Source organism: Dermacentor andersoni, chromosome 4 (genome assembly GCF_023375885.2).
Source record: "Dermacentor andersoni chromosome 4, qqDerAnde1_hic_scaffold, whole genome shotgun sequence".
Taxonomy (NCBI): domain Eukaryota; kingdom Metazoa; phylum Arthropoda; class Arachnida; order Ixodida; family Ixodidae; genus Dermacentor; species Dermacentor andersoni.
Genome location: NC_092817.1, coordinates 157,358,896 through 157,503,074, shown reverse-complemented (window position 1 = coordinate 157,503,074; position 144,179 = coordinate 157,358,896). Strand labels below are relative to the sequence as shown.

The window sequence follows — 144,179 nt, the reverse complement described above, 5'->3', positions numbered from 1 at the left end:
TGCCAAATTTTAAGTTTAGTAGCTGCTGTCGCGCCAAGTGTTGCACAGAAAAGCGGGCACGAGTACTCTGCGCATTGGCGTCACAGCCGGAGCTGTGGCTGCGGTTGTCGGCGGCGAGCGATGGAGGAACGTGCACGCTCTTGCGGCTCGCGAGGACAGCCGTGCAAGTACGCCACTGCGGAAAAAGCGCGTGCCGATGCGTCTGCACGAGCACGGCGCTAAAGACAGGCGGGTGCCAAACTGGGGAAGCGAGAAGCGGAACAACCACGGCTACGACGAGTGGAAGAAGCCGAGTGACGACAACGCCGATTGTATAACTTGTTGTATTACCAAATGTGCAGCAAGTTTTCGCCTTATTTTGTTACAAGATAGAAACACCTGCCGAACTTCTTTTTTCAGGTCTTCGAAACGCACAAAGATTGGTGGTTGTACGGTCTTCATTTTAGTCATGGGGATCAAGAGGTCAATGAATGCATAAAATTGCACGAGAAGAGCCAAGAAGGTAACAATATTGATTTAGAAGTCACTTCCACCAAGGAAGGTGAAACGTAAGTACTGGACAAGACCACTTTTGAATTTTTGTGCTACATAGACAAAAACGTATCGTCCCAGTTGAGCGCAGTATTAAAATAAAAAATTATCTACTTCTCTGAGCACAGATGTTATTCTGTGGAGCATTCGCCGAGCTCATGCAGGTAGTAGAGCTGCCTTCCGGTAAAATAGAAACAAACGCGCGGCCGCCCTGATGCTCGGCTATTCTGGACTACACCCCATGGCAAGGGATGTTTCCCCACAAACCATAAGTGACTTCCCCTTACACGCGATTTTGATTTTATATGCGAAATTCCTGCCATATAAGCTCCCCAGACCACCTCTTTCAGGGTTTGTTCTGCCCAAAGCGTTCGTGGGATTTGCATGACGCAAGCTCCTTTCCCAGGATAATTCATCCTACAAAGACGTGGAGTGTCCGTTCGGAGGACGCCTGTGCACTTTTCGATAACCACTCAGTGACGGGCGGCACTGTGGCTTTGAGCCCGCGTTCTCGAGGAGCCCAGATGGACGGTAAACCACGAGGCTGCAGCTGCGAAAAATTGTTAGCCACGCAACCTTACGCTCCTACAATTCACAAATATTTCAAAAGCAAATTATGCTGATGTTGATTTGTAGGCGTCAACTACGGTGTAATCCAAGGTTGTTTCTATATAACACAACAGAATATACAAAATACTGTCATCTAATACGACACGTGATAACGGTGGCGAGCAATTGCCAACTCGACGCAGAGCAGACGATGGCGCGCGGGCGACCATATTTAAAGGGGCGTTGACACCTCCTGTTGGCTAAAAAGTCTGTAAGGAAGTACTGGGAAGGAGTATATATGAAGCGAATACCCATTGCCACATTTGTGTAAATTCGACTTACGTAGCAGGGCCAAAACATCTGTTACATAAACGTACCAGAGGAGCATGTATTGACACGATAATGAGAAGACGGTGAGCAGACAACAGGGCCCGCATGAACACCTATTGATGTACTGTTGCCCTTTCTATTAGCTAAGAATCCCTGCAGCTTCCACAGTACTGTAAGGAAAGTGATACTGAGGTAGAGTATAGACGTCGGTGATACAGCGATACAGCATCACCGCCTAACCGTAGCATCTGTAGATTCACGGGCAGCAAATCTTCCGATGAACAGCACGTATGCTTCAAAGAAAGAGTTCTATTTGGGCGACGGACTCTTCCCTCCACTCGCTTGCACGGCAACTTATGCCCTTAGCGGAATTAATTGCAACGAAGATGAAAAAAGATTGTACAAATGTCCCAAAGGGGGAGCCCCAGCCATCTTGCGAGAGGCACAATAAAATATCAACGTATACAAGGAACCAGAAGAACCGTTTTTCTCAGAATCCCCATAAGTTTTAGATGGTTTGTTTTGTTTTACAGCTATTGGCTCACATGTATGTTGGTGTTACTGGCTTTAAGACGAAGCGTAAGGATCCTGGTAGATTTTATTACACATCACGTCATTATACAGCAGAACGTAGTGTTTTCATTGGGAACAATCACCTATCGTTCTCTAATTGGCCAAGTATTTCATTACTAGTGCAAGATCACTTCTTGTGTGAGCGGCCAAACTGCAAGGCTACATTTTAGAGGTGATAGGGCCAAGCGTTAGCTTCACGCCTGCTGCTAAATGATGCGCGAGCCTCCACTTAAAAAAGTTTTCCTTAAGCGCCCTCAAAAAACACCACCCAGCGCAAGAAAAGGCACGACAGAGCATGTCTAAATCTCAGTAATAGGGTTTCTGTCAGGGTTTGTGGGCATAAATTGTAGTAATGAGCACAGTAAGTGGAACAGAAGACATCACAAAAATATCAGATGTCTCTGCTCATAAATCTAATCTGCGCCGAATATACAGATAAGCCCCGCCGCAATATAGGAGCGGCCTAAAAAGGCCGCGATGGCGAAACAGCTGATAGATGTGCTGCGCATTCGCGCTACATGTGAGAGTGAGAACCGAAGCATGTGCACCTAAAATAAAAGGACAACACAAGAGCATACAGTCTCAAGGTTGTACAGAAAAGTGCTATGTACCCGGGCGTGATTCATGTGGCGCTTCAGCATGGGGCATTCGCTACTACCAGTGCTTGTTCAAAGGGGTGCTTAGAAATAAACCATAATCCGCTGATATAGTAGACAATGATTACGAAAAAGAACAGAGTAAAACACAAATAAGACACACATACACAGGAAAGTACAAGGGCCTATGCTTTCGTATATTTCCAGTTCAAGCTCATGTGAGCAGTCTATATTTCAACCGTAGGCCGCTTAAGGTACAAGTAAACAGAAAAAAAAAAACGTTTGTCTTCCAGGCTACCTTAAGGACAAAGAAATTCACAGTTTTGCCCAAAAAGTGAAGCAACCATAGTCACAGCAGATTAGTAGACTGCTATGCGAAATAAGTATAGTAGTTTTATCGGCCGTCTAAGCCTGTAAATATCCTTCGCTTGCTATCTAAATTAGCAAGCATGGTGTCACGCTCGCCCAATCAAACATGAACACATCTCACTCAATGACCGCGGAAACTTGCCGTCAAAATGCAAGAGTTATGAAGCGCGGCACCTGCAGTGAGCGAATTGACCTTCGTGTTCCCTCTCGCTTATACGCAAACTAAGCGGCCAAAAAACAGCGCAGACAAAGCAATCAGCACTCGCCGTACTCTGGCCCCATCGCAGATCGCATTTAAGATGTGGCTCGCGCGGCAACGCCATAGGCAGCAGCCGCTAAAGTAGAGCGCCCCGCCCTCCCCACTCCCCTGGTGCCTTGCGCGCGATGGAAGATGGCGCGCTACCTCCTCGCTTTCAACCCTTACGCCCGCGAGATGAAGCCATCACCGTCGGCTCGCCCTCGCACGCTTTCACTCGCACATGTGGTGCATATGTTGCATCGTCGCTGCGCAAATGGTGCGCAGCGACGATGTTATCGCCCTTGGATGTTACACGGAACGTCACGGCAGAAATGTGCGTGGAGTGTCCATATAAATGCTATCGCAGTCATATCTAGATCGAACCGACATGCTACAAACTGAGAAGCGAAGCTTTCGTGACGCGGTTAAGGAAACGTCGTGCGACGGATTATATTCTTCGCAGCCTTTTGCATCAGTGATTATTTGCCTGCAAGTGAGAAGGGACAACATGCAAACCGGCTCCACGTGATCTCCGTGACCGCGCATTAAACTGTGTCAAGTATTGGCACGTTTCACTATGACACGGTTTCCATGGTGGACGCGCCGACCAAAGCCAGCTTATCGTGTAAATAGCGCAATAGTAAACTTCACTTAGCTCGACGACAGATTGACCAAGCCGGTGCTCCAAATCCCAAAGGCTAGGCATGCACGCATAGAAATGTTTGTCTTTTCAGAGGAATTGTGTTTTTGCTGACATATTTGTCGCATTGAGGACATCGGACACCATTTGTTTTATCGCTGCGTTATTCTGTAGAAAACAAGGCCAGCAGGCAGGACACCTGTAAGGACAAAAAAGATTGCAGCGCTGTTCAGCCCATGTGCCTTTTGGCAGTAGAGCAGCAGCACAAAGCAGGCACGATCTGGAAACTCCGTGAAGGCTCGCGAGGAAACCATCGTTTTAAAGAAGTTGTCGGTGTCTATGGCTGTCGGCTTCTGTGCCTGCACAATTATGTTCGGCGTTGAGTTATGAGTACAGGTGCGTTACTTCAGTTCTTAAAAAGCGTTGAGTTAATGCCACCATGGAGGCTATGAATGACTATATCATATGGTGTTTTTTTTTTAGGAATGAGAAAGAAATCAAAGGAAGATTCTATCAATGTGAAGATATTAATGGTGGAACTGGCCAAAACAAACGAAGTAACCCAAACTGTGTTGAAATTACCCCGGCAGGTATGAAATATCTGATTTATTCATCGTGTATTGATGTTTGGGAAATATGTGGTTGAGGTTTTAACGTTCTCTAGTTTTGTCGAGTTGTGGTCACATGAAATGCTCTACCAGAGTTATAAAAGCAGCTGAGTATTTTCTCTCACAAATTCATGAAAAATACAAAAATAAGCGCCAAGTTTTGAGGATTTCAAGGAAATTCACGAAACCGTCACTGTGTTTGTGATATCTAAAGAGAATTTGAAGCAGCTGTAACCGAGTTACTGAACGTACCCGGTGAAGCAGTTCTGTGGCAGTGAAGGCAACACTATGAAGTATCGGCTCTTGTGTGTGTATGTTACTGCGTCAAGTAGCTTAAACGCTTCATTGACAATGCCGTTTGCACTTTCATTAGCGTTCAACATGTGAATGCTCGCTTCTGTAAGTGTTTTGGGTGCAGGAAGATTTGTGTCATTACTATCGCGAAAGAGTATCAAGCTGAAATTAATTATAGCCTTTGTCAAAAATCAAACACAACTCTTGATATAATTTATGAATGACTCGTGAGAGGAAGAAATACTTCAATATTGCGCGTAGCCTTCCGCTGCTTAGCTTCACGTGAGAACGCACATAAAGCACTACATTAAAGTTCTAGCGCAGGCAATATAATTGCGTTGAGAAGGAGCTAAGCAAGGATGTCTACTCAAGCAAGAATTTTTGGCTTTATCAATTTTATTCATGTGAGAACTGTGTTAGGGTATGATGCACTCCCAAAATAATTTCCGCTAGCCCCATGCATACGTGCTCTATAATCAGTAAACAGCTCTTCGAAATCACAAGAGCACAGGACGAACAGGCTGCAAATGCATTGAGAGTAGGTACTAAGACTAACTCATTTCAGGGTCAGTCGTACTGCTGTTGCTGCTCAAATCAGAACTGAATTATATTTCCTGTTTCCCTAGTTACATGGCGGTCAATATCAGAGGTCACTGTCGCGCTAACCATCACAGGCGTAGAGCCAGTTTTCTACCGTTGCGCGACCGTTGTGTTATGTAGTAGTCTTTAGAGGTTGGCAAAAGTGAATGTGGTATTGTTGGTCGCGACAAATCCATCACCATGCTCCTGATCAGGTCGATAGGATTGTGTTGGCAATTACATTTGGAAACCCTCATGAATCCGTCATTGGCAGATTTAGCGAGAAAATCTATCATGTAGTATGAAAACACTTGTCTGTGCTGCTTGCGGAGCTTAGCGAGACAAAAATATGCATTTCTGAGTTATCAAAGAGTTAATAAATATTTCATAATAACGACAACCGCTCTCTTTATAAGTACATCTCTTGGTATGGACCGCTGTCCACCACTAACAATTTCCGCTGTTTGGTTATCGACAAAAATGTTCCTTCAACGACTTCTTGTTCCGCGGCCTGTACATTTATTCATTGTTGAACGCCTTTCCCTTTATTAATTTCTTCTCTCCACCTTGCGGGTTTCCGCAGAACTATTACGTCAGGACCCTTTACCTTTCATAAAAACGTAGCATTCATAATGCTGTCCTCGTTAGCGGCGTGCGACAGACTCAGCCTGCCGCCTTTCCCCTCAGTGCACGAATGACTGTTATCAAGCCTTAGCAAAAGGAGTCATCGTGTTTAGCAACAATCATATCCTCCTAGGCACTCTGTTTCGTGTGGCCGTCGTCGAAAGAAACGTTGTTGCGGTGGTCCATGATAATAAGGAAGAAAGTGCGCCTTCAGACACGAAGTATTCGGTGGCTAGTGTGCAGAAATCGCTCATTTCAAGCAATCCGACACCTGTGGCGTTGTCCTTTGTCTGCTCTTCTGCGTCGAAGTACGAGGTGTTTCCATGCAAGTTCTAAACGGTACGCAAGCGCCTTATTTACGAGTACAAACAGTTAGTTACGCATTAACCTGGGGTGGCATTTTTGGTCGATCACTTTCGATGATGCGGTTAGGTTCTGCGACATTGTCAACGATTTCAGTGCTGCACGCAAAAGCTTACGAAAATGATTGAATCCGCAAAAATACCGACTCCGTCTGGCAAGGAAGTTATGAAATCAATCATTCTTTATATGCACCATTTCTTCGTGTGCCGTTCTTGTCCTATCTTCATATGCTTCGTACCGAAATCATCCTAACAATTCTCCTTTGTAACACAGTTGGCGGGCGCACTAAAGAGGGCCCACTTGCTGACATTGATGTAGTAATCGCTTGCTTATGCGAGCAGTCACATACTTGCGCTGGTAGTGTCTGCTGCCAAGAGCACAGCCACTTAGTTCGTAATCACATGCGGCCGACCCTAATCAAAAAACCATAACGCACCATTGCGTCAATTTGCTCTTGATATATGTATCCTGATCAACTTAGAAACCCTCAGTGCCAATGAATTGCAATTCACTAAGGCACATTTTTATTAGGAGGAAGAAAATAAGAAATGACACTACAACGCCGATGTATCTCAATGAGCGAGAAACAAAAGTTCTTTTACTCGTTCTGCGAACAACGTGCGCAATGCTTCAATGTGGAAATAAATGAAGATAGCGCTACATTTTGTTTCACTTTACATCGCCTACAGGTGTTTACACTTACGGGCTACATGCAGGTGTTTAGTATCTTCGGCTATTCTGCCTCAGAAATCTGTCGTAGCTACCCTACCTTGACTACTCTGCTGCCTGTGTCCGGGAACAACAGCACTTGTCAAGTAGTTCTAGCTATTTGTTCCACAACAATAAACTGTTTGCGTTGATGTAATGGTGGCCACTGTCTTCGGGCACTTGGACGCCAGGAAGCTGCGTAAGCAACAAACGTGACTGCACAACAGGCAAATGTTAAACTGAGTGGCAGATTGAGAAAAAGTCAAGCGCTAAAATCGAATGGGGAAACTTGCATTTACCTTTGATTTAGCTGTATATCGGCAGCACCAACTGCTTTCGCCAATAATTGGGCCGGTGGTCCTTGGCAGGAAATGGTTTATACTTGTGCTTCTGAGTGAGACAATTACCCAAACAAGCATGCTTGCAATAGGTAAAAGAAACATACACACGATGACACGAGCGACAAGTATGTCACTTTGCAAAACCCAATTAGGCCAAGAGCAAGCTGTATTCTCGGTGCTTCTGCTGGTTTATATCGCTATGCTTGAAGGGTGGCGTTTCAGAAAGTGCGCTCATTTTCTTTGAAACAACGCCGTTTCATAAAGAATGAAATAAAAAAGCCAAAAATACAAGCACTCAAGTGTTGCCTGGCAAGGTGTGGTCAAAACTGAAAGTGAGAAGGCTTCTTCCTGGCCCAATTCACAAGTTTTACCCTAATGAATGATATGGAAAAAATTCCATGGCAAAGCGTTCTTCAAAGTCGAATTCGCCCTATGATGGCGGCATCCCCGCTAGTTGTACTTTGAGATGTGAGACCTGTCTTCGAGAAATGTTCGACGCTGCGGAAAACAGAGTGTGGCCGGCATTTGTCTCCAAATCGCATGTTCACACCTTCACTACAATTCTATCACGAGGTCCACCGATTAGTCAGGTCAGACGAGGTGTGTAGAGGAACGGTACTGTAAGTTTTCCATATCATCTATTGTGCTATAGTTTACTTTGAATTTTCACAATCCTCATTTGAGTCTTTATTTTGTAATATTTCATTTTCTTTCACCTTCCTCTTCTGCCTATCGTCAGGTAAATTATCGCAGCGATAATCCTGACGCGGTTTCACCCGGGCCAACGACATAAGCCGAAGAGAGTGCATAACGAGATATTATTATTATTATTATTATTATTATTATTATTATTATTATTATTATTATTATTATTATTATTATTATTATTATTAAAAATAATAGTTTTATTTATTGGTAAAAATACAGAAAATGACATGTGCGTAAGATACATAAGGAGGCCCCATAGTCAAAGACGGTATCGGGACCTCCTGTTACTTACACTTATAAATGTATACAATGTTTAAAGCAACAGTAGCACAGGTGAGAGATAAGGGTAATATAAAAACATATTTATAGCATATGAGTAATAAGAACACTTGTTAACAACATGCCAATATAAAGAAAGAATAAAATTAGCAAACAAATTTACAATGTTAGTATTTATTATTAATGCTTTTAGTTCTCTTTTAAATTGGTACAATTTTTTTTCATTTTTGATTATAGGTGGTAGAGTATTCCAAAGTAATATCGAGGAAAATTCCGCAGTCTGTTTACCATAGTTAGTTCGCACTTTAGGTTGACGGAAATTGTTATTTAGTGCAAATCTAGTGTGACTATGAGCTATCAGATCACAAGATGAGAAGCAGATCGATGGTAGTTCCTTAGTCATATACTTGTAGAACAAGATCACTAGATTATATTTGGCGAGTTGTGAAATGGTTAGGATGTTGTTTTCATGTAGTAGTGATTTTCCATTTGCAAAGCGTCAACTGCTTGTAATAATTCTTACGGATTGGTTCTGAATTATCTGGAAGTATGCCAAGTGAGTGTTATATGTGTTACTCCAGCATATTATGCCGTAGTTAAATGAGATTTAATGAATGAGTGGTATAGCGTAATTATTGTATTATGTCTAAAGTGGGGACGAGTTTTAATTAGAACGCGAATACAGTATGCTATTTTATTTTTTATGTGAGAAATGTGATCATTATATTTCAAGTGGCAGTCAAGAGAAATACCAAGGAAAGATGAGCATGGACTGGGAGAGATAGAGTGTGAGCCAAAAGTTAGAAGTGAAGGATGCCGAATGTTGTTGATGTGAGGAAAATACAACAAATTTAGCCTTGGTGGCATTAATAGGTAATAGGTTAGCATTACACCAACTTAAAACATTTTCTAGATCAACATTTAGCTTGTTAATAAGAACTGCAATAAGAACTGCAATGCTATACTTCCACATTTTTTCCACCAGACCCCACCTACGGGGGAAAATACAGGTTGGTTTATACAGATGGCCAGCACTGCACCATTTTGCGGATTTTGCATTCGGAAGGAGGTATGTGCTCTATGAAGCTTAACAAGTTTGCTCTTTCTTTTTTAAATTGCGACCTGCAAACAGAATTTTATATTCGGCTAAGTGTGTTTGACAATTTGTGTTCAAGCTATGGAATTTGCACCGTTCGAAGTCAGATTGTCTCATTGAAGTGACGAAGTGACGAGGAAGAACCTAGAGTACTAAAACTGTGTCGTGAAGGGGACACAGTTAAGTGATTAGGACGCAGCTCTATATGGGGACGTTGTATCCAGAAAACCTCTACGCTATCCGGTAGAAGCGGCCCATTTCCCGGTACCACTATGCAGAAAGGTATTGTGGTGCCATGTTAGTTACCGCAAACATGCGTATTCTAGTCGAGACATAAATTTTTCACTGAGCGCATATATAGTACTTGATAACTTTACATATATATATATATATATATATATATATATATATATATATATATATATATATATATATATATATATACATATATGTATATATATGTACATATATATGCATATATATATATATATATATATATATATATATATATATATATATAGCTCGTCGTGAATATGGCTATTCACAACATACGGGGTCTTTGACTTTTAGGCGTCTGATTTACCAGAAAATTTAGATATCCGCTCATCTCTTCGAGCCAAGTAGTTAATAAACTTGGTTTATTTCACTGTAATGTTTTCATCGGTCATTGTCACTGCTCTTTACAATTCCATCAACAAGAAGCGGGTGCGAATTTTTACGGCACCAATAAAATTTTCATACATAGTTTCATGTTGCCGATCAGTGGATGCTGTGGTAGCAGTTCACAGTGCTATCAAGAATAATGGGCCCACCGGAGCAAATAAAGTGAATCAAAATGTAGTGTAGAAATTTTCACAAAGATAAAGCTGGGCATCCAGGCAGCGAACACATGCTCGCTAGCGGATAACGCATTTTTCAATGGCACCAACATTAAAAACGCTGTGTTGATGCCTCCAATATACATACGTGGCAAAGGAGTGTAAGTATAAATTAGCGCTTGAAATAAATCACCATGTAAGATCGCATATGCGCAGTCAGTCTCAGCGCCCGCAGCAAAAGTATGTTGAATAGACAGCTTTAGTTTCACGTACGTAAAGGCTTTGCGTACGTAGAGCTCTTACGTGTGAGCAGTGCGCCTGCGCAGAACGCAAAGGGTTTGCGTGAGTCTCACGGACGTACGTGAGACTCAAGAGTTTGCGCGCGTTCCTTGCGCACGTAAAGAGCTCTGCGCGGCGGTCTCGCCAGATATCGAACAAGCGAGAGCATCATTGCAAGATGGCAACCAAACACGCCGACAAGGTAGCGCCCCGCCTTCGTTTTTCTAAAACGACTTGGATTTGTTGCGAGACGTAAGGGAGTGTATCCCCTTCGAGGACAACATGCGGTATAGCACTTCTAGACATTGCGAAGCTCCGATCGGCTCAAGAACCCACTTTTACGTGTTTTTCGCGCCATTCCAACTCGACTGGCTTGGCTTTGATTTGTCTTGGATGTCAATGGCTACCGCAGTGTTTATACCTGGCGATAGATGGCGATACATGGTCGCTTTTAGCGTGCGTCGCTGTACGTGTAGCTAAAAGCGTTTCAGGTGCAGTGCGCGTATATGGTACGTAGAGCTTTCATGTTTACGTGCGTGAAGTTTCTGCGTACGTGTTACTAAAACTTTCTAATATGCCATGGAGCCGCGTCTCCGCCCCAATTCATTTCACTAGCAGCTCTTTCGCACAATTTTTTGCCAAGTGCCGCCTCAGCGGGAGAACGTCGTCCGTCACACTCAACCATAATCAAGACCGCTCTACCTTTTGCCGTAAAGACGGGGCTCGGCCACACGACAAGCATATACGTGTTTTCGTTTCAAGAATGTTGTTGTCTTGGGACAGTCTGGAGCGGAGGGGGAAGACAGGAATTACGGCACCGACCACGGTAGCTTGGACGATGGCAGCCTTGAGCCTGTCGATGGACACATATATTCTCTGGGAACCATACAAATTGCGAAACGCTTTCTGTACGGTGGTGGCAGCGACAACTCCCTAAGGCTACCGCAACGTGTCGCACAACACCTACCAAACGACCACTGCCGCCATCAGCCTCAGGTGCCACAACAAGACAGGATGACCTGCCAAAGGCAGCAACACGGAAGTACCGAAAACGACATTACACGGTTACTGATTGCAATGCTTTGTTACAGCCCTCAAAGCTCTTGTCCGTGCCAACTCCTCGTCAAGATGTCTCCCAGAAGTATAAGCCATCCTTACAATGCATCCGTTGGTGTCGGCATCTTACGCTCCGCAGGGGCGTACTACCTCACAGTAATAAGCATGGCTTCTGCAACGACAGCCTCACCTGTCGCTGTCACTAAGTTCCGGCCATATTTGTACGGCCACACGTTTTCGGTCGTTGCAGACCACCACGACCTCTTCTGGCTGTCTTCCCTCCGGGACCCCACAGGACGACTTGGTCGCTGGGGTTTGCGGCTCTAGGAATTTGCATTTGTTGTCAACTACAAATCTGGACGTCTGCACAAGGACGCTGACTGCCTCTCGCGTCACCTCATGGACCCTCCCGATCCTGTTGCACATGATCCGGTAACATGTGGGATGACTTTGACTGACATGAACGACATGCGCGCTAAACAGCAACGCGACACATTGTTACAGTCCATCATCGCCGGAGTGCAATCTGGCAGCACCGATAGCACTTGTCGCATGTTCGTGCTGCATGACGGCATCGTCTAAGGCTGCAATATCAACCTTGACAGCCCTGAGTTGCTCCTTGTCCTTCCTCGTCATCTGCGATCCGTCGTTCTCGAACAACTTCACGATGTACCGACGGCGCGACACCTTGGAGTTTTGCGTACATATGACCACGTACGACGCCGGTTCTTCTGGCCGGATCTCTACGGCTCTGTGCGTCGTTATGTCGCAACTTGCGAATTGTGCCAGCGCCGGAAGAAACCTCCCCTGCCAACTGTCGGCCGGCTCCATCCAATTGAAGTTCCCTCTGAACCATTCTTTCGCGTAGGCCTTGACCTGCTTGGCCCTTTTCCGACGAAGAATAGATAGAATAAATGGATCGCCGTCGCTATTCATTCATTACCGCCAGAGGTGGCCGAGCAAGTGGCCATTGCACTCGCCATGCAAGACGGTCGGAGAGACAGGGTGTATAGCGATTCGAAAGCCGCCATCAGGGCATTCCAGAAAGACCGGGTAGCCCGGCAGGTAGTTCGAATTCTGAAAGGCACCAAACAGGGCAACACCTCCATGCACTCGATCCTTTGGTTCCCTGCACACGTCGGGGCGATTGAGGGGGTTCCTCTGAACCTCAATGAGTCTGCCCACGAGGCTGCGCGTGGCTTTATCGACCGCGCTGCCCTCGGATCGGGCGACTCTCTCCCGTGACACAGAGACGCTCCTCTCACACACAACGAAATGATGAAATTCTTTTACTTAGAGAGAAGGGTTTTCCCCCCGCCTCACTCCAAGCTAAGCAGGCCGCAGGCGGTCACACTAAGACTACTGCAAACGAACTCATACCCAAATCCGGCGTCCCTTAATAGCATATATCCCGAGATTTATCCGAATTGTTCTTGCGTGGCCTGTGGTGAGGTAGCTACTTTACCTCATATGCTGTGGGAGTGCAGGTCGCTGGGCCCGAAGTTCACCAAGGAAGAGTGGGACGCGCTCCTGCGAAGTCCTGTCTTTGAGGACCAAATCCTGGCCGTCCAGCGCGCCCGCGATCGGGCCGGCAGACTAGATCTGTCAGTCCCGTCATGGGATTAGCCGGGTGCGCGTTTTATCGCGCTTTGCTGGACCAAATAAAAGTTTATTCACTCACTCACTCACACTACGCAATAACAAAGGCGTTGCCGACTAGTTGCGCAACGGACGCCGCCGATTTTCTCCTTCACGACGTCATTCTCCAGCACGGTCCACCTCGACCGTTACAGACCGCGGTCGCTCGTTCTTGTCTCGAGTTGTGGACGACCTCTTCCGCTCTTGTGCCACTGAGCACAAGCTATCCGCTGCCTACAAACGAACCACCCACAAACGCACTATCTTGCGGAACGTCTCAACCGAACACTCACAGAGATGCTGTCGATGTACGTTTCCAACAATCACCGCTACAGGGATGCCCCGCTGGCCTACGTGACATTCGCGCATAACTCGTCCCGTCATGACACCGCAGGATATTCACCCTTTTATCTTTTGTATGGTCGTGACCCCACTTTGCCCTTTGGCACCATCCTACCTTCTGTGCCCCGCGCTGCCACTGAGTACGCTCGTGAAGTCATCGATCGCACTCACATGGCGCGTCAAGTCGCTCGATCTCGCTTGTTAGCCTCGCAGCATCTGCAAAAAGAGCATTACGACCAGTGCCATCGCGATGTTCAGTTCGCCCCAGGTGCTTGGGTGCTGCTTTGTTCACCATGTCGTCGGGTCGGCCTCTCCCAGAAGCTTCTCTCTCGCTACACAGGGCCTTATGAAGTCCTACGTCAAGTTAACGACGTCAATTACGAGATCGCGCCGTTACAGTTTCATCCATCCTCAAGTCCGCCACCTGTTGACATCGTGCACGTTTCGCGGTTGAAGCCATACTTCGCTCGCAGCTCTTCGCCTACTATGCACCGAGGCGGCGCTTCACCACACGGCGTTCCTGTTACGGAAGGATGAAAGAAGAGAGAGAGAGGAAGAAGAAGATCACGATACGCTGGCTGCTGCGTGTTGTTACTAGTCAGCCATTTTTAACCCCATTGATTCTGCTTGTATATACATTGTAAATACAGACTTATACTCCCAACATCCCCGTAACAATATTTTTCGCACATGCACCATATCCAAGTGAAACGCTCGTGATCTTCGCTTGAAACTTTCAGATTTCCGGCAGCTGGTGCGAGCGTACCATTTCGCTTTCATATTCATCTCTGAATCGCGCGTCCAGGAACATTTCCGAATGCAAGGGTACTATTTTCATCATTCACAGCGACCGGATTGCATTATCAGATTACTCATAGGTTTTCGCAAGGATCTTCCGGCCTCCATGGTTGATATGCCGCCTCACAGGGACAATGAATATGTGTGAACCATAAGTTAATAGGCCAACAAGAATACACTCTCATTGGAGTATAGCTAGAGCCAGGCAGGCCATTCAACGCTTCGAGACTTGAAAACTTTATTGCAACGACACCTTGTCCACATATTACTAAAGCGAAGCGTTCTATGTCTCTCTGATCCGTCCGTGAGTGCCAAGAACGCACCGCAGAAAAGCCAACTTAAACATCTGCGTAGAACACTACAGTTGATATTCGCAGTTGTACCGATAAGAACAATGGGAACAATGTCATGCTCTATACCAATAGGAAAACGGCACGCTACCCAGAGGAACTGTATATATGTGCATTGCATTACGCGCATCACTCAATGCATTCCCGGTCATCACCATGGACAAGCCGCGGGTGCAGTGCATAGCAGAAGAACAGGCTGCCGTACGTGAATGTAAGCGCGAGTGCGATGGTGCCCGTAAGGCCGATCCCGTGTATCAGCAACGGCATGCAGAATCTATGCGTATCCGTCGACAATCCGATCCGAGTGTGCGCATCAACGAGACGGAAGCGAGACGTCGCTACGTCGCTTCGCTTAATAATACCATCTGGGTCTCGGCGATCCAGCTGGGGTTCTTTTGTGGTGCACGTGCAAGCATTTCTCGGCATTTCTTGCGTTCGTTGCGTGGTTGTTGGCTTTAGACTTTGACTTTGATTCAGTTTGCATTGGGGAAAAGCTTCGCGTTTAACCATCTTTATTAACGAAACGGGTTTTGTATTTTTTGTGGAGACGTTAATGCTCCCAATGGAATTTGAGGCACATCAAACGCATGTGCATGAGGAGCCGAGCTCGCAGAGCTTCTCTCAAACTATTCTATTGAACCTCTAAATGACAACAGTATAACGTACCTCAGAGGCCCGACCACTGCCAGCAGCATCGGCGTGACTCTCGTAACCAAGTCAGTTGCCCGAAACATCGCCTGGTGTACCGACTTGGAAACATGCAGGAGTGACCATTATCCAATTCTTACATCAGCCACCTGTACGCAGATGTCACCAAGAAAATTCTTTATGAAATCCACAGATTTCGATGCATACAAGGACGCTGCAGGCAGAGGAATTACTGTTGCAACACGGAACGAGGAATTACTCACAGAAGTGGCTCATTGTCTGAGGAAATGCACACGAATTTCAACTAAAATAGACAGCATACCGCCAAAGAACGAGGAATTTGAAAGAATGTGTGTTATTTGCAGGGGAACTGAAAGGAAAGTTTTACGCACAAAATGTCTTGAAGACTTCCATAGCTGCCGACGGACACAACGTCATGTCTCGCGATACCTGGATAAACGTAATCGGCAAAGATGGCGCGACTTCTGTTCCACGTTGGATGTGTGTCAACCTGTAACCAAATTTTGGCGGATTTTTAGAGGTATGCAAAAGCCGCCCCAACAACTTCACCCCTTACTGCGCTCTCTATGCATGAACGAAATTTCCTCAAGGAAATCTCAGAAGAATACTGCAAACTACTATCAGGGGGTTCAAGCCCTTCGATTTCCTCCACAGATAGTCAGTATGGCATCCCACAGGCGGCAGTGCCACCGTTAAATCCACCTTTCACATTTGAAGAGCTCACTACCGCTATCGCCAACTCAAGCAGGCACACATCTCCGGGCCATGACTAAATAAGCTATGAAGTCATCGCAAAGCTGCCCCGCACCTCCCACCTACGACTCCTGGGATATTATAATCCCTCGTGGATGGCTGGTGAGGACCCAACGGAATGGAAGCTGGCGGAAATCGTGCCGATTCTGAAGCCTTTTAAGCAGCCAAAAAGCTACGTATCTTTCCGGCCCATTGACCTTCTGAGCTCTGTAGGCAAGCTTAGCGAGCGGATTATCTACAAACGTATTACATGGTTCCTTGAAAGTCACAATAAGTTTCCTCAAGAAATGAGAGGGTTTCGCCAAGGCAGGTCTGTTATTGACAATGTCATCGCCCTCATCTCTTAACTTAAAGAGGACATTCACGCTGGGCGCATCCCGACAACCATTTTCCTTGACATCAAGGAAGCCTTTGACTCTGTTTTTTTACCATGCCATTTTGGCAGCTTTGGCCAGCCTTTGCCGTTGAGGAAAATTATACAAGTGAATAGAAATCTATTTAACAGAGCGGAAAATATTTATGAGTACTCTGAACGGTCCTACACAGTCTTAAGCAGTGCAAAAGGGAGTACCCCAGGGTGCTGTGCTTCACCCGCTCCTATTCAACCTCACCCTAATAAATATAACAAGGAACCTGCCACGAGAAGTACCCATCACAATCTTTGCCGATGATATCTGCATTTGCGGCGCATCAAATACGCGCTATGCCACCCAACAACGACTTCAAAAAGTATTACTGAATTCCATGTATTTGGCTTCCCGAGGTCTTCACCTTTCGCCAAAAAAAGTACAGCGATGGCTTTCACAGGAAAGAAAATCACCAAATATCCGCTCCTGCTCGATGGACAACCACAGCCGTATGTGCGGTCTCAGTGATTCCTTGTAATTGTGTTAGACAGAAGTCTCTCTTTGTCACCTTAAGTTAAAACATTACGTGCGAGGATTGCTGCAGCATCAGAAGTTTTCAAATTTATTGTGGGAACACGATGGGGCTGCAACTGGCGCTCAATGGTACTACTTGAAGAAGCCTATACCGATGGCACATCGCGCTATTGCCTGCCGGTGCATCAGAGATTATCACCAGCAAACAAGAGAACTCTGGAGTCCGCACGGAACAACATCCTGCGGATTTCCCTGGACCTCCCGACGGGCTCTTCAGCCTTGGGAACAGAAGCGGCAGCAGGATGTATACCGTTAGATGTCATCGCTTTGCAAGAATCAATACGTGCCCATCTTCGGCATGTGCTCCAAGTGAAGAAGCACCTCATGTACCGTGTCTACCTAACATATAGTAAGTCTGAATTTGGTCAAGCTGTGCCACTCCTGAACCTTCTTCCGATAATTCAGCCGCAGAAATTACTGCCTCCGAATTTTCCTCCCTGGACACTTTCGCCTCTAGACATAAACCAGTTTTCACCCGGTGTAAAGGGGACAAAGAGTCGCAAGCCACAGGCCGCACAGCTATAGACCACTCTCCGACACTCATCCGAGAAACATACTCAGCACACCCACATCTACATTGATGCCTCAACTACTCGGGAAAGTTCCTCCTTTGGCCTTTATGTGCCCTCCACAAGGGAAATCCTTTATTATCGGATGCAGCGGAGGACACCCTTAACGACAGCAGAGCTTCGCGGCATCAAAGAAGCTGTCCTCTATATACTGTGCCGAGCTCCTGAACAATCGGCGATTTTCACTGACTCTAAAGGAGCACCACAAACATGGTGTAGTCTGTTAAAAAAAAACAATCATCCGCCGGTTTTTTTTTTTTTTCGACATCGCGTACTTACATCACTTCGCCATTGCGCCAAGCCACTGTATGACAGTTCAGTGGATACCGACTCATTGTGGTATTCTGACCAACGAAAAAGCAGATAAAGCGGCACGCAAAGGTCCTCAACGCCAAAACTATAAGTGAATTTATTTCACTAGATCTGATGCTTCCCAAAAAGATAAAATATTTGTTTCTGAAGAAAATGATCAGTTCTGGAGCTTGCCGACCCACCATTGCTCTTTTCTTCATTCAATCGACCCACTGCCATCCAGCATTCCTTGCTATTTGGAATCTCTATATCGTCACCTTCGCCTGAACGCCCATGGAAACGGCTTACGGTGCCGCATCGGTCAAGTGACTAATCCACACTGCAGCAACTGTGGCTCAATTGAAACCATGGATCATATTTCGTTTGAGTGTGTATCGTATGCCAGCGAGCGCGCGTTCTATGAACAATGCATGCATTCACTTACACAGACCTTTATCATTTGACTGTGTCTTAAGCCCTTTAGCCTGCCTCAAGCAACAAAGGCGTGCGACGAACTTATTTACATACTTAGAAAACTTAGCCAATTTGACAAACTTTAGTTCTACTCTCTCACCCTCATGCACCTTTCAAGCTGTGAATTCTGTAACCTCATTGGGGGACGGTGCATACACTGAAGGACTCTACCATTGCACGCCGTTTCCCATGAGTAAGAAAACTCAATTCCCGATTTTTTTACTTATTCATTTTGCGCCTCTCTCCTTCTGTCTTTCTCTCCAAATTCTCTTCCCCACGCAGAGTAGCATGTCAGCGATGTCTATACTGTGGCTAAAATTCCTGCCTTTCATTAAAGGGTTCTCTCTCTCTCTCTCTATCTCTTTTAAGACGAATGCGTTTTGCCTCTTGTTGCCGCACCACCAGTCGGATGAGCTTGAAAACACATTTCAAGTGCATGAGACAAGATGTACTTTGCGTTGCCATTTACGCTGTAGCTCCAATTCGAGACACCTGGGAGTTTTAAAAAAAGCTTTAACGGTGATTCCAGCGCTGACATCGCTCATAGGTTCCCCTTCTGGTCTCCTGGTGAACCTGTCAATGAGATTGAGGAGGTAGGGGTGTCCATTGGAGGCAGAAAGCGGTCCGGCGATGTCTGTATGCACTTTGAAGACACAGTTGCCTTATAATTCGAGTTTTGGAAACGGCTTCTGATGTAGCGTTTTATTTTGTTTCTTTGGTTTGGCAAGTAAGCCCGAGTCCACTTTTCGCAGGTCAATGCTCATCCTAGAGCACACGCAGCATTCAGCGACGAGTTTCTGCCATGCTTTGATTCCACGCGGGATAGGAAAAAGAATTGCAATCTTTAAACATTCTTCGCCTGTCTGAGAGCAGTACCAAATGTCTGATTTAGGTCATGATTGTGCCGGGAGAGGGACACCTCCAAAGTGCCTGCTCATTTATGTTAAATGAAAGCGCTGCAATTCTTCGCCTCCGACTCATGCTGATGCCTTGTGTCACCGGTGCAGTTTCATTCTTTCTACGCGTCTCAGTCCTTCTGGAATATTCATTCCGCCCTTCATGGGTTTCACTTGTATGCGAGACAAGCTAACTATCTGGTCTCTCATGGCAAGTAGTTAATTCGTCAACACCATAGCGCGAGGTTGACGTGTTAATTGTCGGTGAACAGGGGAAAGCGTCGTTACTCCTGAAGATAGCAGAAGTCCTTCATGACGAGATACGGCGCAAGGAGCTCTCGACCAAAGATCTGCGAATCCCACATGCTGTGGGAATAGTTCAGGCGAAGCTTTGAATCGTGTTTGTGAAGAACGCTGTTCCTGCTTATTGATCATTTGCCAGTAGAGACCACGCTACCCACTTGGACACGCTTTGACCGGGAACCACCTCTCTCAGCGTAAACGCATGGCACTCTATCATCCACGTGACATGCATGATGACGAAGGAATGGCAACGACGGTGAAAGTCTTCTCGCATAAAATAAACTTAAACCTGTGCAACACCCGCTAATGTTAATAAGTAGGCAGCCAGCAGTTTATTAATTAAATTATTTATTTATTTACTTTACCCTGAAGCGCACAGACCTTTACACATGGGAGTGGTTACATAATATAACGAAACAAAATATCAAATGTAATACGATTTACAATACTAATAACACCTGCATTTCGTATGAGGGGGCAATGTTAGGCTAACACAACAAAAAGGTCGAATAAAGGTAAAATGCGGAGAACAGCCTCGTCGGTACTGGGCTCAGTTCCTCGGAAGCTGAGCATGGTACCGACAAGACATTAATGAAACTAGCGCTCGCAGTGATTCTGCTACCTATAATGGAAGTTACGTTCATTAACACTGCCAGGCCTGTCCCACCCTGTCACTTCAGTTGTGTAATACTTTTCAGGAATCCTAAAATTAGAAGGCAAGAACAACCAAATACACAGAAACTTTTGTTCATAGGTGATGTTTACTATTCCACGACAGCATTCAGTAATAATACGTTCAAAATTACGACTGCCTCGAATGAGCACAAATGAACAGTTCTTGTGTAAATACTGACTCGGCGCCTGCAACGTTCCAGCGCGTCATGGACACGGTTGTAGCAGGATTGAAGTGGCAGACCTGTCTTGTTTACTTGGATGACGTCGTCGCCTTCGCCGAAAATTTCGACGATCACCTTAGGTGGCTTGCGACAGTACTAGAGGCCATCAAGTCATCAAGGCTCACTCTGAAGCCAAAAAAGTGCCGCTTCGCTTACGATGAGCTTCTGTTTCTACGCCACGTCATTAGCAAGTCTGGAGTCCACCCCGACCCGCAGAAGACGGCTGCCGTCGCAAAGGTCCCGCAGCCCATCGACAAGAAGGCAGTGCGTAGATTTCTTGGCATGTGTGCCTATTACAGGAGATTTGTCAAGGCCTTTCACGCATCGCTGAGCCGCTGACACAGCTAAGTAAATGTGACGTCGAGTTCAAGTGGGAAAAGCCGCAGGCCGACGCATTTCAACAACTCAAACGACGCATGCAGTCACCGCCCGTACTTGCGCACTTCGACGAGCACGCCGATACCGAAATCCACACTGACGCTAGTAGCCTAGGCCTCGGTGCCGTCCTAGTCCAGAGAAAAGATGGACATGAACACGTGATAGCTTACGCTAGCAGGTCGTTGTCAAAAGCAGAAGGCAATTATTCTACAACCGAAAAGGAATGCCTCGCCATCGTTTGGGCCACAGTGAAATTTCGCCCTTACCTATATGGCAGGCCATTCAAAGTCGTCAGCGACCATCACGCCTTGTCTTGGATAGCGAATTTAAAGGATCCTTCAGAACGGCTGGCACGGTGGAGCCTAAGACTGCAAGAATATGATATCACTGTAACCTATAAGTCCGGACGAAAACACTCTGATGCCAATTGCCTATCACGCGCCCCCATTTACTCGCCGCCGCAAGATGACGAAGATGACGACGCCTTCCTTAGCATTTTAAACGCGGAAGACTTGGCTGAACAGCAGCGAGCAGACCCGGAGTTGAAAAACCTCGTCGAGTATTTGGAAGGGCACACCGACGTTGTCCCTAGGGCATTTAAGCGTGGATTGTCTTCGTTCACGCTTCAAAACAACCTACTCGTGAAGAACTTCTCACCAGTTCGCGCCAACTATCTTCTTGTTGTTCCGTTGGCGCTGCATGCAGAAGTACTGCACGCTCTACATAACGATCCGACCACTGGGCACCTCGGTTTCTCCTGGACGCTATCGAGGATACAAGAAAGGTATTACTGGACGCACCTAACCGCCGATGTCGCCCGTTACGTCAAGACATGCCGAGACTGTCAGCGACGCAAGACACCACCGACAGGGCCAGCGGGATTACTACAGCCGATCAAGCCTCCTTACCGACCTTTTCAGCAGATAGGGATGGACTTGTTGGGACCATTTCCGACATCAACTTCCGGAAATAAGTGGATCGTCGTAGCGACGGACCATCTCACCCGCTTCGCTGAAACTAAAGCTCTACTGAAAGGCAGCGGAGCCAAATTGGCGAAATTTTTCGTCGAGAACATCCTGCTGCGACATGGTGCTCCAGAAGTCCTCATCAACGATAGAGGAACGGCTTTTACAGCAGAGCTGACCCAAGCCATTCTGCAATACAGCCAGACAAGCAGCCACAGGAGGGCAACTGCGTACCATCCGCACACGAATGGTCTCAAGGAGCGCCTGAACAAGACCCTCGCCGACATGCTAGCAATGTACGTCGACGTCGAGCACAAGACGTGGGATGCGGTCCTGCCGTACGTAACATTCGCTTACAACACGGCGGTGCAAGAACCAACACAGATCACGGAATTTGAGCTGGTTTACGGCAGGAACCCGACGACGACGCTCGACGCCATGCTGCCGCACGTCGCTGACGAGGAAAATCTTGACGTCGCTACCTATCTCCAGCGCGCCGAAGAAGCTCGACAGCTCGCCCGCCTACGGATCAAGAACCAGCAGCGTACCGACAGCAGACACTACAGCCTCCGACGACGCTTCGTCGAGTACCAGCCCGGCGACCGTGTTTGGGTATGGACTCGGATACGCCGACGAGGACTGAGTGAGAAACTATTGCGACGCTATCTCGGACTTTACAAGGTCATCCGACGTATTGGCGCAGTGGACTATGAGGTCGTACCAGACGGCATTTCGCATTCACAGCGGCGCCACGCACGCTCTGAAGTGGTCCACGTGGTGCGTCTTAAACCCTTTTACGGACGCTGACGAACTTCCTTAATTTGTTGCCTCTTTGCTATGGGCGTTTTGTTTATTACTTTCGTGTGTTTGCAGCATCGGGTCGATGCTTTTTAAGATGGGGGTATTGACACGTGTACATGGTTATCTTTCTCGAGTGACCACGTTTCACCGCTTAACAAATGTTATCGCACAGCGCAGAACGCGCTTGCATGTGTCGGAAGTTTCTGGAATGTTATCGATCGTTCCATCCACTGTCTGTGACCGAACCTTGTGTAATCTGATTGCATGTGTGCGCGACGCGAATAATGTAGAACTTTGTGACCGACGTGCTTGACCCGTTGATCAGATTTCGACGACCACGGATCGTATTCGCCGCTACCGTTGTTCTTTGAGTGTAACCTGTTTTTGAGGGCACAAGTTCGCTCACTAAAACGCTCGTTTCGTTAATCACAGTTTTGCTGCCTTCTTAACCGTCACTACCACGTGACAATACCATTTTTGAATGCGGGCCGAGTTTATTATTGAAAGCTAAATTTACACGCGCTTGGCGAACAGCGGTGTCAGCGCACTTTGTCTCGACCGTCAATGTGCGCGATAGTTTTTTGTGAAATATAGGGCGATTTTGCGGGAAGGTGACACTCAGTGCAGTGATATGTCAGCATTGCGCCAGTATGCGAGCAAACTAGAAAATTTTCTTACAAATTATACTTCTAATAAACTTTAGGAGATGCATTGAAAACTGCAAAGGAAGCGCTGCTTTCCTTTTTTCTCAAATGAGAAAGTTCATGTGAAGGTATTGGAAGAAAGCGTTAAATTTTGTCCACCGCGTCCTGTGAAAGATTTTCTTCTCTGCTTTTCTCTTCTTTTTTTTTCAGAAAGAGATTGTATGGTTCTTCTCACCACTCCAGCTGCACCCACTGGTATGCCTAAAGGGTGTGAAGCGATTTACAAGAATGCTTGCGGCCAAGAACCTGCACTTAAAAAGGTCTTTGAAAATTGTGACATGGATAAAGATGTTCAAAAAAGCAAATAAAGCAAACATCTTCCACGGAAAGCGAGTCATTTTAATGGGGAAGCATTTTACGAGAGACAGTGGTGCTCCACAAATTGGAAGCGCTGCAGAACTGTTCTACACTTCGGTGTCTGGACGAGGACGGCGAGCGCGCCCGTGCGGGAGAAGCGCCCCCGAAGCGGACACTGCTGTAGGTGTTGTACATAGGCGCATTTACCGTTACTTAACCCCTCACTGTCGAAAGGCGGGGGGTACGCAGAATATCCCCCCCCCCCCCCACTTTTGAAACTGGGCACTTCCGGCTGCATGCTGGAAAGTCCAACCAAATTACAGCTCAATAGCTAAATTTTTTTTAATAGAGGGGCCACGTAGGTAATGCTTATATTTGCTACATGCTCCCTGCTTGGGCAGCGAAGACTGGTTTTTGTGCCACCTCGGGCCGTGCCGTAGCGGACGACGCGCGTGATTCGCAATACGCATTCGCGTTGAGGAGAAAATCTGGCTCTGGGCACTTCCCGACCTAACAAATGGCAGCTTGCGCTACTTGTAAAAAATTAAATTATGGGGTTTAACGTGCCAAAACCACTTTCTGATTATGAGGCACGCCGTAGTGGAGGACTCCGGAAATTTTGACCACCTGGGGATCTTTAACGTGCACCTAAATCTAAGTACACGGGTGTTCTCGCATTTCGCCCCCATCGAAATGCGGCCGCCGTGGCCGGGATTTGATCCCGCGACCTCGTGCTCAGCAGCCCAACACCATAGCCACTGAGCAACCACGGCGGTGCGCTACTTGTAATGTGCCCAGATTTTTGGGACCACTATGTTTCAAAACACAGTGAGCTTGCCACATTTTACCTGCGGGTGAGGGGAAGGTCCGGATAAAGTATTATATTCAGCCGTGCCCAACGACTGGCGTGCCTTACGGCATGAAATCGTTAGGTCTTTTATCGAATGCTGGAACTGTTGAATCTTCGTCCAGAGGTAGCCAACATAGCTTTGCAGTTTGAGTATTTCACCATAAAAATTCTGATGAACCCTTTTACACATATACCTGTCGAATTCCGTTGTGTAATCACGACTTATCAAAGATATATATATATATATATATATATATATATATCACGAAGAGTTGCGAAGAAATTGTTTTATTTGCAGGCGATGGACGATGATTGTAGCGTGATCGTAGCGCAGCCCAGCCTCTGAAACTCCTCGTTCTTTTCGTCTTCTCTTCTCTCTTCTTGCCCGCGCCTTTCGTATCCGTTACATTTCCCCGCAAGCAGACGAAGCCCGTGGGGCGAGTCAGGATGGACAAGCAGGGTAGAAAGGCTTCAGGCGAGCAATATCAGTCAGCTGAGTTCTGCTTGATCGCCGACCATTGCACAGGAGGCGAGCTATGACACAAGTGAGTTCGCTCAGGCGGTCCACGACTACAAATGGGCCTGAATATTGTGACAAGAACTTTTGGCACAATCCACGCTTGCTTTGCGGTGTCCAAAGAAGGACCAAGTCACCTTTTTCCAACGATACTTCTACGTGACGGTCGTCGTATCACTCTTTCGAACGACTTTGCGAGGCCAGAGTACGAAGACGAGCTATTCGACGGGCTTCATCGGCGAGACACAAAGTCTTCGATACAGAATCGTCACTGTGCAGTACGAAGGGTAAGAAAGTGTTCAGAGAGCTTCGCGGTAACCTTGCATACAGGAGATGAAATGGTCTATAGTTCGTGGTTTCGTGTTTCGCCGTGTTGTATGCGTAAGTGATGAATGGAAGCACGTCGTCCCAGTTCTTATGATTGGAGGAGACGTATGTACATGGCAAGCATGTTGGTCAGCGTTCTGTTCGGCCTTTCAACGAGGTCATTGGTCTGTGGATGATACGGCGTGTAATGACGGAACTGTGAAGTGCACAAACGAAGTAACTCTTCAATGGCATCAGCAGTGAACTAGCGACCACGGTCGCTGATGATGACACGTGGTGGGCCATGACGAAGGACCACGGAACGCAGCAGGAAGACCGCCACGCAAGCAGCGGTAGAAAACGGTATGGCTGCAGTTTCTGCATACCGTGTAAGATGGTCTACGCAGACAATTATCCAACGGTTCTCGTTGTTAGATAACGGGAATGGACCCAAAAGGTCAATGCCTACTTGCTCGAACGGCGTACTGGGCGGTGTCAATGGCCGAAGGGGACCCGGAGCTGCGGTGGTCGGTCGCTTGTGACGTGGGCACGTTTCACAACTACAGACATAGCGCGTGGTTGTTTCGTACATCTTGGGCCAGTAAAAGCGCTCCTGCGTGCGGTGCAGCGTTCGTACGAAGCCGAAATGGCCAGATGTCACATCGTCATGCATGGCGCGTAGAACGTCGGAGCTGAGGCTCTCGGGGACAAAAAGCAGAAAACGCGCTCCATGCCCGGAGTAATTAGTTTTGTAGAACAATTTATCACGGACAGTGAAGCGACCGCTGCCTTTAGAAGCACGGGCGGCGACAAAAAGCGGATCGAGGGTAACGTCATTCTGTCGTTCTCGCTGAAAGTCTGCCGCGTCAGGGAACGTAGAAGTAACAGCAGCGAGACAGTCGTCAAAATTCTCAGCATCGCAGTCGGTAGTCGCAAGAGGAATCCGAGAGAGGCAGTCTGCGTCAGCGTGACGACGGCCACTCTTGTACGATACCACAAAGTCGTATTCCTGGAGTAGCAGCGCCCAACGTGCGAGGCGACCAGAGGGATCACGCAAACCGACCAGCCAGCATAAAGAATGGTGGTCGGTGATAATCTTGAATGGTCTACCGTAAAAATAAAACCGAAACTATTGTATGGCGAAAACGGCTGCCAGGCATTCCTATTCCGTAACCGTATAATTGCGTTCAGATTTGCTCAGGCAACGGCTGGCATATGCGACATGTTCTGCGCCACTGTGACGTTGTACAAGCAGCGCTCCTATCCCGATCCCACTAGCATCAGTGTGAACTTCAGTCGGGCAAGATGGATCGAAGTGACGCAAGAGGGGTGCTGACTTTAGTATAAACTTCAGTTGAGGGAATGATGCGTCACGCTCTAGTGTCCAATTGAAGGATGCATTTTGTCGCAAAATACTTGTCAACGGGTAAGCGATGTCGGCAAACCGGGGAACAAAACGACGAAAATACGAACATAGGCCAATGAATGAGCAGAGTTCACGTGCTGACTGCGTTGTCTTGAAGGAGCTCACCGCTTCAATCTTACTAGGATCGGGTCTGACGTCATCTTTGTCGACTAAGTGTCCCAGGACCAGACTTCGACGTTCGCCGAACCGACACTTTTTTGAGTTTAGAACCAGTCCAGCTTTATAATGCAGTCGAGAACGAGGCTGAGGCGTTCGTTATGTTTTTCAAACGTGCGGCCAAAGATTACAACATCATCGAGGTAATTAACACATGCATATCTCCCACTTTAGACCACGTAGTACTGTGTCCATGAACCTTTCAAAGGTGGCAGGAGCATTGCAAAGGCCAAAAGGCATAACATTAAATTCGAATAGGCCATTTGGAGTAACGAAAGCGGTCTTTTGCTTGTCGGCAGGGTCCATAGGTATTTGCCAATACCCCGATCGTAAATCAAGTGTTGAGAAGTAAGAAGCAGCGTGTAAGCAATCAATGACGTGATCGATTCGCGGTAGTGGATATACATCTTTCTTCGTCACTGCGTTTAGATGTCTGTAATCAACGCAGAATCTCCAGGAGCCATTTTTTTTTCGGACCAGGATTACTGGGGTTGCCCATGGACTAGACGACTCTTGAACGACACCTTTGTTCATCATCTCCTTGACTTGCTCTGCAATAACTTTGCGCTCGGACGATGACACTCGGTAGGGCTTCCGGCGAATGAGGTGTGCTGAGCCGGTATCTATTCTGTGACGAGCGCGGGGCGACGGTAAACGAAGGGGTGCATCTCCATGCGTGAAGTCGAATGCAGCCTCATGCTTGGCAAGGACCTGTACCAGTGCTTGCCGTTCCGATGTACCGTGAGCCTTGCTGATCATGCCGAGTATTAGCTCTTCAGAATGGCGATTATCGCAAGGAGAGCAAGCTGTAGAGACGTCCGTAGTTAGTACCGCTATTAAGCTACATGCGGCTTTATCGAAGAGAGCGATTTTCATACCGCCAGGAAGGACAACCGGCGTGGCGGAACAGTTCAGCGCCCACAATGTGGCGACTCTTTTTGTCATGCACACGACAGAGCAGGGCACAAGTATATCTTTTTAGCGCAGTTTATGCGGAGAGGCCTAACTACAAGGTCAACACAGTCAGCATCAACAGTAGTTGCAGAAACACGAACGGGCGTGAGGCACCACGATGGTGCAATCACTTCATCAAGAACACTTAGTGTGTCTGTGTCCCTGTCTTCACCACCTGAGCTTTGTTCGGAATGTGCTGATTTAAATAACTTGTTCAATGATATTTCGCCACAACCACAGTCCACGGAAGCGCCGCACTGTTCAAGAAAATCTATACCAAGAATAACATCGTGCGAACAACGAGAAACAACAAGGAATTCCGACACAAAGACTTTCCCAGCCAACAAAACACTCACAGCACAAACACCAAGGGGATGAAGCCACTCGCCGCCTACTCCATGAAAGGTAATACCGTCGTTCCAAGAAAACATAACTTTGTGGCCTAGACAGTTTTTGAAAGCGAGGCTCGTCACAGACACAGTCACCCCAGTATCAACTAAAGCCATTGTCGGTATTCCGTTAATCGAGACATTCACTTTGTTTTTGAATATCATAACAGGCAGAGGTATTTCTTGCAAAGACCGTCCGGCGACCACACCTCCATTGGCCGCGGATGCTAGTTTCACGGCAGCGGTGAGGAAGAACGGCGCCGAGGGGACGGAGAGCGGCGGGGACGGTTATTTGGTGGCGTCAAACTCCGCTCAGATGCTGTGAATCGCTGCGTCCGGTCTCGTGTGAGAAGTGGTCCATTGGAAGCAAATCGGTCGTCCGCAAGTCATATGAAGTACGGGTTCTGGGTGGCGAGAACATCGGTGGTGTCCTACGTGATTGACGGCCTTGGCGACAATACCGAGCTATATGGCCTGTGGAACCGCAGTTGTAGCACACGGGAGGGTCGCGATTCACAGCGACTTCCTCGAAACGAATGGTAGGTGGCTGCGGGCGGCGAGAAAGTTCGTTGTCATGTGGATAACGTGTCCGTGCTGCTTGCTGAAATCCGTTATATCTCTCATAAGTCACGTTGTGGTAGTAGGGTCGGTGCTGTTCTTGTCGCGGCCTGACAGAAGTCAGAGGGCCTCGGGGGTAAAAACGCGGCTGCTCTCATTGTGACCGAGCGTCATAATGAATGAATAGAATTTATTGATAGGAAAGACAGAGAGGTCGACCTGAGCTAGTGCGCTCTAGTCTGCTACTCTGCGCTGGGGAAGAGGGAAGGGGAGCGAAAGTATTGGGATGGATGATGATGATAAGAGAAGTGGTGAGTGCTTATGTACATGAGACAGTTGCCTCGCTAGAGCCGCTCGTCAAGCTTGGTGTCCTGCAGGAACTTCAACAATACTTTTGTTGCACGCATTGAAATTGCAGTGTCAGGCCATGGGCCGAGGATAGCTTCCTCCGACAGTAGTCTGCCAACGCTGGCTAGGAAACTGTCTAACGTCCTTCGCTCCAGCATATAGGCTGGGCAGTCGCAAAGTACGTGTTGCAGTGTTTCGGGCATCTGACAGTGTACATAATCAGGGCTGTTCGATTGGCCGATGAGGTGTGCGTAGCGACGGGTGAAAGCAACGCCGAGCCGAATCCTGTGTAGCAATGATGTTTTGCTCCGTGTAAGCTTCCCAGTAGGGCCTCTGTCGTAGAGACGTGGCTGCTGTCGGGGCGCGAGTTCATAATCCTCAGTGTCCCTTGCCGCAGGATACGAGGAGAAGGATACCACGTTTGGCTCGAAATCTGGTGGTAGGCGGAAGCTATGAGTGCCTGGATGTGTCACTTGCGCGTGCAGGCTGAGCTCTTCCCGAACTATTTGTCGGATCGTTGATGCAAGATCAAGAGGCCGGTTGCTGTCCACGCTTGCAATTGTCGTCACATTGGCTAGCCTGCCAAACTTCGGCGTGATGCGCCTCGTTTTCAGTTGCTCGGAAGTGCGACAGTGCCGAATGATGTCAGCGACGGAAGCCAGGTTGTCTTTTTCGATGAGGAAATTGTATACATCCTCGGCAATTCATTTTAGGATGTGCCCGACTTTGTCTTCCTCGGACATTCCAGAGTCCACCATCCTACACAGTTTTATTACTGCCTCAATGTAGGTCGTGCAGGTCTCGCCTGGCACTTGCGCACGTTGCAGTAGCGTCTGTTCTGCCCTTTTCTTTTTGGTCGCGGAGTCGCCGAATCGCTCTTTCATTTCTGAAACAAATCTTCCCCATGTTGTGAACGTTTCCTCGTGATTGTCTAACCACAACAACGCAGTATCCGTTAGAAAGAACACGACGTTCGAAAGGTGAGAAGCGCTGTTCCACTTGTTGGCAGCACTCACCCGGTGATAATGGATGAGTCATTCCTCGACGTCTTCGTCCGATCTTCCGGAGAAGGGACGCGCATCTCTCAGTTGCAGAACAGAACTTGTCGGCGCAGCAGTTGGAATGGGCCGTTGTTCGTCTGCGTCTTGGGACATATTCAACTCCGGTGGATTCGGTGGGAGTCCAGCAAGGCGACGGCTCCGTCGAAGAACTTGTGGTTCAGCCTCCGTCTTCGGGTGTCGATTACCCCGCACCTCCACCACAACTGTTACGAAGAGTTGCGAAGAAATGGTTTTATTTACAGGCGATGGACGATGATCGTAGCGTGATCGTAGCGCAGCCCGGCCTCTCAAACTCCTCGTTCTCTTCGTCTTCTCTTCTCTCTTCTTGTCCGCGCCTTTCGTATCCGTTAACAATATGTTTGTGAAACTGGTCATGGTCAAACGTGTATGCAGAGCCAAGGGAATACCAATAGAACACTGACTTGAATTTTTTCGAAAGGCATGTGTAACTTCTGACTTTGTGTATTTCATTTTCGAGCTGTTTCTAAGTAAGAGGTACGCTACTACTTGGTTCACAGCAGGAACGAAAACGGGAGATATTTAATATTTTGAGGAAATAAAGGCCACTTTACGGTGACGTGTACCGACAGTTTGAACCCTGTAGGTTGCATATTATCTCTGAAAATATTTGCTCAGTACTCGCTTTCTCCTAATTTTTATGCGTTATACACGGCATTTCCCCGGTAAACTATGTGGTTTACAGTGTTTATATTAATTCAAAGTACGAAGCAATGTTCCGAGAGACTAGCGATAAATGCTTATTCCGTGCATCTTCAATACCAACTTTGCAGAAATTTATACTTGTTCAAGCGTTCCAGGGTGTCATACTGCCGCTAATCGAAATGTTTCCAAGATTCATAAAACAACATCTCGAAATACGGACTTAGAATTCCGTACAAATAGGGACAATTCTAAACTCAATGCGTTGCGAAACTTTCACTTTCCTGCTTTAACTACAACTGTCGCAGATAATTACTAAATTTTCGTTTTTCTACATGTTTTCGCACATCTTGCGAGATTTGTAGTTTGTTTCTCCGGTGTCCTCGGTGAGCTCAAGAAGGCATCTTGTTTATATCTGGGGAAATTAGGAGCATGGTGTATGTAGGTAATGCATAGGCACTGTTGCAAATGGGTAGGTTGAATGCACCTTTTCACTATAATACGTACGCAAGTGGACCACAACGTTATTAGTCTGTTTAACGAGCGGTGCAAAACCTAGACGGCTGCACTGGCATAACGACAACTAGAAGTGAGGTGAAATTTCGCGAACATAGGGGACCCGCCGTGGTAGCTTAGTGGCTTTCTTACTCGCGTAAGCGAGGAAAGTGAGAAGGAAGCGCGCCGTCTTCCGTCGCGCCCATGGCCCCTGGGGGGGGCAGAGGGGGAGGTAGGGGGCGTTATACTCCGGCGGCTGGTCCGTATGGCGCAGGCGCGCGCGCCTTGTTTGGAAAGTGACCTGCCATCAGTACAGAGTCTAGGTGCGCCGGCGGCTCTTAGCTTCGTGTGCGCTACGTCCTCGCCACTTAGTTCACGTTGAAGCGAGAGGAAGCATAAATCTCAATTCGTTCGCTGCTGCAGTACTGATCGCAGGTCGCTTTCAAGATAGGGCGCTCGCCGCCGCGCCATACGCAGCAGCCGCCGTAGTAGAACGCCCTTACCCTCACTCCCCCCCCCCCCCCCCCCCCATGTGCGTTGTGGGCGACGGACGACGACGCGCTTCCTTCTCACTTTCCTCGCTTGCGCGCGTAAGAATTAGCCACCATCGCTGCCGCTCTTCCTCAAGCCGGCGTTTTCACAGCGAGTGTGCGCGCTGACCGAGTGAAATGTTTCTTTGCCAGCGCGCGCGTGGCACCATGCTTGTTAATTGTTATAGTAAGCGAATGTTTACGAGTGTACACGGCCGATAACACTGTTATCCTTACTTCGTATAGCTTTCTACTGATTTGCTATCGTAATCAATGATTCAGGTCTCTGGCGAAACTGCGATCTTTTTTCTGCTTTCTTAGATACTTGCCGACGCCGCAATCATGGTGCACTTGTGAAGCCCAAATTCCTCGGAAGACTTACGAAGAATTAAACTATCGTTTAATGCTACAAATTCAAAACGCCGCCAAATGACGCACGGCTTCTTTGCATTTTGTTTGTTTGCAAAGGCTTCTCTTGACGTCACAAAAACCGGGGCGTGGTTGCCACGTGGTATCAGTGATACACAAGTTGATCCTGTGGTCAATTCCAGATTATGACCGCCTTGCTCAAAGCTTTAGACGGCAGAGATAATATCAAAGAAAAGATGATAAGAGCGCCGAGAGAAGTGACTGCCGATTGTCGAATGCAGAGAAGCACGCAGCCAAGAAGGAAATATTGGCCTATGATGCATGCGTTCAGCTTTCGACTACGCGTTCATTGTGCAACTTGAAACCGTTCGGCCAGGCTGACTGTCGCGGTTTTGATACCACGTAACCACTACCTGCGATTTTCGTAAAGTGTAGAAGCGCCCTCGTTAGCAAATCCTGCGCACGAGCAATGCTCCATTTCCACTCCTCACGTTAAAAGCATACATATAGTTATAGCTCCTAAACCACTCTGAATCAGGTTAGGTTTATTCATGCTACGGGGGGAATGGGTAGCCAGGCCTTTGTTCTGCAAAATATTATGCAGAAACGCTACTGGAGTTGTCAAAGTGTGCATAATCCTACCCCTAAATTGAAGTTAGCCCACCCACAAATTTATGCTAGCCCAACTCGCACCCTTACTATAGGCTTCTCCATTCATTTTCTGTGGACCCTATGTATCTCTATGGTTATTCTATCTAATCAAATTTTTCTTCAACTGCTCATCCCTTATAAAGCTACCAATCATCTCCACACTATTTGATTAATTAAATGTCACAAGTTCGCACATTTATTACGCATTTTTGTGCCGATAAAAGACATTACTTTTCGCATAGTGGACAGATCTTGCTGCGGTACTCACCAAAGAATGTTTCCGCATTACAATGCGCTGCGTATTAACTAGTGGGCATAAGTTGGTCCTTCGTTTCCAGTGCGCTAGCGCAATGAGTGGGCAGGCCTTGCCTATTGCGCATCCACCTGGTGCCGGAGGCAATGCAGCAGCTGCTTGCTCCTCAGCCGTGTCTGCTTATTCTGGCCGCCGATAGATGGCGCTACAAGCGCACATGCTTCCCTTTGCTGCCTGGTACTGGCACTCTAAGCAGCCCCCGCAAAGCACAGGCCATGTGCTCGCATGTTTCCTTTGATAAAGGACCACCCTGTACCAACACTTTCAACGTATGATACTCCCGTTTGCATGTGGCTGATACTAGACCCTGTGCCATAGCAGCAAGTATGGAATGTGCGTACGGAACCTGTCGCACATGGCTACTTGGGTTAAATTCCTGTAAGCTGTATGGGATACTCGTAGGAAAACCGGAAGTAACCTTTGATTAGCAAGGGCCTTATTTAATTTCACATAAGATATGGTATTTCTGATCAGCTTTATAAATAAGAATGTGTGTTTGCTGTATGAGAAACGCAGTAAACGACCCCAATTATCCAATTGGTGTTTATTACAGACAATTTTCTTTTCTTCTTTTTTTTTTCTTTTTACTTTCCAGTGCAACTGGTCACAGGCTATGCAGTAGAGTACAATATACGTACAAATACACAGCGCACGACCAGGAAACATATCAGAAACACCGGCACACTTCCGGGAAATGTCGCCACTTAGTCTCTTGACACGCACATGTGAATTTGTTCCTCACGTTCAGATGACGCACAGACTGAACATGTAACTCGAGGCATTAACAGCTCGGTAGCCTCAACACAAGGACATTAAAAGACGCTAAAAGTATCATCTTCAATGTCTAAACAAAGGAAAAGTATCGACATGTTTCTTGCCAGGCATCACCAAAGTCACAAATAAAGTTACAGAAAAGTACACACACACACGTCCCCAAATGGTACAATTCACTCGGCGCTCAGAGAGAGCTACCCTACTGACGCAAAGTTAGGTACCGTGCCAAGCAGCTGTAGACAGTGAGGGGGCTCACTCTGTGCGCTCAACACGCATAAGAAAGAAGCCACACATCAATGCGCCTGGCACAAGAGGAAAAATTACAGGCCAGTCACATTGACACGCTTGCACATACGTCATAGGGCTCCACACGAACAAGCAGAGAATAAAAGGTGGTGTGGTGAAGGGCTCAGAAAAGACATGTCGCGTTACAACACCAGCATCGTTACAACACCAGCTGCGAACGCAACTAATGTAATCTGTGTTCTATCACGGCAATGTGCCTTCTCATTCACACAGGGCACACGGCGGCTTTGTCGACGCATACATCCATGCAATGTTCTAAAACGATACATCAAACCAAAGAATAAAAACACAAGAAGCTGTCACTAGACAGCAGCCGGCCATATTAAAGCTCGACCAAACAAAAAGCACTTGCACAAATATATGCCTCACAACTGTTAAAACGTTCAGACACCAGAAAGTTGTGTTTTTGGTTAAAAAACAAGCACTCTTAAATACTGCACACAGGTGTACATAGACCTCGCACACTAAACAAGTTATCATCATGCTTTTTTCTTCTTTTTTTCTTTTCTCGTGTGACAAGAAGTAAAGCAAAGCTTCATTTTGCTGAGTGCAGTATCGGATGTCCTTTATCACAAAACGCAATGTTGGCACATGTCATTTTAAGCGTAGCATGCCATTATCAATATGACCCAAGCACCATGAAGATACATAGCATCTTATGTAAATCACCCCATACCACTAGAATGGAATTAAAGAGAGCTTCAACAGTAAACTGCACAGCAGACTATGGAAGCAATGAAAAGCTGTAGGAAACCTAAAAATGCGACATCCGCAATGACACACTTCAAGGAGCTGTATGGCATTAAATGTGAAAGGTTACACGAGAGTGACAGTGCAAGAATCCAGCTAGTTCCACATGTCTGGGCAGACAATATGGTCAAGCCATAAAGAGACATCCGCCACTCCTTTCTGACAACACACCCTATTAGCACAATAATAAAAGAAAGTCACGTTGCACAAAAGTGACAATTCTCACCCCCCCCCCCCCCCCACACACACACACATATGCATGTCGGACGATACAAAACTGCAAGTAAAAGCCTGTTCAGCACTGTCGATAAACACTGGTGCACAGGTGAGAGTAATACAATTACAATAAAAAGCATGTGAACTACACTGCGCTCAATTTTTAAACAACAATAATAACAATGTGCTTTTCTTCAAGCCAAATCAATACCTGTGAGATCTGCACACTCGGATGGCAGAGGTGCTGAAAACTAGTGTACACACGTATACAGGACAAATACAAGGAAGCTTGCATTACCACATTTACTCAATTGTAGTGCTCACCTGCATCCCTGAAAAATGGGGAAAAAAAAATAACTTAAGCGTACATGCGCATATAGTAGGGTGCGAGAATGAGGCTCCCCTACACTAGCTGTGTCACGGTCAGACCTATCTTCTGGAGTAGTTGCTGTTGCCGCTTGCAAAATAGTGCCATCGCGTACGCACTGGCATTGTTGCAAGCATGATGATGCGTGTGAGAGCTTCGACATGTGAGCACAGCATTTTTACAGTGAATGGATGTCTTTCGCAACCTTGATGACAAACCTGCCCACTCTCTGCGGTGTAGCGTGGTGCGAGCTGTAGGTGAAGCCCGCCTGCAGCCCCGATCACGGTGAACAGGGCAATTGCATACCAGCAATGTGCTGAGAGAAAGCACTGCTGGCACCTGTTTGCTGTCTGCGATGAGCAGCTGCACAAAGTTGCTGCAGGGCATGCCGAATTCTTTTTTCTTATCTATACCTCGGCTAGAAGTTTCAGCCAGAGGGGAGACATGCAGGCCTGCTTGAACATAATCAGGCACTTCTCGTCGACACTTATTTGACTGACACCTAAGACAGTAAACAGATACCATTGCAAAGAGGATTGCCAACAATGACTGCTGTGCCAAAAACCATGCAGCGAAGAACGTTTATATAGTACCTGAAGCACCTGAAGAACCTAGACATGCTTTGTTGAACTAGCGGGCTAAATGTAGATGCTAATAGTGTGTACGCTTGCTGTAGCAGGTTTCAATGAAGAAGTTGATACAGTTGAATTGCTCTAGTGGTAATCGCTGGGCATTTGGAGGCACTGTCACTGCTGGCAGCACAGGTGTAGAGGAGGAAGGCAGTGACCAATCAGAGCGTAGAGGGGGTGGATTGTGGTGCTGCGCACAGTAGGCTCAGGGGGAAGTTGGTGGCCAATCGGGGTGTATTTTTTTTCTCTTTTTTTTGCGACATGACTGCAAATAACGGCCATTGGTGAATTTCCGTAAGTGCTCGCAGAAGAGTATTTACTGCGAAACTTCGATCAACTGACAGGTATTATTCACGCGCAAGTACATGGTGCCTTTGCACATAACTCAGGCAGCTGGATAGAATGGAAAATAAAATATTGTGCATAACTATTAAAGAAGTTGCATTTTCCTTTCTCCTGGCCACGTAAATTAGATGCGCGCATTACAAGGTACATTATGATTGAGTAAATGTGGTATTACATCGACATGGGCAATGCATGCTTTTAGTGTTACCACTTGATTAACGATCACAAAAATATTCCTGTGCAGGGAATGGAGAACATCTTGAAGGGGCAGCGCAAGACGACGAAGACAGAAGGCAGGAACACAGAGAACAGCGCTGAACTCACAACTAACTTTATTCAAAGGCATACACAAACTTATGTACTACAACCCATAGCCACGTGCTCTCCTATCGATGGCGTCATTATCAGTGCGCAGGAAAAAACGCAAAATCCTGCAATCTAATGCTACGCTACGAGGTGGCTTAAAAATTCAAATTCACTGTCATACAAATTTAACGACGGCATGCTTACAGATCATTAAATTTGTATGACAGTGAATTTCAATTTTTAAGCTGCCTCATAGTGTAGCATTAGATTGCAGGATGTTGCGTTTTTGCCTGCGCACTGATAATGACGCCATCGATGGGAGAGCATGTAGCTGCGGGTTGTAGAACATAAGTTCGTGTATGCCTTCGAATAAAGTTAGCTGTGATTTCAGCGCTGTCCTGTGTTCCTGCCTTCTGTCATCTTGCTCTGCCCCTTCAAGATGTTCAACCAGTACCAACTCGGCCAAACGTCGGTCTTTTTATAGGGAATGAAGAAGTTGGCAAGGATTCCACACCAGCCTGCCCGCAGCTTTGCAAATTGGCACCCACGTTATACCATTGCCTCCACAAGTGAAAGGTTGGGTGGCCAAGGAGATGTCCAGCAATGTGGAACCCACAACAAATGGCAACATCAGCACCGCTGTGCCCAGGACTTGCTCAGCACGAGTTGGTGCGCTAGTTGGCTCAACACGTTGAACCAGCATCATAAAACGGAAAATGGATAGCAGGAACATAGAACTGATGACAGGAGCAGTCGTGCAACAACTCCACGTCCTTGCATCCACTGTTCTTGATATGCTGATAAAACAAGATTTGCTTGTTAAGCTTTAATGCTGCATCTCGGCTTCTCCATGGTCTTAAGTCAGCTCCCTACAGGCACGAGGAATAGAAAGATGCCTCCGATCAACGAAGAACTAGAGGTGCAAACAAATTACCCTCCAGTGTACACTTTCTCCCGACACTTCTCGCAGAGACGTGACAGGTGCGTGAAAAATGTGTGATGCAAGATGTGGGGTGGGTAAAAAGAAACTGCGCTGAAATCGTGGTCCGTATGCACAAAACGCTCTTTCATGCAGGAGCACTTCCTCAGTGGCCTGTGTTCGATCACCCTCGATGTGATAGCAATGGGCAGGGAAGCAAGACAACTGTCGTGGCGACCAATCATGGGTTTCGGTTGGGCAATGTGTTTTTTGTAAATGCAGCAACAGACGAGGACAGAAGTTCTGGCACAAACGAGATGCACACGAAGCGCTGCAATTCCAATAAGTTTGTGAGTGCAGTGAAAGTATGCAACAACTGTTCTGTGATTTTCTACTCATCCAATTTTTGTGCTCTTTCTATCTGTGCCAGCCAACAAGCCAGCCCAACTTTTTCAACATTAATTGACACATCGGTGTCAAGTGCATCGACAGAAAGGAAACCAACACCTTGCCGTGAATGAATATCTGTCGCTGCGCATGGGCATCTCTCAATGAAGTGACTGAATGAAAATGCAGCTCATTGCTTCCATATTAATCTCTCAGTAGGGTGCTCAAAACCACTCAGCCTATGAAACAAGCCTAGGGACAAATGGTGTGCTCTAAGCTGGCATCTTTGGTGATGCTTTGAGCTATTCATGCCATTTTTTTCACCTAGCATGCAACTGCACTCATAAAACAGACCAACACAAAGCAGCCTTTCAAACATTTCAGTATGATCACACCGCAGACAAGGTGACACGAATGCTGAAAACAAAACGCCTCCACCTTGCCCCCGACCTTTGCGCACCGATATCACAGGCTGTACAATTGATGCCACTGCATTTTTTACCACCATGTTTTAACAGAATGATTCACTTCTATATCAGTCTCAAGAGAAATGAGAGAGGGAGAGATAGTAGGTCAATTCAGATCCATAGGTTTGATAGGCCAGAAATGATGAATGATCAAAGGTGATGCCCTCCTTGCAGTTGCTAAGATAGCTCTCCTAACGCCGTCGACGTCGACAGGGTCTACTTGGGAGTGGCCGGTTCTATCAACTAAGAAAGATTATGTGCACTGTGCTCAAAAATAAGCAAAGATTCAACTTGGCAACCTTGGAAACATCTCCTGCACGTGTGCAGGAGATGTTTCCAGTAGCACGTGTGCTACTACATCGATATCTGTGATGTCACTGATGAGCCCTTCAGTGTGGAAATGGAATTAAGAAAGTTTGGCTCTCCAGTTTATCTGCTAGTAATCAACATCTCTCCACCACAGAAATGCAAATGCTTTAGAAAGAATATGGTCTATTATTAAAAAAAAAAAAATCTGTGTCCCTCTTTAATGACTCCTTAAGGCCCAGCAAAGCAACGTAATCACTCTCGCAAATTAAGCCAACATAATGCTCTCATAGTAAAGTAATAAGAGCGCACACTTCTGCCAGGCATTTTCCACCTCTGCAAGATAAAAAATTACATTTTAAGACAATCCCATAATATAACCATGACAATTCTAGAAAACACACATGTCACGGCTCACATTTGGTTATGAATCTGTTTAGGAAGAAATGCCAGGTAAGCCTGGTCAGAACACAACGATGTATATCGGAACATTATCCTGCTACATAAACTGGTGTGCAACCTAATGGTATGACTCAGTGTGCCCGTATGAAGCTGTGGTCCGAATGAAGCAGTATAAGTTTAACGATTCACTCCATGGAAGATCGCTCCAACCTATTCAAAGCTGACTCAATGTGAAAGACAGGCTGAAATAATAAAGTTTGCTTCAAGGATGGCAAAGGAGGTTCTGCGTTTGAATAAGTCCCACGCATGTGACTCTCCTTTCTCTATGTGGTATTCATAAAATAAACTTTTTCCAAACTTGCACGCAGGCATTTGTATTGCCTCTCACTACGGCTATTGCTACGATTAGTTCAGGGTGCAAGGTCGTCATAACCGTGCCAATTCTGCGCAGATGTTTGGCCTAGTTGGTTACTGAACACAAACACAATGGGCTGCATGGCACATAAGACAGACAGTACGACAAGAGCACGACGGTTAGGCCCCAAATATCAGCAGGTGAAGGATCCTAGCTCTCTGTATCAGTGCACCAATGCTAGGGTCGTGTGACACAGCCAAAATGAGGCAGCCTCGCAGCAACCCCGAGTCGAGCAGTGCACCAAGCAACTTTCTTTTTTTGTATCGCAGCTCAAACACAATACCCACATAATTACTCAGCAAGCCCCCACCCCTACGACTACCTCTTCATATCGTGACCACAGTCGGTTAACCCTAAACCTTCATTCAATGTGCCCCTTGGACAACCCTTGACAATGTGCCAGTTCTATGCAACGCTTTCAATGCGCTCTCGTCCTTTCTCTCAAAGCAGCAAGGTCATTCTTGGCATGGGTGTGCTAATGCCGACGACCTGCCTTAGCTTTATCAAGCCCTACCAACTTCTGCACTTTAGTCACGAGATATCACTGCTGCACAACACCGACAGATGTGTGCGGTTTCTACGAGCTGAACATGGTTTAGATTATGCGCCATTCAGCGTTGACGTCAATGCTGCGCGATAGCTCTCCCTGCCACCTGGCTTACACGTTACGTCGACAATACTGCCAACACATGCAAACGAACACATCAATGTGTAACAGATTCACCAAGACATCAATCAGGTTTGGTTTTTCACAACTGCTTGGCACAGAAAAAATTCAAGTCGCACGTTTCTTTTTACAACGAAGCTGTTAAGGGGGGTTCCACAACCGTTTCTGTTAGGGGGCCGTGGCGGCGGGCGACGGTGCGGGACAGCGTGGTGAGCATCGAATGTCAGTCGGTGAACAGCTATCAATGTAGCCTCAGTCAAAGCCCCGTTACAATAATGTCACCGAGAATGCACACCAAATGCCAGCTTCAGTGATGGGCTATCACTAAAGGCAGCCAGAAGTGCAGCCCTACCATGCTGTTGGTACATGCAGCTGGATGCCAGTATGGGTACACTGCACACAGGAAGATGCACTGGATGTAGCAGAAAGCATAGGAGTGCTAAGTTCAAATCTTCAAAGTTAAAAGTAAAGTGTTTGCAAAGTCTTGGGTAGATTTCAGACAGCGGCAAACGAGACTCCTAGCACTTTCACGAGGCAGCAGAACACCCTTATACAGCGTCACTGTCTTCAATGTACGAGTTGCTCGGATATGCATACATCTGTGATGTATGCCAAGGTTTTGTTTACTGGCCATGCAATTAAATTTTTTTGTGTGTGTGTATCACACGACCCCAGCTGTGATGCGGTGACACAGAGAGCTAGGATACACCCGTCAGTAGTTTGACCTTAACCCTTTCTGCTATTCTTACACGGCCTGTCCTCTACCAAGCAGCACAAGGTGTTCGTGTACTAATCGTGCCTGCAAGCTAATTTCTTCCTTACATATCTTAACTGGGACCTGTTTGGCTTGCACAGAAACTGCTTGCTATGCCCCGCCATTTCTATTGCAACCTCACACAGCTTGCTTGCCCACCTTCTTCCTTACGAGGCCCGAGGATAGATTGCCTACAGACAATGCTGCATGCTAGGGAAAAAATGCATGTGCCGCAGCGCTCCCTGGTGCTTTCAAACAACGGCTCGCATGCACTTACAAATGCATAGAGGTTGTGATAATGTTTACCAGGGAGCCTTTGTTACAAAGTTGCACAGGCCGGAGCCCACGATACACTGTTCCAAGCCCTCTCAATCAAACCAACACTGTTCTGTATAGGGAAACCAGTGCTATCCAGGGGGCACTGCAATTGTTTCTGTATCCTGTCTCGTGCTAGCAGAGCCAGTTGTTTAGCCCACTGTGGAAATGCAAGAATTTTAAAAAGATGAGAAGTAACGTGTGCCTATCTTCTCGAGGCATCACATAGTGTGACAGACGCTATGTAAGGTATTTGTCAACTGGCATGGTTTTCCATTACTAATTACGACGTCTTTTTCATAGTCTCTCAAGCTGTAATTCCGGGACGACCTGTGTTGCTTCATCGTTGTTTTCTTTCTGGAGGTTGGATTGAAATCTATTTCCTCGCACTTCCTTTCTTTGTTTAATTCCGAGAATTTTAATAGCCCTATCTTTTGGTACAGGCACTGGTCAACCACTTTCCAGGCACGCCCAAAGCACTTCTTTGCTTTGGCAAGACACATTACCTTGCACGTAAAATAATATGACAACAAAGGTTAGGTATTATCATAACTGACTCGACTGAGCTCAGTACACATAGTGTTTGTCTCGGTTACGAAGTCACGTCTGAACACTAGAGTGCCATGCTTCCAGCATTCAGGACTTGCTATGAGCAGCGACACACACATGGGCACAGCTCGCGACTCTCACAGAATTTCAAAACAATCGCCGCAACATGGCCGCTTTTTCACATAGCATCAGCACTGCAGACATAAAACCTTACAGTTTGCCTTTTTCTCTCACTAAGCTGTCTTCAGGTCCTGCTGTGAACATTTAAGAGCTTTGTTGACGGTGTCACATGCAAGTATGCACTTCCTGAAACCCTGAAGTTCTTCTTTTTCTTCTTCTACAGCTTCTCACACCTTTAGCACCTGTTCTTCACAGAGAAACATTATGCAACAAAGAAGCATCGCACAGCTGTCCTTGAACCTTGAGACAAAAGACTTGGCAAAAAAAAAAAATTGCTGCACAGAAGTGGACAGAGAGAAAGAGAAAGCCCATTCCAGCGTATCTCACTGGTCGTTTCCAATTGGCTCGCTGCACAGCAAATCGTTGCATTTCTCGCAAGACTGTCGGGAAGGGGATTGAACCAAATGTTCCGCCGACCGCATTCTGTTGGCTGCGCATGGCAACTTCTGCTGCGATTCAGTGAGGAGCGCAAAATTTTCAACTGGTAGATTTGGGCTCGTAAAATTTGGCAAAAATGCCAACGAAATCCACAAGTGTAATTGAGAATTCGAGCAGCTCCTCCAAGACCACGAGCAGCATTCATTCATCACCTTGTGCTATCTACAGCTGCCAAACTTCAACGCTCCCAATGCGCGGATAAAGAAAGAAAGGCAATTACAATATTAAAAAAAAAATAACAATACTACACACCACACACCTGTGCACCATCATGGTTCTTGCTCTCTTTCACTTTTCATGAAACGCTGGCCTGGGTTTCCGCAAGCTTCCATCTACCCTTAACCGAATGGCACTGTCATCCACACAAACATGCCACACACACAACGACCCTGCGGGAGCTCAGAGTCCCGGAGGTGAGCGACGGGGTGGGGGTTCACGCAACGACGACAACGGCGGTGGCTGCTGCTGCTGTGGCAAGAGGCGGAAGAAGGGAGGCGGGCTGGGCGGCGGAGAAGGAGCGGCATTGTGGTGACTAGTGGAGATGTGCGCCAAAGACGATGTGCGAGGGAGGTGGTGTCATGAGGCCGTGCCCTTGGCCCTGTGTAGTCGGCCGTTGCGCTGGTAGAGCGTCACTGACGCTATGTGCTTGTTCCGCATCACCTGCGAACATACAAGAAAAGGGGGCGGTTGCCCCAGTAAACAGGAATCCCACGGAGGCGGATTGTCACATAACGAAGGGCACTTCATGCTTAACTGTTATGGCTTACACAACTGTTCGTTTCACAGTGCTATGACAGTGTTTCGAACAACAGCATCAATGGGCTTTGTCACCTCTTCTGGGCTCTAATTATGCTCACTGTAGAGCTTAGTTGCCGTCTTTACTCAAGCTTTCAAGAGCTACCCCTATTTCCTGATAGAAGCAGTCATGTACACCGCAAAAGCAGCCTTAGAAAACTGGGCAAAAGAGAAAAGCCATTTTGAGTAGGAAGGAAACGAAGCTTTCTTCTCTAACCTTGCCAACCACACCAGCAAGTCACAATTTCTTTAAGCATCAAGGTAGTTGTTAATACTATAGACAATATTTGTTGCAAAAAGGCTCTCTGAGGCTATGCCTCATGCCAGCACTTTGGCCAAGAAAAGCATTCTCAAGTTCTTTCCCACATTCTAAATGCCAATTGTGCCCATCATTGGTCTTACTCAATTTCACAGCAGTACTAGCAAGTGCCTTATCTCAGCCGATGTTGGGACCTTTCAAAGCACATCATTACCCTCGTTGTTTTCCTCCCCTTCCCTTATCATCATGCAACAATTTTGGCAAACCAGCAGAAACCACAGACTTCATAGTCAAAGATGCACAGTGTGCAAATGGAGCCAAACGAACACTGAAATTTAGCAGGGGCTGCCTGCCTAAGTACTGCACGCATACAGACCTGTCAGCCTGCAGCCTACACAAGATTTGTTACAGGGTTGCTTGAAGCCCTTCACACAAACCCCAAAGTTGCTTCCTGGAAAAGTGCATGAAATAGAGGATAAGTCGAAGCTACTTATAACGATTCCAGATACAGCGATCTATCAGTTATAATGACCATATTTCACGGCATTTACAATTTTCCTACCATGCCTATGAAACTGCTTCCAGATGTAACGTTTCAAAAGTGCCGTACTGTTACAACTAACGCTTCAAATCCACTATGTTTAAATGAAAGCCGCATGCGAAGTTTGGAAGCGTGATCTAACTGGACAGGTGGCTTCAGTTACATTGTTGCTGATAATGGTCCACGATGCCATTGCACCTTTCGAACTTCGCACTTTTTCGGCCGAAGCAAGATAAACTCTCGGCGTGCGTGTGGCTGATGCTGCACCCGCAACGGCAAGGTCTTTGCAAAATGCTGGCACGGCGCATTACTTTCCGCTTCCAGGCAACTACAACGCTTTGCTATTGTATGCAGAATCCCCTCATGTCCCGCTGGTAGTAAGATATACCACATGCTCTCGAAGAAAAAAATGGCGGCGATGATGATTATGGGGGCAGTCGTAGTTTCGAAATGACAGGCGATCAAAACCTGCCGGGCGCAGTTTCTAAGGGGCTACGATGCCACATTTTGTCCTTTAGATTACATTTTCAACGCAAACTAGCAGCTAGATCTAGTGCCAAGAGCAAAGATGAATGCAAAACTAGAGTGCCAAACTAGAGCTAGTGCCAAGAGCAAAGATGAATGCACTAAAAATCCTATTTTCATACCAAAATGGTGTTCGATCGTAAGTGCCAACGCCAGCTAGAGTGTTGTTAATTTTTTTTGCATTTTCAAAGGCGAGTCCACATATATAGTCGCCGACAGATAAATCGGAGACCAATAATCCGGACATGCTCGGTAATTCGCACAGCTTCACGGCCTCGTCAATGGCCCCACAGACTTAATGTGTAATGACGACTGATATTTCGGACAGCCACCAGCTCTACATTCAACTATCTGGACTCCGTCCGTGGCTGTAGCATGCGCCAACTCTGCCACCATTATCTGCTCTGGCAACCTCAACAAGACATAAAGTATGGCCTCAGAGACGCGAGACATATGGCCTCAGAGATTACATGCCATATGGTAATCTCTGAGGCCTTGCCTTGGTAGCAGCACTACGCCTCAGATATTTAACTGCAAATGCCAGTCTTGGAGGCTTTGCCTGAATCATAGGTTACATCAACATTGCGAATATCACATCCTATTCCGGTGTACTACGGCGACCCCGCACATGGCCTGGTCTCACCATTCTATTTGTCAAGTTCGCCTTTCGGACAGCATCCCACCATTTTGTGCTTCTTTGTTTAGTTTGCATTACTAGCAGTGCTCTGCTGGTTCCCGGGACTTTCCGTGGAGGCCGGCGCCGTTCCACTAAGCCTAATCGAACAGCTTGGATCTGCCCATAGCCAGGCCCAACCTCTGCGAGGAAAGGCCGTCGTCTTTGGGCGGCGGCTATACAAACATGTCGACCGAGATGGAGACGTCCATTGTTCGGGACCCGGCGAATTCCGGCGTTAGCCAGATGTGTGTTGAAATTCAAGGGGAAGAAATTTCTTCCGAGGAATTCAACGACGATGCAGACTGGTCGCACGTAGGCCGGCGTATAAAGACCTTGGCCGGCCAGGGGACTGCCGCTCGCCAGTCAAGACCTACGACGAAGAACTTTGCCAGGAACGTGAAAGCTTCGGTGACGAGGGCAGCAAGGATGCCGGACGCTCTACCGAGGGAGGAGACCAAGGTGATAGTGCGGCCTCGGGGAGGCCTTAACATCGCGAGGACTCAGACCGCCACCGTGGCATCAGCCATCATGACGGCGGCGAATGTATCAAGGGAGGACGGAGCAGCGGACACCTTCTGCCCCAACTTGCAACAAAACATCATGGTGGTGAGTACCCCCGACGATATACGTGCTTCACGTTACGCCGAGATAAAATCGATCTGCAATGGTGGCAAGGAACACGTGGTTGGCGCATATCAAAACGCGCCATATGGCACCGTTAAAGGCATTATTAGAGGTATCCCAATAGAGGACTCCACGGCCGCAATCGACCGGAACATTGTTAACTCGAGAAATCCCTTGGCACTTGGCGCGAAGAGGATTGGTAGCTCGACCACAGTCATCGTGGCTTTCAAGGGCCTGAAGGTCCCGAATTACGTGTGCTACGGTCCCGTTCTCACCAAATGCAGCCTATATCGAAAACAATTCGATGTATGTAAGCAGTGCGGAAAGGTGGGCCACCGCCGCGACGTTTGTCCAAACCCTCACGTGCGGGCTTGCTTTGCTTGCGGGGCCGTTGACCCCAAGGAAGACCATAGTTGTACCCCCACTTGCAGATTGTGCGGAGGGCCACATCTGACCGGTGACAAGGTTTGCAAGAATAGGTTCAAGGTCCCATACGTAGTTACAAGGAGACAATGGGAGCGCAAGATGGCCGAACAACAAGCGCAGCAGCAACAACGAGCATCTCTCAGAGCTGAGGAATTTCCATCGCTGATGTCAGCAACCGCAACACCTGCCGGCCCAGCTGGTCGCCGAGCGTCACGTTCCGTCTCGAAGCGCAGGGCCAGCGAGAGTAGACAGCGTAGCCTTAGCCGTAAGCGATCGCAGTCACGCGACCGCGTGAGCTGGGCCGATGCAGCAAGGCACAGTGCCAAGAAAGCACAGGGGGGTTGCCACCACCACCACCTCCAATACCGCAACGACCACCGCAACGACCAAGACCATTAGCACCAGCAAGACCGTCGATGGCAACAACAACAGCAAGACGAGAGAAGACGAGGCGATGAGGACGTTGAAGGAAGCCAACGAGGCACTCAGGCGCAAAAACAACGAGCTCAAGACGAAAGTCAGTAGGCAAGAGGCCACTATTAGCAAGATGGCAAACGAGATCATGGAAATCAAGAAGCTTCTGACAACCGGTTCCACCAATAACGAAACGCCCCAAGCGGTATCATGTGAACCAACACCCAGCATCAGCAGCGCTGTACCATCAACATCCGCTCAGAAGGAACCGGCACCCAAGAGACGAGCGATCGAGAACCTGAAGGGGCGCAAGCTCAACGACCGGGTGGACAACCTGAAAGACAAGGTCGACCAAATCGAGGAACACCTCGACGGGCTCGAAGATTATATTAAGACAACGTTCACCACGATGATTAATGACAGGTTTGCCGCCATCGAGCGGACGTGTCAGCAGTTAACGAACGCAATACAGCAAATAACGCGACAGTACAATCAGCAACAATCATGGCCGCTCCAGCAACAGCAACAACTACAGCAGTGAAGGGTCTCGTGACCTGGCACTGGAACTGCAACGGTTTCGCTAGCAAGAAGGCAGTCTTGCAGCAACACATAACACAAGTAGCAAGCAAGCCTGATATAATCATGATACAAGAGACTTGCACTGATGCAGTGTCGCTACCCGGTTATCGGGTATACGCCAAGTCTCCAAAGGTCAGCGGCGATAGAGGGATATGCACATTGGTTCGCAAGGGACTCACCTTCATTGAGCACGAGTTGCACAATAGTAAAATTGAATACACTCTCATCGAGGTCGTTACGGGCAAGAAACAAAAGAACAGCACCTTTCTGCTTAACGTCTACAGTAGCCCTTCACACTGGAAGCAAAAATTCAAGACGCTCCTTCACAGAGCCAGCACCGTGGCGGCGACTCACAGGCTCGTCGCCTGCGGGGACTTCAACGCGGCACACCCGGCATGGGGATATAACAAGCAATTGGCCAAGGGGCGAGACCTGTTCCAAGACTCATTAGACCTGGGCTTCACCCTCATCACAGACCCGACTGATCCTACAAGGATTGGGAACTCTGTGTCCAGGGATACGACGCCGGACCTCACGTTCGTGAAGAACGACGAGAAGGGGAATATCTCCTGGCGCAACATGGGGTCAGAGCTCGGCAGCGACCACTACATCGTAGAGGTCATCATACCGGAAGAGGTCAAGGCCTCGGAGGACACCAGAAAACATAATTTTACGGATTGGGATGCCTTCCGTAGCCTGTTACCAACGGAGATGGAGGAAATCGAGAACATAGAAGAATGGTCAGCCCACGTCGCGGGGAAGGTCAAGGAGGCGACCAAAATCATAGAAACGGATGAGCAGGTCGACAAGGTTGACAGCCGCCTCACGCACTTATTCGAAGCAAAGCAATCCATCCTAAACAGGTGGAAGAAGCAACGACTAAATCGGCGCCTAAGGAAGAAGGTGGCGGAGCTGAATCGCGGCATCGAAGTTCATTGTCGGCTGCTCTGTACGCAACAATGGAATGAAATCTGTAATGCTGCGGACGGGCAGATGCATTGCGGCAAAACCTGGAACTTGATGCGGCATCTGCTCGATGAGACTAAAACAAAATCCCACCAACGCGACCGCCTCGCAAAGATCATTCACAGAGCAGTCAAGGAAAACGGGGAAACTGAAGTAATCAGACGCATAAACAGCAAGTACCTTCCGGTTACACCCACGGAAAGGCATCCTGAGTACGGCGGTCAAGCCAACGAGAAGCTTGACCGCGACATCAGCGTCGAGGAGGTGCGAGCGGCCCTACACGAACTAACCAGCAAGTCGGCGGCCGGCCCGGATCACATCTCGAACAGAGCGCTCAAGAACCCCAGCGATGTGGCCATCGAAAACCCCACCGGTTACTACAACAAGTGCTGGAGTGTGGGGTCACTGCCCCAGCAGTGGAAGACTGCCAAGACCATACTCATCCCCAAACCAGGCAAGCCGCCGAACATGGACAACCTCCGGCCCATCTCGCTCACGTCCTGTGTGGGCAAGGTGTTGGAGCACATCCTCATGTGTAGGTGGCAGGATTACCTGGAGGAGTCGGGACTATACCCCACCACGACCATCGGGTTTCGGCGTTCCCTCGGCACCCAAGACGCGATGATTCTGTTGAAGAAAGATATCACTGACGATGACACCCTAACGAAAGACAACAAGGCCATTCTGGGGCTGGACCTGCAGAGCGCCTTCGACAAGGTGAAGCACTCTGCGATCCTAGCCCAGGTGTCCAGACTCAACATGGGCGCAAGAACGTACCATTACATCAAGGACTTTCTGACGGGGTGGACTACCGAGCTCTGCGCCGGCGATCTACGGCTCCAAGAGAAGAGGCTCGGCAGTGTCGGGACCCCCCAAGGCTCGGTCATCTCGCCGTTGTTATTCAACCTCGTTATGATCGGGGTGGCCAAGCGACTCTCTCGCGTCGAGGGCGTCCGGCACACCATCTACGCCGATGACATCACGCTGTGGGTTCCGGGAGGCAGCGATGGTCACATTGAGAGCACGCTGCAAGAAGCCGTCGACGCGATCGAAGACCAGCTGAACGGTTCCGGTTTGATCTGCTCACCGAGCAAGTCAGAACTGCTGATGTTACCACCGAAGTATGTCAGACGTAAGAAGAGCGAAGCGAGGGATTAGGAGGCCATCAAGATCGTGACGAGGAACGGCCACGTGATCCCGGAGGTCGACAAAATCCGGGTGCTCGGCATGATTATAGACAAGCGACGGGGCAACGGCGAGACTATTTCCCGCCTTACAGCCAAGATTACCAACGCAATACGTCTCATCAGACGGGTTGCCAACCGCAAGGCCGGGATGGAGGAAAGCTTGATTCGGCTTGTGCACTCCTTCGTAATCAGCCACGTCACCTACGTTGCAGCCTTCCATAACTGGATGCAATGTGAAAGGAATAAAATCAACGCCCTGATACGCCGAGCTTACAAGGCGGCGCTCGGACTATTCGAGTGTACGAACACCAACAAGCTTCTGAGCCTGGGGGTACACAATACCCTCGAGGAAATTGCGGAAGCGCAACGGACCGCCCAGCTGGAGCGGCTCTCTATGACTGAAGCCGGCAGGCGCATACTCCAATACTTGAGCTTCACGCCCGGAGCGAAAGCGGCGAGTAGCGACGTTTCTGTCCCGGACGCAACCCGGCGCCGGATTCGGGTGGACCTCATCCCGAGAAACATGAACCCGGAGTATAACAAGGAGAGAAGAGCGGCGAGGGCCAAGGCCCTCATCGACTTTTACGCCAAGGACGAGCACGCAAGGTTCGTGGATGCGGCAGAATACCAGGGAGACTGCGCGGCGTTCGTAGCTACCGTCATCGAGGCGTCGTCCGGCGCGACCAGGGCAGCAGCGAGCTTACGGCTCCGCGAGGCGTGTCAGGCGGAGGAGGTGGCCATTGCCCTGGCCATTGCCGACCCCGGGTGCCAGACAGTGTTGTGCGATTCGCGAAGTGCAGTGCAGAATTATGCAAAGGGCAAAGTGTGTGGTGAGGCTGTGCGCGTTCTGTGCTCGGCTGACCTGCAACGACAGAATCAGTATGTTAGAATCAAGTGGTTCCCGGCGCACGCGGGCAACGATTCGTCCGAAAAGCACGATAACCACAACGAGACGGCACACGCAGTGGCGCGAGTGCTAACCAACCGCGCCGCTGCAACCGACCGTCCAACGTGGTGTAGTGCCAAGGATCGCATGACGACGTTCAACGAACTCGCACAGTTCCACCGCCTGGCTCGAAGGACTTTCCCACCCCCGCACCCGGGGCTGAGCCGAGCGGAGGCGGTGCTGTTCAGACAATTGCAAACTGGTTCTTTACCCACCCCAGTGTTAATGACTCATCTATACCCTAAATTATATGTGAGTGATGTGTGCCGCGTGTGCCAGCGGGAGAGGGCCACCCTGACGCACATCCTATGGGACTGCACCGAGTTCCCCAATGAGGCTTCCACAAGTACAACGATTCCGCCGCGACTCGCGGCTGCGGCGGAACGCTACGACCACGAAAGCCAAACCTGGGCCGTCCAGCAGGTCTCGGCGGCTCTTGAAAGACGAAGGCCGAGCGAAACCGACGGAACGTTGCCCCTCAGGGCGACCGACCGCGGGAGTAACACGCGCTGGAGTTGAGTAGAGACCACCCGCTAAGAAGACGTCAGGGCCCGCGTCACGGCGCCATTTAGTCATGGTGTCGTTCTGCAGGCGACTACATGAAGTTGTCTCTCTCTCTCTCTCTCTCGTGAACTTATTGGCAGGCCATGTCAAATGGGACCAACGGTGACCTCACAGTCCAAATGAGCCTGACTCCGCAACTGAAGAGCCTGAACTGCTGCCTACCACAACGAGCTCAAATGCGGACATCACTGATGACTTGCTTGGCTGCGGTGTGCCGATTTCTGCCGCCGTTACAATTAAAGACTTTGCAGACGTAGAAAGAGCGGTGTTGTCGTTTGCCGAACTGAACAATGGCGAAATAATTGAGCAAGTTCTCCCACCGTCAAACAGTGACTCTGATGATGATGTGCCGTGCGCTCTGGAGCATTCACATGCAGATCTGGCGCGAGCCTTTGCCGTCCTTACATTGGCATACAGCGACAGCACAAAACTGGCAGAAACACAGGCGTACTTGGTTGCACATAAGCAGAAGTGCATGCAGCATCGAATCGACCGCTTATTATTTGCACAGGCGCCTTAAGACGTAAATAAAATTGTATTTTCTTGATACATTTGTTTCTTTCGGACATTCGTTAGTTCGTACTTATTTACATTCCCCGTGGTATCCAAATTATCGGTCGTCGACTGTAACAAGCTACCGATATATTCTGAAGAGTTGTGCGACACTTTTCGCACAACTCTTCAGTTTATTATAAAAAGGTTTGGCTGTATTCAAAATTTACAGCCTTCCAGCAACAGTGTACATTCCGTGTACAGTGTACAACAGTCCACATTGTGGTTAACCCTTTGAGGGTAGAATTCTTTTTGTAATAACCGTGCCTCTGTGGTCAACCATTATTGCCATTTCCAGTGTATAGTAGAAAATAATCGAATACCCTTGAATGCACAAGTTTGCGCACAAGAATGCGCAAACAATATTCTGTATCAAGAACTCTTTGCTTGCACTAACTGTATGAGTAAGAGATCAGATGCAGTAAGAGATGCAGTAAGGGATTAAGAAAAATACCTAGAAAAAATTGTCTATCAATTTGTTGTCCTCAAAACAAGTTTCATCAGAAAGAGAAACGCATCAAAGGACAGTCGGAAGAAATGCTTCAGCAGTCGCCGCGAGAAGAGGCCCTGTACGCGGCCGTACCGAAATTACTCTGCTCGCACCCTAGTGTACGGGAATATGCCAACTGCAACCGAAGGCAAGGAAACGGAAAACTTATTAGTACTATCTCTGAACTCTTGCCATGCATGGTTGTTTCTAAGCTACTAACACAGAGTGGCAAGTACAGTAAAACCTCGTTCATTCGGCCCCCGTTAATTCGGATATTCGGTTAATTCGGACCCGCCGTCTGGTCCCGTCTGGACCCTATGGCACGAATTCCCGTTAATTCGGACATATTTGGTCGTACTTAGGTTAATTCGGACAGTTTGCGGAGCTCAGAGGCATGTGAGGCATATAGGATTGGGTGGCACTAGGGGGTGTCCAAATCGGACCGCCAGCAATGGCGTCTCCGATTAGCATGAGCCAATCTCAAAGGCCATGCTTGCATGTACTGGGAGTGCCGAAAGGCCGGAAATACGTAAAGGCCGCCATGTTTATTTTATCGCTACATAATACACAAACCTACGTATCAAAAAACATGGCGGCAATGTCGCACTTCTGGCTTTGCAGTCGCTTTTGGCGCTTGGCAATACCTCTGCATCACTATGGTTATCGGCACGGTAGTTATCGGTCAATGCTAGCAAGCCTAATCTATACATACATGTTTTTTTCTTTGTACACACATACTGCTGTCTGCCATTTCCGACGTTGTCATTTGCTTGTGCAGTTGTGTGGTTGCGGAGTTGTGCAGCTTTTTTTCATTGTCGTTTTTATCGTGTTTAGCGGTTTGCGTCACGTGCATGTGCGAGGACAGTGGAACTTTCTTTTTGTGTGTGTGTTAAATTTGTGTGCGCTTTTCTTTTTTTCATTTATGCTTTATTTTTCTTGACATCGTGCGTGTACCCATCGCTTCGTTGCCACGCCTAGCCACGCCCCGCAAGCCACGCCACTATGTGCTCTCGTGCCTCACCGAAACGGGCGAAGTATGAGGCGAAGGATTTGGCAGCGAAAGTGGTAATATTGAAAGCCTTGAAGGCAGGGTTGCTTCGGTAGGTCATAATGAATAAATTCAAAGTGAAGAGAAGCCCGCTCAGCACGTACGTGAAAAATGAAGCGGAGATTCTTCAGGCATACGACAGTGACAAGTTTGCTGACAACAGGAAGACACTGCAAACGGCAGCACGCCCAAAACTTGAAGAAGCGTTGTTAAGATGGATTGCAGATTCACACGACACACAGCTGTCTTTGAGTGGCTCCCTTATCTGTGCACAGGCCGAAAAGTATGCGCTGAAGCCCAGCATCGAAGACTTCAAGGCATCAGAAGGCTGGATCGACCGATTCAAGGAAAGACACGGCCTGGTCTTCCGAAGCGTGTGCGGCAAGAAAGGGGCTGTGAATGACGACGTCGTTGAAGATTGGAGGGCCGGATTATCTGCATGCCTAGCAGATTATGATACCTGCGACATTTTTAACGCAGATGAGACGGCCCTCTTCTACAAAGCCCTGCCGGATAAAACCGTCACAATCAAGGGGGACCCTTGTGTTGGCAATAAACGAAGCAAGGACAGAATAACAGTTTTGCTGGCTGCCAACATGACTGGCACGCTGTTGATAATCGACAAAGCAGAAAAGCTGAGATGCTTCAAAAGCATGAAAATCTTGCCATAGACTATTGCTCGAATTGAAAGGCGTGGATGACCTCAGCGATATTTCAGGCCAGGCTGCGCGAACTGGACCACCGCTTTTGTGCAAAATTGTGCAAAGCGCTAATTGTTCTAGATAACTGTAGTGTGCACAATAAGGTGTCGGGGCTGACAAACATACAGCTGCTTTTTTGGCCGCCTAACACAATGGCATCCCTGCAGCCTCTGGATCAGGGAATTATTCGGTATGTGAAAGGCCGATACAGAAGACAAGTGCTTGAGCGCACGTTACTCGTTATGGAGGCAAAGAAAAAATATGATGTAACTCTGCTCAGTGCAGTGCACGTGGTGGCGCATGTGTGGAGCAACACGCCACCTGCCGTAATTGCGAACTGCTTCCGACACAGCCGCTTTGTCCGTGACGGTGATTCTTCGGAAGCCAGGGATGCGGATGTTAAGCAAAACGCCGAGCAAGATGACAGTCGCTTCGACAAACTTCTGCCTCCAGACGTCCCGCTGGACGAATACATCCGCATCGATAGTGACGCTGCTGTTGCTGGTCGCCTCAACGATGACGAACTACTGGATGTACTGGGCAAAAGCCCAACTTTGATAGCGAAAATGCGCCCATCATGGATGCCTGTGAAGTGTCGCGCCGCACTGCTAAAGAGGCCGATGGCGCCCTTAATGTTTTGCAGGACATCTGTGCTGTTTCTCCGGACAGTCTGTGCGAACTGCACCACCTACAAGAACTCCGAAAAATTGTGCTTTCCGCACAAATTTCTTGCGCGCAAGAAGCAACCATAACCAGTTATTTCATGAAGTAAAGGTATGTTGATGTTTTAGGCATTTTTTGCGTTATTATTGTCAAAACCTTGTTAATTCGGACATTTTCTCCAGTCCCTTGAAATCTGAATTAACCGGGTTTTACTGTACAAGAAAACAGCATCTCCTCCACACACGCCTTGGGGGTAGCGGATGACATGCATGCACCCCCATGAGCAAGTGCTTGGAAGTAAACAAGTCAAATCGTGCATCCCGGTGAGCGGAAATGCAATTTCAATCTCTCAACAACCAGTGGTGCCAAATACGTACGAAATATCAAACATAAGATCGGCGCCGTACAAGTATGTAAAGATGTATGCAGAACTGATCAGCGACACTGTACGTGCACCATGGCAAAAACCCTTAAAAATTAAAGCACAGTTGCAACGCCAGTTGCATATTATTCTATGTTGTTTCTATTTGCCAGAATCGGAGACAATCTATGTTTTTTTCTCTGCACTATAGAACCGGGTGAACGTTAGATTTTGGAGCAGGTAACTGAAGGTATGTTAGAATCGAGTAAATGCTACCAACTGAAGCAGCTAAATGCTTGAACAGTTTTTTCTGCTGCTCTTATAACATTATCTGAGGGTTAATTCAACTGATTCCATTGGCCCCATCAAAGCCTAAATAATGGAAGCCGACTGTTCCATAATTCAGAACACACTGTGGCTCTAATTTTGGATAGAACAGACTTCACAAATAGTGCAGTCGACTTATAACGATATCAAAAAGAACGAGAAATCCGACTGTTACAAGTGATCATGGCTATACGTAGACTGCCGTAAAATAACAACTGCCGAACATACCTTTGTGGCTCCAAACCCAAATTTGCCACTTGCGCTAAAGAGCAAACGTAGAAAGTGCGCTGTGAAAACTAGAATGTTTATTTATACTTCTCAACAGTGTATCAAGCGTTAGACATGCTGAATTAGTCAGAAATCTGCACTTGCTTTCACGGCGGTTTTAGGTTTACAACCGTGGCGTGTACTGCGTCCAGCTGCTGCGCGGACACTCGCAGCAATCCTTTAGCGGGCATGAAATCAGTGAGCGACTCGACTGACGACAGTGCGCTTTGCGTGAACGTTAGTGTAAGGGTCAAAGACAGGCCACTGTCAATCTCGTCATAACTGCTGCTGCTGCTATTGCCTCCGTGCCACAACGATGCCATCCATCACCACAACGATAGGTTTTTAGGAGATCCCTTCACGGAATGAGACATCACTATTTCACTCAGAAACTCTTCCATTGGAGCATCATCTGTTTCATCGTTAGTATCGATGGACTCCCAGAGCTCGGTAATGTCAGCGGCTTCTACTGTGTTGGTTTTACTATCACGGGGGGTTTCGCCCTGGCACACAAAGCCCGTCTATCTGAAACAGTTGTTTACGGTGCAAAAGCGTCCCTGACCATTTTTCCATCGATCGGCATTGCCACATGTTTCAGGCTTCGTGATTGCGGCGATCCTGGTTTCACAACCATCGATATCGTCAATATTGTTGGCTGCACGAGCTCATACTTCTTAGAGCCTTGCGAGCAACAAGGGTTTGCACCTTGTTGGTACCATCTCTTACGAACTGGGCAGACCGCTGCTTCAAAGCGGTGGGCATTTCTGTGCTTGCCGAGAGAGATTGGGAGTGGGTGGAAAAGAGTACAGCAACACCTCGCTTCTAGCTTATTGCTTCTCTCTTTCTCTCTCTCTCTTCTCTGCATGCTTATGGAGCACGATCGTGGGCGAAGCGATGTGCGGACAGGAAGCAGCTCGTGCCATCATGTGGAACGTTCTGCCAACTCACAATGCTCTCTGTGGCTTTCGCAATTGGCATGCGGGAGGGACACGCTGTGCGGTAACGGCAACAGATACAAACTCGCATAGAGACACAAACACAGCATCGGACTTGCACAACTTTGCCAATGCATCATTGAGGTGACTCTGAAAAAAGCCGTTTATAAAAATAAAAAAATAAACATCCGACAGTGGGTGCTGTCAATGTAGTTAGCGCTATCTTGAGCTGGGTCAACGTTGCCTGTTACTGCCTTAGCGGTGCGAAAATATTGTTGATCCTCTTTTGCATGGTGTTCTGCTTGCACGCAATGATGTTTGCTTCAATTTCAGCTGGGGTCATATCATCGCTGCACGTTGATGACATCATAAGTGCTCGCGTCAACTTGGAGCTCGTCAGCTGTGTAGGTGCTGGCTTTTCATTCTCGGTGTCAGAGTTGCCCAATCCACTGTCACTCGACAGATGATTTCATCATCGGTTAACTCCGCACAGAGTTCGAGATCTTTGTCGGAGAATCCTTCAAAAGTTATCCCGGTTGGAATCGAAACACCAGTGGCTCGCAGGTCGTCGAACACAAAGTCCACACACATGCAGTCTTTCTCTCTGGGGGTGTCAGCCGTCTCGGTGCCAAGTGTGAGGCCAGCCTGGCGAAAGCAGTTGCAAAGCATCTCTTGTGTAACCGTCTTCCACGAGTCTGCAAGCATGCCAACAGCAAACCTAGGGTCCACAGTGTAACTTTTGCCGCTGTCTGAGCACAGCACCATGTGGTTGAGCGTTGAGCAGGCATGACTTGTACAGAAGCTTCAGGTTGTGGACCACGGTTTGGTCCATTGGCTGCAGGACTGATGTGGCATTTGGCGGCAGGAATTCCACCTTTAGGTCTTTAATGTGGCCATGCGCAGCACAGTTGTCTACAAATAGCAGAGGTTTTCGATTCTGCTGTTGGAACCTTCAGTCCAACTTGGGAATGTACACTTCGAATAACTGCTGTGTTATCCAGGCCTTCTTGTTGGCATCGTACTGAACAGGTAGAGTTGCCTCCTTAAAACACCTTGGATTCTTCGATTTCCCTATGATGAGCATCAGAAGTTTTTCGCTGCATGATATGTTACTGCTGACGAGGACGGTCAGCCACTCTTTGCTGTGTTTGCCGCCATGGCAGGGGTCACCAGCAAATGCAAGCTGCAAGCGTTTTCCCAGGGAACATTTTGCAGAACAATCAAGTTCCATCGCGGTTGAAAATGTTGTCAGGCACAAACTTCTGCAACAAAGACGGTAGATTTCCATTCCAATACTGGGCGACAACTGAACTGCCAACAGCGCCGCTGTTCCCGCACATCTTTGAGCTTCAAGTCATTGCAATTCTTGAAATTTCTGAGTCACCCACCGCAGAACTTGAAATCCTCGACGTTCATTTGAAGCACAAAAGCCTTCGCCTTTTGCTTGAAGACGTAACCCAACACAGGGATTCACTTTGTGGTCACGGTATTTAGCCACATAAGGAGCGCTCCCTCAAGCTTTGGGTAAACGCCCTGACTTGCATTCTGTTCTTGAGCCCCGGTTGACTTTCTCGCTGCTTCCAAGATCTTCAACTTGTTTTTTATGAAATCTGAAACCGTTTGCTTCGAAATTTCGAACTCCTTGCCCCCGTCGTCTTGTGACTGGCCGCTTTCAACTTACTTGATGACGGTGGCTTTCTTTTCCACCGTCAACCTACAGTAGGAGTTGTGCGCTTTAAAGCCACGGGCAAAGATGACGAAAGCGTAGTCAGATGCAAAGCACAGCACAAAACAGCGCGAAGCTTCAAAGTGAACGTCAAAAAGAGCGCACAGCAGCACAACACGATCACACGACCTATCACAAAGCTAATAAAAAAAATGTGTGGATAAATACAAAAAGCTATGGCCATAGCTACGGCTGGCTACTGCTGCCAACGGACTGGCGTGCGAGAGCACCGGTTTGAGGTTTGAATACAATAGGTGGCCGCGGTGCTGTGACTGGTTACGGCTAACAGATTGGTGTGCGAGAGTGGGAGTTCGAGGCTGCGAGATAATCAAAATGGCGGCGATGGATGCCACTTTGGACCTGTGGTTAGGGGTACAAAGTCCGTATGGCAAAGGGTTTGAGAGTCCGAAATTTCAGACTTTTTATACACTGGCCCTAAGGGGCACCGATGGTGCCACGAAGGAGTCAGAATTATTGGGCATGTCCAATCGGACGTCCGGAAAATTGGACAATGACTGCATAGGTTTCTTTTTTTTTTTTTGCATAGTTGATACTCTTAAGTTGACTCATCGTTATAATTGATATATCATCACAAGTGGACTGCACCATATAACAGACACTAATAAGTGTCTGTTGTAATGAGCATCGACTTTACTGAACACAGTGACACATAAACAAGGCCCAACTGGATTACCTCAATAACACACAATCAAATGCTGAAGCATGGACATCTACCATACAAGTGGTCATGAAGTATGCTGAAGGCGGACTCCTCTCACCTCGAAGATGATGTCCTGGTATCCATAGCAGTAGGTAGATCCAAATGGATTGGTGGTGTTTGTCGAGGAGGTTCTGTTCAGGACAACTGGGCGCTCGGATGCTTTGACCAGGCGCTCTTGGAGCTCGTCCCACTGCAAGGACAGAGGATGCAGGCGAGTACAGCTCACAAGTTTGGGCTAAAAGGCAACATGCCTTAAACCTGCTGGAAATGTCCATTTGTTGCATGTGTATTTGCAGCGAGTATGATGTAGGTACTGAGTATGACAAGAGGGCCTGTGAATTTGCAGCAGCAGTCATCATAATGATGCCATGTGAAGGCAGGAGTGTGCTGAATTGGGCTGGTTGGTTCCCGATGAAATGAATGAAGACAGGGCGAAAGACGTCGTCTCAGCTTTGGTCCTGTCCTACATGCTGTTTTTATTCCCTTCGTAATGCGAAATGAACAGGGCTGGCATAATGTGTACGCTGAGGAACATATACAGTCAAACCTCATTATAATGAAGCCACATCTAACACAAAAATACAGTTAAACCTTGATATGACAAACTTCAATATAACGAAGTATATCTAACAAAGTATTGAACATATTATAACCTCTTGTCCATAGAACGCCGTGTAATTAGAACCTCAATATGACGAAGCGTGTTTGTAAGCGATTTCAACACAGTCGACTCTTATTACAATGGACCCTGATAATCTGACAAAAAAGTCCGTTTTATCCGAAGTCCATAATATCTGAGACGCCTCACTTCCGCAACTTTTGTCGCGATGTCTAACAACTTTATTTCAAAGTGTGAGTGACGAACGTCCAAAGTAAAAAACGAACAAAAAAACCTGGAAGGCGAAACATCGATTGTGATAGCAAATTAAGCAAAATAAGCATGGCAGCAGCAGCAAGCTAATCGACCTTCGTGCTGTCTCTCGCTTCAATGCGAACTAAACGTCGAAGGCACAGCACATACAAAGCTACCGGCACTGGGCGCACGTTGTCCACATTGTAGATCGCTTTCAAGATACGCCGCCCGCACGGCCGTGCCGGTAACAGCAGCCACTGGAGTAGAACCCCGCCTTTTTCCCGTGCCTCGCCCCGTGCCTCGCACGTGAAAGATGGCGCGCTTCTGCCTCACTTTCATCCCTCCCTCGGACGTAAGATAGTGAGCTTTGATCTTCGGCTGACCCTCACAAGTCAGTTGCCAGCCCGTGTCAGAGTGGCAAAAGTCCGTTTTATACGCCCGATTTTGACAAAAATTACCGCAAATTTCGTCCGCTGTAGCCGATAGGCCGTTGTAGCGTGGTCCAATAAAAGCGAACTTCGTTGCATTAATAAAATAGTTGAACAAACTAAGGCTGAAATATGGTCCATTATATCCGAAAGTCCATTGTAACAAGCGTAAACTGTATAATGAAATTTCGCTTCCGCAGCAAAGGAATGCCAAGACAATAAATGGAAACTGCCGCGGATGCAGATGGTCAAATGATCGGATTAAAAGCAGCTGCTTGCAAACGCACCTCTCAAACGGCACGCGTGCAACAAGAGCGACCACCGCAGTGAAGCAGCATCATGTTCCGCATAAAGTCCAAGTGCGATAAGATCCTATCGCGTCACGCACTTTGTGCTTTACGTTGAGTGAAAGTGTGCAAGGGTGAGAAAGAAAGATGGTGGCTTTATGCACGAGTGCCGCATCCCCACGAGAGCATAGGGAAGGCGGGGGAGGAGAGCAAGCTCACAGTAACACAATCAAGCGTGCGTGAGGGGCAGGGTGTAGGGCAGGGGCGTGAGGGGCAGGGTAAGCTGGTGCCCGTCCCAATTTCTGCCGCGCGTCTCGGCCGTGCCTGCGCCTGACCGTAGGTGCAGCTGAGCGCATACACAGCCACGCACTCTGCTTCAGAGGTGATCTGCCGCGTGTGCAAAGAGTAGGCATATCAAGACGGCGTGACACCATGTAAGCTGTCTTCCCATGCATTTAGTATTTGTGTAACCTCAAGTTTCGGTGACCCATTATGCGAGAGGCAGAGGAGGCATTCGCTGCCTGCTGCAGGCACTTTTCATGATAGCGTCATCCCAGCGCGGGCGACGTTATGAGGGCGGAGTGCAAGCGAAAGCGTGGCCGGCTTCACTTAATTCGTGCCGCCTATGTGAATATATTGTCGACGTGGCATGAAACCACGCAGAATTTTCCGGATTATCAGGTAATCGAAAAAAGCAAGTTTGAATTGGAAAACAGTTCATTTTGATGAATTTGGGAGTCAGTACCATTCGTCACCGACTCCCAAATTCATCAAAATGAACTGTTTTCTCATTCAAACTTACTTTTTTCGATTACCTGATAATCCGGAAAATTCTGCGGGCCCTTTCTGGGTAAGCAAAATCGATTGGTGACTGTACTTGTTTGCATAAAAGGTCGAATTTCGATACAACAAAATTTCGATATAACGAAGCAAATTGCCGATTTGACCTACTTCGTTATATCGAGCTTTACCTGTACCTTCGTTACATCCAATACTTGTGATAAGCATATAACTGCTTTATGCTTATCTCAGAGAGAACCATTTTATATTTAGTTTACATACCTTCTAATATGTTATAACCATGTTCATTGTTGAGACATTTGTACTCACTGGTGTTATTCTGTTGCATTTGTATGGTTCTTTTGTTTGTATAGTGAAATGAGATACTCCAGATGCTCTGCCGTAAGAATGGAATGGTGCTTCGCACTGCGGACAGCCTACCCGTACCCCGACACTCTCCTCAAATTTACGACTTTGGTTGGGCTTGCCGTGGGGGGACATCTCGGCGGGGGAGGCGGGGCTGTGGGAAGCTGGGAGAGTGGACGGAGGCAGAACGACTCGGAGTAGCTGGCGCGCAAGCACCTTGTAATGGCCGCTCTGACAAGATCTTAAGATGTTAAAGGAAGTGCTATTATTTGTATAACTGTAACTTGAAGAATAAGCACCAGTATATGCATCAAACAGCAGTGCCTTCCTGAATGATCATCAACAACAACAACAACAACTAAGTATTATAACAACAAACTATAAATAGAGGTTAGAGCATCGTTTTGTGTTCAACAGCCAAAACTGGCCTTACTTTTGTTTTTACCTGTACTAGTAACATCTTTTAACAAAGAAATTAAATTATTCTTAACTAAGGGCACTCAGGATGGCACAGGACAGTCGCATCCTTCGTCCTGTGTGCCCTTCGTGCTATAACTCAAGTTATGCAGTACCAAGTAGCCCCCAGTCACTTCTTTGAAGTGATTTTTTTCACTCTGGAAATCAGTAAAGATGACCGGTATTGGCCGGTCTTTAGTGATGACCAGTCAAGGTGTGACGGTACTGTGTGAACAATAGCGCAGCATTTCACAGTACTCTTTCAAGTTTTGCATATTTCAGCGGTTAACCCATACCACACTGTCCTCGCTATATCAGTTGGTGAAGCTGCACAATTACAATTCAAAGTTAAATTGACCGCTCCTTATATGCACATACTATGTGGTGTGGGTGTAATGTAAGCTGCTGGTGATGCAAAATGCACACACCATAACAAACGCATCTTTCCAAAAGTATACACACACGAAAAACAAAGTCCAAGTACCGTATTTACTCGCATAATGATCGCACTTTTTTGTCAGAAAAAATTGACGAAAATTCAGGGGTGCGATCATTACGCGAGTTAAATTTCCCGCGAAAAAAAAAAAAATTTTTTTTTCATCCCCGTTTGCTGCGGGATGCGGGTGCGGGACACCAAAACAAAAATGGGGGCCGGCTGAGCAAGCCGAAAGCGCCGAACGCGATTTTTTTTTTCTTCTCGTGAGTACATTACATGCATTGAAACAGTTTTTTCCGTATCAGTAATGAATAATATCGTTAATATCGGCAAGTTTGCGGCAATAACGTAGCCATGTCCACTTTGAGGGGGCAGAAACAGATGGGTGCGCTTAGCTGCCAGTGACATAGAAACACATGGCGGGCATGCTGCGGAAACTGCGGCATCTGTCTTCACTACTATCCTAATACCGCACGTTTGCGCTAAGGGTGGGTGAATATCTTAGCTGTGTTACAAGCGTTGGCGTATGAATAAGGTACACTTTTAACGTATCAGTGTAAACGTGGCTACTATCGTTGCCGCTTGCGATTTGTTGCTTGCCCACGAGTGCAGATGAGAAGAATCGAAAGGCGCCTGTTTTGTTGACCACAACCATTATAAAGCCTACACATAATAAAGGAAAGTTTGGTTGTACCTCTTTTTGTCATGGAAGTGCGGAAAGTGATGAAAGTAATGAAATGAGGCATCTACTTAAGAGTGTTTGGTGCGTGCAGACCGCCTGGTTCGTCTTGAATAGTCGTTCGCGTAGCATTCAACAGATAGTAAGCGCAATCATTATTAGCTAGACTTGGCACACGACATATCGCTGCGGCAAGTTCGGGGTGCGATCATTACGCGAGTGCGATCATTATGCGAGTAAATACGGTACTCAAGAAAGGGAATGAACACACAAGATTGACGACAACTACTGATGCGTGACTAAATGATGGTCTAAGGAGGAGATGACACGTGTATAACATTCAGGCTACTCCCTTACCTTGGTGAAGGCAGTGACCGCGTGTCCCTCATCCTCGTCGGCCACATCAACCAGGGTGGCCCGGCGCTGCTCGGGTGTAGGAGGGAGGCGCAACCTCAGCCGAAATGGGCACCGGTAGTATTGCTGAAAGTTGAAGTGGCCTGGGTAGTTGCTCTGCAAGACTATCTTTTTCACCACGTGCCGCTGGGCATCAAACAGCACGTCCTGCACACAGAGGGAGACAACGAGATGTAAAAGGCCTCAGCCACTGGACAGCTGCAGCAGTTGTATGCCTGCTTGATCCGAACCTCAAAGGACTGGGAGAATGTTACCGAGTCCTTGGTGAGTAAACAGTATAATGCAATGATTCCTTTCACTTAATTCTCACCCTTTTTTACCATCCACTTGTTATCACCAGTCGATCCTAATGATAATGTAGGCAGTAGGCCGAGCATCACTCAGGTGAGTGATAAAGCAGAAAAAGAAATGATCCTGTTTCGTATGACTTCCCGGCGCCAACACTCGTGACTGAGAGCACAGCAACTGGCTCAATACAGCTACGTGTCCCTTTTGCCGGTTGAAACGTTACAGGAAAACACGATCTTTTGGCCCCAACGTTCACTACATTGGCAAGCTGCAGTCCTATGATACATTTTCTGGTCACTAGATCCCGTGTAAACAAGAAAAGGTGCGAGGCACACGCGACTGAGAACAGCAGCCTCTCATTGCAGCAGCTTCCCCGCAGTACTTGCCCCCTGTGTCATGTGAAAACGCCGGCACCATCATCTCGGCATGCGTCAAATTGTTCTTGAACAACGAAGATTTCATTCCGAGAAACTCACAGGGCTTGTTTCCTTTGTAAAAAAAACCTTGTGGAAGTGTGCAGAATTCATTTGCCATAGATGTCAACTACAGTTGAGTCTACCAAATTTTTTAGTGACTTCGGATCGTACGTTATCCCAGCTAATACATTATTCCTGACCCTTCTTTTTTTTTTCAAAATTTACGAACAAGGTTCAACTGTAGTATTGGAATAAAATCACCAAATTACCTCGGCACCAACAAGTTTTGAACCAATCTGACAATGACAAAGACGATGACGCTGAGGTCACATACAAGTGGGATCAAGGAAGGATGAAGGCTGAGCTTGCCCGTTGAGAATGCATCAGTTATCGTAATTAAAGAGATAGGGGTGCTCCTCTTGCAGTTCCCACTTTCAGTGCATCGGGACAGTGCGTCCCATTAGTTTGGAGTTTGCTGGGAAAATGCTTCAACAGGTAGGCCTAATTAAACGACGCGGAATGTCAAGAACCCTTAAGAAATAGCTCTGCACAACATAGGATCCCATTGGCCATCGCTTGTCCTGCGTGGTTATTGATGCCCACCAAGTAGTTTAACTGCACTAACCACATGCCAAAACATCTACTTTATGAAATAAGCAGTTTGCTTTTAAGCAGAGAAGTATTAATAAATTTGTTCATCTGTAAGCACAATGGGAAAGGCTGGATTCCAATAGCATTCTTATGAGCAGCTTGAAACTTCCATGCCAATTCCAGTGTACATCTATATCTCTAGAAGTTCATACCTAGGCAGTTTATGTTTGCTCGAATCTGAGCCCTTCAACGAAACAAGAGAACACCGTGCCACGTTGCGTGTAGTCGAGCATGCCAAAAGTGGAAGAAATGAACGTTACCAAGAAGAGCTTCTGCACAAAACGTTAAAGCATAAAGAAACATGCATTCACACACACACACACACTTGGCCCACCTACCATGCCGAGGGTGAAGTAGTTGTAGAAGTAGTCAGAGGCCCTGGCGGCCAGCAGCCTGTGAGAGTCCTGGGCATGGATCTTCATCTTGTCCTCCTCCTTGTAGAACACCTTGTTTGGGGAGCCCAGGGCCCACACCACGTCCTGGGAGGGAAAAGGGTATGCCCACAGCTTGTTTGCCTTCCTATTTTTACTGCAATGGCAATTATAAGGACACTCCAAGCAGATTTCCACGGTCGTCGTCGCCGTGAGGTTCCGCATGAAGTGCGATAAGGTCGGGGGAAGGGGGAAGGAGGAGGGTGGGGGGGCTGGGCCAGCTCTCTCTCTCTTTTAGTCCAACCACGGCTGCACATGGCATGCCTGAGCACGGCCAAGTGCACCCCATCTAGGAGGTAATCTGCAATGGTTACAAAGCATGTGTGAGCCGAGATCGCTGTTGGCTTCGTGTGTGCTGTTAGTTTTGAAGCGAGAGGCAGTACAAGGCGAACTTCGCTTGCTGCTGCTGCCGCCGCTCTTCATCACGTCAGCACTGTGGCGGCAAGTCTTTGTGGTCATCGAGTGAAATCTGTGCTTTTTAATTTGATGAAACCATGCTTTTTAATTTAATTAAGTGAATGTTTACTGCAATTTATACATGTAAATCTATGGAGATGTAAATTCACTCATGCACATTACTGTAGAGACAATAAATGTACACCCATAATTAAGCCTGCCAAGCCCTGGAATGCAGGAAGCATGCAATGGTCAGTCCAGATAAGCACGTCTTGACGCGATTGTTAAGTGAATGTTAAGTGAATTTAATTAAGTGAATGTTTACTGCAATTTATACAGCCAATAAAAACTACGAGCCTTGCTTTGTGTAGTTTTATAATACTTAGCTATCGCTAGAAATGCTTCACCCTTTGGGTGAAACTGGAAATTTTCTGATTTATCTGAATCACCTGTCTTTCACAATATATTTCTACTTTTGTGCATTTATATAGCTTTAATGGTGCATTTTACACTCTTTCTTCTGCATAGCTATTGCTGTAGTAGTCTATATCATCAAAAAGAATAAAGGGTCTTGAATTTAGGTGTGTGCAAATACTGATAGTAAATGTGGAATTCAATATCTGAAAACTTATCATAAATTTAAGGCGTACAAATATTGGTCAAGTAAACAAGATGTTGCACAGGAGTGCATGTGCACAACTTAGGTATGTAGAAATTGCATAACTTAGGTATGTAGAAATCAAGATATACAGTATGATCTACTCCTAATAAAGAGAATTCCAAATTAGTATGCCAGCAATGATTACAGCTCAGTTCTAGCATGTGAAGGTCTGGAAAATATGTTTTAATCAGTAGAAGGTCTATTGAATAGAATCAAGTGCTTTTTTTCCCCTCTGAAGCTAAAGAATTAGTGCCAGTATCTTGTACCGAATACTACCAATGAGGTTCTCAGTTTATTAGTGGACCTGTGTTCTATGGCAATCTGTTACTGCATACAAAGTTTTACACTCCGGTTTTCCTGTAAAATACCCAAGGGCTTTCCCACCTTTATGGCAGATGGGTTATCGTAAGGTCAATCTGCACAACAAACGAAAGTGCAGATCGCAGATCACGTGAATTGATCATCACTCCATGCGTAATTATCGTAGGGGCTCTGCGGGTTGACTGCAGAAGGCGCTGATGGTAAAGAGTGGCCACTTTTTCATTGTCAGGTTCTGCATGATTTGCCACCTGTCAGATGTTCTTGAACAACTGGGAGGGTCAGGGCAAGTTTCCGTGACGCTCCCGACTCCTCCTCCGCCTTTTGCATTTATCCGCCATCTGTGCAAATCTATGCAGCCCGGTGGTCAGCACACTAGCCACATGACACATTCATGCCTGCAATGCAAATCAAAAGCTAGTTTTGGGAGAGGTTGCGTGAAGCTACAGAAAGAGACCGACATGTGTCGACCAACGGCGTCAGGAATGAGGCCGCCGTACGGTGTGTCGCGAAGATGGCAGCCGTCCGTGAACAACTTTGTTGCCATCCCGCACCCTAGCTTTCACTTGCAAAGCTGTTTGTCGGCTTTCGAAGTGCTGTGCAGCTTCTGCAAATAGATCTGCATCTATTTAGCATCTAACCGTAGAAGTCGTCGACATCCGATGAAGCAGCGCCGAGTAGGCCTAATGACCTACGCATTGTGGCTGTGGCAAAAGTTTGCCGCTGGCCTATGAGGTAACCAGCCGCAAATCATTGCGGACTGCTTGCCGCTAGTCTGTTTGTACCGGTGGCTTATCTGTAATCGGTCCCGACACCATACATATGGGTTCGACTGACAGCTGTTGAAGCGGCATTAATTCTGTCCCCGTGAATGCAATACGATTTGATTGCCATCCGCTGGCTAATCGGCCTGATCTTTCGACATGCTTTCACACTTTCTGGAATATGGGCTGCTTCTGTTGTTATTCCCTCTATCTGCATTGGGCTATTGTGTCGATCAATCCCATCAACCTGGATGAATCTTGGACCGACAGAGACAATGTCGGCCGACGTGGCGTTGTTCTGCGGATTGCAGCGTTCGGGAAACATGTATGCGATCCCCGCATCAGGCTGTTGTTGGGGAGCGCCTAAGGCAGAAGCACTCGCTGAGTCAAAGTTCAGGAATGCATCAGCCAGAGTGCGGTGGCCCACCCGTGGCGCTGTGGCGTGGCAGAGGTCCTTTTGTGCCAAAAACAACGAAGTGAGGCTTGCATGGCGCCAAGCACGAAGGGCTGCATTGCGCAGGTGACCTGTGCCCCTGCACATGTTGGTGCAGCGAATATTCAAAAAATCAAATAGCAGATATTCAATTCATGACCCAAATTATTTAAATGTCCACTATTAGATTCAATTCACCGACATTCCATTCCCCCACTCCTAGTAGTTTGTTTGCATGATGGCAAACAAACCACTGACAATCCTGACGGATTCCCAGCAGGCCCGCCACAACTTCCGACAAGGCTGAATCGCAAGACCTGTGGTGCAAGTCCTAGCCCAAATACCCAAGGAGGACAATGAGAACCTCACCATCCAAACCATTATCTACAGTGAACGACTGAATTTTCGGATGCCCAAATTTTCGGACATGCCTGATATTTCAGACGTCCTCGCGACACCGCCACAAGCCCCATAGAATCAATGTATAAGGACTTCTGAAGTTTCGAACGCTTGAACCCCCCGCCGTCCAATTTTCCGGACTTTTTGACGTGGCGGACGGTCCTTTGGCTCCTCGCGCAGCACCCTTGCAAAGGAAATCGACTTGCAGCGGAAGCATATCACCGCTTTGAACCACGACTAGCCGAATCTAGCCGTCACACACCGATTTGGTCTGGCCACGCTGGCTATGTTCATCGCCGCACTTCCGCCTCCGGCGGAGTTTCCGGAGCGGCACCATATCGTTTGTTTGCACAGGCCACGTTTTGGCTAGCATGGTGTGTGGTCGTGCTGTTGTGTCAAGTGTGCTCTGCGACGCTAGGCCTAGGTGCTTTGACCCCAACTCCGTCTTCGTCGTCCTCGCCGATGGCATCAAAGCGTGGAAAGCAGTACCACTGGTTAACGATGGAGAAGAAAGCCGCCATTATTAAGCAAGTCGTGAGCGGCCGATCGCAGGCTGACGTCGCAGGAAATAGTCCATCAGGTTGTGGGTGATTCGGAAGACTCCGATGTTGAAAATGAGGAGCCAATGCCTGCGCCACCTACAAGCGCCGAGTTGACGCGAGCACTGCTGACTCTTTCATCGGTGTACAGTGCCGACATGACCCTTGCTCAGATCGAGGTGAATATGATCATATGCAACCGGAACGCCGGCCAAACAACAATCAACAAGTTCTTCAAGCCACTGCAGCAATAACACCGGCTGCCCGATGATGCACGTGTACATAATAAACCGGCAATCGGCTGCATACAAAGTTTTTGAATGCCTCTTTTTATAGCCACTTCACTGATGCTTTGGCAGGGTTTCGGAAGCCTGGTACTTCGACCTTTACCTCTAGATCCGAGAAAAAAAGAAAAAACGCGTTTTTTGCATGCATTCATTTTTTCGGTCTGCCTGAATTTTCGGACGTTTTTACGTTCCCTAGAGGGTCCGAAAAATCGGTCATTGACTGTAAATACCGGGCCATGTTGGCATCACGGTTAACCTGCACGTTGACAGAGCAGCTCGAGGCTTCGTACATAACTGCGCACTCATTGGTGGTGACTCATGAAATGAGTCACCACCAATGGTGAATCATTTGTGAATTCACGACTCAATGGTGAATGGTGGCTCATTTGATGAGTCACCATTCTGTCCCACATATGTTACATATGAATGCGGCTGTCATGTAAATCTATGGAGAGGTAAATTCACTCATGTGCATTACTGTAGAGACAATAAATGTACACACATCATTAAGCCTTCCAAGCCCTGAAATGCAGGAAGCATGCAATGATCAGTCCGGATAAGCACGTCTTGACGCGATTGTGGTTATTACAGGTTTTCTCAAATCAGCTTTGCTGCAGAACAGTTTTGCTATAAGGTTTTGCTATGAGTTTTGCTATAATTGAAGCATATCTGCTTCACCGCAAGTGTCTAAGCGGTGAAGCATAAAATTGACAGTCACTTAAATGTCTTAACTTGAATGCGAAAGCACTCAAATCCACCTTATTCCACCTTAATCCACTTTAATTTACCTTCATTCACTTTACTTCCCTTTAATTCACTTTACTCCACTTTAAGCCATATTAATGCACCTTGGTCTAATTTGTACCAACATTAATCCACCCTAATCCACCTTAAGTAATCTTACCCTAACTTTTACAAACTTTAATTCACTTTACTTCACTGTAAGTCACCTTAATTCACATTATTTATCCATAATTACAACTAATTAATGTTATACCATTTACCATCTTTTGTATTATTACTCAAGTCATACAATACTCTGATGATGCCACCTCCTCCCCACTGGCTGTGCTGTCACGTGCCCAACGACGCACGCATTAGGCCACACGTTTACTCAGCCAGATGGCTGCAAAGTGATGATGCATGCAGTAAGCCCTATCAGAACCGTGGAGCCACTGTGCCGTCGGGGAAGCGTGCTCGTCTCGCACCCTGGAGATCCGGGTTTGGGTCCCACAGAGGACGAAACTTATCAAATTTTCTTTTCAGAGCAGTTAATTTACTTTGTTTACAGGAACCTCCCTGAGAAATGTGACATCAATCCGGACATTTTTCGACATGTTTTTACTCTTTGCACAGTCGGCCATTTTTGGTACCATCACTTGATCGCACCTCAAGGGACGTATTATGCTATTGTATTATTAAATTAATTATAAAGGTGCCATTGTCACAGAATGCAGAAAGTGTCCCTTAATTATACATGCGCGCACACATCGTATCCGGTTGCAGTACGAGCGCCAAGACAACTTGTAACTGTACTGGCTGCCATTCAGAGTTGTTTCCGATACCATGGCGATTTGGGGCCTTCCTCAATGTTATTTTCCTGACTGTTACATTTTTTAGAGTGCAGCTCTTAGATGCCTGTTCCTTCGGCGAGCATCGGCATCGTACCTCGTAACCGAGCGAACGACCACAGCGACAGATGAAAGCGAAAATGAAGCACAGCGGGCAATGAAAGACAACGAGAGCGAAGATAGCATGAGGAGGAAAGCGGAGGAGGAGGGCATGGTGAAAGCCTAAGAGGAAAAGAGCAGTGCTGCTTAAGACGGATGTTGGCGACGATGGCTGCGAGATGGCGACAAAGTAGTGCGCAATCTCAGGGTGCCTGAATGTGCTCGCACGCCTCCGCTCTATTCGCGGGGCTGCGTGTGGCACTCTAAGTGCAGTCTATTTACCAAAGCAGTGCTTCAGCGGAGGTCCATCTGTGACATCTCCTGTAAATCGTGCCCACGTGCTGCCTCTCATGATCTCCATATTAGCGAGGCAGTTGCGCCACACTTCACTCCATTTGGAATTTGCCGCATTAGACAGATTGTCCGCACCAGCTAATACCATATTTACTCGATTCTAAGGCGCCCTCGATTGTAACGCGTGCCCGTTTTACAGGACTAAAGGAAATGGAAAAAAAACCGCCCTCGATTGTAACGTGTACCCATTTGCCATGACAAAAGAAAAGTGCTTTACAGTACCATGCACCTCATTCTTTCATACAGAAATACAACAAGTTGTGATAAGCAAAAAAAGTTGCAGTTTCGCCTGAAAGGGGAATTATCAATTTCAATAGCAAATTAGTAGACAGGTGTACGAAAAGTAAGGATAGTAGTTTTATTGGCCATATAAACTTTTGAACATTCACTTACTAACTAAATTAACAAGCATGGTGTCACGGGCGCATGAGCAAACATGAACACGTCTCACTCAATGAGCACAGAAACTCTTTTATCAAAATGCTGGAGTGATGAAGTGCGGCAGCAGGTGCAAGCGAATTCATCTTTGTGCGGCCTCTCGTTTCAACGCGAACTAAGCGATGAGAAAACAGTGCGGTACGCCTAGATGCATAGACTCTGTCTCCATCGCAGAGCGCTTTCAAGATGGGGGCCGCAGCAGCCACCTGAGTAGAAAGCCTCTCCTATTTGCGCCAGTCCTGCACGCAAGTTTCGGGAACTCCGAACACCCGTGATGTGGCCCGATTTCCGTCCGTCTCCACACACGTGATCAGATTCCTTTTAATTGCGGCATTATGATGAACTCGGCGTGTCTTCGCAGCCAGCACTTCCATGCTGATAGAGCAAACACATAAAACAGGAAGACGAACGGTAGACTAACCTAAGCACACGTACTACAGCACATGGAGGAAGCTACGGCAGCTAGGCTCGAAGCGCGTACAAGGCAGCCATTTTGACATGCCGATGGCGATATGCTAAAGCAGATTTAGGGTCGTACTCGATTCTAATGCACACGCAATTTTCGAACCTGTTTTTATCGGACAGGAAGTGCGCATTAGATTCCAGTAAATACAGTATATCATGAAATAAAAACATGTATAGGGCTGTGCTCAAATTTTGCATTAGGGAGTATCGTAACTGTCGGTGAATTTTTTGTCCACAGTCGTTTGAAGAGCGCATCAACAGGAGGGTTCCACTGTATATCCCACCAGGTGCACGAGAGTTCAAAGTTGGTTGACAATATAGGCTATGTTTCTTTCCCGTTACACCTATGAGTCAACAGACAAAGAGAATTTAGAATCCCCGAAATATTCACTTGCTGTTAACTTCAATCTAAGTAGGCATACGGAAAAAGATACCACACTGCAGTCACTCTTTGATTTTCTTCATTCATTCACTGCAAACAGCAGTGCAAATTCAGGATAAGTATGCAGACAACGTGAGCATAGACACACATTGCAGTTGAAAGCCCCCTTCCTCAAGCTGCAAAAAGCTCCCGCAATCTTTATATACTCTTCCACGTGGACCCATTCAGCCCATTTCTTACTTTCCTATCTTATGAATTAGCAAAAATTGTTGGCCGAGTTGGTGCTCTGATGGCGTAAATCAGGCGCAAGGACGATACACAAGCAACAAACAGACAGGATTTGGTAGTGGCATTTGTTTTGTTCTACTGTCCACTGCTTATTTACAACTTTTGCACCTAATCTACCATGCACAATCATCTGCCTCACATTTTAGCAAATGGTGATGCATTTCCTCTCTCCTTCCCTGGCTACTCCTCGCCACTTCACACCCTCCGTGCCACAGCCCTTTCTCTCGTTCGGCTACTGCAAATCACTTTGTGCAGGCTGAGTCCGGATGCCTTGCCTCTTACGCCACGAGCCTGAACTCGGCAGCACATGCGCTAATTGTTGCAAACATGTATCCGATTTCTTGGTGCACACCTACTGTACACCGTAAAATTAAATCTGAGGCCTTGCCTTGCTTTACTTTGCTCCTTCACTGCATATCATGCTGTGCAGTGAAGTTGCAGTACAAAAGCTACATTGGTGAGATGAGGCAATTATGCAAGCTTCACAAATGTCATAAGTTTTGGAATGGTAGCTGTGTACTTAACCTCCTCTGTTGATCAGGATGAATCAAAATCATCAGCACATTTGCTCTCTTTTAAGCGCTGTTCACGGTAATTAACAGGTACTATCAGCATAAATTGAAACACGAACAGAAACAAACGCCTGTTCCGTATAATTACAGGAAAGTGCGACACGTTATCGCTCGGCAGCTGGTTCCCACGCATGGAAAAGTCCCAAATCTATGTTTTAGAGTCTGAAATAATCTGCCATTACAAATACAGGGGAACATGGAAATGAATTGACATGTTGAAGTAGTTAGGAAATTGTTCAAGTATGAATTTATGCTCAGAGTGTATGTAAATAACGTAAAGAAATATTGCACCAAAACGTCACAAAATTTGGTAGTCAGTGTACTCTGGCTCTACAGAGTACCAGCAGCGCCATAAGTCAGTCTAAATAGTCAAGTGCGCTAGCAGGTTGGCTTCTAACATTTGCCAAAACCTTTGCATTTGTTGAAGCAGGTGCTCTGAGTGAACTAATGACTGCAGTATTAATTTGAAACCACCCAGCCCTTAAATCGAGGCATGCTACACCTTACCTGAACGGAGTCACCGAAGTACACACACCGTGTCAACTTCTTCTGGATCGGCCCAGAGAGCCGAGACGTCTCGTACGCTGCGCGAGAGTGTAGGGGGTATCAGCTGTTTAACAGCAACAAGCATGCCTAATTTGTCATTCCGCTTGCAAACAAGGATGTTCTTAAACATGACAAAACACTCTTCAGTACAGATGGCCATACTGGGTGCGAGGATATACTGTGGCACTGTCTATCGTCAGTGACCGAGTGCCATGGAAAGTTAGATCACATGCGGGGCATCTGCTTCGGTGGTGATGGGCGCAATGTTTCACATTGTATCACAACAGAATTTTGCCAGATTAAATGATAGAGGACTATTGATTAAACGCCCTGTAATGACAAACACCCTATAATGCCCTGTAGCGCCCTGTAAAACAGACAAAAAAAATGCAGGATTTACACAAGTAAACGCAGTATCTCCAGTACTGCTGAGCAGGACAATGTCATCTGCAAACTGCAGCTTGGCAAGATTTTCCCTGTTGACTCTCACACTGACAATTTTCAGCCGAACAGTTTTGGTACTTCTTCCAAGCATTCAGTGAATAGCTTCCATGCCTGCCACCCTTTCTTGCTGTTTATCCCTCTCATGAAAATTATGGTAGTTGCAGAACACGTCTTAAGGCACTCGTGCATCGTACTTCCTCTGTCCTATGGCAACAATACCCTGGTGACTACAGGTACTGTATCTCTATAAACCAAACATCCTTGCTTTTGTAATCTATTTAGGCCATATAGAGGAGAGAAAATGCAGCCGAGGATGGCAAACAATCATACGGATTAGGCAAACTGCACACAGAGGACATAGAGAGCTGTAACAGGAGTGGCTGTATACTGACAGTAAAAGCTATGCCATGATGGTGATAATAATAAGGAGGGGGAGGAGAAAGTAGGTAATACTAAGAGGTTTCCTAAGTTAATCGGTGAGTGAGCGAAGGAGGCTGTGATGGCTAAGCGCCTGACACTGGCTAAGAGGCAATGTACGAGGCCTTAATTACCTTCGGTGAGCAGGGTGAGCCGGACACCCAGGGTCGTGTCCCCTTCCCGAAGCACCTCCAGTGCCTCAAGGAAGCTCTGGTTGCCGAAACAGCACAGAGGCAAGGGGGGAGGCCTGCAGGACAACACAGTGTTTGCTTGGGAAACTCTTTTACAGATGCCACAGGCAATATGACAACTTGCTTGTGTTTACAGTCACCCAAAGAACTTACATACACTTGCAAACACCACCCAAAAACAACATAAAACTAGGGGTGCGTGAACGTTCAAAGTTTCAAATACAAATTGAATACCACAGACTAACTGCAATCAATTGTCCAATTTTTCAGACTCCCAGGGACCGCGGGAACGTCCGACAAAAATTAATTCATGCCTTTTATTGTCCCCAAGGGCTCAAGTCGCCACAGCCACGTCTGAAATAGGTCTGAAGGCCTGCCAGTACACTTATTAAGCACATCGGCGCTCATACTGCGACAAGACATGGGGGGTTATTGCTAGGCATGGGCAAATACTCGATGTATTTGAATATTATTCAAATCCTTAGGCTATTCAGTATTCACTTCAGATCAAATTTCACTATAGTAAAACTTCATTAATTTGGATTTCATGGGACTGAAAAAGAAAAATCAGAATAAACAGAGTGCCAAATTCTCGAGGGTATCAATAAAAGAATAAATAAAACGCTTGTTACACCAATCAGCCTTTATTTACTGGATAAATCCTCAACACTTGCTTCTATTTCACACAACAACAATGCAGAGGCTGCAATTCTCATCTCGTGACTGATTAGCGACTGATTAGCAACTTCCTTCTGCATGTCGCGGTCAAACTTGCCCAGCCACTCTGCAAATAAATTTCGCATCATCCGTGCCTAGGTAAGCAGCTCCAAAAGCAACGCAGATTCTTTTATTTTCCGATTACAGAGGGCACGCGCCAATCGCACCAAAATACTGTAACGCGCACTTTACTGTGCTTGCTGCCAACACATGAGCTGCCTCGCATGGCGTGCGTCTTGTCTGGCAACATCTGATAAAATAACGCAGGTTCGTCTGTGTTATACACGTCCTGCTCCTTGTAGCTTGCAGCAATGGCTCGGTTTCTTACAAGCCAAGTGGCAACGTCTTGGTCATTTACCGAAGCCACCTCGCCGACAATCGATTTAAAAACAATCCCATGCCACACTTTCAATCCATGTAGCCAGCCATTGCCTGGACAGGAGCTGGGAAAATCTAGCAGGAACGCAATGTTTTTGGTTTGGCCCAGCATCATTGGCCCACTTATCGGAATGTTGTGAGCCCGTGTGTCTTAACCACTTACGCAGCGCCTCCTCTACATCCGCATAGGTGGCTTTCCACAGGCGCTTTCTGTTCGTCGAGTTGGTGGCAGAGCTGGCGATCTTTTCCTTTTTCTTTAGAATCGTCGGGATGGTTGATTTAGACACGTTGTACTTCTTCACCAACTCAGAGTTTTTAACACCTTAAGACACTTCCTTCAAAATCGCTCGCTTCGTTGCCACGTTCAGCGCTATTTGTTTCGTGACTGCTGCAGGCAAAGCATTCCCGTCCGCCATCCTGAATTATTACTCGGGCCCGACTAGAACGAAGCGCAGAAGCGAGGAGACTAGTGCGGAGAGGCCTGCTTTGCTGGTAATGACCAGAAAACAAGACTTCTGAACTTTAGTCGGTGCCGTAGCGCGCACCAAGACAGTGAGGGTAGAGGGAGTTGCAAGAAAGAGTGAGGAGAGGGGAGCGGAGCTGCGACGATGGGCGGGAGGGCAATCTTGGGCGCCACACACTGACACTCGTGGGCAGTGCGTGATGGTGGGGAGGGGGGCACGAAATGGATAGTTTGCCTCCGAGGAGGCTAGGGAAAACAGACAGCGCACGTAAAGGGGTTGGAGGTCGTCGTTATTTTGCATCGCCGCTACAGGTTTACGCCGTCTGTTCACTGTAACTGATCGGCATGGCTCAAAGACGTTCGTTATACGTGCAATTTTATGCCATTGAAATAATGTGTATTTTGATGGGCGCACAGCCCTCGTTTGTTTTAAGCGAAAGTTCGTCTTAAGTGGGGCCATTATATGTGGGCTCGACTATAGTTATATGCTAACAACACAGTATTATAAAGCTTTACCTGTTACAGTCGCCAACTGCTCCGTATTACAACTTTCTTGCAGAATCCGCACACCGCAAGCTTTTGAAGTCGATTGTACAACTAGGAGCATTTAGTTTCTGTATGGTAACACTGCAGCATTAGAACTCTTGAGTGCGGCTGAGAGTAACACATGGTACATTTTTCAACAGCCACTTAACCAGCCAGTGCGGGTGTGCCTGTCACAATCATTTGTAGCTCTTGCTTTTTCATGATCACCGAGCCTGGCAATTCGAGATGTTGAAACGGTCATACCATACGAAAATTTCAAATTTGAGCTAAGTCTGTTCAACATTCCATCCACTATACTGGCAATTCTGGCCTAGTGGTGGCAGAAAGGGGTCTTCATGGTAGCCGACGAGTACGAGTTTGCTAGAAATTTCTGCTGCAGTGCTGTGTTTGACGTAGCAAACAAGTCATGTAGGTGATAATGTGCGAGTCAGAGTATACGCGATTGGGAACAGAGGCTCATACTTCAAGAAAAAAAGGAGCATGAAATCAATACAATGGCGTCAAAGATGAATGAGTGGATGCTTTCTTTAGTTTTACTTGATGCTTGTTTTCTTAAACATAACCATGTCAACTCACACAGTGGTTCACTCTACTAGGAACAGTGGCTGTTGATGCAGCAGTAGACATAAAGCTGGAGCATGCGAGTCCAACCACTTGTGACACTCCTGCAGTGCCAGTCATTGGAAGAATTATCATGAAAAAAAAAAATTCTCATGAGAGATGCAAGATAAAAAAAATTAAAATGCAATTTTGGGTTTTTGCATTGCAAAACCATGAGCTGATTATGAGGCGTGCCACAGTGGGGGACTCCAGATTGATTTTGACCCCTGGGGGTTCTTTATCGTGCACCTAAACCAAAGTGCACAAGCGTTTTTGCATTTAGCTCCACCGAAATTTGGCTGCCACAGCTGGGTTCAAAAACCTGCAACCCCGAGATAAGCAACACAATGCTACTATAGCCACTGTGCTTCCACAGTGGGTCGGTCCGGTTTTTACCAGCCAAAGCAATGGTTTGCCTATGAGGCATGCTGTACTCGAGACTTGGTTGAGGTTACTTTCAGGCATCTGCCATTTAACATGCATCAAAATCTCAGTGGACAGGAAGTCTAGCCCAGTCAAAATGCAGCACCAGTGGCCAGGAACAAAATGTGCCATGTTGAGCTGAGCAGCAGCAGCATGTCATAGCCACAAAGCAGATCACAATTCACACAGCAGAATTGTAGTGCATTAAACAGGCTTTCACAATTTTGATTCGGAATGCTGCAGAGTAAACGTGACTTTATGGTCTTACCTCCATATTCGGTAATGCACCTTGAAGCTCATGCTTGATTTGATCTAGACGATGCCTGGCATAAACATGCCCATTTCATATTGCATATTTCATCAAGTGTTATACTGACAAAGTCAAACACTGGCTACACATTACGGCCCATTCCTGAATACGGGGGTTAGTGATGAAATAAACCCTTTTCATAATTTGCAAGTGTACTTCTCTGCACTACACATTTTTCTAACATTTACCCAAATATGGACATCAGTCATTGTTCAAATAAAGATGAATTGTTAGCTACACATGCCAAGGCTTCCTCTTTAGCACATGGTTTCATCACGACAGCCCCATCAACATTTTCCTTGATATAATACAAGCAAAGTGTGCTTGTACACAATGTTTGCAAGGATGAGTACACCACCATTAGTTTGTCGAACAGCCTTGCAGGAAAGGTAGCTCTGCACTTATGAAAAGGGTCTATTGAGAGGAAGGACTGAACAGAATGGGTTATGACAAACAAAGGGCCATGATGATGTAGTGATTCCCTTCCAATTCTTTTTTTTTTCAGTTTATCGGTATCTGTGTTATTGCTAGAATGAGCTGGTCATGTCTGGTTGAGGAGAAGAAAGGAACAGAATTGAGTGAAAGGAATCCTTACATTATAGTCAGCCCAGATTAAATGATAGAAGAGATACCGAGGGCAAGGAAACAACGGCCGGCAGCTGGCGGTATGAAGCAGATGAGGCGATGATGAGTCTAGGAAATTTGCGGCTGCAAAGCAAGCGTTCTTTCTGCAGGGCAGGGAGAGCATGGGGCAGCAGAGGCCTTTGTCATGCAATGCAATATTCCGTGGATGGTGGTGGTGATGATGACGATGATGGTGAAAACAGCTGCAGGCAGAAAGACAAAAAGAAGAGAAAAGCAGGAACGTTAACCAGAACAAAGCAGCTGGTTTTCAATATTTGCTGGGGGAAAGGTAAACGAAGTGATAAGAAAGCCAAGAAATAAAAAAAAAAAAGAATGAAATGGGGAGGAAGGGGAAGATCACTGGATGCAAGAAAGCAACTGCAAACAACAGTGACACAAGAAAAAGGCAGGCACAAGTCAACTGTAGTCATAAAACCGGTCAGGAATAAAGTACATCAAATGTCCATCAAAGGGAATGAGGTGAGCCTCAGTTTGGAATCAATAGGAAGGTTTCGGTATTTTACAACCAAAGTTAGAGGAAGCAAACTGGTGGACATACAAAAGAATGCAAAGAGGTATACAAAAAGAAAGCAAGCAGGGCGTGAGGCTTTGTGCACGCAATGACGCTTGGGTACACAATTTCTAAAACTACCCAACATTTTGACATGGGGAATTCCTCTTGTCAAAACGCTGGCTCTCGAGGCTGAGGCTCCCCTTTTTCAGTCACTGTCCACCTTCCTGTGGACCTCTGTCTTGCCTGGATCAAAGGGATCATGTATTTCTGCACCAACAAATCACCTCGCATGAGTCGTCCGCTTCTTGCTTCTTCTGCTAATTCTGTCCCTACCTTCACCTTTGTCAGGTGCTGCCTATTTTTAACCCTAAAAATGGAATTTATAAACAGTATGCCCACCTGTAGAAGGACCATCTTTTGCGGTGCACTATTTAATCAGTATGCATGGTGGGTTTTTAGATGACAAACAAGGTCAGATATCTCCCTCCCAATTCCCACTTTGCCACTCCCTCTACTACTGTGTGTGTGTGTGTGTGTGTGTGTGTGTGTGTGCGCGCGAATGTGCGTGTGTCTTTGCTATAAGCTGCCTCATTCATCTGTGCCCTTGCCAATATTGGCTGTCTCACGAGCACAGCATGCGTGTTGACGAACCAGAGGGATGCCTCCTCTTCGTGCCCCTGTGAACTGAAACTATTTTCTTCGAATGCGAAGGCATGGAAAAGAAGGTGCAGCATGCTTCTTTGGGAACCGCTTCAGCTGCATCCAGGGTGTGCCAGTGATTACAGTACACTTCCGTTAATTTGACTGAGGATAATCCAATCCCGACTGAAGGTGATGGCAGGGGCCCATGCATTTCTACGGGCCCAAACATTCATTTTTTCAATGCTAAAATTGGCCTTCAGTGGATAATTAGAACTTGTCAGCATGCATGTGCCTGAGCCCTATGAAAGATAGTGTGCACACTTCGTGTTGGCGGTGGCAGTTTGACTGTCTAGGTTTTGTGCATCCGGGTGGCGCATGTGATTAGGCTGCCTATATAAAGGCTCTCTATCGTTTCATGAAATAAAGGCGGTAGTCTGCGCTCTGTCCTGTCCTCTATTCTTTTATTGTGCATCTTGCACAGCACATTCATAAATATGATTAAGGAATTTTACATGATTCTAGTGCACACACTTTTTGTTTTTCAATAAAATTGCACCTAATATTTGCACAGTGCAATTGGATACAAAACCAAGCCTGCCTTTGCAGCCTCTGTATGTTTTACCACACAACACATACATACTGCGGCAAAGCTATAAATAAAATGTACGGCAAAGCCGACTTTAGGAAACAGGCTGCCTTTGTGCAACAAATTTTTTTTTTTTTTGCTAAGAAAATTAGGTGCATGTTAGATTTCTACTTTGTTCAGGAACCTTAATGTAATTTCAATGTTAGTTTTCCACTTTAGACACCTAGAAAGTGGGCGCACACTTGATCTGGGGGCGTGTTATATTAGCCAAATGAATCGGTGGTGCGTTTCGACATCTTTTCTCATCTTGTTTAATTCAACCCACGGGATAATTTGGTCAATTTTGTGAGTCCCGTAAGGGTCAAATTAGCAGGAGTTGACTGTATGCGTAAAAACTGACCTCGCAACTTCAGATTAAAGTCAGGTGTGGTCGGGGGCAAGCTGACCACATCCTATCTGCTTCAACATATATTCTTTGGAGTTTGAAGGAAATGGGCAAACAGCATGGACTGTTTAATATTAGGGGTGTGGCAATAGTACCGAATAGTAGATTTTGAAATCGAATTGAGAAAAAAGAAAAGAAAGCCGAATATCAAATAGAATATCTGAAAAGTTTTCACAAAATTGGATGTTTAAAAATTTTGGGCAAGAAAACATGGTGGTGCACATGTTTGGGAGTCTCCTAGCATTGCGTAACAAGAATGCAGCCAGCTATCAGTAACTTAAGCAAATAGAAATCATGATATACAGTACAGTCTACTCTTATAAAAGGGAACGCCAAATTAGTGTGCCAGCACTGAATATAGCTCAGTTCTAGTGTATAAAGGTCTAGAAAATATTTTTTATCAATAAAATTTTTGTTGGATAGAATCAAGTACTCTTTTTTCTCTGGAAAATAATTAATTAGTGATGTTGTGTTGTACTCACTATCAATGATGTTCTCAGTTTGACAGTGGACCTGTGTATTGCGGCAATCTTTTATTTATCGCAAAGCAAGTTTTGCTTTCGAGCTTTTCTCGAACATACAGAAGGGCTAGCCCAACTTTACGGCAGGCAGCATCGTAAGGCCAATCTGTGCGACAGACGAAAGGACTGTACATGATGCGATACAATCACAGTTCCGCACATAGCTGGCACTGATGGTAAAGATCAGGCACCGTCCGTGCCAGTTCATTGTAAGTTTCGGCGTGATTTGCCCCCCGTCAAAGATTCTGAAATCTGGAGGGTCACGGCAAGCTTGTGTGACGCTCCCAGCCCCTCCCCATCTGTGCATCCGCCATCCACGCAAATGCATGAAACTGGGTCATGACACTTTCGCACCCGCTGTGCAAATCCAAAGCCAGTCTTGTGGCTGGGTGCTCGAAGCTACAAAAAAAGAGACCGATGTGCGTCTATGAATGGCATCGGGAACGAGAGGCCGCCGTTCCGTGTGTCACCAAAATGATGGCCACAAACAACTTTGTTGCCATCCCGTGCACTCGCTTTTGTTTGCTAGGCAGTTTTTCGGCTTTCCAAGTGTCGAAGGAGTGATGCGTCCAAAGCCGCCGCGGAATGCTTGCCACTAGTACAGTGGAGGCTCATTAAACCGTACCCGACAGGGACGCGAAGAAATGGCATGCTAAGCTGCACTACGGCTTACCAGAAGGTAAGAAATGTGCATGCGAAATGTGAAAGTAAGAAATGGCAAACAGCAGTTTCGTGTTGACTCAGTGCAGCAGATGTGCGCGCAATGTCACAAACACGGTGGAAGCTGTTGGGGATGAAGAGCGCCGGCTACATCCCGATGTGTGGGTGATCTGTTGGTGAAACAGCTCACAGGAGAAAAAAGTAATGGGACGTGCGCACAAGTGAAAAGTGTGCCTCGAATGAAACGCACACCGTGGCCGCGCTGTGAAGGAAATTGCGGGGCCTTTGCAGCTCTGAGTGCTAATCTGTCAGGAGCTGAGAATTGAAGCTCTCGTACTGGTTTTGTGCAAAACAGAAACGGGATTCGCCGATACATTTAGTAAATAATAGCATGTGCTTATTGTTTTCTTGATATCCTTGATAATTTAACATACGGATAATTTGGACATTTCTTTAAGTCTTGTGAAATCCGAATTAACAAGGTTTCACTGCACTGGCTACTTGCATGCTGTAGGCACTACGCTGTTCACATGAAAACGTCATGTCTGTAACATCATTCTTCCTGGCATGAAGAAGGGTGTATGGGGATTTGCTTGATTTTTCAGCCGTTTTCATGGTGCACATTGCTGTAATATTTCTAAGCAATACATTGTCTCCCAATTATCTAAGGATCGCGCTTGTTTGTTCACAATGCCGAAATCAGGCGATGGGCCCTTTAAGCCCTTCAAAATGCATCAAAAGCATAACAAGTCAACCCACATTTTCACATTGATCTTAATTAGCCAGAATGTAGATGATGCTAGCTTCAATTACGAATGGGAGTATACTGTGCTCAAATGCCCTAAGACAGCTTCAAAATCACTATGGGGCATCGTCATGGTAAATACGCACAGTGTGGGCACAACTGAGGACGCTACTAGCTTCAATTGTGTGTGAAACTAACCTGGTGTCGGTGAGGCTGTTTCCGTAGTAGATGGCCATGCGGGAGACCAGTGGCGAGCTGCCATTGGGCAGCTGCCCCGTGGGGGAGGAGCCAAGGGCCGCATCCAACTTGCACTGGCCACAGCAAAAGAAGCAAGAGAATGTTTCTAAACATGTTGAACGATTGCCGAGGCCAGAGGAAATGCTCTGATGCAAGGCAACATTCCTGAATTCGAGTTCGTGCCAAACAAAGTGTACAAAACTTTTCCAAGATGTAAGGAAGAACAGGCGGATACGTGACTAACAATGCAGCAGAACCCTCTCATCATAATCGCCTGCACCATTGGCAACTTCTCACGGAGCCGCGGCACTCTAAGTGACCTTCATGAAATGATAGCGCAAGGCAGCAGTGATTTTTAACAGCATGACTTTGGGCAGCAGTGGTTGCAGCGGTGTGTAAGCGCTCATCCTTGTGTTCGCTCCCTTCAGCTGGTGGGTCTAATCTGCACTGTCTGCTGGTTGGCTTCACCCTGGTGCTGTACCCAGCCTGTATACGTCTTTCAAGAACACTGTGAAACCTCGTATGCTGTGTTCACCATCTACCCAAGCAAGAAATCCTATAAGAAGACCGCCGACTGTCACCGCTCGTCATTTGGGCAGCGGTAACTGCGGCTGCGTGCAACCACTCATCCTTGCACTTGCTCCGTTCTGGTTCGTTACATTTCTGTTAACACAATTGTGCATCGCGTTCTTGCCCCTTCCACTGCTGCCTCTACTTTGCGTTTACTTTGTCGCATTGCTAATCTTGACTGTGCAGTCTTGCGCTGAACTGGCTAAGGAAATGATGCAGGCTCTCCAAGCGGAGGTAGCCGAACTGAACGTAACTGAAAACTAGTCTAGTCACATTCAATGGCCTCTATGAATGTGGGAAGAAGAACAATGAGGCACTGACCAAAGAAAGCACGGCCTTGAGAGACAAAACTAAGAAACTTAATGATTAACGAATGAGCAATCCTGAACAATACTCGCAAGTCCATATTGTTGAGCTGAAAGGCTCAACAATATGGAGCTTATGGAACAAGCATAGCGTTACGTGCACACAAGTAAACATAAACACATCTCATGTGATGACCGTGGGAAGAATTGCTCTAAAAGCATTGCAGTGAGGAAGCACGGTAGCAGCAGTGAGCGAATTTACCTTTGTGCTGTCTATCGCTTCAATGCAAACTAAACGTCGAAAGCACAGTGCATACCACGGTCATGGAGCGAGAGGCGCTTATGTTTACTTGTGCGGACGTGACACCATGCTTGTTAATTTAGTTAGTAAGCAAACGTTTACAACTTTATACGGCCAATAAAACTACTATTCTTACTTTGTATAGCTGTCTACTAATTTGCTCTCACAATCAATGCTTCACCTTTCGAGCAAAACTGCGGCTCCTTTTCTTTGTTTTTTACCTCGGACATTTGTCCCTAACTCTTTGCATTAACGTTGTTACACATCGCGACCAAAGTTTCGGAAGTGAGGCGTTCGGATATTACGGACTTCGAATACAGTCGAAACCCGTGATAACAAAATCCCGCAACAACGAAATTCTCGCGACAACAAAACATTTTCATATCTCCGGCGAATGCCCATAGGATTCAATGCATTTCGTATCTCTCAGCAACAAAATGCCACTGCACTGTAATCCCGCGTCAACGAAATTTGCCGGAACTTATCTCCGCATATTACCTACTTGCGTAAGGCTAGCAGGCTCCAAAATGTGCTGAAATGCGATTGTTTTGCACTCAAATTGTGTAAAATACCACTACATTACACTTGTGTGGGTGCCGTCATTTTTGGTCACAAAAACAACCAAGCGCTGGAAGCAATCAGTGCGCTGGAAACACGTCACGGCCGCCATCTTGTTTGTTGATCGCCCGTTTCAAGCAGCATGCATGTTGCTACTGACATGTGACGATGCTTTTTGCACACCTACTAGGCAAGATCGGAGATCATTGTTCGAAATGTGCATTCAGTTTGCGTTCATCTGCGGCTGACGAATCGGCAAGGCCTAGGCAAATCGCGTGAGGTGAAACTGAACGCAAACGGAACGTACATTTCGTACAATGGTCACTGATCGCGGCAGTGCAGTGCATAATGTGAACCTCAGTGAGAAAAACGCAGCAAAGACAAGGAAATCCACGTCCCACTGACATGGAACTGTTTAAGGCACTTGAGATGGTGGTCGCAGCATATGGAGTGTCACGCATCGGGCCACGATTGAGAAATTGTCCGGGAATACGCATCCCTTGCTTCAAGAGTGCTGGTTTTGGTGCCACCCGACAGGCATCACGTGTGGATTCGGCGCCTGACGTAAATGCACGCTAAAGAGCCGTTATCTCGATTGTTTGCCTTCGGGTACACGAGATACGATCACTTTTGTGCCCGGCACCGACGCGTTGGCACCTATGGGCAACTGCGTGCGCTGTTGCTCTGCGTCCAGTGGAGAGTTACACAAAACCTTGCAAAAGTGATCGCATCTCCGAAAGCAACTGGCCGAGAATACTGCGCTGCAGCAGTACTGTCACTGCTGGTTGACGCAAGCGGCGCACTTTGTCCTGTCGGCAATGCGGTTCTATATCCTCAAGCAAAGCTTGCAAACTAGGCTAACGGAATTTTTGACAGCAAGGTTTCATTCTGCAATGCATTACCTATCTGTGCTGTATCTTTTCGCAACAACGAAGTTCTCGCGAAAGCTAATCTTTTCGCGTTCCCCGCCGATTTCGTTATTGCAAGGTTCAACTGTAAAACGGACACATTTTGTCAGATTATCAGGGTCCCTTGTAACGAGAGTTGATTGTATAAGAGAACTGGAGGAGCGATAACCAGGGCACTGCTACTGACACAGTTCGAGCTGAGAGGAAACATTCCGGTGAGGGGGAACTGGAAAAGTTAATATTTCAGCCATTATATCTCCACTTTTGCTGCATCCATCTCAGAAAATTCATCGGGAATAGAACACTTCAAAGGCATTGCAATCGTTTCAGCGTGTCACTTAGGACAATTAAAAAGATGTTTCAGGGCCCTTTCAAGATCTGAAGACTCCATACTTTCGTACTTTCCACCAGCAGCACACTGTGCATGTAGTTGCGGTGTCACAGCAAAATACTAAATAAAGCAGTGCCTTCTGGACCCCTGCAGCAAGCTATCAGGAAGGAAACAATAAAGAAAGAAAAATTAAGTTTTTCACAAATTACTTTCATGAGCAGGTGACTGCTGTTCTCACCTTGGGGTCAGCCAAGAACGAGAAGGACAAACCCCGGAAGTGCAGCACAAACATCTGCTGGCTGGCATCATACTCTGAAATGCAGAACATGGAGCACTGCATCGTCAAAAGATTGCACTGATATGCTTATTTTACTTTCGGAAGGTCCCTGCTTAAAGTGTTAATGAACGAAAATCTGAAATGAGGGAAGCATCGAAATTTGACTCGGAAGACGCTACTGTTCTGATACACAGCGCTTATTTCACATGTTTTTCAACGCGTAGCCGTATTTTTGGAGGATTGTGAGTGCCCGGCAGCAGCACGCTGGCATGTGCGGGGCTGTGCGTCACCCAACGTGACGTCACGTGTGCCAGCTTGCAGCAGCAGCAGGCATTGTTGTAACAAAGCGTTCAATTCATTTAGAAATTGTTCACGCTTAAGTTTCTGAACACTGTACAGAAAAATGGCGCCGATTTGCACATTGTGTCGACAATATTCCCACGCCGATACTGGCAGTCGACCAGAGCGCAATAGCAAGCGTAAGCACAGAACGCCTGTAGCGCCCATTTGTCGTCTGCTCCAGTCCACCTTCTACTCACGCCAGCGCGGTGGTGCGTGCTTGGCAGACGCTATATGAAGCTCTGCCATAGCATTACGCAGAAGTTTCATCACCAGATGGCCGTGCTCCCTCAGAGGTTGCAAAATCAAGGGTCTTTTCCGTCTTTAGATCACTCTATCTGACCAGATGAAAAGTACTGAAAGAACCTGCTACTACGAAGGCACAGCGTCCTTTAGCTGACAAGCCGCAGCTCTGCAGCAAAGCAGGGGTCGCCTGATAGTCACTGTCCTCGAAGTGCTCGGAGCACAGAAAGTCGCACTTTGACGGGCGCACAGTGTGAATTCATGTTTGCGTGCAGCAGCATAGAGGCATTCTCCTGCGTTGTGCCAAGCACTTCACCGATTGCATTACAAAGTAGCACACAACAAAAACAGCAATATTGAAGACTTAGGCACAGGCTCCGCTTGCGGAAACAAGTATGCGGCCGGCATCGCCAACCGGCATCGTCCATGTGGGTGGACAGACGCGGGTGATGGCTGGCATGCCAGCATTTGGCACAGACACGTCACCTCATCTGGTTCACGGCGCAGCTGCTAGACACAGTATTTTGTGAAAAAATAAATTAAATTCATTATTTTTTGCTAGTTTCGGCCTGAAGACATGGTTGCGGCAACCACTTTCAGCATCCAAGCTTTCATTTGGGCTAAACATCACAGCAGCAAAAGAGTTGTTCAGCATCGCTTTAATCCTTAAGCCCACAGATACAGTAAGCACTCGCTAGCTCAAACTCTCCTATGCCAAAATTTCAGCCATAAACCTTTTCTTCAGGCTCTGTTGGTACATAAGTGCATCGTGTATTTTCACGCAAGTTCTTGACTTGACAGAATTTCCTGAAGGCTCCACGTATCTTGAAAACGATTAATGGCTTTGAAAAGGCTATTATTGATGCTGAACTCTACGCCCGATGGCAAACGTAGCCACCCCGCATGACAAAAGAAAGTCATTGCCACCAAGATATTTTGGTGACATAAACTGAATAACTTGTGTTCTCATTATAACAAGAGATTTTTAGTTTGTCTGTAAGCTTCCTAATGTTTGCAGAATACTGGGTTCACGGGCAGGTGTAGAGCAGCAACATCTGGTGATGCAGTGTCTAACCAGAGAGCACTCAAAACTATACACAGTGCACACAGCATTTTGCAGCTCGTGAACATATTTGTGAAGACAATGCTACACAGGGCAAATGCTACACAGGCGGCCAAGTGAATGGTGGGAAACTACTATACCTCCGGGGTGGGTGGCGCCGAAGCAGTCGTCAATTTGCTGTCTGGTGGGCAACACCTCGGGCGAGCAGAAAGTGCTCCCGCTGCACCAACAAGCAGTTGTAAACACCACGCCAACCCTCCGTAAGTACCACAGCTAGTACACAAAGACAAGGCTCATTTAACTCCTCATATTGCTTAATATATAACAAAAACTGCAGTTTACTAAAAAGAAGCTGCAAATACCTAACTAATAACACTGTTGAAATTGTTCAAGTCGCTTTTGCAAAACATTTCAGCATAGAATTATTGCTTATCAAGGTTATTATTATTATTATTATTATTATTATTATTATTACTAAAATAGAATGGCATCAAGCACCTGTCCCGTCAGTAGGCCTGCAAGGCTGCAGCCGCCTTCCCAGAAAATATTTAGGCTCAATTTTGCCTGCTTGCATATGGTGTATGCAACGAACAGAGCAATCTTGCAATGACTTTCATTATGCCACTGCTGCTGCAAAGAATTCTCGTAGTGGCAGTCCTTAGCAAACTGAAGTGCTACCATGGATTGAACCAGAAATTTCGGTTTTACTTTTTTCCCATCTTGTTGTTGAAGCGAGTCAACCCCACAGATGATGGGAAAGGGAGGTCAAAATAAGAAGACTTTAGAGTAAAAGTAGTTTTGAAGAGGTGCTAGCTAAACGACCCTCCCTCAAAGAAATGATAAAACTAGATTAAAAAATTTTAAGACTGGGGAATTACATTAGCCTCTGGATTTGAATGTAGCAGAGAAACAGCAACTGCCAACATTGTTAAGCCAGAAGGGAAGGAATGCACGTGATCTGAACGTGGCAAAATTAGATCAAATCCTGGGGTTTTAGCACGTGCCAAAGCCACAATCTGATTATGAGGCACAGAATAGCGGGGGCACTCCGCATTAATTATGACCACCTGGGGTTCTTTAACAAGCACCCAAAGCACGGCACACAAGCATTTTTGCATTCCGCTTCTGTCGGATTGCGGCCACAGTGGCCAGGATCAAACTAATGTCCTCGTGTTCAGCTGCTCAACGCCATCACCACTGAGCTAACCCCTACGGATTATGGCAAGATCCATCTATTTGAAACGAGTTTTCATGCATCCTCATCAATCTTTCTTTTCTGGGTTTGGCTAAAAGCAATGTGAAGGCACACAAGGCTTTAAATAAAGTCTTCGAGAGTGGTGCCAATGTCAATATCACCTGCGCACAAAAATGTGCCATGTGCAGATGAATCATGACCAAGGGCCGCATGAACAACGATGACAGAGATGGGATCACACTGGACAAGCACTAATGGATGTGGCTGAAGCTTCTCTCTTCAATTCCCTAGCCCCGTAATTTACCTGTCATATTTGGCTTTTTCATTATTATGTGTGGGTATTACAGCAAATTAACCCTTTTAGAGCAAAGACATATAAATACCTCAAGGAAAGATTTAGTTCTCATCCGAATGTGCAAGATACATCGAGAATGATCATGCTTATTGAAAAGAAAAACTATACTGTGGGAACTTTTTGAGCAAAAAGGGAGGAAACACCAGGCAGAACACTGGAAGCACTGTTTACCTCGAGCCATCTGCGGTTTCATTTGTAACTTGTACAGACACTTGTCGTCAGATGCAAAACATTGGTGTACATTGCGTATGCTTTACATTATCTGTATGATACCACTGCAGCCGGATATCTTGCATCACGGTGTCTCACATGACACTGCTTTTCAGAAGAAAGCGAGCTGCATGCCAAAGTACTTCCTGAATTTGTGTTCCTCCTCTAAACCACTATACATGACGTTTGCCGGCTGTTATTCAATGTTGCCCGAAGGCATTTATCCAGAAACTCCATACTCAGAATGAAAAGTTGGCAACAAGAGGACTATTTTGCTGGTCTGTCGCCTGTAGGCAACACTAGTCTATAAAAAGTTAATGTTGCCCAACTAGCTCAGAAGTGGGCTTCTGGAGCCAAACTTCAATTTCAAGTAAATTTCAAAACTGAAAAATAAACTGCCAGCTTGATGGCAACCTACTAGTCCAACCAAAACAATATCACCTTCAGGTTACTCTGTTCTAAAAGTATATACTTACCCATACTGTTCACAATGTCTAAGCACAATTATTGAATCGCAACATATAGGAGAGGTGAGAGACCGAGAGCTCACCAATATGTCAACTTGACCTTCGACATGTCGGTGACTTCTATCACCTGCAGAAGAAAAAAAAGGCTACGTTCACGGTACAGCCTTACAACACCGCACTTCTGATATTAGAGAGTTTTAGAATAGGGGCCCCAATAGTTTGGGGCCCCAAACAGCTTTACGGGTGTTAGCGTTGGGGCACGTAGGAGTGAAGAGTTTTAGAATAGGGTTTTACGTTTGCGGATAGCGTCTTGCGCTGACAGCGCCACTATACGGCGTCAAAGAAAAGCTATTAGAAATAATTAAATAAAATATACCATTTTATGATTGGAATAATAATTTTGACTTGCGTGTATTTGCGTTTAATTACAATTTAGAGGTTATTCTGTAAGCAGCAAATAGTTGCGCTTAGTTTTGAGCAAACCAACTTTACTAGCCTTCATGAGCCAAGCTTAGCCGCGTTAGGCTTACGAGCCATAAAATCTACAATCGAATTCAAAATCAGCGGCGTCTAATGAGTCAATCTTCATAACACACGCTAGTTGGGAGAAAGCGATAACCGCAGTCACTTCTCCTAGCTTGCGAACTTCACGCGTTACCGCGAATCGAACCCAGTTTTGTGCTAGGTTAGAGCCGTCGCTTCGATGGGTGCCGCCATGTTTGCCGACGCAAAGCTTTTGGGGACGCTATTTGGGCTCCCGCTAAATCGGTGAAATAGCGTTCCCAACGCAAAACCCAAACGCAGTTTGCGTCGTGCGCATGCGCAGTGGCTCCGACGCTATTTCTTTGGGGCCCCAAAACGTTTGGGGCCCCTATTCTAAAACTCTCTATTGAGCTTTTCGCAAGCCAAGCATTCTACAGGCTTCTTTTCTGGGTTATTAAATCTACCAAAGTTAAGTCTCAGCGTTTCATAAAACAAAATCGTGCAACAGTTCAAAAAAAAAAAAAATAATAACCTGCCCTCCTTTGTTGGGCACGGTAGTGGAAACTATACTCTTTTTTCACACATGAGAGAAAATGCCGTGGAAGCTGTGCAAGTAGGAGTGCAGTCCTAGAAGTCCCACTCGGCTTGTTTCGCAGTCCAGTTGCTCCGGTCTGCGACAATTTCTAAAGAACAGCTACTTCAAGTGCTACAACTTGTGGACGTCATGTTACATCAAACAGAGCACTATTTGTACACCTTCGTGCTTCCAGCGTGTGACATACTACATTTTGGTCACAATTGCCCGTAGTGTACTGTGGCCACTGGTTTCATAAACACGTCACTCCCTTCATAAGGTGGTAAATACCTTCAGGCTTTAAAAATGATGTCCTATTTTACAACACAATTGTTCCTTTGATTTGCACGAACCTTCTTTATATCTTTTTTTTAACATATGACACACTACTCTTTTGGTCACGAATGCGTGCAATAGGAGGAATCTCTTCTCTAGCCTTCCGAGTGTGCATTTGTTGAGAGCGAAACGGGAGCATATGTCCGTTGAATTTTGCTTTCCGAACTGCTCAGGACTGTCCCATGCAATGCCTTGTGGCAGTGAGTGTGAGCATACGCAGCATACCGGGCAGTCTTGGGCAATCTACAATGACAAATCAGAGACCTTATGTTTTTAATGAAGCCAGTGCTATAGCAAATCGAAATTGAGGTGCCTCGCTTTCTTTACAGGTGTCCGACTTCGGCTTGCCCCTGCGTGTGACAGTTGGGGGAATGGAGACATCAGGAGAGGGCTTCTTCTTGATGCAGGTCTCTCCACGCTCACAGAATGCCACTGAGACCCTCAACTTTAACTGAAGAAGCACGAGTAGAAATGGATGAATGCAGCAATCAATTTCTGACTGTCCAGACAGCCGTCTCACCTTTAGCCTCTGCGAGCTTGAGTCGAAGCTGAGCCGGATCCCATCCTCTGACAGGAGGATCACGAGATCACTATCCAATGGGCACTGCACAAAACAATGCATTAAGGGCTAGCCACGCTGTTTCCTATATGCTCACAGTGAATTGCAGATCTGTTTGTAAAAATACATTATACATGTAAGTAAATTTAGCCCATGCATGACTACTAGCGAGAAAAATAAGGTTAACCAAGATGCTCAACTGTTAGGAACAACTGCAAGATTCCAACAGAAAACTAAGCTAAGTAAAGCATAGTGTATATTACACGTGTTAATCTTTTTGAATTATAAGTTAATTAAAGGATGATGCAATCTACAATAACCTTGTAGTACAGCTAAGTAATAAAAATGAAAACAAGAACACTATGGCCAGCGGGAGCCCCACCCCTAACCTTCTTACAATGCCTACATATAAAGTCGAATCTCGTTAATTCGAACACGCTTATTTTGAACTGACGCTGTGGTCCCATCAAAGCGATGTATATTCCAATGGGCGAAAACACCCGATAATTCGAACATACTACGCTCCGACAATGCCCTCAGCAGCGCGCCAAATCACACGGTGGCAACTCCAACCAACAGATCTGTTGGCAGCTGTAGCCACACCGCTGCAACACTAAGCCTAGCTACTTCGAGGTTCGTTACCAAGCTTCTTGCTGTTCGGTGCAGTGTTTTTCATTGAAACAATTCGCCGCTTTAGCAATGGCACTGACTACGTCTGCGTAATCCTTGCCAATAGCTTCAGAGCGCGGAAAGTATGGTGCGTTGCATAATGCCGGTTCTCGAAAGTCAGCTTCGCCCCAATATAGTAGTGTTACGCGTTGAAGCATACCAAAAGTTAGAAGGAGCAATTGTCACGGGACATGGTACGTTTCCTTTAATTATACACATGTGCACCCGCCGTCTATATCACAGTTCAAGCACCGATATGCCCAACAAGTGTGCTGGCATGCCTTTAGAGATATTTCGGACGTGCTTGTGGCGATTTCAGCCCTTGGGGGTAGTAAAAGGCATTCATTCATTTTTTCGGACTGCCCAATTTTTCTGACGTTTTTGCAGCCCCAATGGAGTCCGAAAAATAGGACATTCACTGTAATTTGCAAATTCACGTGAATAAATATCCTGGAGCTTCCCACTCATGTGTTAACTCAATGCAGATGTGCCAATGCAGGTAAGTCTTCCATTAAGCAGCTTCCTTTAATTCAAACAAATTTTCGGGCCCCTTCAAGTTCGAATTATCGGGATTCAACTATACGTACACATAATATACCTAAGAATAGAGATAAGGCTGCCCCTCTATGCACTTTCATAGGTATTTTATGCATATGTATTTATAATTTAGCCATTGGACTGTTTGTTAGCTGGCGTCCCACAGTGCCATGGCAGCAAATGCAGAATGTTAATTAACGCGCAAGAATCCCACAGTATGTGATTTTAGGAACAGATGAGCAGCCACTAAAGCCTCGTATACCAAGTGTTTCCATAAGTTGAACCGAGGTTTTTAATAGGTAGTAAAGGTAGTACATTTTATGCAACTGAGACTATCTGCATATTGTTCATAGTCATCCCTAGTAACTCGGAGTACTTTCTGAAGTGCAATTAGTTACCTAATTATACGAGTTCAATTATGCAATATTTTAGGTATTCGTTTTAGATTGTAAGTGTGGATCAAAAGCTACAGAGCGTGCTAAACAACACCCAATGAAGTTGTTTCCATGATGTCGTCTTTCTTGCACTTCTGTTTTACAGGCTGTCAAGAAAGCCTGTGAAACACGAGGGAAAAAAGATTGACATCATTGTGCGCTTGCACACTCAGCTTCCAGCTTTCAACCGTGTTTTCAAAGAACAAAGCCCGCATATCCATAGTAAGAGAAGGTGACACATGTGTTCCGGTGCTCCTTCAGCACTGGCCTATCTCGTTATTATTTTGAACTGTGCTGAGGTGATTGACTGGATGCTGGGACCAATTGCCTCCTTTTGCAAAAAAACATGCAACCTTTGTTTTTTGTAAATGTGATTGAAACCAATGCAAACGAAAGGCACAGACATGCAGCGACATCACTTTTTTTTTCGTATTTCACTGGCTTTCTTTGGAGCCGGAGATGGAGAGCCGCGTATAATTTAATGGAAACAACTTCATGGCGTACTAAGAGCACGTTCTACATTTACAGTCACACTCATGCCCTGAAAGGAATATTTGAACACTTGCAGAATTAAACAGCTGATTATCCAACCAATCACATTTTAAAAATAGCCTGAGCAACTAGAGGCACCTAGAAGCACTATGCTGTCGGTCACAATTGCCTGAGATATACCACTTTTCTTTCTTTCTTTAAGTGTGGTTCAGTTTATGTGAAACACCCAATTTTAAAAAAAGAATTCATTTCTACCATCTGTTGGCTTAAGACTAGTAGAATGATCAAGGCTAGTAGCATGTGCAAAACAATGGGAAACCTTGACTGGTCTGCATGCCTTTTTCGGATATTGTGGCTCCCTGAATAACAAAATGGTAATTATTGAATAAACTAATGCACTGGATAAAGCCAGCGCCAAAAACTTGTGCCTTATTCTACAGCCCATGGCCAACAAGAATCTAGACAGTGGCAAACATTCAATGAAACCTGAAGTGGTCCAGTAAGAACACATAATTTACACTCAGGCTCGTGTAGTCAAGGAGAGCACTGCAAAATAATTCCATTAGACAATGGGTAGGGTGCTCCAGCTGGGACACTCCAGAGTAATAGAACTACATGTGCCTTTTCTGTGAAACTCCTTCTGGTGTCCCCTTCCTTTTATCTTCATTGTGACCAAAAAGAAAATCTGAACAAATGAAGGCACCTCCGCTGGTTTCAAACCTGGTACCTTCCGACTCTCGAAAGTGATATACCAAATACCAACTGCATAATCAACAGGCCCCCACTAAGATCATGAACAAAAATGCCCTCAAAAGGTATACTGAAGGTCATGCGAGACATCAAGTTGCACAGTGACAGGTCAATGTGGCAAGATGGGTTTACAGTAGCCTAAATTTTTGGCAAGCTACACTGTAACAAAAGAAAATGTTTATACCCTTTGGGCCGTATCATGGTCCCCAACCAATAATCGTCAACTGTCTTTTTTACATTTCCTTTCTTTTTCTTTTTTGAAAACTCAGAGCTTGCTACTTTCCTGCCAAGAATGCTTGATCACGCTGATAAGGCATGTGTCATTAGTGACCTGAAAAAACTGGCTGCATAGTAAGGTGAAAGACAGGGCAAGTTGGTTTTGCATCAAGGTCAGAGCAGCCCAAACTAAAACACATATACAAAGAAAGAAATGCGTAGGAATGTGTAAGAGAGAGTGCGTTGGGTTAGGAAAGGGGAGGGCATGCAAGAGATGTGACGATTATTTAGGGCCAAGATAAGCCCCCAGAGGGTTCAACCTTTCTTTAGAGTGCAGCTGGCATGATGGTAAAAACGTCTGAGAGCAACCCAAGCCATGCTTAAAGGGATTGACAACCAATACTTAAGGACCTAGTTTTTTATGGCGCAACACAAACCTCACCCTTGGTAGTGTTTACATCTGTACAGGTTATTTCCAAAAGCGCGTGGATGTTTTGTAAGCAGAATTTATCTATTTGAGCAGCCTCTAAAAAAGGAAGGGTCCCTCCTGCAGCAACACTGAGAAGTGAAAGCAATGCCGATAGCCCGCCTCGCAAATTGTGAAAGCCAACCATCGTTCTGCTTTCCCAGGCATGAGTGCAACTGGGGTTAACCAACTACAATTTGACCTTTTTCAACCATTCTTAAAAACAAAAAGATGGCACCATAAGATTACATTTTTGTACAGACCTCTCTTATACTTGTAGTGCGTTTTTCCCGAAGTACACACCTACAACAAGGCGAGCTGGCCCCTTGCCGTCATTATTCTGTCGCTAGACGAGCCAAGCCAACTCATCGTCAAAAAGGCGGTGCCACTTTCCTATTTGCTACAAACGAAGGCTTATCTGCACACTGTAAGTTGGAAAAAACTTACCATAGAAAAAAGTGTATTGTATTTCAATACTAATAAAGAAACCAGGAACCGCGTACACTAACAGAAGGTCACGTGATAGACCTCTTATGCATCTTCGTGCTTTTACAGTGTGGGGCACCAAAAGTATAATCTTTCACAACTTTTGGTGAAGAATTAAAAATATATGTCCCCTCTTAATGCGAAAAGCGTGGCTTGTTTTAACTAATACGAAAGGCAATCTTCCCATCAGCATGGTTATCTCGATTCAGGTTCTGAGAGGTCGTCTGTCTCTTTAATAGACACCAGGTAAAACTCATGCAATCTGTGGGCCACAGGTTTGGGCAGCCGGCTCTAGAGTACCAAGCTCATTAATATTAAAAAGAACCTGCGCCTACCTGTTCATTGTAGATAATCTGTACACCCTTGATGATGCGGAATTGCTGTTGCAATATGTGGACCACCTGGCTAAATGCCATGCCTGCAAAAGAAAGTCCACAAACACACTTAGTCAGTCATACAGTTTGCAAGAGAATCTAATGTAGGGTAAACTGGTGCTTTTTAATAAACTCACCAAATGGCACAAAATATGCAATTCAAATGAAGAAGGCACTCGTGCTTTAACACATAATGAAGCCCTTCACAGTGTACAGCATGTCCAGCTTCAGAAATATGCGACTTGTTGGCTGTCCCATGCCCCAGTGAAGGCGATGAAATAAGATATGCAAACATGACAAACACGCCATATCTCTTCTACCATAGTGACCACTGTTCCCCATGTTAAATGAAAACAAGATAGCCCAGCGTCACAGTCTCCTGCTATCACAAGCGTCCATATCAGCAGCATCCATACCCACTTATCTAACCTGTCAGAAGTTTTTGAGTCCATTAAAAACTGCACCCAGCAAGGTTTATCACCGTAACTTTCCCTCCTAACTGCTTTTTGGGCAATTTGGTACTATTGAAACAGCTTTTCCATCACTGCCACATCCCATATATAAGCCTCGACATAACAAACTTCAATATAACAAAATTCTTGATATAACAAAGTATTTCACTTTTAATAACCTCTTGTCCATAGAGCCCCATGTGTTTAGAACCTCAGTATAACGAAGTGTGTTTATAGGCGATTCCAATATAACTAAATTTCACTGCGGCCCCAAAGGAATGCCAAGACAATAAACGGAAACTTCAGGGAACGCAGATGGACAAATGTTTGAATTACAAGCCGCCCCTTGCAAACGCAGCTTTCAAATAGCGTGGTGTCGCCCTACAAGAGCGACTGTCATCAAAGTGGAGCCGCATCATGTACCGTATAAAGTCCAAGTGCAATAAGATCCTCCTCCCACCCCGCGCACTGTGGAGTGCCACCTTCCCGCTTGAGCAAAGGGAAAGAGAGGGAGGGGAGCAAGCTCGGGGTAAGCGTGCGCAACCCAGCGTGCACGTGCACAACGGGGGCGGAGTGGGGTGTAAGCGAGTCTGGGCAGTGGCTGCACATGGCTGTAAGCGTGGCTGAGCACATATGCAGCCGCGCACCCTGCTTTAGAGGTAATCTGCTGCGAGTGCGAAGAGTGGGCGTATCGAGAAGGCATGGCATCATGTAAGCTGCTTAAAGGCGCCTTTAGTATTGGAGGTCGTGCAATCTTGAGTGTCGGTGGCCCGTGGGAACCAGAGGCAGACGAAGCATTCTTCCCTGTTGCCGGCACTTTTCCTGATAGCGTTGTCCCAGTGCAGACGGCGCTATCTGCCGCGGGGGCGGAGTGCATGCGAAAGCGTGGCTGGATTCGCTTAATTCGTACTGCCGAGAAGATACTGTCGACGTACGTGGCATTAAACCGTATCATTCGTCACAGACTTCCAAATTTATCAAAATTAATTGCTAATACGAATTTGCTTTTTTTCGATTCCCCGATAATTCGGAAAATTCTTCGGCCCTACTAGTCCCGTGTAAAAAAAATTGATCGGCGACTGTATATATTTGCATAAATGGTCGAATTTCAATAAAACGAAATTTCGATATAATGAGGCAAACTGCCGATTTTGTCGACTTCTTTATATTGAGGTTTAACTGTACAACGAACTGCACCACTGTATATCCCCTTGACAGTTAACTGACAAGAGTGGTCAGATTAATCCTGAAAATTACACTGCATTGTATACAAGAATGAAAAAATTGTGCAGCTGAGCTAGAGGTCATGGTTTCAATTCCCAGCCAGGGCAGTTGCATTCCGATGGAGGCAAAATTGAAAAAACCCGTGTGCCCCGAATTAGGTGCACATTAAAGAAACCCAGGTGATAAGTGATCCTGAGCCCTCCACTACAGTGCTTCTCATGATGAAGTGCAGTTTCGGGACATTAAACCACATAATTTACTATTTTGATTTTATACAGTAAACTTCATGAAAATGAAGTCTTATCTGAGATGAAAATACCTTTTAAATGCAATATTTGTTGTAAGCATATAATCGTTACATGACAATATCAGCTAAACATTTCAGATTTACTTCTGATATAATCCAATAATTTTTTACCTTCGTGTTTTCATATCGGGGTTCGGTTGTAAGGGCCAAAGAAGCTGAGCAGACAAGGATTTCACCTATGTCACTTATTCAAGTGCTTTGGAAGTGCGATAAGATCTATTTTCACATGACCTATGGATCACTTGCTTGTGTGCGAATGCCAATGGTCTGAGCCCTGGGGCTAAATTCACGCTGAAATTAGCTCAAATTGCTAAACCAGGTCCTCAGCCAGGGCTTCACTGTCGAAGGCAACGATACAACGATACCGGTTACGAGGCGCTTTACCACAGTTACTGTTTCACCAGCTGCACAAGCCGGAATGCCATTCTTTAGCTTTGCCTTGGGTTTTCCAGTGCTTTGTTGGCACTGCTGCTTACAGATGCTTGACGTTGTCTGTGTGACCTATCATGCATAAAGCAAAGCAATGGCCTCCGAAATATTCAGTGCAGTCAGGAACCCTTAGCCATAGACTCCCATGCTAAATTTACTAGTGTGAATACAGGTACTAATGGGAGATACGCAAAATACCAGAAGCAGGCCTTTTCACATCATTAGGCTGCCCTACACAGATGGCCAACCTCCTGCTCACAGCACCTTTGAGCCAATGATAGACTTGCAAACAGTTAATTAACATTTAGCAAAGGAAGAGATGATGGCAAGGACAACAACACCACGTCATGCAAACCTGCTTCGTTTCCACATCTACGGCGACGTTCGGACTGTTGTGCGTGTCAAACGAGATGTGTGGGAAAGCCCACTTGTAGAATTATGCATATCCCTTGTTAAACTCCTACAGGAACAGCAGGTAGCACGTGGCTTGTTCTACGATTTGGCATGGATTCATTAAGACAGTAAAATGCAGCTGCCTTCATTGTTCTTTTGTGGTTTATCTGCGTAGCGTACTACCAAACACTTATTTTAGCACGCAAAATTAACTGCATTGCACAACCTCCAGCACACAAGTACAAACATTTTCAAGTTTACACGTCATTAAATCTGGAGGATGTTTCCAAAGGCAACGCTCGCCAAGTAGTATCACTGTTTCGTTTTTTACTCTAAGCAATTGTTTTTGTAATGTTCAGAAAACCCTTGAATGGTGAAACAGGGAGGCTAACGGAGACTTTATTGCCATACAAAGCTTCTACGATAAGACGTACACTTCAACAAACATGAACATTTTATGTTAATAACCTTATCTCCTGAAGCCACAAGCATAAAGTTTAGGCAAATCCGTGTAACAGTGAAAGCCATACTGGCAGCACATGTAGACACTAGAATCACAATTCCCACTAATATTCTTTGTATGAAGCTCCATGCCCTTAGCCGTGCCAAGAATCTCCGAGGCCATAGTCAGGCAGCAGAGAACAGAGCATCAAGGGGATCAACATCTCTATTTAGAGACAATTTATTAAATTGAAGAAATGCATTGCTGCATGCCATTACAATTATTTTCCTACATTAAAATTTTTCTTAGCACTCAACAACTTTATCAGTTTAGCTTACTGTTATGCTTGCTTTACCTCCCTTGACTCACTGGTACAGCAATAAAGATAACATGCCTAGCTTCCGTTATCACGCATTTAAGTGACAGTCAGGGATGCAAATTTTTACGATGCATGCCTTGTGACAAGAAGTAATTCAAATGCAGCAGAAAAGCAGGTGCGCAAGGCAAAATTACTTTATCATCAGGCCAATCTTTATAAAGACATTTAAAATCAAAGAAGTACCTGACCAAGGAATCTGAATCAGAAACAATGATAGGGAGAAGCAGCAGATTATACTTCAACTAAAATTCAATTGTTTGAGCAATGTGCTATCAGGAAGGAGCAGAAGGAAGGTGACATCACATGACTGCGCTCCTATAAAGCAACTGTAAACAAGCGATCTTGCTTGTATTCTTTGTTTCATATCTCTAGATCGTCCCACAATGTGACAGGGGCACTTTTACCTGTCATGTTTCACCCTCCATTATTTCGACTCTGCCCCACTTTTTGTACAGCTATGTGAACTTGTAATCAGCAGCCTTGAAGGTTCTCTCACTGTATTCCTTGCGCATGTTGCAACAATATTTCAAATGAAAACATACAGAAACAATACGACCGCTTTCTCTCTTTTCGTTGAGGCATTTCACAACAAGTATGGACTCAATTCCTCCTTTTTCTCTTTTTAACATAGCAGCTTGAGAATGTAGCATAGTGAATGCAAGGACAATTTTCTTTCGTGCACAGGACATTGCAGAAACACTATGTCAAAGTGAGCCACTACTGAAACAACGTCTCCTGGCAATTATGAAGCGTCAAGAGACAAAGGCAAGAACGACAACACAATTCATGCACAACTGTCAACACGTGATACAAGGGAGTTGCACACACACAGATATGCACTACGCCGTGAACATGGGAAACCCAAAGCAGCGATAAGGACTGGGCACGCACGTGACGGCTTAGATAAGCGAGGGAGGGGGGGGGGAGAAAAAAAATACACGACTTAGAGAATGACGACAGCACCCATATGCAGCGTTCCGCTCGGCACTCCGACTGCCTTGGCAAGGACGGGCTCTGTGGGCGACAGCATCGCTTCGACGACGCTCCTGCTGCGGGAAGGGGCGAAGCAGGCACTGGCTGGCGACTGCGTGCGCTGGCATAGGCAGACGGAAACAGAGGCGTCGTCTGCTGATACTGCCGCTGCTGCGCGGACGTCGTCTTCCGAGACATCGATGGTCTCCACAGTTACTGCTCGCCCGCGGGTCAACGGCAGGCAGCTGTTTCGCTCGCCTCCCCTTCTTTTTTTCCCCTCTCCGCGCGTAAGATGACGTGTTCCGCGGCGAACAGCTGTTTTTCCGCGACTCCCTCGCGCGTTTCCAATGTCGAACGACGGCTAAGCTGTATACCAGCAGCAACAGCTCGCTATCGGCCTCGTGACGTAATCCCGCGTACTACGCGGACTTGTTGCTGCACCATCCTACGGACTCGACCACGAACGGTGGACCGCCCGCAGGGTTTCGTCTCGGGCAGGTCTCGACAGCGACGCGACATCCCAAACGTTCGCCTCGCGAAGCAAAAGTTGCCGAGGTTATCGCGGTCAGCTGACTCTTTTAAAGCCGCGCCCAGGCATATTGCTTGCGAGGGAAAAGAAATTAAAAACGAGAAAGAAGCCAGCTGGCTCACAACGCTAGGCGAAAAAGCACGCAAGGTCGACCACTCGCTCACCGACGGCCGATTTCTCCGGTGAAAAAAGGGGGCCCCCTTCGGCTAGATGAAGGGCAAGCATTGAAAAAACACACACACACGCAACACGTTTTCTCGCTCGCACGGTCGCCCGCGAGCGATTCATCTGGGCGTGAACGTCGCGATGCGAGCGAGCTTGCAGCGATCAGCTGGGATTTGCAGACGAGGACCGCAAAGACGACTCGCGAGCACAGCGCGTGAGCCCTACGACGCACTGAAATTTGCTCAGATCTAGGCCGCTCGATTCTCTTTTCGAATGGTTCCCGTTGATCACTCGTCCAGCATCGTCAACCGGAATCGAAAGACAAGGTGACCACGCTTACCACATACTCACTACGCCGTAGACTGTTGCGCGAAGAAGGGGGTTGCAGTTGCACACACATGCAAAATCGCACGGAGACACAGCAGACGACGGAGGGAACGGTGCACTTCGAATCGATTGTCGTACACATCACACACAAGCGCACACGGACGAGCCAAAACGCAGCAAGAAAGGGATGGAGACGAAAGCACGGAGTCGATCTCACGACGGGCGTAGTTGGTACATACTCACCGAGAACCAGCTCCCAGCTTTCATTGCCTAGCGACTTCTCGGGAACGACGTCGAGCTCGAGCATGATGAAGGCGCCTTGAAGGCTTTTTAACGCGTGCTGCTGCTGCTGCGAAGTGCACGCACGACTCCTCTAGTACCGCATCAGCTGCGGTAACGCGACGACGAGTTCAGAAGTGAAGGGGTGAGAGAACTGAAAACAAAGCAGCGATTCCGCAGCCGTTCACTCTTTGTCCGCGCTATGGGTCGCCATGTTGGCTCGCCTTTTGTTGTTGTCTTTTGGAAAAGCTTGTCAGCTGGCTGGACCTGGCTCGCTCAGCTGCTGCGGCAAGCGTCGTCGCTGGATAGCTGGTTTATTTCCGCTCGTTTGATAGCATGTCACCAGGGGGCAACAGCGTTGCGTCTCAACATCGGGTTGCTTCATATGGTGGCCTCTGAGACTACCAGCTCAACGCAGTTGCTGGACTTCGTAACTCGGCGGACAGCGCACGCAAAGGCAGGATTTTTCGAAATGCAATCTCAGAGGCTAGAGTGCCTCGGTCTTTCTATCTGCATCAAAACGAGACGCGAATCGACATGCGATTCAAACAGCTGAATTTGAGGCGTGGTTACATTGGCAAGGCCCTGTAGCGCGGTTTGAGCACCAGGGAAAACACGCACGAAAATCATTCAAAACCTATACCTACATGTGCAAGCAAACTATAGAAGAATATGTTTTTTAAAATATTTCTCAGAGGGCACTTGCACAGTTTAAAAATGAAATATTTTTGACAAAGTGGGACAACAAATTTTGTGCATATCAGCTAATGAAGCATATCAACGTTTTATAGTGAAAATGCTGCTCCGTATACAAATAACTGTCCATATAATGTCGTTAAAAAGTCAAAACGCGGGTACAGGCCATGAATGACATCGCATCTGCTAAAGATCATGGAGGAAAGAAAAAATGCTTTTTCTTCCTCCATATATATGCCAAAGATGGTACGGGTCAAAGAGACACCATACGAAGCGTTTTTAAGGAATAGTACCACCAACGCTCAGAAAGAGCTCATGCAATACAGAAGCAAACTCCTTAAAATCCTGAAGCATGTTAAACCTAATTATTACGTGATTCTCCTTGGCGGAATTATGGATCCGAAGCATATGTAGCAAAAACGAAATTCTTTTGGCAACTCCAGAATCCATTAATGTGGTGGCAACACTGTCCAAATAAACACGACCTGCAAATCATGAGTCATGCCAGAATCCTTCCATGGAAGGACTCTGGTCATGCTGAGCGATACCCCCATGGATGCCCCCTTTGAGTCGGTTACCCAGGCTGATGCGTCGACGGCCTTTGCTTGGAAAGCGTGTGGGCGTTTGACAGCCTCCGGTCGGAGCTCGCACATCAGGCGGAGCCGGTGACGGAGGAGTGGCAGCTCGCCGTTGCTGATTTGAGCACCCTTTTGGACGTAGGGATATCTGTAAGAGAAGCTATTGAAAAGACGCTACGAGAGAAACGCAGCCTCCGAGTGGCCCTCCAGAAAAAGGTAACGGAGCTGAGGACGGCCTGTCTAAACGTATGACACTAGGCGTACAATGTGAGTGGACGCCGGCCAGAAATACTGGTCATACGCTGGTTGAGGAGCAACGGGTTGACACCGCGGGTGACTAAGTCAGGCCTTTTTTGGGTGGAGCATGCGCTTCGACAGAATCTGCGGCCCATGACGGCGGGTCTGTACACACAAGCCCAATCTCGACCGGAACTTTCGTTGCGGGCTCAGACGGCGAAGCGCAGCACTCTCAGAAAAACAGCACATGGTCGGGAGGTAAAGAAGACGGTGACAGCAGGGCATAATGCTCTCGTACAATGATAGTGACAGGAGATGCAAATTCCTTCCGACTCAAACCCACAGTACGTCAGATAACGAATGAGGACAACCGCGTCGGTTTTCATACAAAGAAGAGTGCGACGTTCAGGGAGGCAGCCGAGAAGCTGCAGCAAGAGATACACGTACAGTAGGAAAAATAAAGTTTGGTGGTCCACGCTGGACTCGTGGAGCTCCTGGATGGGGCGGAACCGGAGGCTGAGGTGCAGTACATCAGAGAGCAGCTGCAGCAGTGGGTCGAGAAATTCCCATGGCACTTTTACCTGGTGTTTGGCATACCGAAAGCTCCACAATCAGGCCAAATGGTACAGGGGAATTGTCAGCGGTGGAATGAGCTCGTGCGCGGAGTATGTCAAGACCTGGGGATAACGCGCGGAGTATGTCAGACCTGGGGAGTATGTCAAGACCTGGGATAACAACGACAGGGTTCGTCACTCGACATGGCCAGAAAGGCAACGAGTATTCAGCAGTGGTGGCTCGAGTCATTTGTTCCCAGTTGGCAAGGCGAGAACGAGTTTTTTTAGGCATGCCCCCACGTGGTTCTTATCGCGACAGGCGGCAGCGAAGGCCGAGGCTGGTTCAGCGCTTTCACGGCACCGCAACGTCAGGAAGAACGGGAAACATGGAAGGCGCGCGGAGGGGAATAACCCCGGCGCGGACCTACGGATGTTCCATGCACTCAACAAGACCTTGGTACAACTGGGACAAAAACATTGAGCCTGGTGAGGGATGCAGTGGTAACCGATCGGAATGAGCACAGTACGGATGTGAGTTTCTCTGCCCTCCAACCACCTGCAGCATGGAACCTCAAGAGGAAACACTGACGACATAAGCGACACCACCATCGGTCGACACAGCCAGGTGTGACGGTCGGTTTCCTCAACTTCCAAGGTGCAAGGAGGGAGCAGAAGTGGGATGAACTAGTGAAGGAGATGCAGGATCGCCAGGTCGCCATTTTTGCAGTAGCATAGACTCACCTCCGAAATTATGAGGCGCCACCAACTGCCCCAGGGCTGTCGTGGGAGCGCTGCAATCGGCAACAAGGGGAACGAAGAAGGGTGGCTGTAGAGTCCCTGAGGGCAGAGGCTCCGCAGTGGATCCGCATCCGCTATGAGTGCTAGAAGCATATGTGGCTGACTGGAAGCCTAGCAGGAAAACCAGTCACCATTGCAATGGTGTATTTATGGCCGGGCACTCAGGCAACCCAGAATGAGGCAATGTCATTGCAATGACATTGCAGACCTCAAGGCAGGTTATTAAATTATAGTAGAGGGCGATTTTAATGCCCACGTCGATGAGTTGGACGGTCGAACAGACGCTAATGGCAGGCGAATGTTAGGTTTGGCTGAACAACACTAGTTGATTGTGGTCAATCAAACAGAAAAGTGTCAAGGGGCAGTCACATGGTCTGTATGAGTAAGCAGTCGTGTATCGACTACTGTTTGATGTCAGAGGGGCTATACAGTAAGGTCGCGCACATCCATGATCATTGACGAGGATGGCAGTGGGAATCTGGTAAGTGATCACAACCGTTTTCTATGCATGTTTGGCAGAGGTACCAAGCTAGTGGCACAGAAGCGGGTGACCACTGTAAGCTGCTTGAGCGAGAAGATGTTGGACGAGTTAGCCACTCAGCTGGAATTACATTCCGCTACATTTGGCACTTATGAATCTTTGATCACAACATTGATGGCGGTTCTGAAAACGCAGGCAACCAGGACACAAGGTCGTCACTGGTTGAAGGCATGGTGGTGCCCCGAGGTCACCACAGCAATTCGTCAGAAGCGAGAGGCCAGCGTGTACATCGCCACCCATGTAGAAGTGGAGACTTGGATGCTACACAGCAGGGGTGGACTCGGAATACCGCATGCAAGCAAGAAGCAGCAGTGCTCGTGCAGTCCAAGATCTGACAACTCAATTAGCATTTCATGGCAGAGCTTAAGACGACTGGTAGACAGGCACCACAGAAGTTCTGGAGGCGAATCAAGGCTGGGAACGGGCAGCCATTGCATCGATCACTGAGAGCGGCCCCTGAGGTGGATGCAGTTACAGGGAAAGACTGCGCACACCTTTTGGAGCTGTAGTTAAGGGCTCTGCAAGGCCCTCCACATCCCAATGAACCCCAAGCAGCCAACGGGTTATATAAACCACAGGAGATCGAAACCAGCAGGGTCCCGTTGGAAGATGCTCACCAATTCATACTTGCTGCTGGAGAGCAAGACATCGAGGCGGACCTTCGGAGAGCACCAACAGCCCGGGGATGGGAACGCGGGCGTCATCACGGGTGAGCGCTACAACGACATCTGGATACGACGGAGTTCCGATGTGTCTAGTCAAAGTTTTGGGAAAGCAGGTACGCCAGAGATTGTTCACCCTCCTCGAGCAGGTGATGATGGGTGCACGAATCCCAGACCAGTGGGAAATGACACGGGTGATACTACTGTATAAAGCGGCGGGAGACAGAAGAGACTTGATTAACTATATACCAATTGCAGTCACACAGCTCCTCTATCGAATGTGCGCCCAAGCAGTACGACAAAGAGTACAGAGCTGGGCTGAACGGAAGGGGGTCCTGGGAGAGCTCCAGATAGGTTTTCGCACTGGGTGGCGTATAGAAGATAATCTGTTTGTAATAACCCAGTGAATAGAAATCGCTGAGCTGACCCGAAGCCCGTTATATGTGGCATTTCTGGACCTTAAGATGTATATGATAGCATGCACACGCCCATTCTGTGGAAGATACTGCGGGAAATGGGCCTCAGTGTAGCAGATAGGCATCTGCTTGAGGCCATGTATACTGCACAATGCGTTGGCGGGCTAGTTGGTGTGAATTCATGAATACTTTGTTTAGCGCCTTGTCCTGTCGTCTTTCTTGTCTCTGTCGTTTTGCGCTAAACAAAGTATCCATGTATACTGGTTTGACAGCAAGGGCGGAATGCGGCGATATCAGAACAGATCCCATCTCCATTAAACGTGCACTTCGCAAGGGTGTCCACTGTCCCCAATCCTGTTTATGGTTTACCTGGTGGGTGTCGCCCAAAGGCTCGAGGCTTCGCAGTGCGGTTTCACACTGCAACACAGGATGCAGGGGCAGCAGGTGGTTGAACAGATACCGATGTATGCTGGTGACATCGCTCTGCTAGCGGGCAGTGCGGAAAATCTGCAGAGGCTACTTGGTGTATGCGGTGATACGATGAATTATCTGGGCCTAAAACTTAACAAGGCACAGTGTGGGGTGATGGCATGGGCTCTGGAGCAACCCATCGTGGCAGAGTGGTTTCTCTAAGGCAGCAGTGTGCCCTTGACGGACGCGATGAAATACCTAGACGTCTACCTTAGTGCGGGCCCAAACTCCTCCAGCACGAGAAGCAGATAAAGGCGAAGGCGGTGCGCTGCAGAGGGGTCTTGGGTAAACAGGCTCTCTGGTCGTTCAATAGGTAAGTGGTGAGAGGCCTTGAGAAGATGGTGGCCATTCCGGGACTCACTTATGTCAACGCGGCGCTGTGCTTCTCCGGAACGAGGGAGTTCCTACAGAGGCGTAAACGTGATGGCAGGCATGTCCTGGGTGTGCAGAAGCACGTAGCGGTGGAAGCCATCCAGGGTTAACTGGGATGGTCTACTTTCGTAGTGGGAGAGGTTGGGCCAAATTCCTATTTGAACTGAGGCTCTCTCGGTTACCGGAGGCCCACCTTGCCCGCTAGGTGTGGACGCATGCCATCTATGTCAGGTGCCCCACCCGTTGGGAGAAAAGAACACGGAGCCTGGGTGACCGGTACGGCCTCCCGACTGTAAACCTGACGGCAGAGGGATCGCTCAGCGGGCACTCAGCTCTGAAGTTTCGCGACATGGTGTGGCTCGCCGAGACTGCATAGTGGGTTCTAGCGGCCAAGAAAAAGACGACACTGGAGCTATATATTACGAAGAAGCAGTCCATGGAAACAGAAGACTGTTATGATAACTCTTTAGGAAGCAGGCTACTGGCAGAGGCGCGCTGTGGTGGCCTCAGGACGCAGATGTGGCGCGCGAGATTCACGGCCAATTTAGAGACGCAATGTTCGCTATTTCGGACGGTAGAAACGATCCAGCATGTAGAGGTGGGGTGCACCGGTCTCCTACCTGACGCCATCACGGACTCCCTGTAGCCATGCACAAATAGGCGCTGTCGACTTCACCCGTCAGAAAATTTTCCACCTGCGTCATGTAATCCCACATTTCTGACAGGAAGGGCGTGTTCAGGGAAGCATGCGCCATGTTGACGACGAGATAGAACCGTTTCAGGTGAAAATCTACGGAGTTGAACTCATGCTCATGCTGTTCTCCGCCTAACGCCTTAGTACTTTCCGCTGTCTCTTTCAAAAGCTCGCATCTCCAACCTCAGTGGCTCCCGCATTAGTTGTCACACCACCGCATAAAGTAGGGAAACCATTGAAAAATTGACTGATACTCTCTCTAACCGCCTTCACTATTTGTTCTGCGTGGCTAAACTGCAGGCTGTTCTTCTGGAGAGGGGTACCAACACTTTACAGCCTTTCAAACACAAAGACCATAAGCCTCAGTATGAAATATAGGCATCAAACTTTCGGAGTGTCTTTTTGTAGTCACTTGCCTTAGCATCTACTTCGTCCTTGAAGTTGGAAGAAAGCACAGAGAACAATCGCACCAGCTCAGAGTAATTATTGGACACGGAACACAGCGAAGACGCCTTTAGCGTCGATCTAGTTTTGCAAGACTGCCCGAGAGCAGGTGCACGTTCTCTTTTAATTGCTGGAACCAGCTGAGCCGCTTTCGTGATGTTTTGATAAAATTGATTGGATCTCTGAAAAAACACAGAAACGTCGACAGACCTCGATTTTCATGCACAATTCTTCTAACATAAGGTTCAGTGTATGTTCAGAGCAATGCACTAATTGGTTCAATGCCATTCATTAAAGCTTGAAAACCTTTGCCTTGCCAGAAACATTTGCACAGCCGTCACAACAGTGCTCCCGGTAGTTTTCGGTGTTAAGTTTGAGCCTGCAAAGAGAGAGAGAGAGAGAGAATAAACATTTTTATTCGGTGAATGAAGCTTCGGAGAGGCGTCCTCATTCCAGAATGCCTTGAGCTCGCGCCGCGTCCTGGGCCCTCGCAATCAGCCGTTGCTGATCCTCGAGGTCGGAGCTGGCCAAGGCTCTCTCCCAAAGCTCGTTAGTGGGGTAAGGGTTCGGAGGATTTAATGGTGCCGCTCTGCAACCCCCTACTATGTGCCTGAGGGACCCGGGCTCTGCGCAGAAGCGGCATTGCGGAAAGAATTTTGTAGGGTCTATGAGGTGATTTCTGGTTGGGTGGGGGAATGTATTAACCTGTAGAGCTCGGAGGAATCGCTCCTGCTCTCTAGGTAGGGACTTGCGTGGGGGTGCATATGTTCTGCGGGTTAGCTTGTAGTGTTGTGTGATGTCTTGGTAAGAGACTAGAGGGTGCATGCGCTCGGGTTCAGATTCCTCGGCATCGGCTCGGTGGGTCAGATCTCGAGCCACGTGGTTGGCGACCTCGTTGCCAGGAATGCCTTGATGAGCTGGCGCCCAGATGATCATGACTGATCTCGTTGGCGGCTTTTGATTGATGATCCGGAGCGTAGTGGTATGAATTCTGCCACTAGCAAAGTTGCGGCACGCCTGTTGGGAGTCGGTCACTATGACTTCAACCTCTGTTTGGGAGAGCGCGAGGGCTATGGCCGCTTCCTCGGCTTGGAGGGGATTGTTTCTAGTGAGCGAAATGCTGCTCCGATGTTCTGTGTTGACGACTACGGTGGCTGTTGTGGCTGCGCGTCTGGAGTAAGAAGCCGCGTCCGTGTAGGCTGTAGAGGGTAAAGTCCCGTATCGCTTGTGTATGGCCAGGGCGCGGGCCTCCCTTCGCTCTGCGTGGTGCACTGGGTGCATACTGCGAGGTAGAGGACGTACGGTGATGTTTCTCCGGATGGCATGGGGTAAGCTCACAGTCTGAGGCGGCGGATGGCTCAGAGGGGCAGAGAGCCCCAGGCGTAGGAGAATGGACCTCCCTGCTTCCGTAACCGCCAGCCTTGTTCGCTGACTGGATAAATGTGCCTCGATCAGCTCCTCGGCCGTGTTGTGCACACCTAGTCGTAGTAAGCGTTCTGTGGACGTACTGCTTGGCAGGCCCATCGCCTGCTTATATGCCTTTCTGATAATTGTGTTGATTTTCTTCAGTTCCGTCTCGTTGAGTAGTGCGTATGGAATAGCGTAAGTTATTCGAGACACGACGAAGGCTTGGAAAAGCCGAAGCGTGTCCGCCTCCCCCATGCCTCTTGTCTTGGTTGTTATTCGCCGGATCATGTGCGTAACTTGGGCTGTTGTATTCTTAAGCTTTTGAATTAATATTGTATTGGTGCGATCCGACTGGAAAACCATTCCCAATATCTTTACGCTCTGAGACGGAACGATGGTGTGTCCCTCCAGTTGTATGTTGATAGTGGGCGAGTCGGATGTGTGCTTCTTTCGCGGTGAGACCAGGAGTAGCTCCGACTTTTGGGGGGCGCAGCTGAGCCCGCATGACCTAGCATAGTCGCTCAACACGTCTGCAGCTTCCTGCAAGCGGTTCTCAATTTCCCCGATGGACCCTGTGGACGACCAGATGGTAATGTCGTCGGCATATAGGCCATGCCGGATCCCTGGGATGTTATCGAGGAGCGGCGGTAGGCCTATTAGGGCGATATTGAAAAGGAGAGGGGATAACACTGCGCCCTGTGGTGTGCCGCGCCCGCCCAGTAAAGCACATCCTTCACAATAGTGAAAAGGCTACATGCGATGGTGCCCGCCCTGACATAGAATCTAACAAATATCTCTTCCACTTCCACGTCTTCTTTTACGTACCTAACGCAGAATACTAACTGTTCTTGCACAGTTATGTCCGAAGTTTCATCGGCAATTGCGGCGTAGAACATTGCCTCGGTAACTTAATTCATGAGGGAGCGAAGCACTCTGTGCGTCATTCGCTCGAGCATCTCATTCCGCGTTTGTGATGATATCCATTCATTGCCTTCTCTGTTTAACTATGTCCCTAGCCCAGGTATGTCGGTCTTACGCGACAGCAAAAGCTATCTCAAGTAAAAGCTGTTTCAAATTACCCTCGTCGTCATCATGACTGCGAAGAGCAAGACCATGGCACGCCAAAAAGCGAACGGAGGATAATATCGTCAACAATTCTCTTCGACTTTCCTTCATTTGATTAAGTTTCGAGTCTGACGGCACATAGCCCACGTTCATTCCAGCGCTTGCAGCTGTCAGCGCCGGGGAGCTGCACGATGAATTGCTGAATTTTCATCTCTTCTAAATCTCCGTACTGATGTTTTTGCAGTGTAGGAAGCCGCATTCAGTGAAAGCACAGTACGAGTCTTTCTGCCCCAATGTGCGTCCGAGGAGCAACTGCTTGCCGCTGGCGGATACACATGTGGCACAATACACTTCACCGGCCTCAGCATTCTAGGGACGACATTTGTAGATGAATTTGGAGTTCTTTAAGAGACTTCGGCCAGGGTTTATGCTTAATTTCTTTTTTACCGCGTGCCGGCCGGTTCTGCTCATTCTGATAATGGGCGTTTGGTTGGCGCGTTGATTCCCCGGGGCCGTCACGGCTAGTCCCCAACCACACGCTCCCACATGCGGTGTTGAGAGAGCAGCATCCTTGGAAGTATGCCGGCCACCAACGGAGAGCACGTATCGCCTATGCTAGATCAAGTGCCGCCAGAGGGATCTGTCGTGCTACGAGGTATGGAAGATTCCTCAGCGGATGGCCGTGGCTTCTTCATTATGTAGCTGCCCATTTTGAATGGTCGAGATCTGTGGCATTGCCGATACACAAAAGGTTTCGGGGGCGAGCTCCACCACTGGAAAAGCTGGCACCACCGTCGGCGTGACGTGGCATGAGGGATCACGTGGACACAGCGGCAGCGTCGACGTTTCGGAAGCGGCGAATCAAGCTGAAAACGAAAGTCCCACCTGCGCCGCGGTTCTTATTAAGTGGTGAGGTTTTCCCGCCTTGGGTTATCGGCTTGACAGCATTTGAAAGCACTATAATTCGTAGTGACTGCTTTTGAAGGCGTGCCGCATGTAGGCTACGGCTCGGTGCCGCAGTGCCGAAGGTACCCAGTGGAGCCCGGTGTCAGCCTTATTCACACGTAGCCGCAGGGCAAGGAGCTGCGTGAAGCTCGGCTGGCGAAACTTAGAACCGGCAGATAGCCATCGGCTACAACTCGGGTATGCAGCAAGCAGAGACGCGAGGAAGGTTTCTGCTACGGCGCCGGGACTGCGCGATGTACGGTGATTTAGCAGAAAACGCGCACTCAGACGCTCTCGCGAGCCCGCTGCTCGGCTACTGTCATGACGGTTTAGTCTATGAACTAGTTGATGCTAGATACTGGCAAGTTCACTGGAACGGAATGGGAGTGGTAAGACGTACATACATTAAAAAAAGTAGTGGCATATGGTCATGTTTGTGTTATGAATTAATGCACTGGATTACGAAAAAGAAGCAGGGGGGAAATCGCACGCTGAGAAGACCGATAAACACACAGTGCGACGCAACTCGAGAAATAACATTGAAATGTTCAAGAATTTAGAAGACAAAAAAAGATTGAATCGTCGCGACGGCACATCATAGTCGCCGTAGGCGTCGAAGTCTCTATAACGAAATTACTTTTAAACAGCTCTGATAGCGTCGACGCAACAATGGTTGCTAGTGTATACTGTCAAATGCTCATATGCTGCGGCCTCAAGCTCACGGCACGGTGCGAGAACGCCCTCACAGCGAAAGCAAAGCATTGTGCGCGGACATGCATGCAGACGCGCAGTCGGTCGCTGCGAACCCGTGCGATCGCTGCATTGAGGCTTTATTCTGTTATGCCCCATTTGGTTAAACAGACAACCCAATATAAGAACATATTTCACATAGTTTACTTTCAGTGTTTGACTGCCTTTCACACAAGAAGCCGTGTCGGGAGACTCCATCGAGGCGACCGCACGCAGTGGCGTTCACTGTACGTATTCGGTAAAGGGATAGCGTCTGTAAATGATTCTATGCTTTCAGTTTGCCCAAAATTATTATATCGACAGTGAAAAACTTCCCTCATTTTCAGAATACCTACATATATGACCACGAGGGCTGCCGCGTGGTGTTTGCATTGAGCGCCGTAAGCGAATCTATGAGGAGCGCGCCGCGTGATCCCTCGTACTACGGAATGGAGGCGCTTCCGACAGGTGGCGACGCCGTAACTCCTCGCCCCGAATATTTAACTAGAACATCGCCTGATTCTGATTCGTTAGTTTAGGAATGCTCTGTATCTAGCATTATTTATTTACAGAATCAGCAGATAGAAAAAGAAAGCAGCATAGAGACATACGGACGGAGGCAGTAAGAGGTTTTTGGACGGACCTGCAAAGCATCCTCCCTTCCCCCTTCCATCCTGCTGCAACAGCTATTCGCTTGCTGCCGTGAAAAGTTAGCGCCGCCGTCGTTCGCTGGCGTTCATAAAACCCTATAAAGGCCCGTTTATAGTCCGACGTAACGCGCGCGCGCACGCTACGTCACGTCGGCGAAAACGACCCCTCTATAGTCGGGCGCACCGGCGCAGCCAACGTAACTGGCGGCTTCCAACGCGCCCCGACGTGCCCGGCGCCGATATGGCTCCTGAGCCATTCGCGCGTCGAAGTCGGCGGAACTCTGGCACCACAATGCATTGCGCGCGAAGAAAAAGGCGCCAACACAACTCCGCAGACGGCTTTTGCGGACGGTGCGCGACTTGGCGAACCTTCTGCGCATGCTCCGAAAATAGCAGCCTACGGCGCGCGCGTTGAAGTATAGACGGGATGGCATCTCGGCTGGCGCAGCGCAACCGACGTAGCGTGACTGACCGCGAACGACGCTCGCCTGCGTGCCGATAACGTCGGACTATAAACGGGCCTTAAGCGCACTAAGAGCAACGACATCTCTCCTCCTCCTATGTCTGCGCTCCTTCTCTCGGCTCCTTCCTGGTGCCGACAGTGGCGGCATCTAGGCATACCATCCCACTCTCGCGACGTATTGACAGGGGAGAGGAGGTGATGCGGAGGCCTTACATTTTTTTCTAGGTGGCTTTGGCTGGACAGAGAGGCCTCCCACTGCTCCTTCGTTTGAAGCGTTCGTAAGTGTATGGGTTTGTCCCCCGTGCACCCCCACGTAACATGGAAGGTGGTGGGGTGACCGTCGCACCATGGGCAGGTAGGTCTGTAGCGTTCTGGAAACAGAATGTGATATTTATACAGGTTGGGGAAAGTGTCCGTCTGGAGTTGTCTCCAGTCGCGGGCTTCCTGCGCAGTTAGTTGTCTATGTGGTGGTGGTAGCAACTGGCGCATGAGGCGTTGGTGATGGAGCCTAATATTATAAACTGTTGACATTGGTTGAAGTAGTGAGTGGTCGGGGGAGATTGTGTTTTGATCCGCTTGGCTAGTGTAACCTCGAGCTAGACCGTCAGCTATCTCGTTCCCTTCCAACCCAGAGTGTGTGGTGGTCCAAGTGATCTGGTGTTTAACGTGAGTGTTTGATCCTTGGCTGCTTTGAACAAGGTGGAGCAGTCTTTTGTGGATTCTTCCTGCTAGGAGGAGCCGACAAGCCGCCTGCGAGTCGGTGATAATATGAAGGGATTGGTTGATAGCATTCCCGTGTTGTATGGCGAGTGCTATCGCAGCCACTTCTGCTTCCAGGACGGAGCAGTTTGATATGGTTAGACTTGTGATTTCTCGATGATTGGATCCCACCACAGTTGCTAACGCTGCATGTCCATTGGGAGGTCCGTACAAGGCTCCATCTACGTAGACGGCCCTGCCGCTTCTTCCCATTGTCCGTCTTATGTAGTTCACTCTTGCTGTTCTTCTGCCTTCGCAGGAGTGGGACGACATGTTCTTTGGGATGGCAGCTACGTGTAGGCGTGCTCTGTCTTCTGTTGGAATGTTAGTGGTAGATTGTATGACGCGTAAGGCCGCTGGGTAGCCGACTCGCTGAAGTATTAGTCTACCCGTTTCCGTCTTGAGTAGGCGTTCCCGCTGAGATAGGAGAACTGCTTCTTGGATTTCGTCGAAAGTGTTATGGGCTCCCAGAGCTTCAAGCTTGTGGTTGGCAGTATATGGTGGGAGGCCTAGTGCATTTTAACCAGCGGTCCTAATGATGGCATCAATTGTGGTTCGTTCTGCTTTAAGGAGTGGGAGATATGGAAGGCCGTAGGACAGTCGGCTGATGACAAGCGCTTGAACCAATTTCATGGTGTCTTGTTCCTTCATGCCTTTACGGGTTCTTGCCACGCGCCGTATCATGCGCGATACTTGTGTGGCCGATATTTTGAGTAGTTTGATGGCGTGTGTGGCCTTGCTGTCAGATTGTAGCCAAATGCCGAGTATTCGGATGAGTGATACTTCTTGGATGAGTTCTCCTTGAAGTTTAATGTGGATGGGGTCTTGGGTTTTGTAATTGTACCCCTTGATACGAATTACTTGGGATTTCTCCGGAGAACATTTCAAGCCACACTGGTGTGCTGTTGTTTCAACACAAGTGGCGGCTTGTTGGAGATAGTGCTCCTGCTCCGCGAGGGATCCTGTCCTTGTCCACACCGTGATGTCGTCGGCATATAAGGTAAACCCTATGTTGGGTATGGCCTGTAATGCCCTAGCGACTCTGGTCATGGCGATGTTAAATAGGAGGGGTGATATAATTGACCCCTGCGGTGTGCCTTTCTTAGGCATAGCCTGTGGGTCAGATCGTGCCTATGGTGGCCGTTCGGTTTGACAGGAACGTTCGGACGTATTCACATATGCGCTCGCCGCAGTTGATGTTAGATAGCTCCTCGAGTACGGCTTGGTGCGATACGTTATTAAAGGCGCCTTTGAGGTCGAGTGCCATGATTAGATGTTCCCCGCCTCTTGGTATGTTGGTCAAGACCTCCTCTCGGATGAGTAGGAAGGCGTCTTGTATGGATAACCCCGATCTGAAGCCGATCATGGATGGGGGAAAGAGGTTGTTGTCTTCAATGTAATTTTGGAGGCGTTTCTGCATTACTCTTTCATAGAGTTTGCCCATACATGATGTTAATGAGATGGGTCGCAGGGCATCGATTGTTGGTCGCTTCCCTGGTTTGGGTATGACTATGATCTCGGCATGCTTCCACTCTGGTGGTAAGATGTTCTTTTGCCACAGAGAGTCATTGATATATTGGGTTAGCTTTTCGATTTACTCCTGGCTGAGGTTGCGAATCATGGCGTTGTTAATTTTGTCAGCGCCGGCTGCGGTGTTCTTGGTGCAGGCTCGTGCGGCTGCGTATACTTCGGATTCGGTTATGGGGGCGTCCAGCTCTTTGTTGACGCGTCCTGCGTACCGCTGTGTGCATGGAGGAATAGTCGTCCCAGTTGCACCAATGTATTTGTCTTGTAATGCTTTTAATAAAGCTCCATCGTCGCCTGGGAAGGTGTGAGCGATGCGTTTGAGAGTTCTGTTTGCTTCGGATTTCGATTTTGCGGGATCAGTTAGGTTCCTTAAGATGGTCCATGTTTTTGAGGTTCCTAATGTCCCTTTGAGAGATTCACAGAACTGGTGCCAATTTTGGTGTGCCAATTTAGTGGCGTAGTTTTGCGCCTCTTCCGTGATGTTTGCGATTCGTAGGCGTAGTTGCCTGTTTAGTTTTTGACGTTTCCACCTTCGTATCAACCGGCGACGTTGCTGCCATAGCTGAATGAGGCGTGTGTCGACTTCTGGAGTTTCTGGAGTACGTTGTATAGTCTCCGTGGTCTCTTCGTGTGCCTTACAGATACCGTCAGTCCATTCTGTGATAGATGTGTTCTTTTGACACTTGCCTGCGGTGATTGCACGGAATTGGGTCCAATCAGTGATTCTTGTTATGCCAAGATTTCTTCTTACTTTTGTAGTTGAGATAGAGGTGCTTATGATGCAATGGTCGCTCCCAAGCGTCTCCCCCAGGTTGGACCACGTAGCTTCTTTGACATTTTTGACTATGGTGAGGTCGGGGCATGTGTCGCGGGTGACGCTGTTTCCCTCCCTTGTTGGGTATAGCGGATGTCCAGCACAATGAGTGCATTAAGGATAAGATCTTCTCTGTGCGAATTTGAACGGTACCCCCATTCTGTGTGGGGGGAGTTAAAGTCGCCAACAATGACCATTTGGTTTGGTTCTGCGAGGTTGTAGGCTTCTGTGATGATGTTGGTGAAATCTAGCCTCATGGGTTTAGGCTGTTTATAGATGTTCGTTATGAATGTACTCTTCCGGCCCCTTTTGTTCGGAACAATCTCAACAACGAGGTGCTCGATGTCCGGGTCCGGAAGGGTATGTTCGATGGCTGTAATGTTCTTTGCTACGAGGATGGCCACCGTAGGCATGCGAGGTTGACAGATTGTGTAATATCCTGATAGGGATGGGGTCTTCTCGGCGCCTATATCTTGCAGGCATATTACATCCGGTTTGATTAGTGTATTGGCTATGAACTGTTTGAGTAGGCCTTGTTTTCGTTTGTATCCCCTACAGTTCCATTGCCAGATTTCGAGGTTTTCGTTTACGGCTGCACGAGGTGTCTCGCCATATTAAGCAAATGTAGTGGTGCTCGCGTAGCTGGTCTCGCTACTGTTATGTTTGTGCCTTGGGATTTGCCTGACGGGAGGCCAGTGCTGTGGTGTGTCGACCGTGGAGGCAACATTCATCCCCACATGGTGCCCGCTTCGGGCACATGACGACTAAGTGCACGGCTTGGGTGTCCTCGCGGCTGCACGGCGTCAACAACGGAAGCGGCCGCCGGCTCACGGACTGCTATTCGGCCCCTCCTCGTGCGGGCAGCAATGCACTTCCCCCCCCTCCTTTGTGCGGCGGCGCCCAGGGGCAACCCTTTTACCGACCACCCAAGGACTATGTTTCGACACCTTGCCTTGCAGATTGTTCCCTTTGTCCTATGCCGGGCCATTGAACTTGCCCGGCGCACCATACCGACCGACCGCCAGATTGGCCTGACGGCGCAGCGCGGTGCCCGGAGGCGCCGGCCACTGAAAGCGGCGTTGGGACTACGGAGGCTGCCCGGACCCTCTCTCTCTCGAAATTGTTCGTCCTTAGGGACTGTCTGGGGAATCTGGGGACGGGAAGTGCTATTTAAGCAGCTTCGAGCTGCTCTGTTGGTCTCTCCTGATAACCACGCCAACTTGTACATATTGTATAAAGATTTCTTCGCCGAGAAAGCTCTCCTCGTCTCTGACTCTGCGTGAAGTAGGGTCCAGACCTCCTGCCGGCCACGCATACCACGGCCCACGCAACAGCTGGATGGCGAGCGGTGGGATCGAGCCTGAAGTATGACGGACGACAGCACACCGAGATCACGGGGACGGACAGCTTAGGGCTGGTAAGTGTTGGCTTTGCTCTTTTGAGTGACCAGGCTGACTGGATAGAGGTGTAATCCTAGTCGCTGGTAGGGACCTGCCGCAGAAGCGTGTGTTTTGGTACTTCTGGGTAGAGGTCGAGGCATTGTCACACCAGTGTTCCGTGATGGATCTCAAACGGTTGCTTAGAACTCAGCTCATATCCCTTTGCGAGGAGCTAGGCGTTGAAGTTCAGCTTCAAATGACGAAAGCAAGTATCATTGAAGCGATTGAGAGCACGGATCTTGCGAAAGAGGAAATCGTAGAAATGTGGAACGAAATCCTAAGGCGCAAGGCAGACGAGCAGAAGCTAATAGAGCTTCACATAGAGAAACTTCGACTTGAAGTCGAGTTGAGAAAGACAAGTGTGGTTCCGGAATCAGAGGGAGCAGGTAGACATGACCTTTATGACCTATCTAAACTTATGCAGCCCTTCAAGGTTGGGCAAGACATAGGCCTGTATCTCGTAAATTTCGAGAGAACTTGCGAGAAGTCAAAATTTGTTCGCAGCACTTGGGCGCGGCGCTTGCTTAGTTTGTTGCCCTGCGAGGCAGCAGATGTGCTTGCGAGGTTGCCTGCGGATGATTCTGACGACTATGATCAGGTGAAGGAGAGCCTATTGAAGCGGTTTCATTTGTCAGCCGAGGCATTCAGGCAGAGATTTCGAAGTCTGAACAAAAGGCAGGGCGCTACTTTTGCCGAGTTTGCTTATGAGTTAAAGGTAAATTTGGCCGAGTGGTTAAAGGGCGCCAAAGCTTTTGGCAGCTTCGAAAAGGCGTTAGAAGTGTTTGCCTTGGAGCAGTTTTATTCAAAGGTGCCGGAGGCAATGAAACTTTGGATCCAAGACAGGGATCGTGTCGAGTCGGTGCAGTCAGCCGCTGACCTGGCGGATCAGTATGCCTCACGCAGAGGAATTAAAGAGGAGGCTACGATCGCCGGTGCGGTGGAAAAGAGAGGCTGGAAGGGTACAGCTAAGCCCAGTAATGGGAAAGATGCTGCGAAAGAAGTGGAGCTGAAGGTTCACGAGCAGCCGGTAGGGGAACAAGAGAGAGAGATTCGTGAGAAACGTTCACAGAAGAACTTGTTCGAAGAACGGAGGCCGGTGACGTGCTTCAACTGCAACGAAACCGGTCACATAGCGGTCGGCTGCCGCAAACCAAAAGTTGTGTTCGCGTACGTTTTTGGCACGCAGACTAATGATGAGCTGCTCAAACCGCACCTGTCTAAACTGCAGGTGAATGGGAAAAACTGTACCGTGTTGCGGGACAGTGGAGCAACCATTGATCTCGTGCACCCGGATTATGTAAAGCAGGAGCAGTACAATGGCGAATGCGCTTGGATAAAGCCTGTATTAGAGGACAGGAGTGTCTGCCTTCCGGTCGCAGATGTGGTGCTCAGCGGGCCATTCGGTGAAGTGTGTACTGAGGCGGCTGTTTCTAACAAGCTGCCGCCGCAGTACCCTTACTTGTTCTCTAACCGCACCGATCGCCTACTGAGGGACCAGGGTAAAGATTGGGTGGAGGGTAGCGTTCCGGCTCTAACGACATCTAAAGCGCGTGCCTTGGCTGCTAAGCTGGAAATGAAAGAACGGGAGAACGACGTGGAAGTGAGCAATCCACTCGGCGACGAGTGCGAAATAGAGGCAGAAAACCCCTCAATATCTGTGAGTAGTGAGGGAGAGACTGTTAAGCATGAGAGAGAGATTGCAGAAAATACAGAGGTGAAGGCTGTTAGGCAGTCAGGCAGAACAACCAGTCAAACCAAGTTAGAGAGCGCATTGATGAAGGACACCGAATGTGTCGACGGGTTATTTGTCCTGCCGTGCTCTAGCTCACTAGATAGCATGCTAGCAAAAGTGACGAGAGAGGTTCTCATTAAGGAGCAAACAGTTAATTTAGCTCTCAACATGACGGAGGAAGTGGCGACAGAAATTCCGTGCCTAAGTGTAATGAACGAAATTACGGGTGCGGAAGATGGGATGAAGGTAGCTGCGTCTCAGGAAGCTTTGACAGACATACGATTGGCTGATCCAAATAACCTGGTAGAAGGGAACATGGATTTGTTTTCTCAAAATCCAGAAAAGACGGAGCTGATCGCTCACGACATAGAACTCACATTTGAGACTCCAGTGAAATCACGAGCTTACAGGACGGCACCGAGACAGCAGGAAATGTTAAAACGAGAAGTTGAGCGGAGGCTAGAACTTAAAATAATCGAGCCTTGCGAGAGCTTTTATGCTTCTCCGCTCATTCTTGTAGAGGTCCCGGGTAAAGACCCACCACCTTGCATAGATTACAGGAAGCTTAATGCGACAACCAAAGATCAGATCTGTCTCATTCACCAATATTCAGAACTAGCGGCTACACTGACCGATTCCCTAAGAAAATCGGCTCTCGAAAGAGTAATTTGGGATGATGCCAAGGAGCACATGTTTCAGGGGCTCAAAGCGGCTCTCTCGGCTTCTCCCGTGCTGCGTGCACCGAACTACGACCGACCCCTCATTATACAGTGCGATGCAAGCAATCGTGGGTTTGGGGTTGTGTTGTGTCAGGAGGGTGACAATGGTGAAGAGCACCCAGTGTTATGCGCGAGCCGAAAGCTCACAGTACGAGAGGAGGCCTATTATGCTGGCCTCGCGGATCGCACTTGACGGGATCAAAGCGTCCGCTGTCCAGCTAGATAACGGGTCGAACGCAGTTGAACATTTAAAACAAACTTTAATTACACTGAGGAGGTCAAAAAAGCAAATTAGAAATACACAAAACGTTCAGTTTTAGCCCCGTAAAAAAGTGGTCCGGTCTCTAGGGCTGGTGGGGCGAGTCTGCCCGTCCCGCGCTTTTCCAACCGCAGTTTCCATCCCCGTCGCCGCCCCCAGGCCCGGGAAACAACACCCGACACCCCGAAGCGTCGTCACTGGGTCACTTCCAGGAACCGAACGGAGGGAGCGGTCCCTTTCTTTCGCGCACAGCTCGGAGTCCGCGGGGGGCCAGTGAAAGAGAAAGCAATAAAAGTAACGAAGGCTCGCTTCCCTCTTGAAGGAAAAGTCCGGCCGTGCATTCGCGATGCGCACAGAACACTCCCCGTCTGGTGTCTTTCGTTGTTAAGACGCCACCACTATATCACGGTCACAGCAAACGCACAACTTCTGTTGTTGGTCGGAAGAATGTTTTCACAACCCCGTCTTTGGCTGTTTTCAGCTCGACCTTGCGCACCCTTCCATCTGCGCTGGGCAGGCTTCGTGTAATCACTCCGACGGGCCAGTCGTTGCGGGTTGCTTCTTTATCCCTGAGTAGAACGACGTCGCCTTCTTTGAGGTTGGGTTTTGCTGCTTGCCATTTTCGGCGTTGCTGCAAAGTAGTGACATACGTTGTGCGCCAGCGCTTCCAGAACTCGTCAGCCAGGTTTTGCACGAGACGCCAATGCCGTTTGTAGAGGTTGCTTGTATCTAACTGCCCAGTTACAGATGCGCTTCCGTGTTTTTGGGTTAAGAGTGTCGCCGGAGTTAGGATTGTGGGATCTTCGGGGTCAGACGAAGTAGGAGTTATGGGCCTGGCATTAATGATGGCCGCAACTTCTGCCAAAAAGGTTGCAAGAATGTCATGCGTGAGCCGTTGATGACGTGACTGCATGAGCATTGAGTCAAGAATTCGGCGTGCAATGCCGATCATCCGCTCCCACGCACCACCCATATGGGACGCGTGCGGTGGATTGAATATCCATTTGCAGCCGTTTCCGCTGAGGAACTTGCCTACTTGTGAGCGATGAATGCCCTCTGCGCTAATTCCAAGTTCTCTGCAAGCTCCGATAAAATTGGTCCCGCAGTCAGAGCGTATTAGCTTGATGGGCCCTCGCACTGCTAGGAACCTTCGGAAGGCATTAATGAAACTCGACGTATCCATTGATTCGATCAGCTCAATGTGCACTGCGCGAATGCTTAAGCAAGTGAACATAACTGCCCAGCGCTTGCTGTTTGCAACACCACCTCTCGTTCGGCGAGAGGCAATCATCCAGGGACCGAAAACATCGATTCCAACATTCGTGAAAGGAGGATCTGTGCTGATTCGGTCTACCGGAAGGTCAGCCATCTTCTGGTCGTGAAAGCGCCCTCGCAGCTTCTTGCATGAAATGCATGCTTGCAGCACGGATGAGATGCACCTTTTCCCTCCGACGATCCAATACCCAGCAGCTCGTACGGCCCCTTCTGTGAAGTGTCGGCCCTGGTGTTGCACGCATTCATGGTGGTGGCGCACGAGAAGCGTCGCCACATGGTGCCGACCCGGCAATAAGAGAGGGTGTTTCTCATCGTCTGGAAGGTCGCTTCTGTTCAAGCGGCCGCCGACGCGGATCAAGCCGTTGGCGTCTAAGAATGGGTCAAGCCTTCGAAGCGAGCTTGTCTTGTGAACCTGCTCTCCTCTCTGGATACAGCATATCTCTTCATAAAATGCGTCCTGCTGTACTGCGCGAATGATGGCGAGCCTGGCTTTGGAGAGCGCCTCAACGGGAGCTACCTCTCCCTGTGATGCGTTCTTTGCGCGATGGGCAACCTGGATCAGACTTGCTACAGCACGAGTGAGAGATTTCCAGTTCGAGAGCCTACGAAAGCGTTCGGCTCCGAGTCGCTGTCGCTTATTCACCTCCGTCGCCAGAGTGCAGACTTCAGGGCGTATTTCTTTGTCTTCGTCAGGATTTAGGAGGATGAAGCTCGACGACCGTGCTTCCTCTTCTTGTCGTGAGAGAAAATCAGGTCCGGACAACCAGTTCGTGCTCTTAAGCTGTGCCGCTGGGATCGCTCTAGTGGCGTGGTCTGCAGGATTTTCGTCAGTGTGAACGTATTTCCATTGTTCAGGTTGCGTGCTGCTACGTATCCGCTGCACCCTGTTGGCCACATACACGTAGAACCTTCTTGTTTCGTTGTATATGTAACCCAAGACCACTTTGCTATCCGTGTAGAACGTGACCGAGTTCGGCTGGAAGTCCAATTCTCGTAGTATAGAATCGGTCATCTCTACAGCAAGCACTGCTGCACACAACTCAAGCCTTGGGATGGTGTGTTCTGGTTGTGGAGCAAGTTTGGCCTTTCCCATGACAAATCCGACGCGTCTGTTTCCTTGCTTGTCAGTCACGCGTAGGTATGCCACCGCTGCGACGGCCCTTGTGGACGCGTCTGAAAATACATGAATGTCCCTACGTTCGGCTTCAAGCGTCGAGACTGGCGCATACGTTCTTCGCACGTGAAGGTGCTGTAGTGTCTGGAGAGAGTTCTTCCACTCGTCCCATCTCTGCTTCTTCTCGTCCGAAAGCGGCGTGTCCCAGTCATAACCCTTCGTTACGAGGTCACGGAGAAGGTACTTGCCTTGAACCGTTATTGGAGCCACAAACCCTAGTGGATCGTAAAGGCTGTTGACGGTCGACAGCACTCCTCGCCGCGTATATGGCCTGTCCTGACGAGGAGCCCTGAAGACGAAGCTGTCGTCGCCTATGTCCCACAGTAGACCGAGACTTCTCTGCGTAAGCGACGCGTCTGTGCTGAAGTCGAGGTTCTTCAGTCCCTGGGCGTGGTCCTCTCGAGGAAATGCATTCAGCACATTCTGCTTATTCGAAGCTATCTTGTGCAGCCTTATGTTAGCTGTTGCAAGCATTTTCTGCGTTCTTTGCAGCAGACTAATGGCATCTTCTTCGCTCGGAAGAGACTTAAGTGCATCATCGACGTAGAAATCTCTTTCAACGAACTTCCTGGCATCTTCACCAAATCGTGGGGCAGCTTGTTGGGCAGTCCGTCGAAGGCCATACGTTGAAACAGCTGGCGATGGGCTGTTGCCGAAAACGTGAACCTTCATTCGGCACTCTATGATTTCTCTGGAGATATCGTTGCCCTTAAACCAGAGGAACCTCAGGTAGTTCTGATGGTCCTCGCGAACCATGAAACTGTAGAACATTTGCTGGACGTCCGCTGTAACCGCAACTGGTTCTTGCCGGAAGCGTATCAAGATCCCCACAAGGTTATTCGTCAGGTCAGGGCCGGTCAGGAGAACGTTGTTCAGAGATACCCCTTTATACTGAGCGCTGGAGTCAAATACGACTCGGATTTGATCAGGCTTCTGGGGGTGGTGAACGCCGAATATGGGCAGATACCAACATTCTTCGTCCACGTGAAGTGGTGGAGCTTCCTCTGCATGACCCTTGATGAATAGCTCGGTCATGAAGTTCACGAAACGTTCCTTTGTTTCAGGATTTTTTCGCAGGGTACGCCGTAGCGAGAGCAGACGAGACAGAGCTTGTTCTCTGTTGTTCGGAAGTCGACTTCTCGGTGTGCGAAAGGGGAGAGGAGCGACCCAATTGTTTAATTTGTCTTGGGTGAATTCACTATTCATTATCTTGAGGAATGTCTTGTCTTCCATGGAGAGAGCACGCTGGTTGTCAAGTTCTGTTGTCTCGAAAAGATTCGGGGCCAGGGTGTCATCCAATGTTGCTGCCAATCGTAAATCTTTTGAGAGCTTATCCGCAGAGTAGAGAATCGGCGCCTCCCTAACAAAGAAATGTCTTTGGCACGGCTCAAATAGAGATGGTCGCCCACTGTCCAGCACATGGGTCTTGAACACGTTGACGCTGCCCGTTTTCCGCGTTCGACCAACGCAAACGTCGCCGACAATGACCCATCCGAGGTCGAGCTTCTGAGCATACGGCGCGTCGTGGGGTCCGTTGATTGTCTGACGAACCTTGTGAGCTCTTAGGATGTCCCGGCCAAGGAGGAGCAGTATTCCAGCCTCCTCAAGAGGCGGAATGTGATTTGCTACAGACTTCAAGTGCGGGTAGTGCTTTGCAGCGTCAGGCGTTGGAATTTCATCTCTGTTTTCTGGAATTGCCTTGCACTCGAGGAGAGGCGGAAGAGGGAACTTAACTTCGCCTGAAATGCTCTGCACGAAAAAACCATGAGCGACTCTTCCAACCACTTCTGTACTGCCGGAGCAAGTGCGGAGCGTGTATTGCGTAGGTGTCCCCTTCACTCCGAAATCGTTGAGGAGTTCTGGCCTAACCAACGAGCGATTACTCTGATCGTCAAGAATCGCGTACGCTCTGACTGTCTTCTCAGGCTGAGTCTCATGGGTCACCTCTACGAGGCAGATTTTAGCACACGACTTTGTGCTGTTGCCAGCGTTTGCCACTTCAGTACGCCTAGATGTGACTCTTTTTTCTGAGTCATCTGTGGTACTGTCATCAGACCCACTAGCCCTTGACGGCTCTGAGGTTGGCGGTGCTGGGTGAAGCGCTGTGGCGTGGTCGGCGCTGTCGCATATGAGGCACATCACAACTGCCTGACATTGCCACTGCATGTGGTTCTTGGATGAGCAGCATCGTAGGCAGATCCCTTGCTTCTTTATGAAAGATTGCCGCTCTTCCAAGGTTTTGTCACGGAAGGCGCGACACCTTTCCAATGGGTGAGGTTTCTTGTGATATGGACACCACCTCTTCAAGTCCTTCGATTCCGGTTGCTGTTGGTTAGCAGTGGCATATTGATTAATCTTGGCAGAAGCAGGATCCACTTCTGTTTTTCTCGCTGATACAGATGATCTTTGCCGCGTGGTCTTGGTAGCATTGTCTTCCTTCCTTTGATGGAATTCAGACGAGGCATTTTGTGGATGCAAGATGAAACTCGGGTCGTTCCTCATGCTGGCCTGATCTCTAACAAATTTGCTAAAGAAAGAAAAGGGTGGGAATGCAGTGTCGTGATCTTTCTTGTATTTCGACCCCGCCGACATCCAATTTTCTTGAAGTCCAGATGGCAACTTCGAGACAATTTTGTTGACCCCTCTTGCGGTATCCAAATAGCCAAGACCGGCAAGATACGGGTCAGTTTTCGCAGCCTCGAGTTCTAGCAGGAGGTCGCCACGTTCCTGGAGTCTGGTATTTTCCCGGTAAGATATCTTCGGGAAGTCTTCCAGCCGCTTCAGTAGTGCATCCTCAATTGCCTCAGGGCGCCCGAAGACGTCGTCGAGCCGTTTCCACACGACGTTCAAGCCCGTTGAAAAGTCATCCACGTGCACCGATTTCAACCTCCGAGCCTGATTTGACGATTCAGGGCCAAGCCATTTGATGAGAAGGTCGAGTTCTTCCTGGGCAGAAAGACCTAGATCTCTGACGACACCTTTGAACGATGACTTCCAAGCGCGAAAGTTCTCAGGTCGATCATCAAACTTGATAAGACCGCTTGAAACAAGATCTTTGCGGCACAGGAACTTAAGCACACCGGCTAGCTCGGAGCTTGAACTGTTGTGTGTCGGGGCGTACACAGGCGGCTGCGGATCAACTCGTAAGTCCATAGGACGACTCGTAGCTCCAGCATGCTTATAACGTGGGTTGTTAGGGGCAGCATGGTAGTCAGGTGGACGTTCATCAGCTCGCAGACACATCGAATTATTCGCAGCTGTGTGGGCACCCGGCGCCGTGTGAGCATTGTTTACGTCACCGCTAGAGTTGGTGACAGCCACCTCAGTTAACACAAGCGCAGAGTTGCGTAGGGCTTGCTGCTCATCGATATAACTCCTAGTCTGCAGCGTTCGGTCCACAGGAGGGAGCGTGCGCATGCTCTCCCCGCCATCCTGCTCCACGGCTGCCTCGAGCGCATTCGCCTGTGCGTTTGCAGCTGCCGCTTCTTTTTCATGCTGCAAGATATCCAATTCAGCCTCAATCCTTGCCTTCTCAATACGCATAGCGGCCTCTCTGCGACCAAACTCTGCTCTGGCCCGGACGGCTTCAGCTTGTGCGCGTGCTTGTACGGCGGCTAGGCTGATTGTTGACGAGCCCGATCGTCGTGACCTCGAAGAAACGCTTGAGTGGGCCGATAGAGAATGCTGCGACATTACCTCTTGTAAGCGGTCGCGTTCTCGTTCTGTCGCCTCACGCAATTTGTCGCTCACAGTCACATAACGATCTGCGTCGATTGCTTTCTGAAGTTCTAATTCCTGCTGGGCTTCAGATCTGCTCGTTTTGGCGAGGAAGGTAGCGTATCTGGCGGCGACGTGCTCGTAGCGCTCATAGCTTGCGCGAAGCTGCGTTGCGGCATTGTTAACGTCTTCCTCTTTTGCACATGACACTTTGAAAATAGCTGTCTCCACGTTCTTCCAGGCAGCGTCTATTCTCCGGCAGTGCTCTTCGCGGCTCGTTTCATACGTTTCTTTAGCTTTCATGGAAAACGTAGTTGCTCTTTGTGGTCGAATATTTGCCGTGGAAGCTTCATGCTCTGTTGTCATAATTTGAGACGTTTCAGGTGTCAGCTTGTCCTGATCCATTTTGGCGTGCGTGCTTCACGACGTATCTCACTCAAAGCGGACGTATGTTGTGAAGCCTGCTAAGCTGCGCGATGAAATTTGAAACGAGCCCACCTTGTCGTTGCCCTGTGAGCCGTCAGCTGCTCAACTTGTAGGCGATGCCGTGTCCTTGCAGTAGGCGGATGTCATGGTCAAACCGGAGGTCTTGCCGTGCGACGTATTCCACTGCAGCGGGCGTTGAGTTGGCGGCCGATGGCAGTCGACTTCACTTTTTTACTATGCTGGCCTCGCGGATCGCACTTGACGGGATCAAAGCGTCCGCTGTCCAGCTAGATAACGGGTCGAACGCAGTTGAACATTTAAAACAAACTTTAATTACACTGAGGAGGTCAAAAAAGCAAATTAGAAATACACAAAACGTTCAGTTTTAGCCCCGTAAAAAAGTGGTCCGGTCTCTAGGGCTGGTGGGGCGAGTCTGCCCGTCCCGCGCTTTTCCAACCGCAGTTTCCATCCCCGTCGCCGCCCCCAGGCCCGGGAAACAACACCCGACACCCCGAAGCGTCGTCACTGGGTCACTTCCAGGAACCGAACGGAGGGAGCGGTCCCTTTCTTTCGCGCACAGCTCGGAGTCCGCGGGGGGCCAGTGAAAGAGAAAGCAATAAAAGTAACGAAGGCTCGCTTCCCTCTTGAAGGAAAAGTCCGGCCGTGCATTCGCGATGCGCACAGAACACCTATAGCTCATCGGGAAAAGAAGGTGCATGCCTTGTTTGGGCATATCAAAACCTAGCCTGCTACCTTTACGGAACGACATTTGTCTTTGTGACTGATCATTGCCCGCTAAAGTGGCTGGCTGAAATGTCAGGCAAGAATCCCCGATTGTTAAGGTGGAGTCTGGCACTTCAGGAGCTGAATTTCAGCGTGCGCTGTCGAAAGGGAGCGCTAATGCCAATGCTGATGGTTTAAGCCGCGCCTTTTAGTTTATCTTGCCAGCTTGTACTAAAAATTTCTTTTGGCTGCAACTGTATACTTTTGTTTATTTGCCTTGTGAAGAAGCGAGAACACTTGTGTGACTGCCAGAAGTTAACGAAGTATAGGAGTTTTCACTGTCAGTGTCAGCTTGGTCGCTTGGGGAGTACGGCTTGCGCTGCCGAGCCAGTGGTTTCGCTCTACGTGATTTAGGAGAAAATGAAGAGACAGGAGGCGAAGCAGATCTCTTCCGTCGAGCAGCTGAGACTTCTCACCGTACGAGATCTTCCCCGTCGGCGGAGGAGCTGTTATGTTTGTGCCTTGGGATTTGCCTGACGGGAGGCCAGTGCTGTGGTGTGTCGACCGTGGAGGCAACATTCATCCCCACATGGTGCCCGCTTCGGGCACATGACGACTAAGTGCACGGCTTGGGTGTCCTCGCGGCTGCACGGCGTCAACGACGGAAGCGGCCGCCGGCTCACGGACTGCTATTCGGCCCCTCCTCGTGCGGGCAGCAATGCACTTCCCCCCCCTCCTTTGTGCGGCGGCGCCCAAGGGGCAACCCTTTTACCGACCACCCAAGGACTATGTTTCGACACCTTGCCTTGCAGATTGTTCCCTTTGTCCTATGCCGGGCCATTGAACTTGCCCGGCGCACCATACCGACCGACCGCCAGATTGGCCTGACGGCGCAGCGCGGTGCCCGGAGGCGCCGGCCACTGAAAGCGGCGTTGGGACTACGGAGGCTGCCCGGACCCTCTCTCTCTCGAAATTGTTCGTCCTTAGGGACTGTCTGGGGAATCTGGGGACGGGAAGTGCTATTTAAGCAGCTTCGAGCTGTTCTGTTGGTCTCTCCTGATAACCACGCCAACTTGTACATATTGTATAAAGATTTCTTCGCCGAGAAAGCTCTCCTCGTCTCTGACTCTGCGTGAAGTGGGGTCGAGACCTCCTGCCGGCCACGCATACCTCGGCACACGCAACACTACCGAGAGAGTCTGTGCGGTGCCTCATTTTGGACGGCCCTGCTTCCGTATTGGCGCACCTTTTACGGTTTCGGTGGGAGTGCAGCTCCTGTATGAGTTGTTTCATGTGTTGCATCATCCGTTCTTCTGATTCCTGGATGGCCTGATGCATTTCTGCTACGATCTGGACTTTGTGAATCTGCACTGCGTGTTCAATGTTATGGTGAAGAAGCTCAATGACTTCAGGTGTGATTGTAGTCTCAAAGTTATCGCTCCGTTGTGTTGGCTGCGGTGCTTGTGGCACTGGGATTTGTTCGCTTTGGGTGTTCGTGCTGCGGCTTTGCGTGAATTGTTCGAGCTGTGTTTGCATTCGTGCTATTGTAGCGCTTTGTTCTGCAAGCTGTTTGTTTTGTTTGGCAAGCATGGCTTGGAGTTGTGAAACTCTGGGGTCAGCTAGTGGGGTATGTTGCTTAAGCCTCTCTGACCAGCTCACCCGTTCGTCCTGTTCTTGCTCCATTGGCCGTGGCCCCTGCTGCGGCGACCTGTGGCTCGACGTTGAGTGGTTGGGGCCTCCCGGCACCTGGGGGGCTTGCTTCTGCTTCGACGCCAGCTGCGTGTCATGTTGCTGCGTCAGCCGCGGCGGTGTAATCGGACGCTGCGGGGGTTGCTGCTCCCGCCATCCGGTGTTGGCCGTGGCCTTGGACTGGTTCGGCGCGTGACTCCTCGTTGCGCTCTCGTTGCGTTGTTTGCTTGCGGCCCGCTTTCTGCTGGCGCTTCGGGTGTCGGCCACGTTGCGATGTTGAGTGGACCCGTCTTGGTCATCGGAGCTGAACCACCGTTGTCTGTTTTTCGTTTGTGACGCGTCTTTGCGGGAGACGTGTCTCTTTTGCTGTTCTTGTGGCTTGTTTGAACGGGCCGGCTTGAGGCGTTGATGGCATTCCCTGCTGCTGGTGACGTGCGGGCCTCCGCAGAATCCACACTTGGGCGGGCACGTGTGGTCTTCCGGGGGGCTCGGCATTCCGCAACCTCGGCATATTGACAAATTTGGATTTGGGCAGACGTCTGGTCTGTGCCCTGCCTGCATGCAGTATTGGCAGAACGGTCATGCAGGCCTGTACTGGTAGCAGGGATACTCGCAACCGCCGTGGTACACGAGCTTCGGCAGGTTCGGGCCGTCCATCGTAAGGAGGGCAGTCGTTCAGGACCCCAGAATCCTGGCGTCAAGGATCTTGATTCTTGTATTTCGGGTCCAAAGGCCTTGCATCAGCGTTTCGCGTGTGTTGCGGGGGTCCAGCCCATGTATGACCGCACGTAGCAGTTGGGGAGAGAACGGAACGTAGGCCCGCACTGGATAAATTTTGTGGCCGAGCGTTAGGTGGGTAAGCTGACGGAGTGTCGCTGCCACGTCTTCATATTGAGTAGTGACCACGATAATGTTAGAGCCCAGGTGTGGCCTCATGATGTATTTTCCTTCAATGAGGGTTGGTTGTGGGCAGGAGTGGGCGACGGCTGCTGCGATGACGTGGTTGGGAAACTCTCTTAGGTTTAGCCCTCTTGTGGGACGAATGACGATTTTGATGTCTCCTTTAGGCAAAGGAGGGAGTCTTGGCCGGCGAGCCGGGCCTTGTTTACGGGTTTGCTCCGAGGGGTTGTTGAAAAATGTCTGGCCACTCACGGGTTGGTTGGCGTCTGTGATGTTCTCTTGTTTGCGGGCCGCTCTACGGAGCTTCTTCGCCCGGGTTTTGCTGATGGCGTATTCCCATGCTGGGTCGCTCGGCCCTGGGTCTTCGGTCGACGGCTGGGGTCCGTGTTCGATGAAGGTTTCATAGTTAGCGGCGTCGGGTTCTGGGGTCTCGTCCATGGAGTCGTAGTCCTCGGGACTACGGCCCGGGAATGGCGCCGGCGTCTGCTACGGACCCAAAAAGCCCGCGCTAGCACATGACAACGGCGCTTCAAGCACTAGGAAGGTCGACTCTCCGGAGGTCTGGCAGGCGAGAGAGAATGCGGCAAAGTTCAGAGGAAGTCGTTTACTTTCTAATTTAGGGGTTTTAGGCGTTCGTTGCTTGCGGTGCGGCGTCGGCGAAAGTGTGAAACACTCATTTGACTCACTGGCTGTACGAGGCACCACTTCTGGTTATCCTTTTTGGCGGCGTGGATTTCGTTTCGCATCGAAAACGTGGTAACGCAGGGCTGACAGAACGCGCTTCACAAGCTGGCCATAGCGCTCGTGACTCCCAGAGTCACGTGACAGTAGCTGATGCGCCGACTCCTCGGGAGAAATGAAGATAAGCAAAGTCATTGACTGCCTGCTCAAAACGAAGTTAACTAATGGAAACTATAGTCGTGTACAAGTTTAGAAGGCAGCGGCATTTGGCCCTCAAAGGCCGACGAACACGAGCCTCCACCAATGGGCGCGCAGTCTAGACTGACGTCATGAGCCGGACGTCCAGTGACCCCGCCGACGGAGAATATGGCAGCCCGCTCTTTGAACTGGTCCGAGACCACGGTGGCCGAGATGCGTCAGCGGGACTATTTCTTTAGTCGCAGAGGCAATCGGCTGCCGCGCTTCGGTCATTTGGGCGGGGCCTCTCCTGCCTTAATAAGCTGTACCCGACTACAGTAAACTGCTGAAGGGAAGTTTCGGATTTAAACTCGCTGTTCTTGGGAATTGTTAACCAAGAAAGATTGTCGGTAGTGATCCAGAGTAAACAAACAATGTGAAAGGGCTTTGAAGATGTTTTTTTAAAGGTTCTTGCAAACTTCACAAAGATTTGCTAATGACTGCATGTAAAGGAAGCGCCCTGAATTTTTCTACGTGACAAGATGGCAGCGGTGCACATTTTCCGCGAGAAAATGTAACTGGGGCTGTCTAAGGTTATTGGCCCGGACAGCCTTAGAGAGCCCCTTTTTCCTACTAAGGCCACCTCGCCAGATTTTTGAACACATGAACATCGCTTCTAATGCAACAAATCAATTGTATATTTCTATCTCTGCTATAACTACTCGTCCGTAGGTAAGCAACTCCAAGCCATATTTTTTTGCCGTCCCAGGTGCCGCTAATCCATAAAAGTTCCTTATCTATCTCTTTTAACCTATCCACTTCATACCTCGCCTAATTAACATGCCTACGCCTTTCCTTGACGCAGTCATTTGCAGTCATTCTGTTGCACCCATCTCATACATAATTGGTAATAATAGGCGGCTGCTCAGAATCTCGTAGACACATTTTAGTCAAGCCGTACACGTTAATAGCTTCGTCATTCAGCTGTATTTCAATTTGAGCCGCTTTTCCCGCTTGCGGTCACCCTTCATGTTTATGTAAAATTTACCGTCTCTATTTTTATCCTTTGTGCGTCTCAACTCTTTGTGGTCTAATTCTGCTCCTTGCTGCAGGGTCGCTACATTCAATACTTATTTAATCTTCCTTCCCAGAACCTGCCCCCCCCCCCCCCCCCCCCCTAAAAATCTATAATGCCCGTGCCGCGAATCGAGCTCGACGTTCAAATCGACGTCCAGCCGGTGTTGCTACATTATCGCTTAAACGCATCCCGCCACGCACAAAAGCGCCTTCGCGGTCTGCTCGGCGAACTTCTCTTGATGCCAATGACCGCAAGATTTATTGCCTTAGCTAGCGCCCAAGTTTCCCTATTTATTTATTTCCCTGTTCAACCCCTGGCACCGTGCACACTGCGATATACACTTTCTTGAAACATTCCGCAAATCGGAAGCCCCTTTGGCTATTTCATTCGCGATCCCTGTTCCCCGTCCTTGCAGTACGTCAATCATTCCGCCTATTATCACCGCTAGGTGACTCTCCTCCATTGTGTTCCCATATGTGTTCCTTGGCTTTCGCTAATACTTTCCTAATCGGCTTTTCCGGAAACGGGCTAATCTGGACTTGCTCGCCTTTACCGACCATCTTTATTATCATTGGTTCTGCTTTACGTATGTTTGAATCTCCAACAAAGACAACTCAACGCCTATCGTCTTTCTCGCCGCTGAAAGCTGCACCTGAGGGTGCAATGCCTTCCCCCTCCTGTCTTATCGTCACACTTCGCATTGTTGCCTTCTTCCGTGGCCGGCACGTCAGAGGTGACCCCTTCACGACCATCACTGTCGTGCTCACCACGGCCTTCCAACGTGGTGGTTTCGGTTTCCTGACCTGTTGTCGCTTCGGAGCCATCCCCGTTCGCGGTGCTCGCATCTAAATATTCACCATCGCTTTGCAGAATGGTGGCCCTCAACTTCATTTCTACATTGGGTAGCTTGTATTCTACCACCTGCGTCTGCTTCTGCTCGCGCTTGAGTTTAGCTCTCGCTTAGCTAGCTTATCCTGCAGCTCTAAATGGTGTAGTCGCGACCATAACACACGGATCCTACAGATAAAAACTGCTCCGTTTGCTTCGTGTATAGTGACTCAAACCACGTTTTCGGCAACGCGCATAGTAACGCACGCGCTAAGAACAGCGCACGCCTGGATTCCTACTTGTACCGACCATCATTTTGTACTAACAGGGCGCAGTACAAAAGTAACCCCACTTGTAGAAAAATGTACAAAGAAATACAGTTATATGTTACATACTGATATATAGCCAAACGGGCCAAGAAACTGGAAAGCACTAAAAATAATATCTGCACATTATTTAATTAACGTAACACTTCTAACAATCAAATGAGCGAAAGCTCAAATAAGAAAAGCTTATCGCCTTGGCGCGCTGCTCCCGCTGCGCTGAGAAAGCACTTCCTGTCGACACATCTGTTCCCTTCGTAATCATCGGCATCACTCGAGAGAGTGAAACAGATAGATGGATGGATGCTACGAGCGTCCCGGGGTGGTTGGTTGCGCCACCGAGCTCTTCTCATAATGTCTAATGTCTTACCTGTGTTAAAAAAGAAAAAAAGAAGAAACGACGAAAAAACCCACGATGAATTTCCATAACCAAAGTTTCTGAACCCCTATTGTGAACTTTGTTTTTGTGCACCTCCGTTGTTTGTCGCTACCCTACTTTTGTTCCATTAATCTTCCAATCGCCTCATACTAGTGTTTATTGCGAACATGTTTACTTTCCCCTGCTCTCGCTGGACCAAAGGGATCCAAGCAGGCCAGAGGTGCCTAAATCGGCCGCTGGCAGATATCTTCACATTGTAATAAAACATGCTCCATCGTTTCCCTAGCTTTATCGCGGCAAGCACATGTTTCTTCTTCCTTCTTATATCTCGCCTTATAGGTGAGCGTTCTAAGGCATCCTGATCTCGCTTCGAAAAGTAATGCGCCTCCCTTTGAGTTATCATAAGTTCTTTCTTTCCTGCTTTCGTTTGTTCCTCTTAAGTAGTTACTCATGGCTGGTTTATTTTCTTTTGCCGCCACCCCTGAGATTAGCTCAGCCTCTCTGACTTTCCGCTTGACGTTCTTTGTTGCTTTCTTGCCCACCCTACGGGCCGCATACTTTGTAAGCTTCCTAGTTCTTTTCCTCCACTGTGAATCAAGGTTTTTCCTGTACAGATACTTCAACACTTTCCCAGCACATTTACTTTGTTCCATATTCCTCAGTTTTTAATCATAAACAATTTTACTGTGAGCTTCCCTCACTTCAATACTTGTCCAGCCCATATCACCCTGCACAGTTTCATTTGTAGTCTTCCCGTGAGCACCCAATGCGAGGCGTCTCACTGACTTTTGGGTACCACTGAATCCTATAGTATGTCTCATTTCAAGCAAACAACCGCATTTGCTAATGCAAGGTGTATGGATGGATAGATGGATGGATGCAATTAGCGTCCCTTTTGGAAAGGAGTGGTGGGTTGGGCCACTATAGCTCTTGTTATTACATGCCTAATGTCCTACGTATGTCAAAAAAAGAAAAAAAGAAAAGAAAAAAAAACCCACGATGAATTCCCATAACCAAAATTTCTAAACCCCTATTGTGAACTTTCTTTTTGTGCGCCTGCGTCGCTTGTCTTTTCCCTACTTTTGTTCCACCAATCTTCCAATCGCATCTTACTAATCTCTATTGCGGACATGTTTACTTTCCCCCTGCTCTCGCTGAACCCAAGGGCTCCAAGGAGGCCAGTGGTAAATCGGCCACTGGGCAGACGTCTTCACATTCTAATAAAACATGCTCCATCGTTTCCCTAGCTTTCCCGCAGCAAGCGCATGCTTCTTCTTCGTTGTTGTGTTATAAGTGCGTGTTATAAAACATCCTGATCTCACTTCGAAAAGTAAAGAGTTTCCCTATGAGTTATCATAAATAGTTTCTTTCATGATTTAGTTTTTTTCCTCTAAAGAGTCACGGAGCCTCGCGCCATCCAGTGGTTGTGCAAGGAACCCAGCAGCGATGACGTCGGGTGCGCGCGTCTTCTGCTCTGATTGGTTGGCCTATCCGGCCAGAGAACACCCCCGTCGCAGCACTCACGGCCACGAAAGCCTGACGAGGCTCGCAGACAAAAGTGTCGCTTTTGAAAGGGAGGCAGTTGTTAGATAAATAAATTACCTGGCCTTATCACGTTTTCTCCGCCAGTGCATCTGCATATCACAATGAACTTCAGTTGCAAGATGACGCTCGTGCTTCTCCGCTGTCGTCTCGGTTAGCGTTCCGCGCTCTTGCAATGGCCATCATGGCGGAAATCATTGCCACATGGTACATCGCAGCGTTGCTGCAGGAACAAGCGACTTTGTGAACCTTTCTGACTTACGGTGTCAATGAATGTTCAATTGTCGTTGGCCGTCGAGATATTGGCATTCGTTACGATGCAACGCAAAACAAACAAACAAACAAACAAACAAACAAACAAATAAATAAATAAATAAATTGTGGGCATTTATTGTGCACTTCTTCATCTGTATATTATCATCATCATGTGTGTGCCCTTCCTCTTCATCGTGCGGGTATAGTCGCATCACCATAGTGGCCTGTGCCGAGGGTGCTACGCCGCATTACTCAGGCTCAATAAAAGTCGGCCCTTACTGTGACGTCACAAAATGAATAAATAAATAAATAAATAATTAAATAAATAAATAAATAAATAAGGTCACGTGGCTCCTCATCTGTTCACAAGCGTGTATTTTCCGCTAGTTTGAGCGCATGCATCAACTTCTGTCGCATTTGCTCTGAACGAGAGGTCAGCACAAGCCTCAAGCAACAATACTCGTACAACTGCTGTTCCCAACCCGGAAACTGTGTGATTTAGACGCGCAAGCGGCATGCGGAAATTAGTCGCTTGTTCTTTGCACTTTGATTTACAGTAGAAACTAATTGGTTTGCTGAGCTATATAGAAACGGGCTGGCGAGATCATGCGGTGTAAATTTTCTTAAGAGAAAGGGGGAACGTTAGAAGCCAGTTTTGATGAGATCGGACAGTACATGACTGGTATGATGTATTCCAGGCTGGGCGACTTCTTTTGGAAGGAGCGAAGAAAATAGGAATAGAAAGTTTACTGTGCTGCTTCAGAAGCATAAAAGATCTATTCCATAAGCTCATAAGCCAAGGTCATTAGAAATACGCATTAATTTTTGCGCAAGATAAGCACTAACCGCAATAAATTTTATTTCAACGTTTACAAGGACACACTGCCATGTATGTGACGGCCATGAAGTTTATGGCATTTTAGAAGTGCATAATGGTCCAAACGAAAAAGAAACCTTCCAGCTGTTGCGCGTACAACTACGCTAAGGTCTGGAATGCTTACCAAGATTGCAAACAGAGCAGCGACTATCCCTAAATCCTTATCTTGTTTTCGCTCTGTACTGCACTGAAGTGGAGGCTTGCTGCTCAGAAAACTGCTCAATATAGCAAGAGGAAAATCAGCTCGAGGAGTGCATCGCAGCACTTTGTGGAGTTGATAGCTGATACATGGCCACTTGTGACGAATAACTGTCGGTGTGAACTGACTTTATCATCTCGAGACGCAATTTTGCACTGCGAAATAGCGCAGATAGGGCTACGTCGCCTGCGGACTTCATGTAAAACCTCAATATTGGTCACGCACTTGCAAGACATCTATAGCCTTGTAGATATTGGGCCATTCGGAGAAAAAAATGAAACGAACTGGTTTTCTCGTCAACATTAGTTTCCCGGATGGGGTGCGGTGCACAATCATATGTATAACTTGTGGAAATGAATGTGGCAACTGCGCATTCGAATTTCGCTCTATCAAAAAACTAAACAGAGGAAAAAGTTATCGCAGTATTTATGGCAATATCAATAGCCAGGGGTTGCAAGATAATGGATGACACTGTCAACAGCGAGCTATCATAACACTTTTGTTAGTATTACTAGACAGTTCTGCGACACTATCAGTAGTTTCACAACAAGACATATCATTATGCCACCGAAAGTCCTTTTTTACACTGTTAATGATAAAAAAGCTATCTGTACCATGGGTAGTCAGATTACCGATAGCTATGCATTACTATACGACAACCACTCAGCATGTCAACGTGGAGGCGTCGGCTTCTTGGTTGTTCATGTATAGGCGGGAAGAGTGCTAAGAACACACACGAAGGTAAAGGCACAGTGCAACGTGTCGTTTTCTATGTGCCTTCACTTAGGTCTGTGCTCTGTGTGCTGTTTCCGCCTAAATATAAACCGTCAGCATGCATTTCAACAATTCCTTTAGCAGGACGGCTTTCACATTCGTAAAATATGCCAGTGTCTTCACCTACCGAGAAGAAAGGCAAGGAGCACAGTAAAGCTATTAGGGCACTACTCATACAGATGGCGACACTAGTTCACTTAACTAACTGAACGGCTGAACTTGCTGTTTTGGTTCCGGATTCGACGGTGACGGTGACATTTCATTAGTGCACCACGAATGAAGTGGGATTTTTATCGCTTAATGTTACTGCAAAATGCTATCAACGTGCTTGATTCGAGCTTCAACGAGTCAACCGAAAGCGTAAACACTCTAAAAGAAAAGTTTACACCCTTTGGGTTGTATTGTCGCCAAACTAATCATCATCTGTCTTGCCTGGTTTTCTTTCTTGAACGCTGCGAGACCGGTACTTCCTAGTCACGAACAGCTTGCGCGTTAACAGCTTGACACAGCACTCTCGACAGGAAAGTAGCGAGCGCCGAATTTTCAAGAAAGGAAACGCAAGCAAGGCAGATGGCGATTATTGTTTAGGAACAAGATAAGCTTCCAAAGAGTGTAAACTTTTTTTAGAGTGCAGTCTGGTATTTTGTAAAAAAACTAAGTGCCCTTCAACTCAGTGATCAAGGATGACCAGAGAAGCTGTGTATGTGGGCCCCTTAATGGCGAACTGCACCTCCGCCGCGGGTCGGCCTGGCATTGCACTATCTTCGGGATCGGTCCACGTATGAAAAACTGTTGGTCTACGCACGGACGCGATCCTCCAAATCCTAGCCATAGACAGCTTCGCTGTAAAATGAATACGGAACTTCTAGTGCTGGGTGATTGAGACTTGACATCAAGATCTTAGCTGACGTGCCCAAGTGCATGAAGTCGTACTTTGCTACCTGATCCCATAACCTTGGCTTGCCGTCGGTGGGAAAAGCACAGCATTGTTCTTTCACCTTAAAGGCTGCGTTTTTCTCTCTCTGTTGCTTCGAGTATAACATTTATTAAATAAATGCCCAATTAACACGGTAACCATCGAGAATCGGAAAGAACAAGAAAAAAACAGGAAAAAGAAAGGACATTTTAGAGTGCTGATGAACTGAATAATATAATTTGACTTATTAAAGCAAGTTTTCTGAGAGAAATTCACAATCACGTGATTACGTCAAATATATAGCTGGGAGTAACGACAATGACAACGCACGCATCATAATTTTCGCGTAGTATGTGTCTTCGAGTTCATTTTGATAGTTCATTACAGTAGTCTGCCGTAGAGTCAATATATTAGATGCGAACAACTGGGCATACCAAAATATTTTATTAGGGCTGCTCCTGATAAACAAAATGACACGTCAGAATGCTTGCGGGTTCACACATTGCTACTAGATTGCTGGGGTTTTCATGTAAGCGAGAAGCCTTCTCGATCATCCCCAGCTCATTCTTGCCATTTTATTTATTTATTTATTTATTTAGTTGTTTATTTATTTGTTTATTATTTTCACACCTTCGAGGGCAATGTGAAGTTACAGAAGGAAGCAGAAAGGAGCATTTACACGAAGGGCCATTTTGTCAGCACGTTTGGTTATCGTTTTGTCTAAATTCTCCATCATCGGTTTTTGGGCGTCATTGTGGACCGGGACCTCTCTTGGAGCCCTCACGTTGCCCACTTGAAGAAGAAGCTCACATCTATTGTTCATGCCTTCAAGTTCATCCCCGGGAAAACATGGGGATCGTCAGTGGGCTCCATGCTAGAGTTATATCGAGCACTCTTTATCGGATTGCTACGTTATAGTTCTCCCGTGCTTGCTAAAACATGCAAGACAAATCTTCGAGAACTTGAGAGCGTGCAAGTACAGGCACTACTTGTTTGCCTAGGCCTTCCGCGGAGCGCCTCAACAGCAGGAACCATTATAACGGCTCGAGACCATCCGATCACGACTTACATTAGCACCGACACGCTTAGGGCCCATGTTCGTCATGTTTCACGTATGCAATCAAGCTCTCTTGCCTGCCTGCCAGAACGACGACCACAGGCGTCCTTCTCCAACGAGGTCAGCATCAATCGCGCCTGTCTACCATGGGGCTTCACACCCTCACCACGTTCAACCTCAGCGTTGTGGTGTTTAAAACAACCTCAAGTGCGTCTTATACGGTTCCAGGGATAAGAAAGAAGACCGACCTGCCTACCTTGGCCCTGAAGCAAGCAGTTCTGGATTGTTTGAACACTTTCTACTTTGACCGAATCCACATATATACGTATGGCTCTTACACTCAGACTAGCTCCACCGGCGCAGTGGTTATACCATCACGATCAATTAGCATCCGATACAAGATTTCTCACTTGACAACATCGACCGGGTCGGAGCTTGTTGCCCTTCGAGGTGCCGTTGATTACATTAACAACCAACCCGCTAATCGGCGGGCAATATTCTGCGATTCGAAGGCGGCCTTACAATGTTTTCTGTCACCTCTTCATCGCGGGTCCTGTGAACAACTAGTGTCGGAGATACGAGAAATGCACCATCGTATTATAGCGAAAGGACACGACGTCGTGTTTCAGTGGCTGCCTGGCCATTGCGGTATCTCCGGCAACGACCTTGCTGACGAAGCTGCTAGGAAGGCACACGAGGGAGCAACCCTTGTTTCTGTACCTTTATCGCAGACCGACGCAGCCCAACACCTAAGCAAGGTAGCACACCGTATCACATTAGAAAAGTGGCACACGCCTGAATTCACCCAAGAACGATTGCATTCCCTCGACCCGTCTATGCAACTGCGGCTGTTACCAGGGCTTCTGCGAAATGAGGAAACAATGCTGTGCCGCTTACGCTTGGGCGTCGCATTCACCAATGCATATATGTTTATGATTGGAATGACTGATAGCACGCCGACTGCAATGCCTGCGGTGTCGAGGAAACTATAGAACATTACTGTGCTACTGCTCATCTTTTGAAAATGAAAGACATGACCTCTGCACAGCTCTCAATCATCTAGATAAAACACCGTTCACCTTGAACAAGATCTTGGCACCATGGCCTCGCATATCGCAGCTACAAAAGGCCACAAAAGCTCTGCTGCGATATTTGAAAGCTACTGGATTGAGTCAGCGTCTGTGATCCGGACTGAGTGACCGAACGATATCCCAAGTAGACTTTCTCTTCTTCTTTTAATCTTTCCGTCCCCTTTGCCCTTTCCCCATTGTAGGGTAGCCAACCGGACTCAGTCCTGGTTTACCTCCCTACCTTTTCTTTATCATTTGCTCTTTCTCTTTCTCTAAACTCTTCACTTTCCACGTTTGTCGACCTTCTGGCGAAAACTTAATGCTGAGCTAGTTGGTTTCTGCATGAGTTGAAAACGGTGACAAAGAACGCGAAGGACGGCAGACGTTTCTCTCTCCACAATGTTTCCTTCGTTTTTTAACGGCACCATTCGGATAGGAATGTTTTCAAACCCAACTGCGGCATTGCTCGCTTGAGGATTGTCTGCCGGTGACGGCCCCTGTAGTATGGTAATTTGAAGAAACAATCACTCTCGCTTCACCAGCTGCGGTTGTGGTGAGGCCAACATGCACGTGAAAAATGAATGCAGGACCTCATATCTCCACTCAAAGAGAAAGTTTATTAATTGGTGTGTAGTGTTTGTTGACTTGGCTTGGGTATCAGAAAAAGTAGAAGTTGACAATTCAAGGAATCGTAAAGGTCTAATACATCATGCGAAAAAAATGCGCCAGTTGCAACTGCAGCAGCACCTGGTACTGTTTGTATTTAATTTCAAACTTGGAGCTTTGAAGAAGAATGTACACAAATGCAGTGTTTGCTTCGGCGTATTACGTGACAAGAGGCGACAACTGAAGCCCAGAACGTTCGCTAACAATGCTACTTCGAGTTTGTCTTAAGATTTAAGCTCCGCTTAACCCAGACTGAATTACTCGATTCACCTTGGGATTGCAGAACATTCCCTATTGTGTACGTTTTTGTGTGATTGTACGCAGCTGCCTTGTAAATGTTTACAGGCCCAGTTAAGGTGTTGGTTATACTTTAAGCCCATATTCCTTTCCACGATGTTTTTTGGAAATATAAACGTGAAATGAATTGAATTTAGTGAAGCGGTTAAGGGAATGCTATGCAAATAACGACCATGCGGAACATTGTTTCCGCATGTTCGGAACGCTCAGTAACAATGCGTCTCGCCAATAGAGCGATTGTAGAGTTTAGTAATTTTGGCAACTGTGTTAAACAGGTGTATGCTGGTCGCACGATACATTGTGGCAATGTTGGCAAAATGGCAAATGGCAAAATGTAAACATATTTCGTGAAAAGGGGAGCTGATGTTGGTTCATGTGCAGGCAAACTTCGATGTTTGTAGTTTAGTTAAGGCACAGAATTTAGCCCGCTGTGATGCGAGTACTACAATAGCCACCGAGATCAAATTTGGCGATAATGCGGGGAATATTATGGCTGGTGTGCACAGGAAGTTAAAAGAGTGTAAATGAAGTACAACCTTCGCTGAAACTTCTTTAAGCAAGTTCTCGAAAGCGTTATATGCGCGTAACAACGCAAACTGGTCAGTCATATGTGGCGAACGTCTTAAAGTGCGTGGGTTAATTACATACAAGTAAAATCTTGGTTGGTCGTGTGCTGCTGAGCCCGAATCGAATCCCGGCCGCGGCGGCCGCATGTCGAAGGGGACGAAATGAAGGAACGGCCGTGTTCCGTGCATTGGGTGCACGTTAAAGATACCCACGTGGTCAAGATTAGTACGGAATCTCCCACAATGGCGTGCCTCATAATCAGATCGTGGTTTTGGCAAGTAAAACCTCGATCCGACATTAAATACATTTTGGTGCAACTGCTCGGACTTAACAGCTTCGCTGGAAGGTTACCTACGATTCTGCAATGTCACACGAGTCTTCTGTATTCTTTATGAGGTGTATGAAGTGTATGAGGTATTTATTAGGTGTAAAGGTTGTACTACGTATAGGAACACTGCACCAAATTACAGCACGCCAATGTTGCTGTCAACATCCAAACTGCGTTGGTGCAAGCATACATACATCTCGTCACGCATGCTTACATGACATGCAGTACGAGTGGTCATGGTGCTGCAAATAAAGTGATCTGCGGTCCATGAAAAGATCCCCAGCCTGGGGAAACCAGTTGCGTAGTTAAGAAGTGAACTTCTATACGTGCTCTCGCGCGATGTACAGGAACAGTTGAAGGCGGAACGGTGTTCAATCGAAGTTGACTAAAGTTTTCGAAGCGCGCCTGCTTTGGAAGAACGC

At 47.7% G+C, this 144,179-nt stretch overlaps 2 protein-coding genes across 2 annotated transcripts; one reads left to right on the top strand and one right to left on the bottom strand.

Moving 5' to 3' along the window:
* Nucleotides 1–37,270: 37,270 nt before the first annotated feature.
* LOC126537976 (phagosome assembly factor 1) lies at nucleotides 37,271–103,098 on the bottom strand. Its single transcript, XM_050185092.3, has 13 exons — nucleotides 102,833–103,098; nucleotides 96,932–97,014; nucleotides 92,508–92,591; nucleotides 90,678–90,721; nucleotides 88,508–88,587; nucleotides 86,684–86,757; nucleotides 83,434–83,546; nucleotides 75,005–75,117; nucleotides 73,971–74,047; nucleotides 65,405–65,545; nucleotides 63,655–63,858; nucleotides 59,071–59,202; nucleotides 37,271–43,379 (listed from the first exon to the last, which is right to left on the bottom strand). Exons 1-13 carry the CDS (start codon nucleotides 102,894–102,896, stop codon nucleotides 43,296–43,298), a joined length of 1,293 nt encoding a protein of 430 aa, XP_050041049.2. The 5' UTR covers nucleotides 102,897–103,098; the 3' UTR covers nucleotides 37,271–43,295.
* On the top strand, nucleotides 47,020–53,982 carry LOC126528468 (uncharacterized). Its single transcript, XM_072287481.1, is given in 3 exon segments — nucleotides 47,020–47,425; nucleotides 47,503–51,080; nucleotides 53,587–53,982. Coding segments are annotated over 3 exon segments (4,380 nt in total).
* Nucleotides 103,099–144,179: the final 41,081 nt, after the last annotated feature.

Coding starts and splice junctions, on each gene's coding strand:
- LOC126537976 (XM_050185092.3), bottom strand. CDS start 102,896: ATGCTCGAGCTCGACGTCGTTCCCGAGAAGTCGCTAGGCAATGAAAGC. Junction 90,722..92,507: donor CAAGCTCGCAGAGGCTAAAG/GTGAGACGGCTG, acceptor TTTCTTCTGCAG/GTGATAGAAGTCACCGACAT. Junction 63,859..65,404: donor ACTACTTCACCCTCGGCATG/GTAGGTGGGCCA, acceptor CTCTGTGTGCAG/GACGTGCTGTTTGATGCCCA.